Below are 144,179 nucleotides of genomic sequence, written 5' to 3'. Positions count from 1 at the left end.
CAGATCAAAAAACACTAGTGGCAGAGTGACTTGGTACAACTCACTTGTTATACAAGCGAGACAACTGAGGCACAGGGCAGTGGAGCAATTTGATGGAAATCCTGGGCTAATTAGGACGGAGTTGAAACTGATGACGGGAAGCCCATTGCAGCTCAGTTATTTGAGTTCAGTGTCCATCCTCAAGATTTCCTTGGAGTTATTTTGCACTGGAGATGGAAAGAAAGTGTTGCACATAAATGTCCCTTTTTCCTAGGGGCTGGCGCACCATTACAGAAAATAACTGACTTTTCCTAAACACTCACCATGAAGATGACAGTCTTATTTCTTTAAGTGCTGCTGAAGGATAAAGCACATCACATATGAATCCAAAGACCTACCTTGGAGACTGCCTTTTTCAGAGATGTCTGGACAAATGTCCGTCCATGCCAAGCACCAGAGAACCTTCTCAACACTGCCCACCCCCTACTCCAAGCCCAGCAGAGAGAAGGAACTCGAGTGTTTGGTTGAATAAAAGAGCCTACAACAATTTCTCTGGGTTTTGTTAGGAAGCAGCATTTCTCAAGAAAGCACTTTTATCTGACTCTAATTTTCCTAGCTTTGCTTGGCCAAAGTTCACGTCAAGTTGTCCTTAATTCATTTACCTTCTTGGATATGCTTCAAGCTCAGCTACCTTAGCTCTTCCTTCCTGGTGGGCTCCCGTGTTCATTGCTAATCCCTTTTCTGGATCTGGCAGGGAATTGCCTATAATTACCCTTAATGTACTCCTGGAGCAAAGATATGCACGTTAAGAGCCAAAATAGAAGGTTAACTACAAACTGTGCAGTAATGCAATTACCTCCCAATTATCCCTTTTAACACTAAGGGAATGAATGGGAGACATTAAGCCCAATTCTGCAGTTGAGCCGCTGGTTATTGGAGGTGGGGTGGATGCAGGGAGGGGCAGAAGAGGGAGAGAAATAAGTAAGGCTGCTGAGGTAACAAATGCCAGGGAATTCTGGTGACACCGAACTGGAATTTTTCCTATTGGTATTGGTTTCCTTTCAAATGTTTCTGTTTAGTGTAACCTACAGAGGTAGATTGGGCTAGCAGTCTATCCCATATCTATTTGATTAAGACTCAGCAATGGCCTAGTGCAAAAGTCTCTGCACAGAGGGATGCATTCCCTCAGAATTACATATCTGGGGGTTGGCTAGGACTTCTGAGACAAGCAGTTCATCAGACATTAGCCGGTCATTAAGTTTTGGCTGCGATGAATAGGGGACATATCCATCCAGGTTGGGCTAAACCATAAAACAAGGGTCCTGCAAAACAGAGGAGACCTGAAAGGCGTGTTCAGCCAAAGCAACCTAATTTTAAAGCCAAGAGGAAGGACCCCAGTACAGAGAGAGATGAGGGCAAACAGTTCAGAACTCAGTCCATCCAGAGAATGCTGGCATTCCTCTTTGGCTAGAACACAGTACAGAGGCTCAGAGATGACTTAAACGAACAATACAGGTTGAGGAATTACAGCCATTTGTGTGCCAGCTACGTCAGCATTCTCATCCCTCTGATGTCGCATGTGAAGTCAACTACTCTCTTTATTAACAAGGCCTTTACTGTTGGGCAGCTGCAGGGAGTGAACCAGTATTCACGACATATCTTTTACTTCTTAAATTTCCTCTTGTTGTTTGTTTGTTTTTTTTATCCAGTCCACAAAGATTATTTTCATTCTAATTACATCTTCTGTGATCATTTTGGCTGCTGTGGTTACCCACTGCTTTGTAATAAGCCATCCCAAAACTTAGTGGTTTCAAACAGCAACTTACCATTGTATCTCGTGGTTCTGCAGGTAAACTAGGATCAGCTGGGTGTGTCTCTCTCAGAGCGCCCCATGTGGATGGCAGCTGAAGCTAAGCTAGATGCAATGTCTAAGGGGTCCATCCCACACCAGTTGATGCTGCCGGGTAGGAGCCTAGCTGGGGCTGTTGACCAGGGTACAGAGGGAAGCCAGGAAATAGAACCTTTATTCTGGGCCACCATTTTTCCCATTAAAAATTCAGGGGTTTTGCCCTGGCTGGTTGGCTCAGCGGTAGAGCGTTGGCCTGGCGTGCAGGGGACCCGGGTTCAATTCCCGGCCAGGGCACATAGGAGAAGCGCCCATTTGCTTCTCCACCCCCCCCCCTCCTTCCTCTCTGTCTCTCTCTTCCCCTCCCACAGCCAAGGCTCCATTGGAGCAAAGATGGCCCGGGAGCTGGGGATGGCTCCTTGGCCTCTGCCCCAGGCGCTGGAGTGGCTCTGGTCGCGGCAGAGCGACGCCCCGGAGGGGCAGAGCATCGCCCCCTGGTGGGCAGAGCGTCGCCCCTGGTGGGCGTGCTGGGTGGATCCCGGTCGGGCGCATGCGGGAGTCTGTCTGACTGTCTCTCCCCGTTTCCAGCTTCGGAAAAATGCAAAAAAATAAAAAAATAAAAATTCAGAGGTTTAAATTCTAAAGGAAATATGATTGGCTCTAAGGGGGTCTACTCTAGCCCCCTACTTACCCTCTGGGTTAATCTATCCCCTCTTGAGAAATGGAATTCCCATGCTTGATCTTCCTTCCAAGATGCCGATACAGCCCCTGGAGGGAACTGCCCCCTCTCCCGTGAGAATCTCTGCTCCGCCTGTGTCCTTATCTAAGACATTTCGGTGGAACATTACTGTCTTCAGTTTGTATTAAGAAATTAATAGGCATTTTGTGTTTTCAATCACAAAAAATTATAATGTTTAATGTGATCGTTCAAATATTCCTCCTCTCTCAGATACTCTCATTAGTCTGGCTGCTGTTCCCCATACACACAGTTTTCTGATTGAGAATCATTCCGTAAGGCCAAATAGAGCAGTCAACTTCATGCTGCATGCCAACTTGAACTGGAAGTGTTTCCCTGGAGAACTGTTGGGCTCAATGGGATGCCTCCGGTTCATGTGATGTGTACTGTCCAGTTTCTCCCACTGGGAGGGTCTCCATATTGAACCCCCATTAAGTAAATATAACATTTACTTCCCACTGTCAACTTCTCCCCTATCACGTTATCAACCTATGCTTACCAACTCCCATTGGCATTGTGCGTCAGATTTCTGACCACTCTTTTAGGGCATCAGCCCCACAACCTAGTCACTGTCCCAGTTTCTACCCTGCCTGATCCCGAAGCTTCCTCCTCTTCTTTCCTCCTAAGAAGCTGAGGTCCTAGCACGCCTTGCATCTCAGACCCAGGAGTGATGGCCTCCAAGGGCTAGAGTCGATGGAAATAATGAGAATTAAAACAGAAATCTTGAAAGGGGCGTATGCTGCGGTTAAGACTTCTCAAGTCCCATGGGAGAGCAGGCTGACATTGGATGGGAACGGGAAGATTACTCAAGATCTGCGGCTGACAAACAGGAAGTGAATGCAAACTGGAGCCCAACAAGAATCCTGGAAAATACACCAGTTGTCAGGGCCCCGAGCTAGGAGACTAAGCCTGTAGGTGAGGAGCCAGGTGAGTGCCAGACCGAGTGGGAGGTGAGGAATGAAGGTGGGAACAAAAAAAAGAGTCCAGGACACCTAAAGTAAGCAGGGCTAGGTGTCCAAAATGTCACCTTAACAGGGCACAGGACACGAGACAAGGGGGATGACCAGGCTCAGTCTGAGGTCAGAACAGCACTGCAATCAGAAAAGAAACTGCTCAGTCAGGGCCCAAAGGCGAAGGAGAGGAGGAGGGCTTACTCCAGGCAGGCTTTGCCTAACTTTGAAGAGCCCACACAGCCGGCAGCCACTTTCCCTGGAAAGCTGCCCGGGCTCCATCGAGCGCTTTCCAAGAGCAGCCCTGGGAAGCGACAGCTGCAGCTGTAACAAAGCCAGCCGTGCCCCACATAAGCCTTTTGTACGGCCAGTTGCTCCATTTTGTTTCACATAATTTATTGCTTGGTACATATCGATAATATGATTGTCAGCCCAGCAGACATTTTCCATTTTAATAGTTCGCATGAGATACCACATTATTGATCCTACACCACTAAATAAAAAACTCGTTTGTCAGGAGAGCACAGAATGGCTTTTAATGGACACAGCCAAACACCTGCTACTAGTTAGGGAAGAAAAATAACTATCCTGCTGCAAGGACATCTGAACGTGGCATCAAAGTGCTCCATTTTAGGGATTAGAGGGGCTCTCAGAACATAGTGGGTGCCTTCTCCAAATGCCCAGAGGCTGACGTTCTCATTGATCGTAGGAAAAGCTGCCATTGACCAGGTATCTACTATGTGCCAAGCATTCTGATTACCTGCACCGTATGTAGTCTGCACAGCAATCCTGCAAATGCATGAGTCGCTGCACCAACAGGAGACCCTGGGTAGCGAGGCACAGAATCCATCGGCCAATGGAGCGAGACATCACGGTGTCTGTACTCACTTAGTGGAAGTCTGATGGGAGGCGCTCTCAGGGTTGGCACCTCTGCTCATTGATTTTAGATCTTGACCATCCTCTCGGCTTTTCCCACGGGGCCACAAGACAGCTGCCAGACAAGCCACCGATGCTGTCTGTCACATTCAGATGAAGGAATCAGAGGGACCATGAGTGACTTAGGTGACTCAGTCCATATTCTGTGACTATTAGAACAAGGAAGCCAGAATCTTTACCTGCACGGTTTCAAGCTGAGTTTTCTGGCCATGCACAACACCATTGTTTTATCAAATATACTGTGTTATGGGCTGAATTGTGTCCCCACCACCAACAACAACAGCATTCACATGTTGCGGTCCTCACCCACAGCACCTCAGATGAGACTGTATTTGGAGATAAGGCAAAGAGGTAATTAAGTTAAAATGAGATCATTAGGGTGAACCTTTAGCCAATCCAATTGATGTTTGTATAAAGAAAGACAATCCGAAAAAAGATTAGTCCACAGACACACACCAAGGGAAGACCATGTGCAGACATGGAGAGAAGACAGCTATCTACCAGCCAAGGAGAGAGGCCTTAGAAAGAATCACCCCACAAACTCCTTGACCTCTGGCTTCTAGCCCCCAGATTGTGACAAAATAAATTTCTGTTTATCTGCTAAATCTCTCCTCTCTTCAGGAATCTCCCCCTCCCAATGAGCACGTGAGTTTTTTCCTCAGTCACTAATTAACATTTAACAGTGTTAATTGAGGTCTAATTTGCATATAATGAGGTGCACCTATTTAAATTGTAGAATCTGATCAGTTTTGACATACAGATACACTTGTGAAACCATCACCACATTCAATAAAGTGAACATTTGTGTCCTTTTGTAACCCTTCTTCCTGTCCGCATTCTCACCCTAGACAACCACTGACTGGCTTTCTGTCTTCTAGAGGCCTATTAACAGAATCATACAGTAAATGTTCTTTTTTTTGCCTGACTTCTTCCACTAAACAGAATTATTTTGAGAGTCATCCATGTTGTTGCGTTTACCAACAGTTCATTCCGTTTTGTCGCTGGCTAGTATTTCATTGTATGGATATAACGCAGTTTGTTTACCATTCACCTGCTGATGAACGAAGGCATAGGTTGTTTCTGGGTTTTGCCTGTTATAAATGAAACCACATGAGCATTCATATACGAGTCATTCACGGAAAATGCTCTCTTTTCTCCTCAGTAAATGTCTAGAAAGGAATTATCTGGATTACAGTGTAGGTATATGTCTAGCTTGAAGAAAATGCCAAACTATTTTTCAAAGTAGTTGTATCATTTTTCACTCCCACCCATCGGGGAAGACACTCAGTTCCTCTGATTCTTCATCAATGCTTGGTCAGTCTTTAATGCTGTTAGCCACTCTAATAGGTTTTATTTAGCATTTCCTGAATGATGAATGACACTGAGCATTTTTTGTGTGCTTGTTTCCCATTCACACATCTTCTTTGGTGAAGTGTCTGTTCTGGACATGAGTCCATTTTCTCTAGTCCGTGGCTCATCATTTCATTCTCTTAACTGTGTTTTCCAAAGACCAGAAGTTTTTAATATTGATAAACTTCAATGTAGTGATTTATTTTCTTTTAAAAAATGTACTTACAATTTTGCATCTAAAAACTCTTGGCATATAATCCAAAGTCAACGATGACACAAGTGAGCCCTCCCTTCAATGCCCTTCACCACCTGACTGGCCTGTGAGCATCTTCCCAGCATCCAGCCTTTTGAGCTCAGATGGGAACACGAAGTCAGTATCCCACTCCTTCGCCTTGAGTGATGCTTTTTCTCACCCAAGGACACAGGCAGCATCAGGAGTAGATGACCGATAAGGTTGAGTCGAGAAAGGCTTTTTGAGAAGATATCTGTTTTTCTCCTCGAAGACTGTCTAGGGCTCAGCCGAGAGGGCTCCGTCTCACCCTGCACACATCCTTGAGAAGCACTCACTCTAAACTCTAAAGTCTGAGTAGTGTTGCTTCTCTTCCTATGGGCTCTTATCTGGGGAAAAGCAGCATGAGTTTATGAAAACTAGAGTTACAGGCAGGATCTGCATGCCTCAACCATCTGGCATGTGTATATATTAATATTAATAATCAGAACAATAAGAGTAATAAGATAGATAATACACTTGCAATAAGATTATCGAAGGAGTGCCACAGAGTGGCAAAAAATTCTCTCCTGAATTTTTTCCTAATACTTTTATGCGTTTATATTCTACTATTAAATTTACTATTAAATCTTTGATCCAGTTGGAATTTAGCCTGTTGGAGATATAAAGTAGAGATCCAACTTTTGTCTTTTCTCCAGATGGCCCGAGCCAGTTTATGGATTGATCGATGTTCTTCCCACTGATTTGAAATCCTTCCTTTATCATTTACTAAATCCTTTCATGTATTTGGATCTACTTCAGAAATGTTTATCCTGTTTCATTGATCTGCCTAAGATGGAGGCATCTTACTGTTTTCATTACCCAGGCTTTACAAAGTCTGCATCTCTGCCTCCCCTCCCCAACACACTCCTCATTTTCAAAAGTTTTCGGTCTAATCATTATTAATTAAATTTCCATTTGAACTTTAATATCGTCTTGCCTAGCTCCAAAATGGGAATTATTTCATAATACTGTAGATTTCCATACTCCACCCCAGACCTACCCAATAGGAGTCTGTGTTTTTTAACAAATGCCCCAGGCACCAGCCAGACGACCAGCATATGGGAACCAAAGCTTAGAGGAAGTTGACGCTCAAATCAGCCAAATGGCATTGCAACTAACCAGATGACAGCCTGACAGGTACATGTGGAGTCTGATCACTACAGGAACCCTGGGTCTCTGGCAAATGATAACTCAATGCATTTACACTTGGTAAATTAATAGACAAAAGAATGAACACAGAGAACTGACAATTGAAAAAGGGCCCTCGGAAGGATTTTCTGGGAAGCACCTGTCAATTCAGACACCGCTGCGGAGAGCCCTGGTGAGCACAGAGGAGTAGGAAAAGGGGTGCCTCATTGAAGGGAATGGCCCTCAAGAGAAAGAAAAAACACCAAGAGGTGGACAGTGACACACAATGACACACAAGCCTAGAGGTAATGCTCATACCAATGGCCTTACTTGTGCCCAGGTGCCTGAAGCAGATGCCACAGCTTCAGACTTGGATGGAAGCAAAGGAAGATTGAAAGGAGCCAGTGAAGTGAACAGCCCCTGCTAGGGCTGATTAATGACAGCCAGGACCAGCCTCCAGAGAAAGTCCAGGGGCAAGGCAGTCAGTCAGTCCTTCAGGAAGGAGGCGTCCGCTCCCGCAGTGCAGAGTAGGGCTATTCACATAGCAGGTTTAGAGATGGCTACTCAGCATAAGTCGGGATCTCCCTCGCTCTCTCTCTTTCTCCCACCCCTATGTTTCTGCCTCTGCCCATTAAGATAATAAATTCCTGTCTACCTTCTTATCTGCGCTAAAGAATGCACCATTTGAGGAAGCGCCCCTGCTCCTGTCCCTTTATTAGCTCATCCCCATTGAATGATCTGATCACCTAGAAGCAGATTTTCTGGAGGAAGGTGTCAATGTGGACATCTAGGCAGGAGAGGCCCAGAGCCAGAAGACACTTCCGGCAGCAGAGTGGACCAACCGAGGCATGGCATGTTTGAGAATGTGCTTGCATCGCTTTGTATCCATTTTCGCACCAGCTGAGCAGGCAGGCACTTGGCCAGAGTCACCAAAAAGCATGTACGTAGAAGGTGTGCCAAAACAGTACAGAGAGCTCTCTGAGCCTCTCTGGCAAAGGCAAGCTTCCTGTGCCTCATAAAATCTTCACGCCACGCAGATGGCATCGGCAGCTGCACGTCTTCGTGGGGGCTGCGGGGAGAGGAAGCTCGAGCCGCCATCTGGGAGCTCCTGCTTTAGGTAACTATCTAAGTTCATGTAGTCTTTGCCGGTTAAAGAAATAGCACACCCTCTAACTGTGTCTGTTGGCACCTTTCCATCAATCACGTCACTAGCGCATTGTGACAATGATATAGTGACCGAGAGCAATGATGTCTCGGCGTGTTCCCTCTCACATGCAGCTCATTAACAGACGTAGATGGCAGGTCATGGATTCCTCCCAGCTATAGGCGTGATTAATTTGTACTAGCAAGGCCTTGGTTCACCGGGGCTGATAAGCTTGCAAAAGTAGGAACTATCTAATGGCCTGAAGGCTACTGCGATCTTCATCAGTGGGTTTCAAAGTATGGTCCCCAAAGCAGCAGCATTGTCTCACCTGAGAACCCTAAAAATGCAGATTTTCAAGTCCTACCCAAAACAACTAAATCAGAAACACTGGGGATCAGGGTTGTCAATCAGCATTTTAACAAGCTCTCCAGGTGATTCTGATACACCTTCCGATCTGAGAACCTCTGGTCTGAATATCACGGTGGAAGCCCATCCTAACCCGCCCCTTAAGGCTTCAAAAAAATCCTATTGCCAGGAGCTGTGTGTAATACACAGGACAGTTCCAGGGGTCCCCAAACTTTTTACACAGGGGGCCAGTTTACTGTCCCTCAGACCATTGGAGGGCCGCCACATACAGTGCTCCTCTCACTGACCACCAATGAAAGAGGTGCCCCTTCCGGAAGTGCGGCGGGGGCCAGATAAATGGCCTCAGGGGACCACATGCGGCCTGCAGGCCATAGTTTGGGGACGCCTGGATCAACTAGATCTGCCCACTGTCAGCTAGGCAGATCTCTACTGGTGAAATCCACACTACCTTGTGCACAGCCTTCCTCACCATAGCCCAATGTGTGGCTCAGAGCTCCTCAACCCTGCCCACCATTAAAGAATCATGATTATTCAAACTGAATAGTGAAAAACAAAATTCTGGGACACCCACCGGTCTGTTAACCTCCCTCAGTCCTTCCTGGAATTGACCTGCGGACACAGATCATTCTATTTCAGCACTAAGGTCAGATAAACAAAATTAGAAGTCACAATGGGCCACCAACAGTCATCCCTTGCTGGAGTCTGGACTTCCCAACTTCCTGACCAGCCAGCACATCAGGAGAGCTGAGCGTTCTCCAGGGGACAGGAGACTTTGGTCATCACCCAACAGACTTTGGTCTGTGCTTCTGCAGCTAGAGAAATTAAATGAAAAGGAGCAGAGGCTTCTTAGAAAGAGGACGGACATACCGCGTTTTCATAATTGATTCAGGCACTGCAATAGTTAGCCCTTACTAGGTGCAAACACTGAGCCTCCCACTTTCTCTCCTGTGTCCCCACAACAACTTAACAACCCTGTGGGCAACACTATCATTATCCCCATTGTACAGATAAAGTAACTGAGACATTGCAAGGTTAAACAATTTGTCCAGCCTGACCAGGTGGTGGCGCAGTGGATGAAGTGTCAGACTGGGATGCCGAGGACCCAGGTCGAGACCCCGAGGTCGCCAGCTTGAGTGTGGGCTCATCTGGCTTGAGAAAAAAGCTCACTAGCTTGGACCCCAGGTCGCTGGCTTGAGCAAAGGGTTACTCGGTCAGCTGAAGGCCCACAGTCAAGGCATATGTGAGAGGGCGGTCAATGAACAACTAAGGTGTCGCAACAAAAAAAACTGATGATTGATGCTTCTCATCTCTCTCCATTCCTGACTGTCTGTCCCTATCTATCCCTCTGACTTTCTCTCTGTCCCTGTAAAAAACAACACCAAAAAAAATAATAATAATTTGTCCAAAGGCACACAATTAGAAAATGCTGAAACCAAGGTTTGAATTGAAGCATGTCCAACAGCAAAGCCTGCAACCCACGTAGCCCCATTAAAATTAAAAATAAAAGTTAGATATGTATGTTTGAATGAATGTATGTATATGTGGAAAGAAGGTTATAGATCACAGTCCTTCACAAATAACCTTTATAGTCGCCTCTTAATAATCTGGAGTAAACACTCCCTAGGGAATACAAAGAAGCAATAAGCGAGACATTGCTTCACTGATCAGGGGGGCAAGTGGGGCCTGTTCAGAACAAGGAGACCAGATGACTAGCCCGGGGTGAGGGACAAGCAGGGTCTGAGCCTGTATACAGACCGCATGCAGCACAAGGATGAGTCCTGGCAAAGGAGGACACCCACCTCCCTTATTAAGTCAGTAAAAGTGTAATTACATTCAGCATGTAACTAGACGAAAGTGCTGCCCCTCCATGTGATTATGGGCTCTTGACAGTGATAAAATGTTCAACTTGTGGGCAATTATTTAAATATTCAGCACTTTGCATGCATGACTGACTCAGCACTATAATCAGAACCACGGGAACATGAAACTTTGGAACAGAATGAACCTTAGAGGCCATATCATTCAATACCTTGATTTTTACAGATGAAGAAATAAAGGTCTAGAGAGGTCCTTCTATTTTTCTAAGGTCTCTGGGCAAGGAGCCCAATACCCCTGATTCCTGGTCGTGTGTCATTTTCGAGAACGGGGCTGGGCGAGCAAGAACCTGCTGCTGGATCATTGTTTGACCCGTGCAATCATCATATAATTGAACGCAAACACTGATTGCCAAGTAGATGTCCTAATCACAAGCTACATGGCTATCATTCTATTCTCAGGGTTTATAAAATACCCTCAGGGTAGCATCATATAACCATGGAACCATGTAATGCTTAATTTTTACAAAACATGTATTAATGGAACTAATAATGCTTAATTTATACAAAATCTTAGATCCCTGGAATATGTAACAAAATATAGACAGTATACATGCCTTTTTATTTAACAAAAAAAAACGATGATCTTCATATGTTAATAAATTGCTCCTTCTCATTTCTGTATATTTTTATTCTTGCAACTTCCAGCTCAGACGTATTAGATAGACTGCTAGTTGACATTCAGTGGATATAACCATGACAAAAAAGAAGAGGAAAAAAGCTTGTCGTTTCTCAATATTTCTTAACTCATATGTGCACCAAATTTTCAGTGGAGGGTTGTGTGTGAGTTGAAAAATAGAAATGTCAACTTAAGCTAATCAAGACAGAAATGTTGACTTATTTCAACAGATGTGCAACAACTCTGCCTTAAAAAGCGCCACAAGGATTTTTTTAAATAAGAATAGGCTGTGTTATTCAGAATGCAGTCGAATGGACATGCTCATACGTTGCTAACGGAAGTACAAGTTGGCATAGCCACAACCACGCACTATTAGTGAAGCGGCACTCAGAAGACCTGTTGGAAGAAGCAAGCTTTAAGCCAGGTCTCAACAAAGGTTATGGATTTGGAGGAGAGTAGGAGAGGAAAAGGTCACAATGGAGGGAGACAGAGGCCAAAGAGAGGTTGCTTGGCTCACAGCAACCTTTTCTCCATCTTCAAAGTCAGCAGGTACAGCTGCTTCAAATCTCTCTCTGACTCTGACCTCCTGCCTCTCTCTTCCGTCTTTTAAGGAGCCTAGTGATTCCACTGGACCTCCGATAGAATTCAAAATACGTAATCCCCCCGTTTAAAAAGCCTTTGTTTAATCACATCTGCAAAGTCCCTTTTGCCATATAAGGCAACATTTACAGGATTGGAACATTAGGAAGTGAACATCTTTGGGGGCCATTAACCTGTCATGGCTCTATTTGCTCATCTGCATAATGGGTTTAGATGGTACCTACTTCACAGGGTTGTTGTGAGGATTAAAGGACTTGATACTTCTCAAGTGCTTAGAACAGTGCCAAGCACGTGGTAAGGACTCAGAATTGTGGCATCCATCTGCCCATCTGAACAAATTGGTAGGATTCCCTTTTTATCCCCAGATTTCTTAGGATAGTTGTTCTCAAATTTTGTTGGCCATTACCCCCCCCCAAAAAAAAAAACCACACACACTTTACATCACAACCAGCATACTCAAAGGTTTATACATGGCAAAAATAAATGTTTCACAAACAAAACTTAAGCCCACCCTGTGTAATGAATTCTGATATATTCCTGTTTGATCCATTTCATTTCTCACACAATAAAATAAGCTGGTGGAGGCCCTGGCTTCCAAATGCAATACCTTTTGTTTTCTCCACCTGGTGCAACCAACCAGTAGAAGCTGTGCAAGGCTGCCGGGACCCTGCTGCTCAAACAAGCAGTCCTACTTTACTGAGGTTAGTTGGGTAAACTGAAAGGAGAGAACCAGAAATTAGGGGCCATTACCTGCCATTGCAGACTTCTGTTCTCCTATGTCAGCATTCAAAAGCTTATGATCATCGAGTGCCTTTAAGGAAGCTGACAAGCTTTAATTTGTCAACCTGCTTGTATTAACGCTGGGGAGCACCTAATTGCCCTGTCCTCCTATTCATGACACATGACTGTGGTGAGTTGCTGCCGGCTCATCACGCCAACAAGGTTTCTGTGACAGCTCCTCTTGTCCACGCAGAATCAAATCTGGAGACGCTGTCATTTGATTTGACAAACTGACAAGACAGCACTGTCAATCTCCCAGACAGGTGAGGAACCACAGTGACTGACAGACTCTATGGGTCACTTACGAATCCGATAGTTCCCGTGTTCAGCGGCTGACAGCTAATGAAGCATTCCTCCGGTCCTTCACAGCCTACACATTTTTCACCTCAACTAGCCTGAGAAATATGTAAAAGTGACTGACACATGTATGTATTTCATGTGGGATATGACAAGCCCTGACTAGGCTTTTGAAGAATCTTCCTGCTGCCACCCACGACGTGGCCAGCATGGTCACCCCTCAACCTCGCCTCTGGCTCCCAGGTCACTTAACAAGATTGTGAGCTTCCCTGATTCACAAATCTGAGGGGTCTTACACAACCAAACAAATGCCACAATGGGGAGGCAATACCCAAGGACACTCATGGGTAGAGACTTGAGGGTGAACAGGTATACTAATTAGTAATCATGGTCATCAGTCTCATGACTGCATCATGTCACTATACTTACAACATATAATTGCAGTCAGTCATTCTCAGCCCTGGCTGCACATAGAATCCTCTAGGAGCTTTTAAGTAGTATCCATGCCTAGATCCAACCCCCAGAGGTCCTGATTCTACTGGTCTGGAACAGAGTTTGGATTTAATAATTTTTAATAGTTTCCAGATTGAGTCACGCAGTCAAGGTTTAGAAGCCCCTGGAGCCCGACTGCCTAGGTTCAAATCCAGTGTGGACCCCAAAAAGAAAGATTCATTTAATGTGAACCCCGAGAAAAAATTTATCTGCTGAAGTGAGTCCCCCACAGTCAACCAAGGGCCCAAATATTATGAATAATAAAAGTCTAGGGGCCATCTGCTGACACGTGACATCTCACATCCTCTGCAGACTGGGAAGAACCTCAGACTGAACTCAGTTTCCCACTGTGTGCCCTGCTTGTTTACACCCTCTGATCAACCACTACAGGGACTTTCTACCAACAGACTGAGACCTGCCCCATCCAATCAAAACTACACAAAGTGCATCCTCATTTGCATATATTCCAACCAATCAGAATTGCACAGCTTGATACCTCATTTAAATAAATGACCTACTTAAGAACCAGGGTAGAAACTTTCACTATAAAAACGGGGCCTCCACTTCCTCTAGGTGGCATGCAGTTTAGGTGACTATCTGAATATGCGTCTCTGGGAATGCAGCCTTTTTGTTTTAAAAAAAAAAAAAGGCTTTTTATTATTTATTACAGTCTAAAATTAATTTTGGTTTACATCAGAAACTCTCATTTACTAGCTATTAGACAAGTTACTTAATTTTTTCTGGGCTTCAGTTTCCTCATCTGTAAAAGTGAGAGTGATGATAATAATATTTACCTCATAGGATTATTTCAAGGCTTAAATGAGTTACTAAATATAAGACCATTAGTGCCTTGCCTGGTAGAGAGTACATGATTGATAGATGTTAGATATTCCTATTATTTGAGGTATTAAAGAACAAAATTTAATTGAGTAAATGTGAAGAAGAATTGGCTTTATTAAGCAATTCGTGAATCTGCAGTACCCCACCTAACCACTAGAAGAGCACTCTGAGTAGTCATACAAAATGGAAGGACTTTATAGAAAGAAGGGTGGGACAAGGTGCTATTAGTGAAAGAAAAGAATGGGTTATTTGGGGGCCAGGACATCTTTTCTTTGAGGGAAGAGTAGGTGAACAGTTTTTATTATATAGATTGCCTCTTCTTTCCATGGGGAATGAAAAGTGTCCATGTGACAGATTATTTTACTGGTACTTGACCAGAAAATCCCATCTGGTTGATTAAGATTTTGTTTTTGGGAGAGGTTGAAACTGAAATTAGATCAGGTATTAAATCTAGGTTTGGTATATTGGGCTCTTAATATGAGTGATGCTATTTTGGGTGCACGCACGTGTGTATGTCTGTGTGTTTTAACAAAAGTCTTTCTATTTTTTAAAAAAAGGCTCAAAGAGGACATTTGACTAAATTATGCAACACTGAGCTTCTCTTCAGGATGTTTTTACTAACGTGGAATGTGAGAGAGAAAAGTAAACGTTAACTCTTACGGTTTTGGCCTAAGTAACTGAAAGAATGTTTTGGTCTGCTTTATTTTGTCGTGTTCAATCCTTGCAACACCCCTATTATACAGATGAATAACACGGAGGCTCAAAAAGGTTAAATAATTCATATAAAGTCAGATGTTGGGGAGCAGCCAATCCAACAGTCTCACTCCAATATGTCGGGCTCCAAAGTCCATGCTTTCTTCCTACTCTCTCATGCTGAGCTCCCACATGGATCTGAGTCTGGTCTTAAAGAGGTGATGAATATGGATGAAAAGTGATGAAAGGAAGGACACTCCAGCTAGATGGGAGTCACAGATATGATACTAGTCTAGGTCCTTTGTGTGCCTTAACAGTCCATGAGTCTGTGAAAGAGATGGTGTTATTCAAGGGTGACAAGCAGGCTAGCCTCGCTAGAGCACAGGATCCTCAAGCAGAGAGGAGTGTGTGCCCAGCTGAAGAGTCCATTGATGAAGGGGCCCAATGCCCCAGGCCTAGCAGCCTGGATGGTGCATGGTAGGGAAATGAACGTGTATCCCTGTTGAAGATTCTTGTTAGATTCTGTTAAAATGTGTTATGCTAAATCGTGCAAACTGCAAAACACTGTATGAGAACTTATATAGTATAAATGATACATTTTTCTTTAACAAATATATTCCAAGAAAAACAAAATGAATGAGGGAGAAAACTGCAGGTTGAAATGCAAATGTATTGGGTGGGCTTCGATTGGACCCCAATTCAAACAAACTGAAGGGTGTGCAACCAAAGACAGACACATTTTAAAAAATAATCTTGTCGATGAGGATGCTGACTGGATATTTGAGGAACTAATGAATCCTTCCTCCAAGTATATTATACACTAGTATGCAGATATAAGGAGGTAAGTCATATGTCAGAATTATTATAAGACACAGGAGTAATAAGAGTTCCAGAGAGAAGCCAGAAAATACTGTGGAGGTTCTGAGGAAGGAGTTTAGTGTCAGAAGGAAAATGGAAACTCCCTTTGATAGAGCATCTTCCCAGCACGCTCTGAGTCAGGCGCTGCCCTGAGGCGTCTTATAATTAGCAGTGGCTTTCCAACTATGCTTGACTGAATCCAAGGGCTTTTTTGGAGCCCTGCCCAGGGCCACGTTGGTGGCAGAGATGCAAGCTGAATGGTGGGACTTCTTTAACCAGAATAACTCAGCGCTTTTAGGTCTCTTGGGGAGATTTGAGCCAAGGAAAGTATTTAACTGAAAAAAACTTTGACAATCCTTCGTCTGTGGGTTTCCTGGTTATCTCCCCTCAGCAAGCTGCCCTCGGCTATTTCAGAGGATCAGGTTTGCCATTAAGCACTTTGCTGAAAGTGAAAGAAAGCCTGCTTTTCCCTGAACTGAACGTAGACACCAGCCAACTACAATTCAGCTGAAATCCCTGACTTAAATCACACAAAGCACATTTGAGTCGCACTATTTGGTCTTATTAAAAAGGACACTGGAGCAAATCAATTTTATTGCAATAAATCTCATCATTAACAAATGGCAGTCATAATATAGCTGCATGATAAATCTGATGATTATAAATTGTTTCAACTATTGGTCGAGCCAAGGAGAAAGACATAATTTATAGCTAAGAGCTGTGCCCAGACTTGTGGATCCTTATATAGGAAAAAAGGTCCTGAAATCATCTCTCCAAATGGAAAGAAGAGACCTGCTAAGGAGATTGGAATTTGGGGAACATGAATAGGTCCTTCCAGGTTTGACCTCTATAGCAATGACATGACAAAGCAAGTGGGAGGTGGCAGAAGGTTCTTCTACCACCACCACCACCACCACCACCATGAACCTCTACTTCAGAGACCCAGAGTCTAAGCTACCAGCCAGAAGCCAAGGCAGCGAGCCTCTCTCTAGTGTAAGATCTGTTGCTCCCTTAGCTAGCCAGAGCTCTTCCCCTTTCACATACCCAACCTCAGTCCCTTCTCCACCTGTCCTTCCATGTCCTTTAGGACATCAGCTCCACAAGGTGTTGCTCACACCCTTATCTCCAAGATGATCCCCCAAAATAAATACCTGTAGTCAACTATATCTGGAAAAAAAGCTGCAGATAATGTGCCCCCTTTTGGAAATCTATGTCCCATACTCTGTATAATGAATACTATTTTGTCCCCCTAGTCTCCTCGGCTCTGATGGAAAGTGCCCTTTCCCCATTCTCCCCTTCCTATACCTACACAGGGAGCAGCCATATTGTTTAATGTGACCAGCTGCAACTTTGGTTGCAGTTGATTGGCTCAACAGCAAGCACCTGACTTAAGTTTGGCCAATCACTGTCCCTTTCCCAGACTCCACCTACTAGCCCACATTTGACTGGTCCTGGGTGGGTAATTGATTCAAGATAGGCCAGTTTTATTTCCTGGGAATCTGGGAAGAAGACTGAGAAGTCAGGGTTTTCCTTGTGCTTAAAGCTGTAAGAAATAAAGTTTGGAAGCCTGTAATCACCGTATTTTCCACCATGATGACTAGAGATGGAAAGGAGGCTAGGATGTGAGGGTAGGAGGGGGGGAAATGAAACATATGCCCATTAAGGAGCAGAAGAGGGGACAGAGGCTAGGAGCTTTTGAATCTGGTCTAAGCATTTTGAGAAGCCCATTGTTCTGTCCGCCTGAGTACCATGAAATACTCTGTGTCCTGTCCCTTCCATGACATTGATTTCTCTACCAGCCCCAGAAGGGCTCAGAACAACTTACTGCAGTCAAGAAGCCACTTAGCTTCGATGAACCCAACATTTTCAAACATATTTGACCACCGAATTCTTTTTATATTAACTAGTTAATTGAATTAGCTCTTTACCATTTCCCTTAAAATTTCTATCCCCTTCCATGAAATACACTTTAGGAAATGCTCTCTTATAGAGAAAACTCCCCAAAATGCAGCATGGCCAAAAATGAGGTCTATCTAAGAAAGTTCATTTCATGGATGTGAACTGGAAACAACAAACTCTATGGACTCTAGACTTTCATATGTTACTTGTAGCAGAACTATTGACTATCACAATCTTCAGGAAATAAAATCACTTTCTCCCACTGAAGGGACCAGATGAAGGGAATAGCAAAAAAAAAAAAAAAAAAAAAAATCTGTTCATTGTAAAGAGCCTCCCTAGAGAAATGCTTGCTACTCACCAGAAGTGTGGCTGAGAGCCGTGTGCACCAATTTACCTTCAGCCTGAGATCCAGACAGGGAATCCGGGCAGAATGCAGCATCCTGAGAAGGAAATGAAAGAGAATATCAGCTAGCAAGCACTGACCTGGGAAAAAATATCTTTGCTCAAGGATATATATTTAAATTTAATATATGTATATATATGAAATTTAAAATTGAGCGGTATAAAAAGCCTGGATAATAAGCACATGAACACTTTTTGCCCTAGGTGTACAGAGAAAATGTTTACCTGGGAAGTCAACTGGTTACAGGAAACAGAAGAAATGTTTAGAATGCATCTGTTTTGTGTTCTTAATTTTTAAAAAATTAAGAAAAGGAATTGCATAAAGCAAGTTTGGAATGACAAGATGAAAAATCGGAAATGGAGGTTCAGATTAAAAAAGGAAACTGGCAGAGATAAAAAGAGTGCAAGGAAACTAAAAACAGTAGCAGAATTAAAACCCAGTCTGACGAGGCGGTGGCGCAGTAGATACAGCATCGACCTGGGATGTTGAGGAGCCAGATTTGAACCCCTAGGTTGCCAACTTGAGCACAGGATCATTTAGCTTGAGTGCGGGCTTACCAGCTTGAGCATGGGATCATAGACGTGACCCCATGGTCACTGGCTTGAGCCCAAGATCGCTGCCTTGAAGCCCAAGGTCTCTGGCTTGAGCAAGGGGTCAGTGGCTCAGCTGAAGCCCACCAGTCAAGGCACATATGAGGAAGCAATCAATGAACAACTAAGGTGCCGCAATGAAGAATTGATACTTCTCACCGCTCTTCTTTCCTGTCTCTTTATCTCTCTCTTAAAAAAAAAAAAAAGAATTAAATCCACCTTGGAGGTACTACCAAGCAATAAAAAAGAAAGAAACATAGATTGGCAGTAGCAATGATTAACTAGGTAAATTCATTAAGATTGAGGGGGGTGAGAGGAAGTACAGAGAGATAAATATAATAAGAAAGAAGATAATGCACATGTAGGCTGGAAATCTAATATCTAATCTCTAGATTAGCAGTATTCTTAGAAAAGAAGCCAGAATATGGGATGGGGGGAAACAAAAATCAATGATTTTGTGGGAGACAATTTTCCTGCATGCAAGAAAAAAAAAATCTGAATATGCAAATCAGTATAACTTATTGTTTTAAGTGAAATTATGAAAAGAGACAAATTAAACATATTTTAGTGACATTTTTCAATATTGAGGTTAGAGGGAAAATGCCACAAAACTAAGCAAAAAATAAAATGTCGTGACAGATCACCTAGCAAAAGAACTAAAATTCAGCTTACCACCTTTCCCCCAGATTCTTTGAATGTAAACACAGGAAAAAATAATGTCTATAGAGCATCAAGAGTGAAATCTGTGACCCAAGAATTCTTTGGCTAGCCCGATGCTATTCATGTCCCAACACAGAGAAAGATAATCTGAGACAGATAATGCCACAGGAAATTCTGTTCCTGATGCATTCCTGCTGAAAACCTTAACTAAAATGTTCTAATCCCTAAACCTAGAAGATGAATCAAATGTAAGACTCAAGTTTTAAAAATTTAGAAAATGAAGCATTTCCACCATTAACCGGAGACTGTCTAAATAACTGACATAAGATGGTAATTCAATGAATGTGCAAGTCTACAGGGATTTCTGAAACACAGGTTGTATGTTGTAAAAAATGTCAATAAGCATAAAGACACCATCCTCAGTTGACCCCAGATGATACTGGCAGAGCCTAGGAAGCTGAGCAGGAAGAGTTCAAACATGTCACTAATTACTTATTTCAAAAAGAAGAGTCAAGGGTTCTTGTATCATCGTTGCATTTATTTATTATAAGAAAAGTATAAGCAAAGATTTTTTTTGAAAAGTGCAAAGTTAACCACTTATTAAAAGTGAATATCAGCCACATACTATCAACTATCACAAGAAAAAAATGAAAGCAAAGAAAGCATGGTCCATAACACAAAGTAATGAAATGTGAATGAGAAAAGGTGTGAAGTCATATAAAAAAGTGAAACCAAACATATCAGTTACGATACTAAGCAAAAATGGGTTCAATTTTTCAATGAAAAAAGTACAAAACCAGTTTAATTAGCATCATGCTGAAGGTCCCCAAGTGCTTAAGAAAATGTGTGTCAACAACCTTCCAATATACCATGGCTTCTTTCCAGATTATATCATTGCCCAGAATATATACTTCTCAATTGTATCAATGTAATTAATTTTTTTTATTTTTACTTATCAAAGATATAGATATGTGCATAAAATATTTTCTATAGATATCTTTTAAAGAGAATGACCATTCAAACCCCTAGGTAATCACTACCAGATGAAAAACATATACATTGTCCATATTTATTAATGAAAATTTTGTAAAAATTCAGACATCAAAAATTAAACAAGGGCAGCTTGTATGCAATGTACGTAAATAAAATTTATTTTAAGTATCCTGTAATGTACTAGTCAATTTCTTTAGGGCTTCTGAGCTTACTCTCCAACATTCCAGCTCCTTCTCCAAATGGTACTTCCACATTCTAGAATTTTCAACATTATGTCACTCCAAGTTACCAGGATCCATAGGGCCCTTCTTCCCAAAAGTCTGGAAATGGGAAGGAATATTCTAATTTACTGATTTTATTTATTCATGCCTTAGGGTAAAATCATCAGGCAATGTAGAGAGACACAGCGTGATCTCTTTTTCTGCAAATGGATCTTGAGCTAATAGAACCCAACCAAATTGTCCTTTGTCGTTCTGTCAGCTGCCAATCTGCCAGTGTGCAAACTTAGCACACAGTTCCTATAACTATTACCTTGTTTAAGTTGAACTTCCTAAGAAAAATTTGTAAACATTTCAGTTTGGAAGTTGAAAAAAAAATAAAAGAAACAGAAAGAAATAGGAGTATAAATGGTAGCTGTCCTGGGAATGCTCTATCGTCAGTGGGACTCCTGGCATCAAAAAAGTGAGAAAATGCAGACAAAACACCAGGTGGTGTGCAAACACGCTTGTCAAATTCACAGAGCCAGAAAAAGCTATTCCTGCAGCGTATCTGTCCCAAATGAATTAGACGCTAGCAGAGACATGGAGAGTGTGTTGAGTTTACAGTTCTCATTGTTAAATTTGAAAAGAGGAGAAACATGAGGAAAATAAAATGAAGAAAGGAAACTGGAATGTCCGAGCTGGAAAGCTGCTGAGAGATTTAGTCCAACTCCTCCTTTCACAGATGGGGAAGTTGAAGCCCAAATAAGTAACTTGACTCACCCCAAGTCCTTGAAAAAAAATACTCACATGGAGATGATTAATAACAGACCGAGGGGAAGGGAAATAGAGAAACTGATCAAAGCCCAATCTCATGGATTGTCTGTCTCCAACTACAGTGAGGACCACAGTGGTCAGGGGTGAAATAAACACGGGGCCGAGGTTTATTCCAGAACACATCTCTCCCATAACCTGCCAACGACATAGTCTCTCACCTGTTTAGATTTTCGTTCCAGTCACTGTGGCTGCATGACAACCACCCCAAAATGCAGAGGCTTAAAACAACAGCAATCATCTAGTTTGCTGGCGGACCCACAATTTGGGCAGGATGCAATGGGACAATTCATCTTTGGTCCGTGATGTCTTGGGTACAGCTGGTAAACGTCAGCCACTGGGCGCTCTGGAAATAATACATGCACTGACTTGTCGGTGGTCAACGCTGGCTGTCGGCTGGGACCTCAGCTGGAGAGGTTGGCGGGAGCATCTACACGTGGTCTCTCTTTGTGGGCTGGGCTTCTTTGCTGCATGGTAGCTGGGTTCCAAGAGTGAAAGTCCCCATAGGACCCGGAGGAAACTGGACTGCTTTTTGTGACCTAGCATCAGAAGTCACATATGCCACTTCTTCCATAGCAAAGGGTGACCCAGATTCCATTTGAGGGGGTATAGACTTCAAAGTTGTTATATTGTTACATTGTTTAAAAAAAAAAAAAAAAAAAAAAAAACATGTGCAATGGGAGATTTTATTGACACCATCTTGGAAAATATATATATTCTGCCACAGCTTGAGACTGAGTGTTCCACTGAGGGTTGAGCGGGGAGGGAAATCTGTACATGTTTAAGCTACTTCGGGGTGGTGGGGGCTGAGGCAAGGGTTCGGGGGAGGGTTGAAAGAGCATAATCAAATGTTATCATTCATATTTGGAAAACGCAAAAATGTTTTCAAAACACAGACTTCAGCAAATACAGCTTAACAAAGTCTTACCGACTGATAGGAATACACAGATAGCACTATGGCTCCCCGGGGGCCATATCAGAATAGGAGATCTAAGACGCATATGTTCAAACAAGAGAGAAAGCATGAGTTAAAAAAGTTTGAAATGTACTGGCTGAAGACTTTGTCTTGCAATAAAAGTGGAATCGCCCAGAAAAGCTAGCATCTTTTGCCTGACCAGCTATATATACTTTCCCGTTAAAATGGGTTTGCCATATCTTTTCATAAAGTGATCTTTAAGTGAGGGTGACAAAACTTTCCAAGACCCTGAATTTGTGCTGAAGAGAGAAATTGGAATAATAGCAGAAAATATACTTCTCTCATCATTTTTATCCAGGACCAGCTCTGCCTGTAAAGGTCACTGATCATGCTGGGCCTGTGCTGCTACTTCTTGTGTTATTACCTACTCCTTCTAGAACGTTCTGAGAATGTCCACAGAGACAGAGAAAAGCTTGAGGGACAGGCCTTTATGGATAGCACGCAAGTCACTCTGCCCCCTTCCGGACCACAGCAGACATTATGAACTGATTGTTGCACTCTGCTTGCTGATTGCAGACAACCTCAGGATCCTTCTCAACAATCCTCCTGGCAGCCAGCACGTAGGACATCTGATCTAATGCAGCAGTTCTCAAACTTTGGCTTCAGGACTCTTCTGCATAATTAATAATAATATTGGGGAAATAGTTTCATCCTCACGGATGTCCTAAAAGCATCTCGGGCACCCTCAGGGTTCCGTGGACCACATTTTCAGAAACTCTCATCTAGCACACCAGTTACGTTTGGAAGGTGATGCGACCGTGGCCCAGAGAGGGAATGGCTGACTCCCGGCTCTGGCATTTCCTTGCTGCATGCCACAGGTTGGGTTTCCCAGGAAGCAAATTCTGAGATGGAGCATAGTATGCAGGCTGTTTTTAAGGAGGGCTCCCTTCCACCCCTGTGAAGGGCAAGGAAGGAAGGAACAGTGTCTGGGGAGAAGTTTAGCTGCAGTCAGGCCCACTGACAGCCCCAGCTGTCCATCTGAAGCTGGGATGACCTTTCAGAATTGCTCTGACTAGGACTGAAACCGTTTGGCCCTTAGATGCCCGTTTTGATCGGTCACAGGGTGGGGGTCTCTGGGAAGGTGTGACTTTGGCCTCAGAGGCTCCTCACAGCAGGGCAGTCCCTGAACAGGCTGACAGCCCCTTAAGCAGCTCGGCAACAAGGTCTTCACTGAAGGGGATCACCACGGTGCGACCGAGCAAGTCAATTCCCCTCTTTCAGCCTTGATTTCCTCATCAATATAAGTTCTTTCCCAGGGAAGTTTAAGCTGTCACAGGAAAATCTTACATGAGGTTCATCTTCCATGGCTTCTGGCTTCCCCACACTGCTCACAGTCACCCAGTGGGACTGTGGCCCAGCAGGTCTTCAGAACCAGGTCCCCTCTCCGCCAGTCACCTTCCCTCTCTATTTTGCCTTTGCCCGGTGCACCAGGCCCTCGCTAACCAGACTGAGAAAAGGCTCTGGCGCTCCAGATAGGCTCACTTAGTCAAGGCTCCTCGCTGCAAGTTCTTTGCTCTGAAAATACTCTGCCCTGGAAATCGACAGGCCACGGCTTGTGAGCAGATGCGTAGACACAGAGGCTTAAGGATTTCATTTGACTCCACTTCAAAGCCATCGCCTGCTTCCAAGGTGTCCCCGCTTCCCTGGGACCTGGATAAATATTCTGTCTGCTTACACAAAAAGCCTCTGAGAATGACTTATTACTCGACACAATAGGTGACTTAATATGTAGGTCATGGTTAAGTGACTGCGCCACTTGGCAACGCAAGGCAGACTGCATAATCTCCCAGGAGGCTTGAGTCAGACAAGAGGCTGCGGCTGCTGTGCCCAGAGCCAGGTCTGCTCTCGGCCTCCTGGTGTCAAGCAGATGCAGCCATTTCCAGCCCTCACTCCCCAGCTCACGCCCTCAGTTCATCCTGTGCAGCCACCAGGTCAACCTTCTAAGATGCTCCCAGAACGCCGTTCCACCTCTGAAACTTTCTGCCTCTCTTAGTCCACTGCAGTGAGTTCAAGCCCCTGCCCCTTTCTCCAGGCCCTCCGTTGTCCTCTAACCTCTAACATATACACTCTGCTCCGAAGAAGCTGACTCTGGAATCTTCCTGCTTAAATTATATGCACCACATAACTTGAGACTTAATTATACACCATCTTAGATGTTCACCTTTGCCTCGTGTTATGACTGACTCAGAGCAATTCACTGAAGTGTTACAGTGTTCCAAGGTCTGATCTGAGCAGGTACCCCAAAGATGAACCGAGCAAGCCCTCAGTCCTAAAGGGGCTGACCTTCAAGCCCCACACACGGCTGCTCCAGAACCGGCTGTCACTCTTCCTGGCTCAAGGACGCAGCGCCGGGCAGTGAATGACCCCAGCCTTGGAGACCAGCCAATCCAGGTTACATCTACACACTACCCCCACCAGCCTCAAACTACGCACTGCTCAGCTGGGCTCAAACAGGTCTGAATTCCTTCTAGTTTCAGCACAAAAAGCAGGTACCTCTTCTACCTGTGAAGACTCATAGCTGAACACAAAGGTAAATAATATATCATGTGACAAGCTCTCTGCTGAGTGCACTCAGTGTATTGAATGGATTAACACATTTAAAATCTTCTTAACTCTCTGAAGTAGGTACACCTATTATCCCCATTTTATAGATGAGGAAAATGAGGCTTAGGGAAGTAATGACTGGCCCAAGATCACACAACCAGTAAATAGAGCCAAGAGTTGAACTCAGATGGGTCTTGTTCCAGGACCCAGCTCTCAATATTATTATATTTAAAATAGCAGCTAATGATTGTAAGTATGACATATATAGGCACTGTGTCAAGTGTATTACCTGGATTGTCTCATTAATCCCCAAAACTCTATGAAATAGGGTTGTAATACCCATTTTATGACGAGAAATTGTGTCTTAGAGATAAACTTGTACAGGATCTCAAGGCTAAGTGGATTAAACCCCAGGCACTATAGGCCAGAGACAAATACTTAATTCATATGCTATAACACTCTCACCTCAGCTTTCCAAAAAGCAGATGCTTACATAGCTGCCTCCTTCAGGAGAACCACCTGTGACTCAAGGTAAGCTCATGATCAGTGGCAAGATCTAAATTGGCGCCTTCTGTGTTCACAGGAAATGACTGCCTTGCTCTGGCGAGGGTCTGTTTCTGTAGCTGGTGGGCCATCTGGCCACAAAGTTCCAGACAAGGCTGAGGGAGTGTCCACAAAGACCTGTGCTATAGACTGAATGTGTGTGTCTCCCAAAAAGGAATATGCTGAAATCCTAATGCCCAATGTGAAGGTATCAGGGGGTGGGGGCCTTTGAGAAGTGCTAAGCTTATGAGGATGAAGCCTTCTTGAATGGAGTCTGAGCTCTTATGAAAGAGACCCCACTGGCCCTGGCCTGCTGGCTCAGTGGTAGAGCATCAGCCTGGCATGTGGAAGTCCCGGGTTCGATTCCCGGTTAGCAACCCTCTGCTTCTCCGCCCCTCCCACTTCTCTCTCTTTCACTCTCTCTCTTCTCCTCCTGCAGCCGTGGCTCATTCGAGCGAGTTGACCCCAGGTGCTGAGGATGGCACCATGACCTTGCCTCAGGTGCTAAAATAGCTCAGTTTCTGAGCAATGGAGCAACGGCCCCAGATGGGCAGAGCATCGCCCCATAGGGGGCTTGCCGGATAGATCCTGGTCAGGGCACATGCACTATTCTGTCTCTCTGCTTACCTCCCTCTCACTTAATAATATTAAAAATAATAATAATAATAAAGAGACCCCCACAGAGCTCCTTTGTCCCTTCTGCCCTGTGAGAATGCAATGAGAGAAGACTGAGCCCGGAAGCCAGCCCTCACCAGACCATACCAGCTCCCTGATCTTGGGCTTCAGCTCCCTCCAGAACTGTGTGAAATAGATTTCTGTTGTTTCTTGGCCACCCAGCCTGTGGTACTTTGCTCTAGCAGCCCAGACTAAGACACCCTGGCTGGGAATTGCAGGCTGCCCTGCACCACCCAGGCCCTCGGCTCAGCAAGGCCTCGGGGCAAGAAGCTGGGGCATCAGACTGCTGTGACGGCAGAGTAGGCTTGAAGTCCCCCCAAAGGAAAGCTCAAGAGGCTGGGAGACCTTGGGCAAACCCCTTCCCTCTTTGGCCCCCTTTTTCTCCCCAAAATGAGGATCAAATAAGAATGTCCACAAAAGGCTTGTCCTTTCTGGAAGTTTGGCAAATGGTAGTTACAAGTATTCATGATCATTGTCATCAGCCATGTGCCAGCCTGCCTGGATGACTCCTTCAGCTTCCTCTGGGATCCAGGGACCGACCTCAGGGAGGACTACATGGGGCCAGTCCCTTCCATCAAGACTCAGCTCCTCCCCGCTGCCCTCCTCTTCATCGCCTGTCCCTCCAACTGAATTTCCACTTAGGAAGGGCACCCTTGGCCTCAGCCTTCTCTCCTCCCCTGCATCCCTGGGGCAGGCTGGGAGGCTCTCATCTGGACATGATGGATGTGTTAAGTGCAGGCAGGGATAAATGTTCTGTTACAATTTTCCTACGCACCTCATTCATCCTAATGGAGAGCTAATACGATATTTTAAAAGTTAATATTATAATATGTATCTCAATTAGCTTGCCACAGCCTCTCCCGAGTGGAGGCTGCAGGCTGGGTGGAAGCAGGCTGAGGGCTCCGTGCCTGGAGCCAGAGCACAAGCTATTCGGGAAGACAGGCCAGGGCAGAGATATTCGGGCGGGCAGGCAGGGGCAAGGAGGAAGAGGGGCTGGCACGAAGTGCTGAGGAGAGCAGCTCCGGAACTCCACGTGGGGGACCCCCGGGCTCTGATACATTGAAACAGCGCCTCAAGGCCTTTCCATCCTTAGAAGACATGGGTTTCTCAGCAAATTATTCTACAGCCAGCATTTTTCAAAATTGCATTTTAATACCAGATACCTTCCAACCGGGGCAAAGAATGTCACAGAGGACACTGGAGGTACATAGTGGCTTTGGGGTTTCTGGTGCTGCTTCAGGGAGGTAAAAAGGGGGCAGGTTGCTTTCAAAGGAAGGGGCATGAGGGTATTTCTCTCCCCTTGAAATGCACACACCTATTATTGCCTTGTTTTTCCTCATCATCACTTACTCCAAGCAAAGCCTTATTACTTAAAAAAAAAAAAAAAAAAGGTTGGAGCATCTGAACAATAGTCCATAATTACTTCGCAAATGGTTCTGTGGAGTAATTATGTCATTAGTCCAAGTGCCTTCTACTTCAAAGATTTCCCTCTCTCTCTCTCTCTCTCTCTCTCTCTCTCAGTGCCACTCATCTGGGTCAGGAAATGAGAGGGAGCTCCCGGGACCTGAGTGATAGGGACCCAGGCTGTACACGCAGGATTTAGAGACAGCTTCTTAGTATGTCTATTGTCAAACCAACCATTCCTGCAAATGATACCTCCCCACGGGAAGACAGGACACTGAAGCAGAATTTCCAAGAAAAAGAGATTAACAATCAGCATTGGGAGGGGGGACATATTCAGGCAGCTGCCTCTAAGATTTCTGGCTGCACTCGATAGAGACTGGGGCCCCTGAGCCTTCTTTAGCTTAACTCTTCAGTTCTGAATGACAGGCCGCAGCCATGTGAAGGTCACCCCATCCACAGTTAATATATCCAAGTGGGAAAACGTGTGGTTCCCTTAAATCCTGATGAGATGCCAAAAACAGTACAGGCCTTTGGTTGAGTGCCTACTCCGTGCCGGCTCCCGTCCTCAGCACTTCATCCATATTCTTTAGTAATCCATGCTGTGTCTTACCAACGAGAAACTGAGGCTCAAAACAATAAAGACATCATCCAGCATCACATATAGTATCTGGTAAATGGTGGTGCCAAGACAGACACAGAGATCTGCCAAGCCCCCAAACTGGGTGTTCTTCCCTTTCCAACTCTGTGTGTCACCCTGGCCCCGAGAGCATGGTGAGTCCTAAGTCTGATGCGTTGTTGACTGTCAGCTGGAGGTGGCTGAGTGGTAACTTCACTTCCCTGGGCTTCACTTTTCTCATCCAATGATACTGTGGGAAGAGAGGAACACATCAGGAGGAGGATAAGGAAGAGTGGGGTGCACGAAAATGGGAAAGTGAAGGAAACCTTGATTGTTACCATGAACACTGTGTGCCTGGAGCTGAAGCCCAGGCTCTAAGCCGGGAAAAGCAACACTAAGGCTTTGGCTGGCTCCAAGTGGACCGTGTCAACTTTGCCATAACCACTATCATAACAACAGTCATGATAGGTACCATTTGATAAAGCTTACAAGGGGGTAGACACTGGATAAAGTGTTTGCGTCCATTTAAAGTTTGTTTCTGGCTGACATGTTAGTAATAGAGACCTGGAGTAACCGGGCTTTGACAACAGAATTGAGATTTCCTTTTTTCTCTTATAATATGATTCTGAAGGAAAGCAGCCCGTGACCATTATAGAAACTCCATAGAGTCATCAGTGCTCAGCCTTCTCCAATGTTTTCGTCCAGCATTCTCAGTGAGTGGTTTGTACCTCAAGGTCGCCCCATAGTCAGAAATAGCTGCAGGAGCTCCAACTATCACGTCCATGTTTCGGGCAGAAAGAAAGTAGATATGGGGTGGAAAGGGGTGACAAAGGGGCCCTATTAAGAGCTTTTCCAAATTCCTACCCAGTGACTTTTGCTTCAATCTCATCGGCCATCCCATCGCAAAGGACACTAAGAAATAGTTCTCAGCCATGCAAGAACTGCCTTTAAAAAATATAGGGTTTTGTTACCAAGGAAGCAGAGATTGGACAATGAGTGGACAAGCTACAATCACTATCTCATGCTTAACATACGTTATTTCACTTAAACACTCAGAGTAACTCTGCAAATTTAGAACTATTATACCCATTTTATAGATGAGACTCAGAAAGTAAGTCCCTTGCCTGGCACAGAACAGGGATTAAGTTGGCCTGACCCAAAACATAGGGGTTCAACCACAGTGCCCACTGCCCACCACTGTAGCTCTCTGGCAGAGGCCCGACAGCCAAGGAGAGGGCAGGGAGTAAGACAGAGGGGGACCGTGCAGGGATGGGGTGTGGATGTGCACTGGCGCAGAGGCCTCTGACCACGTGCATTGTTGTGGATTCTTGTGGGGGGAGAGGGAAGGCAGAGAGCCAGTGAGACATATGGAGGAGAATGGGCACAACAAGCTGCACACCTGTGGGAAGTAAGCTACCTGGGCTGGGCAGTCTGCAGTCCCAGAGCCCGGGGAGCTGCCCCAAGCAGGGAAGGACCACAGGCCTGTCTACTTCATTGCTCTATCCCTCGGGCCCTGCATAGAGCTTATTAGTATCATTAGATCCATGATTGAATGAATGAACCAATGATTGAATTAATAAGATGCTTTGCAGCCTGTTGCCTTCTTCAAATTTAGATAAGTTCAGAAAAAAAGCTATTCTGAAACAGATAATTCAGGCCCTGGCTAGTTAGCTCAGCAACAGAGCGTTGGCCCAGCATGTGGAAGTCCTGTCAGGGCACACAAGAGAAGCAACCAACTGCTTCTCCACCCCTTCTCCCCCCCCCCCCCCCCATCTATCTATCTCTTCTTCACCAGCAGCCATGGCTTGAATGGTTTGAGCAAGTTGGCCCTGGCACTAAGGATGGCTCCATGGCCTCACCTCAGGTACTAAAATAGCTCAGTTGCCAAGCAACAGAGCAGCAGGCTCCAGATAGGCAGAGTATTGCCCTGTAGGGAGTTTGCTAGGTAGATCCTGGTCGGGGTGCATGCCAGTTTCTGTCTCTCTGCCTCCCCGCCTCTCACCCTCTCACTTAATTAAAAACAAAAAAAGAAACAGATATTTCAGACTCAAATTCTGGTTGCCCTAGACCACAGATCACAAGCGGTATGATAAGAAATAGAAGCACAAGGCATATCTACACCCTCTGAATGGTTAATGATGTGTTTTATAATTTTGACGACTACCGTTGCCTCCACTGGGGATACATTCCAAGTCTCCAGTAGATGCCTGAAACTGGATAGAACTGAACCCTACGTGTACTGTTTTTTTCTATATATACAGACCTACGATAAAGAGATTAACTGTAACAACTAATAATGAAATAGAATAATTGTGGCGATTGCTGTAATAAAAATTATGTGAATGTGGTCTCTCTCAGAACATCTGACTGCACTGTGTGCACAGCAGAGATATGCTGGACAAAGGGATGGTTCATGCCCCAGGTGGGATGGAGTGTGTGGTGCAAGATTTCATCACACTACTCAGAACGGCACGCAATTTAAAACTTGTGAGAGGTTTATAGCTGAAATTTTCCGTGTAATATTTTCTGACCACAGTTGACCGTGGGTAACTAAAACCATGGAAAGCAAAACCACAGACATTTAAAATGGCATGTTACAGTATATAATCTTTCATTGATCTGTAACTATAAATGTATCCTACCAATAACAAAATAGATGATAAGTATATATGCTGGCTACTAAGGCAGGTGCTTCATTCTGATTGATCCATTCATTCAGGTTGCTTGCCCACCCAGATTGAGTAGGTGGGTAGGAGGTACTCAACCAACAGTAGAAAAGACCCCTGGTGTCTCCCAATATCCTTTGACCGTGGTTCCAGGTATTCTTACTTCATTAACCCTACCATTTTTTTTTAAAGTCACCAATTAAAGATTCATGTTGCATAAACAGTCCAGGAAGGCTAATCCTTCAGCATTCTGGCATCCCACCAAAAAGGAAGAATTGCTCTGCCCCCCAGGGCTCCCCCATCTGGTGACAAGCCACTGCTTTGAGGGCCGGGGGGATCTGAGCAGGCTGGAAAGGGTGACCTTGAGCCTGCATCTCTCAAAAGGGAGCCAGCAGAAATGGTGAGTCACACCTGGGACTGAGGGCTCCTACGGGCACTGGGCAGGTGGGCAGCAAAGCTTCCAGAGGGAAAGGGGAGGGACCACCAACAAGCTTGCTGCCCTCTGCAGCTGCTGAGAGGCCTGAAGGCCGTGGCATCCCTGACACCACCAGAGCACAGGTTTCCTCTTCAACTGCACCTTTACCGTAGGCCTCAAGCTCCAGGGTTAACTGGCTTCCTAATCAGGAGTTCATTCACCATCGGGTTTCAGTTACTCCCCTCCCCAGGGATGCTCACCCAGTGGGTCTGAAGGGCCCTGGAATGTGCACTTTTAACAAGAAGCTGGTGACTTCACTGCAAATGAGAAAAATCGCCTTACCACTCTAGCAACTCATTATGACTTGTTGATTTTTCTTCTCTGCCTTTTCATGACTGCTGGGAGCAATCGCAGTCGAGGCCATTCATCCATAGGAAGAGCACTGAGATTGCCTCAGTGTGGATCCGCGGGCAGATGGGGGAACAAGCCAGCACTCCTTGACTCCAAAATCCTAGCCCCGGGTTGGAGGCCATCCTAGAGCCTGAACCCAGGCCTGGAGCACTTCTGCTGCAGAAGGAGGAGGTGTAATGCCATGGCAAGAGGCTGGGGTGGCTTCACAGAGCTGGATTTTGAGCTGTGCCTAGAAGAATGTAGACAGCTTTGAAATCAAGGGCAGGCCTGATGGGTTCTGGGTGAACCCACACCAGCTGCTCGGCTTCTGGCTGCTCTTGGGTTGAGCTGAAACCTTTTCCAGAGGTCCCAGCTCTGTCCAGTTCTCCTGTTGCAGCGACAGCTAGGCACCCCCATCCCAGAGCCAACCAGGCTGCTTCTCTGCCGCACGGAGGCGAGGAGGAGCACAGGTGAAGAACCCTCCGGGCCCCACAGCCTGGGGCCCCTCGATCAGCTTACATTGGCAGCTGCTCCCAACCTCTGTCCTGTCCAGAATGCCCCTAAATCCATCAGGGTGCAGCCCCAGCCACAGCACCAGACAGAAAGTGCACAGGCCAGCAGGGAACACCGTGGATTCACCTTCCGCCTTCTCTTCGCACCCACTCCCCACAGAGCTCGCCCCTAGTCCCAGAGCTGGATTCTCACTTCCGGTGTGGGAGGGCCGGTATAATGATGGATGCCGCAAACCCAAAGGACTTGGAGGACTCCACTCTGGGAGGGGCCTCCATGTGCCACCCTTAGGCCCCACCCACTCTACCTGCCTCCCTCTTCGCTGATCCTATTCACCATTTGCAAGGAAAACACAGTACGTTACAGAGGGAAACTCCATCTCTTCCACGCTGGCCTCTCCTCCTCCAGCATTCCCTCATCCGCACGACATGTCCCTAAAATCTGTCTAAACCAGTACCACTCCTTACAACAGGCTCCCGGGAGAGATGAGCCGCCTCCTTGTCAAGGCTCATCCCATCTCCAGGCTCCTTGCGCTGGGCTTCTCCTCCTCATATCCACCCTCTGAGCACAATGCTGCTTCGCAGACTGAATCAAAAAAGGCACTTGTGTAAATGCAGATACCCAGGCCAACTACTAGATCTACTGAACTACAATCTCCGCAGGTAGGGCCCAGGAATCGGAATTTTGACAAGCATACCAGTAATTTGACCACACACACACTTTGTGCCCTCCTCTGAACAGAGTGGTAAAGACCAACAATCTCAACATGATCACCACTTCGTACCCTGCCCCACCCCCAGGACAGCCCGTAGAACCCGCTGAGCCCTGAGAGACCTGTGGTGGTCACACTGCCTGCCATACCCCTGTGCCTTTGCATCGCCTCTCCTCTCTGAGAGAGTATCTTCCCACTCCATACCCCAACATTCACCTTGACACACTCATGCATCCTGCCCTAAGCAGGCTGTGTGTGCATAACTTAAACACAAGGTTGTCTGTTTGTATGCCTGGCTTACCAGGATACTTCAACCATTCCTGGTACCTCTGATTCCAACACCTGACCCCCAGCAGCACACAGAATCGCTCCCTCCTTCTCAGATCTCTGCACTTGACCACAGCCAGGCTCCCTCCCGCCTCGCTCTGCCCTCTCTGCCTGCTAAGTGCTCCAGCTCAGCCAGCTGTCCTGTCTTGTGTCTATCATCTTCACTCCCCAGATAGATGCATGAGTCCAGTGGCTTTAATCACCACCTGCAATCTGAAAATTCTGAAATACAGATCACCCAGGCAGACCTCTCACCTGAAGGCCAGACTCACTCGCCGGTAGCCCACCCACTGTCTCCACGTGTCTAATGGCCATCTACAACTTACTGCATCCAGACCCGAACTCCCAAATTGCCTTTCCGAACCTGCTAAGACCCTAATTTCCCGCTTCAGTAAATGCTGCCGTCATCCACCTGGTTGCTCATACCTCAAACCTAGAATTCCTATTCAGATCCTCCCCTGCCCTCCAGCCCAGGAGGACAGATCTAAGCCACCCGGAAGCTATTTGGTCCTACCTTCACCATGCATTCCAAATCCATCCATCCTGGGCCACGCCCACCATCACTTACCAGGACTGCAATGGACACATTCTTCCTTGTGACCTTCACTTGACTCATTCATTCCAGTCTCTGGTCAAATATTATCTCAGAGAGGCCTTCCTCAACCTCTTTTTCTAAAAGAACTACTTAAAATGAAACGGCTTCTATTTTCTGCACAGGAAGTAGCACTTCCCGAAGCTGTAGCAGGTGCTCCTGTTGACTTATCCATCATCCAGCTCCTTCCTACAAAGTAAACTCCACAAGAGCAGGGACCCTCTTCAGGCAAGTCACCTCTGTCACCCCAACCTTCCCCAAGTGCCCGACCATAAGCATTCAGTACATATTCATTGAAAGTGCCATAAACTCTTTAAAGGCTTTACAAAAATTAACTTAATCCTCCCAGGGTCCCCTCCACCCCCATTACTGTTCCATTTATTATATATGAAGAAATCAAAGTTAGGTACCTTGCAGACAGCACAGCAAGTGAATGGCAAGGCTAGAATTCAGGCCCAAGACTGCCAGAGGTCCAATGGAATCAGCTATTTAGTGTCACATAACAAATAGTCCCAAGTTTATTAGCTTAAAACAATATTTGCCATCTCAGCTTCTGTGGATCAATAAACCAGGCTCATTCCTCTGGCTCAGGGTCTCTCAGAAGATTGTAGCCAAGCTGTTGGCTGGGGGAGAGTTTGCTTCCAGCTCACTTCATGGTTGTTGGCAGGATTCAGTTCCTCAAAACTATTGGATGGAAGACCTTGTTTTCTCCCTGGATGTTAGCTCAGAGGCCACCTGCAGTTCCTTGCCACATGGGCCTCACCATGGCACAGCTTGTAAGTTGGCATCTGGCTTCATCAGAGCAAGCGAGAAGAACCACAGAGTGTGGGAGAGGCATAAATCAGTCTTTTTGGGACAACACTCATCTGTTAAGGCTGCCATAGTAAGTACCACAGACTGGGGGGCTTACACAACAGAAATAAATGGATTGTCTCACAGCCCTGGAGGCTGGAAGGTCAAGATCAAGTTGTCAGCCAGGTTGGTTCCTTCCAAGAACTGTGAAGGACAGTTCCCTGCCTTTCCCCTAGCTTCTGATGGTGTGCAACAATCTTTGGCTTCCCTTAACTGATGCATCACCCCTATCTCCGCCTGCCCCTTGGCATTCTCCCTGCATCTGTCTCTGTGTTTATATTCCACATCTTTATAAGGACACTATTCATACTGGATTAGAAACCACTCTAATGACCTCATCTTAACTTGGCTACATGTGCAGAGACCCTATTTCCAAACACAGTCCCATTCTGTAGTACCAAGGTTTAAGACTTTAAGGTATCTTTTGAAGGGAGGACACAATTCAATACATAACATTAACCGGATCTTAAAAGTGACATTCCATCATTTTTCCATAATCTATTTGTTAGAAGTGAGTCAATAGGTCCAGGCTGAACCTAAGAGGTGAGGATTGCACATGGGTAGGGATGTCAGGAAGTAACAAGCATCCAAGCCATTGTAGAAGCTCTGTCCTCCACACATCTTCCTTCGTAAACATTACTTGAATGAGTAGCCCACCCTCTACCCTACTTCTACTATAATTGTTGGTACATTTCTTTCTCTCCCCACCCCAGGCTGTGGGCTTGTCGGTAACAGGAACTATGTCAGATTCATCAGTAGAACCTAACACTGGACCTGCCACATGACATGATAGGTGCTCAGTCAATATTTATTGAATAAATGAATGAATGAGAGAATGACTGAGAAGCAGATACTGTTTCTTTCTGTCAAAAGGAGCAATTACTTCTAAACTCTGTATCAGGCAAGCATCACAATAGGCCATTGCCATTATGTCTGGTATTAAATAGATTCTCCTTCAGCAAGCCCAATCTTAATTATTGATCAGAAAACTAAACACTTTTTTATTTAAGGAGGAAAAGGCAGCATCTTCTGCATACAAAGAATTCATGGGGCAAGTCAGATGTCTGATGAGTAATTTTCCCTGCCGCTTAATAAGACCCACAAGTTACATCTGTTTCAATCACTTTGATCGGAACTTAAAAACAACCTCAAACATGCTGTCTAATGCAGCATCTACCTGACAGGTGCCCAGGGAGCGATTATATTATCTTGTTCCACCCTCAGGAGCAATTAATGAGAGACAACATGACTGGCAGCCTTAACTGCGGCTTTGAAAGGGGATGAAGAAAGGGGCAGATCAGAGCACGCAGACTCCACAGAGAATCTGTGGGATGGCGGGCACAGGGCCCACGTGGAGCTCTTGGCTAGGAGGAAAACTGAGGGCCAAGGCTTTGGGACTTCGCTCAGTTCTGAGGCCAGGTTCTCAGAACTGAAATCAGACACTTAGGTCTTCTCTTAATGCTCATGGGAAGACCAGCTGATTGATGCTAGAGAGCCAATTTGTGAAAATAAAATAGTTGTCAGCAGAGCATGTGTAGGAACAAGTGTCTGCATTGTTCTGGAAAGGTGTGGGCTGGATCTCAGGAAGTGTGTGTTTTACATCCCGTCTCTGTCCCTTGCTAGCTCTGTAATCTAGAGAAATCTGCCTGAGCCTCAGTCTTTCCATCTGTAAAATGGGAGTAACCATCCTCAGAGCAAACTGTCATGGACATTTGTATATAATAATGTCTGTGAAAGAGCCCGGGACAGCACCCCATTCATCAGTGGCTCTCAGAACACATTCAGTCAATTGGCTTCCTGTTGCATTCATTAAGCTTAACTTCAAGTAATTTGACAATGGTTTCTAAAAAATAACTTTTTTGGCTGAATGACTAGGGAGAAATCAATGTGTTCTGTACAGCTGTGTCACTAAAGCTTGCTTTATGACTTCTTGAGCTCTGTCCTTTTGCCACATGTGTATATGCCTGTGTGTGAGCCCCTGAGAGTGTGTGTGTATATGTGCACGGGTGTGCATGCCTCTGCTGGTTTTCTCATGAGTATTAAGACCCAAGCACCTTATTTCAATTCTGAGAACCTGGCCTCAAAACTGAACAAGGTCCCAAAGTCTGACCATGGCCCTCATTTTCCATCCTAGTCAAGAGCACCATGTGTGCCCTGTGTGCACCTGCACATACACACGTGTGTGCTCAGTTCCTCAGCCTCCAGCTATTCCTTATGCTGTCAAAGACTTTGATAAAGTACTAATCAGGGGCAACTGTTAGCGGTTTCTAGGAATTTCAGTCCACTCCATGGAAATAGTAGACTCTGAGCTCCATTTGGTCCAGTTTCAACCACTACTCATGGGAGAATATAGTGCCATCTTTAAGGGCGCAGACTCCATTTCCAAAGTGCCTCAGTTCAAGTCTCTGCTCTGCCACTCCCCTTGTGTGACCTATCATCTGTGCCTTAGTTTCTATATCTGCAAACCAGAGATGGTAAAAGCCCACCTCGCAGGGTTGTTGCGAAGATTAACTGACTTAGGTGTTGGTGTAGAGTCACAGCTCGCAGGGCCATCTCCCGGTCCTAATGTGGCCAGGAGTTCTATTTTGCTTGGACGACCCTGGAGACCGAGCACCGCTATTCTCACAATGTGCATTCAGGGAGAGCAACTTCATCTAGCACCCAAAGCACAGGTAATGCAGCTTCGGCAGATGGAAACGAATTAATGAGTAAATGCAAAGAATTGCACCTGCTGTAATGGAGTCCACTGAGAAAGAAAAATAACAGTCTATATGTTAAATCTTTTACTAGACAGATGTTGTCCAAGTATGGGTAAGGAGAAAATTGTTGGCAATTGATCCCCTCTAACTTTTGGCTGAGTGTTTGAATGTTCTCATGCTGCGCAGATTGGATAGATTAAGAGAGAAGAAAAGGGCTGTCCTGGGCAGCCCACTGGAAGCCTGACCACACACTGGCTTCCTCACCATGGCCAAGACATGTCGACACACAATGGGGCACCACATGACCGAAAGCCCGGGGCAGCCATTCCCTTCCGCCAGCCCCATTGCAAACCTCTCTGAAAATGTTTCCTGCCTCATCTTGTCAAAATCCACCTCCTGCGTGACTGGAAGCTGTCAGTGTGATCTATAACCCCCAGGCAGGCCTGGAATATGAGCTAAATTGCCTGAGTCACTAGCGATGATAGACTCATTCTGCAGGAAATTGGAAATCAATTCTTGTCATCACTGTACAGAACTCCTTTATCAAGAGTTTCAGCTCACCATGTAATGCAACTGAGAAGGACTTAAAGGCCAATATGGCAACAGCAACAATAAGAGACAAGATATGTGTGTGTGTGTGTGTGTGTGTTTGTGTATGTGTGTGTTTGTGTATGTGTGTGTGTCCAAGAACATATCAACATCCAAAGACAGTGCCAAGAGCCTTCAGTCTGGCAGAAGACCTTGCTTCCAGCGGATGGAGAGTTGGCATCCTAGGAAGGCTGAGGAAGAAGCTACGTGTCCAATACACAGTCAACTTGAAGAAGAGATGCTTTTCCTGGAGCCTGTTGCACCCTCTCCTCTGTGTGTGCTGGGTTAGTACAAAACAGAGAAGGGTAAGTTACATGCCACTTAATGACGGGGATATGTTCTGAGAAACGCATGTTATGTAATTTTGTTGTGTGAATACGACAATGTGCACTTGCACAAACCTGGATGATACAGCCTACTACACACTTGGGCTGTGTGAGATAGCCTATTGCTCCTAGGCTACAAGACTCTACAGCAGGGGTCCCCAAACTACGGCCCGCGGGCCACATGCGGCCCCCCTGAGGCCATTTATCTGGCCCCCACCGCACTTCTGGAAGGGGCACCTCTTTCATTGGTGGTCAGTGAGAGGAGCATAGTTCCCATTGAAATACTGGTCAGTTTGTTGATTTAAATTTACTTGTTCTTTATTTTAAATATTGTATTTGTTCCCATTTTGTTTTTTTACTTTAAAATAAGATATGTGCAGTGTGCGTAGGGATTTGTTCATAGTTTGTTTTTTTTTATAGTCTGGCCCTCCAATGGTCTGAGGGACAGTGAACTGGCCCCCTGTGTAAAAAGTTTGGGGACCCCTGCTCTACAGCATGTTATGTACTGAATGCTGCAGCAGTTATAACATAGTGGTAAGTATTGATATTTGTGTATCTAAACACATTTAGTAATTTTACTAAACATATTTAGTAAAAAAAAGGTACAGTAAAAATACAGTATCAAAGACAAAAATGGTACACCTGTATTGGGCACTTGCCAAAATGGAGCTTGCAGGATCGGAAGCTGCTCAGGGTGAGTAAGTGGTGAGCGGATGTGAAGGCCTAGGACAATACTGCACACTCCTGCAGACTTTATAAACAACGTACACTTAGGCTATGCCAAATTTATAAAACAACATGGGATTAAATCGAGCTCAAAAGAAAATGATGCAACCAGGCGATACGGTTAACACGAGATATGAGGCTGCTGCCAGTGTAACACGGCTACTGGTTTACAGCAAACATTTTTTTGTAAGTAGAAAGAGTGCATGCTAAAATAATGACAGAAAGTGTAGTATAGTAAATACATAGGAACAGAGCCATTTATTATCATTATCAGGTACACGGCTCACAAAAATTACGGGATTAGGGAACGTGCAGATACTCCAGTACTTTCAGCCTTTTGTATAGTGCATTTTCACCAATGAAATAAAAGTTGGTTTTGCATCTCATTTGCATAATCAAACAACTTTCCTTGATTTGTCGTTTGCTTTTCTGATGTTCTTGTTCAATAAAAATAATCGAATGCTTCTTTTTTTATCACTTCATATTCATTTTGAAATATCCCTTAATTTTTGTGAGCAGTATATTATGTCCTCTAGATAACTGTATGTGCTATACTATTATACGACTGGCAAGCAGTAGGTTTGTCTACACCAGCATCACCACAACACGTGAGTAACGCATGACATTGCAACGTTACAATGGCACTGACGTCACCAAGCGTTAAGAATTTTTCACCTCCACTATTTCATGGGTCCACAGTCCTACAGGAGGTCCCACATTGACTGAAACATCATTATGGGGTACATGACTAATAACAATCTCCCCCTCATGGAAGACAAAACAGCCTCTAGGAATTCTCAGGTGTGTTATCCCAACAGGTAGCACAAAGGGTTTGGGTTTTCTTTTAATCTTTGATGGGTTTGGCTTGCATTGTTTGTGTTGTATTTTGAGAGACCACAAGGCCACAAAAGTTACCAAAAAGATCTGAGTTCAGTTTCAAAATCTTTTATTTATACACACTCATATAAGTGCTGAATTTCTCTGACTCTCATTTTTCTTTATTTTCCATAAAATATAGAAACTAGCATACACAGCATTGTGAGGAGCGGAGTAAATGTTTGTATATAGAGAAATGCCCTGTTAAGAATGATGTATAATGATTGGTTACTGATATTGGTGTAGCCACTTCCTCATTAAGCCAACAAGTAAGCTGAGCCCCAAAGAAGTGAAATGACTTGCCTGAAACTAGTTCATGTGAAAGTAAGAGGAATACCAACATTTATTTTAGGTTATAAAACACTTAATCATGATGGATTTTGGAACAAGGATCTAAAAACTCATTCTCCTCCTTTTAAGGAAGAGGGTAGAGCATTAAAGAAGATCTCAGAAATGCAGAGTTGAGGATCTTGGTTCTCTTCTCCACTGGCACCCACTTCTGTTTTGCAGATACCTCTAGGTACCCCAAACCTCAACCTTCCAAGTAGTTCTAATAAGCTCCCTCATGAGAATCGTTCTAGAGAATTCTTATGGGCTCACACTATCAAATCCCTCTCAATGCTCACTGACAGGAGCACACATGTTGAAGAAGGGCATTGGATACTCCCATGTCATGCTTATCAATATCTTACCCTCCCACAGTTTGGTTGGAGTGCCAGTTTCCTCCAGGAAGCCTCCCTTACTGCACCAACCCTCAGTGACCTCTCAAAAGTCATTGCCTTGCCTATAACATTTCTGTATTGACTATTTCCTGCATTCCCCCCCCCCTATTTTTATTTTAATATGGAAGCCTTGCCTCCCAATCTGACTGCAAGTCTCTTGAGGGTGGCAGCCACATCTATAACCTCGAGTGTCCAGGTACTGCGCTATGGATTTTAGGGCCACCAAGATGCTCAGGATATCTTTGCTGAGAATGAGAAGGATGGTAATGAAGTGTCTTCATTCCTCACTGGATGCAAATAATTGTAGGTTTAGTGGAGAAGCCAGAGCTAAAAAGTCACAGATTTGGCAGACTTCACCGCATGACGTCATTACATCACATAGGTATTCACCCACAAAGCGGTGGCCATGTGGCATGATGCTGGGGTCTCAGTAACAAAAAAGAAGGAGAATCAAACCAATCAGCTCCATGCTGACCAGCCTGGGAGGGTGACCCAGGGTCTGGTAGATGTGATCCAGGGTGCAGTGAGCTAAACTGTGGTGCAGGAATGCACAGAGATCCAAGGAACCATCCAGAGGATAGGACTCTGCTGCGGGAGATCAAGTAGCAAGTGGCGCTTAACATCAGGGGGTAACACCTTCTCTGTCCCCAGCACCAGGCTACAGCCCATGACCCGGGTACATGAGGGATGCCCAAGGAAGAGAGGGGAGGGCGTTGGTGTAATGAAGAGTCCGGCTCTATTTTTGGTGTTTAAGTGCTGACAGTTTCCAATTCCCACCACTCCTCCTTCCCCTCTGCCCACAAAGCCCAGGTGCTCTCCAAAGATCAAACTACATGGTAGTTCTCACTTTCCCCCTGCCCACCTGCTGACCACCTGCTGTGGACTAAATTGTCCCTCACCCCAAATTCATTTGTTAAAACCCTAACCCCCAATATGATAGGGTAGAACTCTTGGAAGGTGATTAGGTCTTGAGGGCTGAATTCTCATGAAGGGTTTAGTGCCCTTATATAAGAGGCTCCAGAGCGATCCCTTGCCCCTCCTGGCATATGTGTTTATGTCAAGAAGACAACTCTCTATGAACCAAGAAAGCAGGCCCCAACAGACACTGAATCTCCCAGCGCCTCAGTCTTGGACTTCCCAGCCTCCAGAACTGTGAGAACACATTTCTGTTGTTTAAGCCACCTAGTCTGTGGTATTCTGTTTTGGCTGCTTGAGCTGATTAAGACACCACCGTAAAACCCCAGGCCAATCTCCTCTCCCTGTTCTTCCTTCCATTCTCAGAGCAGCTTGGAATTCCCCCCTGCTCTCCCCAGAAAGCCTCCTTTTGTGTAATAAACCTTTTTATGCTTTTAGTGCACCTGCAGTCTCAAATTTCCAAGCCAAATTTGGGGAAAGGGGTTCACACTACCTTTGTGGGGTGACCAGAATAGCTAGCAAGCCTCAGGGAAGATACTCTACTCCCCACAGCCGAACAAGCTGTGGTTTGAGGCAGGGGAACTGGAACTCAAGTCAATAGCTCTGGCTGGGCCGACATGAAGCAGAGCTCAGGAGAGACAAAACTGGAGAAACTACGTGAAACCCTAGGTTCCCAGAAGACCAGCCTCTGGTCCTTGGGGGCTGACTCCGGCAACTGCAGGGCTGAGCCTACAAAGGAGGGGCACAGCCGCTGCCAGCCAGGAGGAACCATGGGAAGCAGGCACTGGTTCGGTTCAACATGCTTCTGTAAGGAAATCCTCCCCCTCGGGAAAACCTTGGCTCTGCCCCAGCCGTGCCTTCCAGTAGCCTTCAGAGCAAAGCATTCAGGATGTAAGCTGAGCAGAAACTGTAGGTTGGCTCCCGCTAACTATCGCACCAGCCTTGTATTTTAGACTGCCCTAATTTTTAGAGAGAAAGCTTCAATATTCCATCTTTATTCACCTTTCCTGCTAGGGGGTGACATTGTGACATCATTTTGGACACGGAGATACAAACAGAAGTCTTCTAGGGAAATGAGATCCTGCAAGTTGAAAAAAATAAAGCCAAGGAAGGAGAAATCCCTTGGTCTCTTCCTCCTTCTTTCTGCCTGGAATATAGGTGCAAAGCCGTGATGAGCGGCAGCCACATTGTGACCATGAGACTGGAAGAGACACGCGAAGGATGGTAGATCAGAATAATAGAAGGACCTGAACCAGCCCTCGTTTTCTCTCCTCTGCACTTCTGCTTGTGTGGGGGAAATAAGCTCTTGCTTGGTTAAGCCACTAGAGTTGATTTTCTCTAACTCGCAGGCAAACTGTAAGAAAAAAAAAAAACAACAAACAAAACCACTGGCACAACCCCAAAGCTAAAAGAGAAACTCATTCATTGATGGCCAATGGAGAGCATCGTCTTTAGCCTCCGACAGACCTGAATCTGTATCCCTTCTCTGGCTTCTTTCAAGCGAGATGGACTTGGGCAAGTTGCTTATCTTCTAGCCCTTGGTTTCTTCATCTGAAAAATTTATATAATAATAGCACACACTTCAAAGAGAGGAAGCCAGATTTAAATGCAAAGCACTCAGCCCCGGGCCTGGCACAGAGTAAGTCCTCAGTAAATGGGGGTTATTTTTGTTATACTGGTTGTTTCCACAAGGTTGGTGCTCCATTTCCCTTGAAGTAACAATTACAGTCATCCTCCCTAATCCGTGGTTTCGCTTTTCGCAGTTTCAATTACTCACGGCCAACTACAGTCCAAAAATATTAAGTGGAAAATTCCAGAAATAAACAGTTCGTAAGTTCTAAGTTGCGTGCCACTCTGGGGAGTGCGACAAAATCTGGCGCCATCCTTCTCCGTCCAGAGTCTCCACGCAGTGGACACTTTCACCCATGAGTCAGTAGCCTCTCCATTATCAGCTCCACTGTCTCGGTATCCAGCGCTTGCGCTCCGGTAAACCTTATTTTCCTTAATAACGGCCCCAAAGTGCAAGAGTAGTGTGCCAGCCATTCGGATATGCCAAAGAGAAGCTGTCAAGTGCTGCCTTTAAGTGAGAAGGTAAAAGTTCTTGACTTAATAAGGCGGGGGGGGGGGGAGAAACTTTTGCTGAGGCTGCTGAGATCTATGGTAAGAACAAATCTTTCATCCGTGAAATTGTGAAGAAGGAAAAAGAAATTCGTGCTAGATTTGCCGGTGCACCTCAAACTGTGAAAGTTACGGCCACAGTGCGTGATAAGTGCTTAGTTAAGATGGAAAAGGCGTTCAGTCTGCGGGCGGAAGACATGAACAGAAACTGTTCCGGTTGATGGCAGCACGTTAGGCCAGAAAGCACCGAGCCTACATGAAGACTTCAGCAAGGGATCCTCTGAAAGGAGTGACAGCAAGCCATTTACTGCAAGTAAGGGATGGTTGCACAGGTTCAGGAACAGGTTTGGACTGAGAAATGTAAAAACTACTTCAGAGGCTGTGCCTGCTGTTGAAGAAGCTGCTGCCACATTTGCAGCGGAGTTGAAGTTGGTTAAGGAGGATGTTGTGTCTTTATAGGAAAACTCTACACAGAGTTGGTTACTGACTGCAGTTTCAGGCATCCACTGGGGGTTCTGGGAATGTATCCTCTGCAGATAAGAGAGAACTACTGTGAGGATCAACTAATAATACCTTTATCTTTTTTTTTTTTTTTAATTTTCAACCATTTAGGGGCTTTTGTGCTGCCATGATGTTCATATTCAAAGGCCAGTGGGTCACCTAAATGAGCCCGAAAGAGACTGGAATTGCCAGCTGTTACTTCTTCCTTAAAATTAAGAGCAGAGACAGGTCTTTAACAGGTGAACTCGACTCAAAGGAACCGCTGAACTAAAGCCAGCCCGCAGAGACAGGGCTTTAAATGTGTCCCACAAGGAGTGTCAGGATCAAGCCCCCATGTTCTTAGGGCAGTGGGCTGGACAAGTCTTCACTGAGGAAGCAGAAAGAGAAATCTAGGGGGCAAAACATCAGAGACACTGAAGAAGCCTTCCCTCAACCTTTCTCAATGAAATCTTCCTGACGGATGATTGAGCTTTACACCCATAATAAGTGGTAAGTGTCAAATGCAAATCCAGTGGGGACAGAGGATACATGAACCTCAATTCTCTTTAAAGCGGGGGTAGTCAACCTTTTTATACCTACCGCCCACTTTTGTATCTCTGTTAGTAGTAAAATTTTCTAACCACCCACCGGTTCCACAGTGATGGTGATTTATAAAGTAGGGAAGTAACTTTACTTTAAAAAAATTATAAAGCAAGGTTACAGCAAGTAATAAAGCATATAATAATAATTACTTACCAAGTACTTTATGTCGGATTTTCGCTAAGTTTGGCAGAATAATCTTTATAAAACAACTTACTATAGTTAAATCTATCTTTTTATTTATACTTTGGTTGCTCCGCTACCACCCACCATGAAAGCTGGAACGCCCACTAGGGGGCGGTAGGGACCAGGTTGACTACCACTGCTTTAAAGAGTAGATAGCTGACATCGGAGTCTTTCTGGAAAGCAGTAGAAGGAGAGAGAAAATGTATGTGCAAAGAGAGGAGGCCAACTGCTCAAAGACACACTGTAATGTTCCCTATTTGCCAGGAGCTGGTATTCAATGCTTGTTCAGTCATAATCCCTGAGTAGCACATTCTGTCCCTGTAGGACTTTGCAGGTCTTAGACTCATCCTTTCCTCCCCACCCAGTGGTCACTAGCCAACTGGGAGTCCAAAGAGCCAGAACTCCTGCCCGGCAAGTGCCCAGGCACCTCAAAACTAGGACACAGTGGAGCCTCCCACCTCCCATCTGGGGACCAGGGCCGATACGGTAAGGAGTGCCATGGATGTGCTGTGGGCTGCAGACCCCACATCAAAGGCCGCCCGCAGCTGGCTGCAGGATGGGGTCCACTGGGCCTCTGCCTCCATCAGGCTGGAGCAATCAGCACTTGCCAAGCACTCCTGGGCTCACTGGTAAACCTCAGCCCATGGCTTCCAAGTACTGACCCATCAGACAAATCTCTCCTCTCTCGTGGGAAGAAGTGAAAACACGGGCAAAGCAGATCCTCTCTCTCTGAAACAGGAATGTGGGTGTGCACACACACACACACATACACACACACACACACAATTTAAATGTGACCTCATTTGATCTACTCAACAGCCCTGCAAAACCGTCTGGGCAAATATTATTATCCCAATGCATGGGTAATCAAACTGAGGCTCAGCCAATTTAAATACCTTGACCAAACTCGACCCGACCCAGCTAGGACATGCAGGCCCAGGCTCTCTGCACGTCCATTCTCTGGCCTCTCTGGGTAATTGCCCTAAATAATTCCCATATGTTCCACGCAGAGGCCACCTTGCCCCCGAAGGGCAGCAAGGAGGTTTAAAATTTTTATTTTTTAAAGTGCGGAGATGTTTTCAATCGTTCCTGCCTCTGTAAGCGTCCTGTGGATGAAAAAGAATCCGGCTGGCGAGCCTGCCCTGCAGATGGCCGCCGCTAAATGCCTAACAGCTTGGGTCCTGCATTTGATTGCCAGGCCTGGAGAGAAACAAAGACATCCTTGTGCTGTGAAGAGGCCTGCCTGGCTTCAGCACATTCTTTTGTGCCGAAATTCAAGATGTGCGCGAGGCTGACTTTCAATAATTTTTAGTGCGTTATTCGCTCGGATCTTTGAAGTTTCTCTTATGGAGAAAACATTTTCTTAAGTTATTGGCTTTTTAAAGAAGCAAAATATGGGAGCCTTATGATCTTAACTCTCACAGCTCATAAATACTTGTGCAGCAGCAGTAGCCAGGCCCCGGAGGGCTATTCCCCGTTCTCCAGGAGGAATAACAGCCCCTCCCAGGCGTGACCCGGCTCCCACCACCCCTTCGTCGGGCAGGAAGGAAATACCGCCCTGGAGCCGGGCCTCCGGGCTGCACACAGGAAAGAGGCTGAGGACGCAGCCGCTGTCCCTGGGCAGAAAGGTCTGGATTCCTCTGAGGATCGAGGCCGCACGCAGAATTTCCCTTTTAGCTTGTCTCCCCAACCAACCCCTCCTTTCGTTGAAATACCACCTTGCACCCAACTGCACAAATAATCTTTTCAAATACCAAGATCCAGTGCTCCCTTTGTAAGAACCTCCCCGGACCCATTGTATCAACTCGAAGCTCCCTGACCTCAAGCCTGCATGCCCTGCTTCTCGCTCACCCGCTGTGGCAGCTTTGTGAGGGTCCCACCTCACCTGGTCTCTGCCCCCTTTGTCTGTCATGCCCTCCTGTCCCTGGCCTTTCAAGGGCTCTGCCACCATTGTGTTTATGAAAGGGGTGACTTGGCTTGGCAGTCAGGCAGACCTGAGGTCAGACCCTGCCTCTGCTCCTTAAGAATGGCCCACACCTTGCAGACAAGTGGGTGGGAGAACTAAAACCAAAAGGATGGTACGTGCAGCTTCATGCCCGGCACAGAAGAGGCATCCACCGCCTTGGGTCTACCTCCCCCCACCTGTGCAGGGAGAGGCAAAGTGTTAAGCTGTGTGTGAGTTTCCTTGGCTCTTTCTTTTGGTAAAGATGCATCTTACATGCATCTGCTACACATATTTTTAAGATTCAGAAGCAACCCTTTCCCCAAGCAATATGTCCTGACTCACCCGACATCCCCCCAACACCCTGTGTTTTTCCATCCAGGTGAGAGAGCTAAACCGGGGGCTGGCTGTGCCTGCTAGACAGTCCTTCCCTGGGCAAGTCTTCTCATTTTTGTTTTGCATCCCCCGTGGGTGCTAATAATTTCTACCCTAAGCCAGACCGGTTTGGCAGCAGGGTGCCCAGGACTGAAGCTGTCCTGATCAGAGGAGAGAAAGAGGGATGGGAGGGTGTGAGAGGGTGTTAGAGCAGGCCCCGGGGTCAGGAACTCCGTCCTCGAGGCTGGTCCCAGTGGTGAAGCAGACCGGGAGCTAGGACCCAGAAGATCACTACAAAGTCTGGTAGGCTGGTGGGGTCCCTGGATGGGTGAGCCCTGCTTTGGAAAAATAAATTCAATAATGAATGAACAAAGAAACAGATTGCTAAAGATCCTCCTGATCAGAGCAGCTGCTTCTGGCATCTGAACAACATGGAGATAGAGTCAACCAACCCCCTAGTACCAAGCTACATTGAAATTTAAGGCCAAGTTGCTTCGGTGCCTTCTCCTGATAATGCATGTTGGAGGTCGTCTCACACAGGATGGTGGGGTCTTGGGAGGGCTTAAGTGGGAGAGGGAGGGCCGCCAATGGCACTTTAAGGTGAAGCTAGGAAGCCAGGAAGTTAATACATATAGATGCCCCTTTCCCGCCAGAAGCGGTCCATGTGACCAACTCTCTGGGGTGGGGTGCACACAGACCCCATGGAGTGAGGCAGGTGTCAGCATCCAGAGAATGTGTAATACAGTTAGGAGGTTAAACCGGGTACTGATGTTCAAAAAAACCGTCCAGAATTGGCATTGTGCATAGAAGAAACTAACTTCAGGCCACCCCATTAGCAGACAAAGGGCTTCAATTTACTATGTAGATTTGTTTAGCAGATGGTTGTAGCAGTAGGGTTTTGGGGGGGTTTGTTTTTTATTTTTAACACTTCTTCTGGCAACAGACTATATCCTACTTTCAAAGAAACATCCAGATGGGACAGATCCCATCCCTATCTTCAGGAGCAGTTATGAGACTAGGCTCTGTATCATTAGTCTACTCCATTCCCCATGTAGTGATTGGTTGGTGAAGGGTGATGTGACCTGAGCTAAGCCAATGGGAATCATCCCTAGGACTTTAGCACTCTGGATTGCTTTCTTTTTGTTGGGATTTCCAACTTTAAGGGCTATATAGATCTACAGGTGTTGGAGGCCATCCTTACCAGCACATCGGGAGAGCCTGTCTGGGAATGCAACTCCGCAGAGAAAAAGAACCAGAAAATGAAAAGAATAGAGACCCTCGATGACTCATTGGTAAAAGCCTGGATCCAGCCATACCTGAAGACCATATTTGTGTCCCTTGAACTTCCTTGGGACATGAGCCAATAAACGTCTTTTTTCTTTTAATTTGGGTTTCTGTTACTTAAAACTAAAATCATTCTGACTTACACACCTGGCTCATTGGCTCAGGGCCAGGCTGAGATTCATTCTCCTGGTATATTGTCTTCATTCCTAGAAGATAAACAAGATTGGGGTGAGCAGGGTAGGCATATGGAGGACAATACTACATGGAAGCACCAGCCCCACAGAAGTGAAGCTGGGGAACTCATGGCACCAGCCAGGTAACACCCCCTTGTCACAATAAAGACGACCCAGAATTTGGCATCAGGCAGACTCTATTCAAGCCTCCATTCATCCATTTGCCAGGTGTGTGACCTGGGTCAGTTATTTAATCACTCTAGGCCTTCGTTTTCTCATCTAAAAAATGGTAACAATAACATCTACCTTGTAGGCTTTTTGTGAAGTTTTAATGAGATCAGGAATATAAAGGACTTGATCTTGTGTCTGGCTCACAGCGAGAGTTTGATAAATGGCAGCAATTTTATGTCACTGTGGTATATCCATCCTTGCACATTCAGCCCTGGGAAGAGGAACAACATCGATTACTGAAATATGTTCATAAGGTCCGCAGAATAGCATTGCCACCAAAGGTTTCGATTTCCCATGTCTCTTTTCAACAAGAGCTGCTAAAAACCAACTTGCCTACAGGAATAGCAAAAAAAAAAAAAAGGAAAGAAAGAAAAAGAAATGCTATAGCCTCTGGGTGATGATAACTAGGTCCAGAGATGGCATCCAGAGCTACATCCCCTTTAGGGATGGTGAAGTGAGCGTGAAAGGACCTGCCTCTTCTCTGAAGAGAGTCCTTGCTCTCTATAAGTGCCACCCGTAAAGTCTGTGTCTCAGTCCCTTTTCCTCCTGACTAGACTCAGAGAAAGTGTGGAATAGAGGCACCCAAGTTCTAGTTCTGGATGTCATGTGGCCCCATTCACAGTCAACTGTGCTTGGCTGGCCCTGAGTTCCCCCCCCCCCCCACTCCACTCTGTAAACTGGGAGTGCAAACCAGATGGTCCCTAAGGTCCCGGCCAGCTGGGAGCCTTTGAGTTTATGGAGACCGGCCTTAATTAGGGATTCTTTTATTTGTTTCAAAATAATGTTCCTACCTAAACTTTCCCGCAAGATCTCCCTCAGTGACCTCCAGCTCCCATTCCATTCATTAGGGATGAGTTTGAATCAAGTCATAACATTGGTGTAGCATATAGCTTTCTGTCCTGCTGCAGCCGCCATTCGAGGGTATTTTAGAACGGGCGAGATTACCAGGTAGCATGGCTCTCAGAGTGCTGTCCCTGGACCCTCAGCGTCAGCATGAGCAGGGAGCCCATTAAAGATGCCTCAAACCCCATTCCAGACCCAGTGCAATCTAGAGCTGTCTGTCCACTATGATAACCACTAACTATTGATACGTATGGATGTTTCAACTGGTAAAAATTAAATTTGAAAGTGACACTATCAAAGGGAGTGAAAGGGAGCCCCTCAGCTTATTATCCAGACGCACTGAGAGGCTGTGGTCCTTGTTCCAGGAAAGGCCAGTCACCCCCAAATATGGCTCTGACAGAAACATGCACAGGCAAGACCATCTTGAGGTGGCCATGCCACAAGACTATTTTTTTAATTACTTTTATTTATTCATTTTAGAGAAGAGAGAGAGAGAGAGAGAAGGGGGGAGGAGCAGGAAGCATCAACTCCCATATGTGCCTTGACCGGGCAAGCCCAGGGTTTTGAACCGGCAATCTCAGTGTTCCAGGTGGAGGCTTTATCCACTGCGCCACCACAAGTTAGGCCGCCACAAGACTATTAATTGTTCTAAGGGAGTTTCTGAAAAGAGTATCCATGGCCTCAGTCACACTAGTCAAAGGTCAAGTGCTCAATAGTCATATATGGATAGAGACTACCATATTGGACAGTACAGAAAAAGAATGTCTTCATCATTGCAAAAGGGTCCACTGGATAGTGCTGGTCTAGACAAGCCTTGCTTGTCAGAGTGTGATCTGTAGACCAGCAGCACTGGCCCGACTGGGAGCTTATGAGACACGGCTCTCCTGCCCTAGCCCAGGTCTGCTGGATCAGCACCTGCAGTTTCACAAAATCCCTAGGTATTTGGAATGCCCCTTGAAGTCTGCGAAGCACTGGGATGAACTATCGAGAACAGATCTGAGGTGACTGTCCTAACACTGCCACACAGAGCAAAAAGCACAGAGACCACCAGCATTAGGACACAGCAACGCTACAGCCTCCATGAACCCAACATTGCCACAACTGCCCGTTCCAACAACACAGTGGCTTCCAAACAGCTCAAAATTACAATCAGTGTGAATCACAAGCATCACAGCCTCCATAGCAACGCGTTGCCATTACTATACAAACAAGCCATGGTTACATACAGGACACCATCACAGTTGCCAGAAGCTACTTTATCGCTCTCCATATTATAATATCTTCTTGTCATGTCCCCGCAAGTGGGGTCCAAATTGGTCTTGGGAAAGGGGGCTTCTCCAGGAACCTATATGCTCTAAGGGGCAGAGACCCAACAGAACTTACTGCCATAAAGTTCACAAGGGCTGTGGCTTGACCAAGTCCAGCTGTGGTGTCTGATTCCCAACGAGGCTGAAACTCACATTGAGCCCCAGCCTCCTGCGTTGCCATGGGAGGTCTCCTTGTCAACAACCCCCGAACCCAGACTGAGACTCCGCTGCTCATCTCAGACGAGGGGAGCCCCTCAGCTTATTATCCAGACTCACTGAGAGGCTGTGGACCTTGCTCCAGGAAAGGCCAGTCACCCCCAAACATGACTCTGATAGAAACATGCACAGGCAAGACCATCTTGAGGTGGCCATGCCACAAGACTGGTAATTGGTCTAAGGGAGTTTTCTGAAAAGAGTATTCATGGCCAGGACAAATGGGTAGTAATGATGTCTTCATAGCAACGTTGTGGTTTGTTGGGTTGTCCCTGCTCCTGTGGTTTCTGGGCTACCAACGGCGATGATAATAACATCAACTAATCCTTGCATTAGAATTGTGACTCTGTGGGAGCCAGCTGCTGGCAGGTTTACAGGGCTAGGTGGGCAGCTTTCAGGGGGTCCCAGCCCTGGCTGATGCTTCTGAGGCCCCTGGTCTCAGATCAGTAAATAGAAGTGGCCCTCGATCAGAAACCCCAAGCTGCAAGCTCTACTCTCATTCGCTAGACCCCAGATAGATCTCAAAGCCTGCATTTCTGCTTTGCTGAAATAGGAACAAAACCAAAGGCTTGCCCCAGCCTCGAGTGGCCCTGACCAAAACCACGTCTTTTCTTCAGTGCCAGCCGGACCAGGAACACCAGCCGGACCAGGAACGCCAGCATCAGGAAAGGCTGATGGAAGGCGCCCTGGGCTGAGTTGGGAGATAGGAAGCCAAGCGTCCACTCACCTGCTTGTCAGGCCTCAGTTTCCTCACCTCAAAAAGGAAGGGGATAATAGTGTTTTATGACTATGACTGCATAATGAATCACCCTAAAATGTAGTGGCATGAACACCTTGTTATGTTCACAGATTCTGTGGGTCAGGAATTAGGACAGAGCATATAGCAAGACGTTTATCTCTGTCCCATCATGCCTCAACCTCCACTGGAAGATTCCAGGAGCTGGGACTCCTCCAGCAGCTCTCTGTCTCTCTGTCTCTCTGTGGTCTTGCCTGTGGCCTCTCCTGCATGGAAGCTCCAGGGTATCCAGGTGTCTTACATGTTGGCTGCGGGTTCTGAAGACACAGAGAGAGAGAGAAACCACCTCAGGGGAGCAGGAGAAGTTGTCTGCCTTGGATGGCCAGGCCTCAGAAGTCACACTGTGTCATTTTTGCCATTCTGTTGACAGGGCAATTACAAAGCCTGTCCAGCTTCAAGGCAGGAAACATAGGTCCTACCCCTCGACGGAAGACTGTCAATGTCACATCACAAGAAAGACTTGAAAACGGGATATGCCTTGGTGTATTCGCCTCTGGACAAAAACAATCTGAGCCATAATGTCTTCCTTAAAGAGACGATGCCAGGATGAGCTGCCACGGCGGCTATCAAATCGCGCAGGGAGAGCGCCTCCCGTGGCTCATGCCTTCATGCAAACACTGACCGAGCACCTGCTTAGTCTACACAGGATGCCTCTCAAACACCCCGTCCGGCTGGGGATGGCTCTCGCTCAGGGGGGATGTGAGACAGAGGAGTGCTCGCTAGCAGGAGTGCCACTGATGAGCTAGAGGAAGTAGGAGGGAGCAAGGGATGGACTGCTGGACAGACAGACGGACAGACAGGGATGACACAAATGAAAGCCGTTTACGAACCGTCAAGGTCTAATATTCTGCTGGTAGCAGTGATGGGCAGAAGTCCTGGAGAGATGAGAAGACACTTGAAAATGCTTTTTTTTTTTCCTTTTTACTCTGGAAGAGCCTTACTGTATTCTTTCTCCAAATTCAAGATTCACTCATTCAATCAGTCAATCATTTTATCTGACAACCATTTATGGAGTGTCTGTCACGTGCCAGGTATTATGGAGAACTGAAAGATGAACAAGGCTTGGTCCCAGCTCTCCAGGGAGGCTGAAATGCACTAAGTAACCAATGCCTATTGGGCACAGAAGGAGGAAAGCCCCCTTCCACCAGCGCTCCTGGTTGCCCTCTGCCAGTTTCCACAGTGGAGTCTGGCTCTGAAAAACCGACACCCACTGCCTGGGGCTGCTGAGAAAGCCCTAGAAACCCGTGAAAGCCCCGGAAAGCCCTGGATAAGCAGAGCCCTCAGCCTCCCCAGGAAGGATGCCAGCGCCCCACAGCTTGGCAGCCTTTTCGGCCCTTCTGGCCCCGGCTTTGCTCCAGGCCTGGCCTCTGTCCCGAAGGTTCCTCGTCTGCCTCTAGTTCCTGTTTCCCCACCATTCGAGGGTTAACATTTTCTAATGCTCCCTGCAGAGTTTGAAGTGCAGCTGTTGCCATTGGGAAATCGCTTTTTCAAATCACTGGGCAGGCTCTTGGAAACGACCACAGTGCCATCCTCTGGTGAAAGTCTGGATTCTGCTTGTTCCAGTTTCCCTCTGCAGCTGGAGGATGGAATGACTCCTGGGGTTCCTTCTGAAGAACCCCTCACTCTGTGTGGGACCTCAGGACCTTCACATAGCAAAAAGTCCTGGAAGGAAAATTCTGGAAATCAAGTCACCAGGAAGTCTAGCTTTTCAAAGTTTAAAAAGAAAAAGAGTACTTGGATCAGGGAATTAAACTCTGTGGTCCTTTTTTTGGTCAACAGGAAACTTAACTCCGTGGTATAAGAGTGGTGTGGGCTGCACACCACTGCTCTCTCCTGAGACAGGGGTTCACTAGCAGGGAGCAATAATTGGAGGGGCAAAAGGTGGCATGTCCAGGTGTCCGCACGGGAACCTTACAATTTGCACTGAAACTCTCTGCCCAGGGGGGGGAAAAAAAGCAATCGATATATGTTTACATGTATATATAATACATATTTATGTCTGGTACTTTCTCAATATTGGACTCTATTATTGTGTTAAAATATGGCAGAACTGAGTTTCTCAATTCATTTGTTCATTTTCTAGATTCATTCATTTGGACATTCAGCACATATTTTACGATGCCAGGCACTGATCTAGGCGCTAAGAATACAAAATACACAAAATTTCTGACTTCATGGAACTTGCTTACTAGTAGAGGAGACAGACAATATATAAAATATATAAATCAAACCATAGTATATTGGAAGCTGCTAAAGAAAAACAACTATAGCAACAGAAGGTGATAAGGAGGCTGGGGAAGTCATTACAAATGGGAGTTTGGGGAACTGAAAGCCTGAAAGTGAAACTTAAGTAAAGACCTGGAGATGGTGAGGGAGGAAACCACTGGCTTCTAGAGGAAAGGAATTCCAGGCAGAGGGAACAGCAAATGCTAAGGCCTCAAGATGACAGTGTGCCCGCCACGTTTAAGGGCACTGAGTATCCAATATGGCAGGAAGTAAGCAAGTGAAGAGAAGAATAGATGGAGAAGCAGAAAGAGGAGAAATGAAAGGCCAAGTGCAGATGTGAGCGTTTCCTCTGGTGAAAAGAGGGCTTTTACAGGATTTGAGGACAAGGTCTGACTTGTATGTGACCCTCTGATCACACTCTGGCCGCGTTGTTGAGGACAGAAGGAAGGAGGACAATGGCAGAAACAGGCGGAATAGTCAGGAGAGGACTGCAATAACCTGAGCAGAAGAAGAATGCGGGTTAGAGCAAGGTGGTGGCGGGCAGGGTGGGGGCATGAGAAGTAGCTGGATTGGGATCTATCGTGACAGTTGAGCTAAGTATTAAAATTGCTGAGAGATTGGACATGAAAAGAGAAAGAGGGTAACCAAAGAGGACTCAGGTTTATAGACAGCAGCTGCAAGGCTCAAGCCAGGGGCTGATCAAGTTCTCCCTCCCAAGAATGTGAAATAAGAAATGGAGACTTTTGACAGTCAGTGGCAGGTGCTGGACTGGAAAGGTGGTCAGATGGAGAGAAAACATGATGGGCAGCCATGCTCGGCCACATGCGAGAGAAGTAAACAGAAGATGAATGAGAAGGAGGAATGGGGCAGACACACAAAAATGAGTTGAAATGAGAGGGATCACCTCAAACCCGACAGAGGGAAAAAGAAGCCTCAGTCCCTGGCTCTTCAGATATGCTCTAGTGCAGGGCCACCACGTCACACAACTTCAAGGATCACCATGCACATCATAGTCCATGCGAATAGTGCCTCTGGAGTTGGGCAGCGCACAGCCTGTGCAACTGAACATGGCAGTCCTGTCCCTAGCTATATTTCATTCCTTTGACCAGGTGTCGTAGAATTGCTTATTGCATCTTCATTGAGCTAGCACGGTGGGATTTTGTCCCTTTCCAGCATAAATAGGCTCAGGAGGCAAAGGCCATTATGCAGGGCCCCCCTCCCTTGACTGACTGGCTCCCAAGACCATCAGTATCTCTGTGCTGCACATCTCCAGCAGGCATCATTCAGGGACATAGGCTCTAGCCGTTTGAGGACCTGAAAAGCAAGTGCACGTTATGGGTACCACTGCAGGGACTGGTCATTCTCTTCTTTAACAGAAACCATCATTCTGTCTCTTCCGTTTTCTTGCAGTATTTTGGCTCTATTGACCGGTGAGGAAGAGACTGTGAGAAAGACATGGTCCTGAGGCTCTCCTCAGACAGCGGGGAAACTGGTTTGGTAAGGGGCTGAGTTTCCTCCCTCCCCCGCCCCAGGTCAGGGAATTTTTAGGTCAATGCTGAGTGACTGGTGGGTCCCATACTTGGGATTACCTAAATCCTGTGTGAAATGCCCATCTCTCTTAAGCAAACTCATCTGTCTACATCTCCCCATCTTTCCTCTGGTCGCTGTGACCCCAGACTTCGCCTGGGAAAGAAGCAGAGTGAGATGGAGGAAAAGCTATGGCCAGACTGTAATTAGCACCTAAGCAGAGAGAGGCCACTGGTCAAGGATGTTTGAAAATCATTTCCCTCTTCTCATCTTCCTTCCTCTCCAGCTGCCTGGAGTCTAAATCCCCCACGTTTAAATCTTCAATTTATGTTGTAGCTCATGAAAAGGAATTTTTTAACAGCACCTTAATATTTATTCACATTTCACATACCATCTACATTTTGGATAAAATACATTTCCCCAAAGATTCGAAGCACATCGGAAAGCCCACGCTGTTTGCATGCTCATTGGCTTTTCTGAATATCAGTGTTCTCCTCCCCTCCCTCCGTCACTGATACATCTAATAATTTAATGCTGTTTTTAATAAATGGAAAGATCAGAGCGCAATTCAAATGCTGTGGCATTTGGCATTTGTTTGATGGAGGTAACATTTTCCACAACAAGATACGTTTCTGTTTCCTGGGGTTATTATTAAAAACAGAAATGGAGCTGTGTGTTGATGCAATCAAACTGCCGCACATACATTGTGTGGGTTCTAAAAACAAAAGAAATGATAGCTGCTCTCAGAGACAGCACGGGTGTTGCCTGGCACTCTGGGACATGACGTCTCAAGCAGGGTTTCTGGGTGGTCCCAGACTAGCCACGGAAGCATCACCCAGAAACTGGTGGGAAACAAACATTCTCAAGCCCACTCCACACCTACTGACTCAGAAACCCTGGGATCTGTGTTTTCACCAGCCCTCTGAGAGATTCTGACGCTCAAGATTGAGAACCCAAGAGCCCTAGATATTAGAAGGCTTTAAAAAAAGAGGTGGTAAATTATTGTTAATGGAAGGTATATCAAATTAAGATTTTAAAAATATATATAGTCACAGTCTCTAAAGAGAAGTGGCTCCTCCCAAACCACGGTTACCTGACAGCAGGAAAATCCTAACCACATTGTGCTCTGGGAGGATTGTGCATTTAAAACAGCAGTGAAAATTCTAGTGTCCCAGCAGTGGGGGTTTGGGGCAAATAAGTAATGCTCCCTGCCTACACAGGCACCCAATTTTGTGGGAGAGAGACAGAGAACAGTCAGGATAATTAGATGTGATCGTGTTAACTCAGAGAGAAGCCTCACTCTGGCTGGGGTGATAAAAAGAAGTATCCACAGGGGGGAAACCCTTGAACTCAGCCTTGAAAGAATAGGAGGAGCTGTAGAAGAAGCGGTGGGAATTTCCTGTCGGACAAGGAGAACTGCATGTGTAAGAAGGAGGCCCAGGGAGTACTGAGAAGTACGGGGTAGGTTTGGTTGCTTTAAAATTGTGCTCTAGGCCCAAAAAAGGGTGCCATTTTTTTTTGTGGAGAGATGTGCCAGAGGGTTCAGAATCATGTCCCAGCTATAACCCTTGCTGCTTTTTGCCCAGAAAAAAAAAATTTAAAGAGTCACCTCCTCATCAGATGCTTGCATTTTCTTTTATAGTATTCCTGCCGGTCATAGGCCAACTCCAGGGTAGTCCCTAGCACTTCTTCACTCAGAAGGCCAGACACGTGCTGAACAGGGCCCCTCACGAGGAGATAGGAGCACGAGCATGAGGGAAAGAATGGCAATCAAGGACCACAGGGTCAACATCCTAGACCAGTCAGAAAGTCTTCCTAGCACACCCATCAGATGGCCAGCCAGCTCCATCATCTACTGGCTGATCAGCTCTGGATCAGTTATACAACTTTCTCTGCCTCAGTTTCTTCATCTATAAAATAGGTATAGTAATAATCTCTAATTTATAGCATCATTATAAGGATTAAATTATTTAATATATATACATATATATAGTACCTAGAACAGTGCCTGCAAATAGTAAACATTATACATGCATTAGCGATTATCATATTCATCATCATCATCATCAATATCACCCCCATCATTACCATCATCTTTATTATCATCATCACCACTACCAACCTCGCCATCATTATCACCACCACACCATCACCATTATCATCATCACCTTCACTGTCGTCACCATCATCATCACCTCGACTTAATCGCAGAGCCTGATGACTGAAGTGGGGAACACCAGGCCAACAGTATAACAATTGCTGATCACAGTGAACTGACAAATATAATTAAATATATTTCCTTTACCTCAGTACAATTCAATTTCTTATGAGAAGCCTGGCTGCCCTCTACAACATCTCTACAAAGCAGTCGGCGGTCCATGTTTCAAGCCCTCCCATGGTAGGAAGCTGACTACATTCCCAAGAAGTTCATCTTTACCATCATCCAGATCCAGCAATTTGATTCTAGGGCTTTCATATTTTTGCAAATCTAAGAACAGCAATGCTATCCTACTGTGGAATTACTTCTGTTGGTTAGAATAAAATTAGAAAGCAGGCCATTATATGTGCCACCGCCATTTCTTTTTACACCCAGGGCAAAGGTTTTGCTATTCCTCTAGCTGAGAGGTGGAGCCTTATTCCCCTCGTCTTGGATCTGGGCTGGTCTTAGTGATTTACTTGACCTGCAAAATAAATCACAAATGGCTTCCAGTCAGTTCTCTCAAAACACTCTTGGAACCCAGCAGTCGCCTTGTAAGAAAGCCCAGGAAGCTGCATGGAGATCCCCAGGCGGAGGGAAACTGAGGACAGCAGCAGAGCTCTAGATGGCACCCAGCACCAGCTTGCCAGCCATGTGAGTGAACCATCTTGGAAGTGAACCCTCCAGCTGGTCCACCCAGTCCCTCCACCCGGCTGATGCCACACGAGGCAGACTCAGCCTTCCCCATCGAGTCCTGTTCAAATTTCATATCCGTGAGCAAAACTAATAATTATCATTGTTTTAAGCTTCTAAATTTGGAGATGATCGGTTAAATTGCAACAAATAACTGAAATATTCTGAAATAACTGAAACATCTTATCTCTTACCTGAGAAGTACCCTTAAACTCCTTGGAAACAAAGCATGTAAGGGAGCCACTCACAGCTGATCTGAGTTGGTGCTGGAAATTAAACATAATCCTAGTGCTGGTTAGAAGACTCTTCTTTACAATGAGGCACAACTTGGCTCTCCCTAACTTCATTCATCCATTCAACAAACACTTACAAGCACCCACCACCTATCAGGCGCGATGCTGAAGGCTAGGGAAGGCAAAGATGAGCCAGCCACTCACTGTTTCGGTGAGTTTACGCTCTAATGGAGGAGCTCGGAACTCTCATAATGTCACATAAAAGGAGCATTACACAGTTGTAAGGAAACTCAGGGAAGGGGAAATGTGTTCTGCCTGGTGGGGAGAACAGTGAGCTGACTACAGAGGGATGAAAAGGACTTCCCAGATGGAGAAGAGGACCTCCCAGAGGGGTAGGAGGACGGAGAGTCCATGAAAGAAGCTGGCATTTGCAGAGCTCGGTTAGGAGGCTGAAGTGGTGGGGAACAAAGGGTGTGACGGAACAGAACGACGAGGCTGGGACACTAGGCTGGGGTCAGCTCGCAAAGAGCTTCGTATTTGGATCTCCCCTCGAACACAGGAGAGAGCTACAGAGGGGTTTCAAGCAAGGGCGTGGCAGAAGCAGATGTGCATTTCTGAAAGAACGGTCCGGCTGTTGCAATAGGATCAAACTGGAAGAGGGCAAGCTAGGAATCTTTCCAATGGCCGATCCAGAGATGAGGGGGTACTGACATAGGGCAGTGGAGAGGTAGGCGGCACTTCTTGGAAGAGTTTACAAGACCCAGGTGGAGATCAACTAGGTGGAGCAGAGAAATTAGTCAGGGATGATCCCAGATTTCTGTCTGGGGAGGTATCATTCCACCAACTACCAATGACAGCAGGAGCAGGCGTGAGCGTGGGGTAGAAAAAAGTCCCCTTTGGTTTTGGGGACATCTCAAGCCCTTATTCCAGTTCCCATGTTCAAAGACAGTCATAACATCCCGAGCTGGTTGCCTGGGTATTAGCTTGAGCCTCTTTGTTCCCATGATCCTCTTGCTTCCTCATTTCCGATAGGAATAGAGAGCATATCTGACTATGGGGAGAGTCTGTCCTCCTAAACCCCATGCCAAGAAAAATCAGACCCTGTGAAGGTTTTTAACATCTTTTGAGTTGCCTTTTTCAAGGATTATAAAATCAGCATATGATGTTGAAAATATATAAAAGCATAAAAAAATTATACAAAAATCACTCATAACCTTGTTTCTCAAAGAGATTATTAATATTGAGGGACATTCCTTTTCAAGGTTTCTTCTGTCTATACAGATTGGCTTCGTCTGATTCATATTGTCGTGTGAGCATTTTTCTAGGTCTCTTACACTAACCTCATGGTACATACGCTTTTAAAATGGCTGAATAGAGTCCAACGTGAAGGTGCCTGAATTAAGTTACGGTAACTTCTAGAATTGGATGTTTCAGCTGTTTTCATACATGTGTATGTGTCTGTCTGTTTTATTTTTGTTTTTTCTATTATGGAAACCTTATGCCAAGTATGTTTGTGACTAAATCTTAGGTGTTCTTTTCTAATTATTTCTCTAAGACAAAGACTTGGGATGCTCCAAGAATGAAAAGAGTTGAACAAGTTGAAGTTCCTTTGGTGTGTATTTATGACAGAGTCTCTCTCATGATATAAAGGGATGGTTTTGTTGGGTTCTTTTGCTTCTTACCCTTCCCCAGTCGACTGTGGAGGAAAACACGTGGCCACGCTTTTTGGAGTCTGAAGTTTCTGGAAGACATTTACCGACTCTTTCTCGGTGGAAATTTAAACCGCTTCCCTCCTCCCAGGACGGCCCTACCCCGAGATTTACAACCGGCCCGGGCCCGCTCCGTTGCCGCAAACGCTGTCATCGAGGCTGTCAGTCGACCAAATGGAATAAAACCTCCAGAGTTATCCGGCCGCTGAGCAAACACAGGGGAACAGTGGCTGGTCTCTTCTGCTTCCAAAGGAACATACTGCTTTAATAAGGCCCGAGGACGTCTTTCTGGAGTCCTGCTCCCCAGAATTTTCCTGTCAGGCCTGGGGCCTCTTTCCTGAAATGTAACAGCCAGCCAGCCGAGCCCATGGCCGCCTCCACTGCCAGGCCGCCAAGCCCAGTGCAAGGACCGCGGGCATGCTAATTAACTGGTGTTCCAGGAGCATGAGCAGCAAGCATGCCTGGGACCAGACTGTGGAACACCCTGCCCCCTGTCTGAGGGCTAGACAGACGTCAGCTGGCTGTGTGCAAACCTGGCCCCTCAGGTCCTTCCTTCGATGTGCATGGAATGTCCTTCTCAAATCCTGACTCACTGCTTAATGCGGACCAGGGAGGGAAGATATAGGATGATTTTAATCCCAGGCAACTGCAAATCACTGCAGAGAGGTTGAGTCTGGGCCCAGACAGGATGGCTCTGCTCCAGACATCCTCAGACTCTGCGCCATGTTCTCAGCCCGCAGGGGAAGGAGCTGGATGAGGACGGGTCACATGTTCTCTGGACAGGGCCACCCACCTCTTTTTAGGGGTGGCTGGTTGACAATGACACAGCTAAGTGAAAGCAGGCAGTGAGTTAGTAGGGACCACATGGCTGTGTTCAGGATGAGAAGCCAAAGATAAGGGGAAGTGCCTTCATCTCAAACTACAGTCTAAGCCAGACAAACACAGTGTTTCATTTTAGAAAGAGCCCTCTGTGCATTGAGAAGACTAGCAGGAAGCAAGTCCTTGAGTCTGTAGGACGTTAGGAAGATGTGACGATTGGCAAGGATAGAGATGTTGAAGGCCCAAGTGGAGATGGGCAAGGAGATATCAAGGGGGCAGAACTGCTGATATTTGATGACTGTGGAACAGGCAGGTGGGGACAGTTAAACAGATTCCAATTTACTCAATCAACAATAACAGCGATAGTACCTGCTGCAAAGAGACTTTGTGGATCAAATTAAATGACACATGCAAGATGCTTAGAACAGTCTCTGGCTCAGTCAAGCCCGTTAAAGATTAAGTCCTAAAATAATTAGGACATAACAAACCATTATTTTATAAATCCACAGGTCATGGTCAACACACACAGAAACCAGCATGTAGGTGGCAGGACAAGCCATAGGAACGAATAGGGCTGCCCAAGGCAAACCTGCACAGTGAGGGGAGAGAGAACCTGCACAGTGAGGAGAGAGAGAACCTGCACAGTAAGGAGAGAGAACCTGCACAGTAAGGAGAGAGAGAACCTGCACAGTAAGGGGAGAGAACCTGCACAGTAAGGGGAGAGAACCTGCACAGTAAGGGGAGAGAGAACCTGCACAGTAAGGGGAGAGAACCTGCACAGTAAGGGGAGAGAACCTGCACAGTAAGGAGAGAGAGAACCTGCACAGTAAGGGGAGAGAACCTGCACAGTAAGGGGAGAGAGAACCTGCACAGTAAGGGGAGAGAACCTGCACGGTAAGGGGAGAGAGAACCTGCACAGTAAGGGGAGAGAACCTGCACAGTAAGGGGAGAGAACCTGCACAGTAAGGAGAGAGAGAACCTGCACAGTAAGGGGAGAGAACCTGCACAGTAAGGGGAGAGAGAACCTGCACAGTAAGGGGAGAGAACCTGCACAGTAAGGGGAGAGAGAACCTGCACAGTAAGGGGAGAGAACCTGCACAGTAAGGGGAGAGAACCTGCACAGTAAGGAGAGAGAGAACCTGCACAGTAAGGGGAGAGAACCTGCACAGTAAGGGGAGAGAACCTGCACAGTAAGGGGAGAGAACCTGCACAGTAAGGAGAGAGAGAACCTGCACAGTAAGGAGAGAGAACCTGCACAGTAAGGGGAGAGAACCTGCACAGTAAGGGGAGAGAGAACCTGCACAGTAAGGGGAGAGAGAACCTGCACAGTAAGGGGAGAGAACCTGCACAGTAAGGGGAGAGAACCTGCACAGTAAGGGGAGAGAGAACCTGCACAGTAAGGGGAGAGAGAACCTGCACAGTAAGGAGAGAGAGAACCTGCACAGTAAGGGGAGAGAGAACCTGCACAGTAAGGAGAGAGAGAACCTGCACAGTAAGGGGAGAGAGAACCTGCACAGTAAGGGGAGAGAGAACCTGCACAGTAAGGGGAGAGAACCTGCACAGTAAGGGGAGAGAACCTGCACAGTAAGGGGAGAGAACCTGCACAGTAAGGGGAGAGAACCTGCACAGTAAGGGGAGAGAACCTGCACAGTAAGGGGAGAGAACCTGCACAGTAAGGGGAGAGAACCTGCACAGTAAGGAGAGAGAACCTGCACAGTAAGGGGAGAGAACCTGCACAGTAAGGGGAGAGAGAACCTGCACAGTAAGGGGAGAGAGAACCTGCACAGTAAGGGGAGAGAGAACCTGCACAGTAAGGGGAGAGAACCTGCACAGTAAGGGGAGAGAGAACCTGCACAGTAAGGAGAGAACCTGCACAGTAAGGGGAGAGAACCTGCACAGTAAGGGGAGAGAGAACCTGCACAGTAAGGGGAGAGAACCTGCACAGTAAGGAGAGAGAACCTGCACAGTAAGGGGAGAGAACCTGCACAGTAAGGGGAGAGAACCTGCACAGTAAGGGGAGAGAGAACCTGCACAGTAAGGGGAGAGAGAACCTGCACAGTAAGGAGAGAGAACCTGCACAGTAAGGGGAGAGAGAACCTGCACAGTAAGGGGAGAGAACCTGCACAGTAAGGGGAGAGAGAACCTGCACAGTAAGGGGAGAGAGAACCTGCACAGTAAGGGGAGAGAACCTGCACAGTAAGGGGAGAGAGAACCTGCACAGTAAGGGGAGAGAACCTGCACAGTAAGGGGAGAGAGAACCTGCACAGTAAGGGGAGAGAGAACCTGCACAGTAAGGAGAGAACCTGCACAGTAAGGGGAGAGAGAACCTGCACAGTAAGGGGAGAGAGAACCTGCACAGTAAGGGGAGAGAACCTGCACAGTAAGGGGAGAGAGAACCTGCACAGTAAGGAGAGAGAGAACCTGCACAGTAAGGGGAGAGAGAACCTGCACAGTAAGGGGAGAGAGAACCTGCACAGTAAGGGGAGAGAGAACCTGCACAGTAAGGAGAGAACCTGCACAGTAAGGAGAGAGAACCTGCACAGTAAGGGGAGAGAACCTGCACAGTAAGGAGAGAGAGAACCTGCACAGTAAGGGGAGAGAACCTGCACAGTAAGGGGAGAGAACCTGCACAGTAAGGGGAGAGAACCTGCACAGTAAGGAGAGAGAGAACCTGCACAGTAAGGGGAGAGAGAACCTGCACAGTAAGGGGAGAGAGAACCTGCACAGTAAGGAGAGAGAGAACCTGCACAGTAAGGGGAGAGAGAACCTGCAGAGTAAGGAGAGAGAACCTGCACAGTAAGGGGAGAGAGAACCTGCACAGTAAGGGGAGAGAGAACCTGCACAGTAAGGAGAGAGAGAACCTGCACAGTAAGGGGAGAGAACCTGCACAGTAAGGGGAGAGAGAACCTGCACAGTAAGGGGAGAGAGAACCTGCACAGTAAGGGGAGAGAACCTGCACAGTAAGGGGAGAGAGAACCTGCACAGTAAGGGGAGAGAGAACCTGCACAGTAAGGGGAGAGAACCTGCACAGTAAGGGGAGAGAGAACCTGCACAGTAAGGGGAGAGAGAACCTGCACAGTAAGGGGAGAGAACCTGCACAGTAAGGGGAGAGAGAACCTGCACAGTAAGGGGAGAGAGAACCTGCACAGTAAGGAGAGAGAACCTGCACAGTAAGGGGAGAGAGAACCTGCACAGTAAGGGGAGAGAGAACCTGCACAGTAAGGGGAGAGAGAACCTGCACAGTAAGGGGAGAGAGAACCTGCACAGTAAGGGGAGAGAGAACCTGCACAGTAAGGGGAGAGAGAACCTGCACAGTAAGGAGAGAGAACCTGCACAGTAAGGGGAGAGAGAACCTGCACAGTAAGGAGAGAACCTGCACAGTAAGGGGAGAGAACCTGCACAGTAAGGGGAGAGAGAACCTGCACAGTAAGGGGAGAGAACCTGCACAGTAAGGGGAGAGAGAACCTGCACAGTAAGGGGAGAGAACCTGCACAGTAAGGGGAGAGAGAACCTGCACAGTAAGGAGAGAGAGAACCTGCACAGTAAGGAGAGAACCTGCACAGTAAGGAGAGAACCTGCACAGTAAGGGGAGAGAACCTGCACAGTAAGGGGAGAGAACCTGCACAGTAAGGGGAGAGAACCTGCACAGTAAGGGGAGAGAGAACCTGCACAGTAAGGGGAGAGAACCTGCACAGTAAGGGGAGAGAGAACCTGCACAGTAAGGGGAGAGAACCTGCACAGTAAGGGGAGAGAACCTGCACAGTAAGGGGAGAGAGAACCTGCACAGTAAGGGGAGAGAGAACCTGCACAGTAAGGGGAGAGAGAACCTGCACAGTAAGGAGAGAGAGAACCTGCACAGTAAGGGGAGAGAACCTGCACAGTAAGGGGAGAGAGAACCTGCACAGTAAGGGGAGAGAGAACCTGCACAGTAAGGGGAGAGAGAACCTGCACAGTAAGGGGAGAGAACCTGCACAGTAAGGGGAGAGAACCTGCACAGTAAGGGGAGAGAGAACCTGCACAGTAAGGGGAGAGAACCTGCACAGTAAGGGGAGAGAGAACCTGCACAGTAAGGGGAGAGAACCTGCACAGTAAGGGGAGAGAACCTGCACAGTAAGGGGAGAGAACCTGCACAGTAAGGGGAGAGAGAACCTGCACAGTAAGGGGAGAGAGAACCTGCACAGTAAGGGGAGAGAGAACCTGCACAGTAAGGGGAGAGAACCTGCACAGTAAGGGGAGAGAACCTGCACAGTAAGGGGAGAGAGAACCTGCACAGTAAGGGGAGAGAGAACCTGCACAGTAAGGGGAGAGAGAACCTGCACAGTAAGGAGAGAGAGAACCTGCACAGTAAGGGGAGAGAACCTGCACAGTAAGGGGAGAGAGAACCTGCACAGTAAGGGGAGAGAGAACCTGCACAGTAAGGGGAGAGAACCTGCACAGTAAGGGGAGAGAGAACCTGCACAGTAAGGGGAGAGAGAACCTGCACAGTAAGGGGAGAGAGAACCTGCACAGTAAGGAGAGAGAACCTGCACAGTAAGGGGAGAGAACCTGCACAGTAAGGGGAGAGAGAACCTGCACAGTAAGGGGAGAGAGAACCTGCACAGTAAGGGGAGAGAACCTGCACAGTAAGGGGAGAGAGAACCTGCACAGTAAGGGGAGAGAACCTGCACAGTAAGGGGAGAGAGAACCTGCACAGTAAGGGGAGAGAGAACCTGCACAGTAAGGGGAGAGAACCTGCACAGTAAGGGGAGAGAACCTGCACAGTAAGGGGAGAGAGAACCTGCACAGTAAGGGGAGAGAGAACCTGCACAGTAAGGGGAGAGAACCTGCACAGTAAGGGGAGAGAACCTGCACAGTAAGGGGAGAGAGAACCTGCACAGTAAGGGGAGAGAGAACCTGCACAGTAAGGAGAGAGAACCTGCACAGTAAGGGGAGAGAGAACCTGCACAGTAAGGGGAGAGAGAACCTGCACAGTAAGGGGAGAGAACCTGCACAGTAAGGGGAGAGAGAACCTGCACAGTAAGGGGAGAGAACCTGCACAGTAAGGGGAGAGAGAACCTGCACAGTAAGGGGAGAGAGAACCTGCACAGTAAGGGGAGAGAGAACCTGCACAGTAAGGAGAGAACCTGCACAGTAAGGGGAGAGAACCTGCACAGTAAGGGGAGAGAACCTGCACAGTAAGGGGAGAGAACCTGCACAGTAAGGGGAGAGAGAACCTGCACAGTAAGGAGAGAACCTGCACAGTAAGGGGAGAGAGAACCTGCACAGTAAGGGGAGAGAGAACCTGCACAGTAAGGAGAGAGAACCTGCACAGTAAGGAGAGAACCTGCACAGTAAGGGGAGAGAGAACCTGCACAGTAAGGAGAGAGAACCTGCACAGTAAGGAGAGAGAACCTGCACAGTAAGGGGAGAGAGAACCTGCACAGTAAGGGGAGAGAGAACCTGCACAGTAAGGGGAGAGAGAACCTGCACAGTAAGGGGAGAGAGAACCTGCACAGTAAGGAGAGAGAGAACCTGCACAGTAAGGGGAGAGAACCTGCACAGTAAGGGGAGAGAGAACCTGCACAGTAAGGGGAGAGAGAACCTGCACAGTAAGGAGAGAACCTGCACAGTAAGGGGAGAGAGAACCTGCACAGTAAGGAGAGAACCTGCACAGTAAGGAGAGAGAGAACCTGCACAGTAAGGGGAGAGAACCTGCACAGTAAGGGGAGAGAGAACCTGCACAGTAAGGGGAGAGAACCTGCACAGTAAGGGGAGAGAGAACCTGCACAGTAAGGGGAGAGAACCTGCACAGTAAGGAGGGAGAGAACCTGCACAGTAAGGGGAGAGAGAACCTGCACAGTAAGGGGAGAGAGAACCTGCACAGTAAGGGGAGAGAGAACCTGCACAGTAAGGAGAGAGAGAACCTGCACAGTAAGGGGAGAGAGAACCTGCACAGTAAGGGGAGAGAGAACCTGCACAGTAAGGGGAGAGAGAACCTGCACAGTAAGGGGAGAGAGAACCTGCACAGTAAGGGGAGAGAGAACCTGCACAGTAAGGGGAGAGAGAACCTGCACAGTAAGGGGAGAGAACCTGCACAGTAAGGGGAGAGAGAACCTGCACAGTAAGGGGGGAGAGAACCTGCACAGTAAGGGGAGAGAGAACCTGCACAGTAAGGGGAGAGAACCTGCACAGTAAGGGGAGAGAACCTGCACAGTAAGGGGAGAGAACCTGCACAGTAAGGGGAGAGAGAACCTGCACAGTAAGGGGAGAGAGAACCTGCACAGTAAGGAGAGAGAACCTGCACAGTAAGGGGAGAGAGAACCTGCACAGTAAGGGGAGAGAGAACCTGCACAGTAAGGGGAGAGAGAACCTGCACAGTAAGGGGAGAGAACCTGCACAGTAAGGGGAGAGAACCTGCACAGTAAGGGGAGAGAGAACCTGCACAGTAAGGGGAGAGAACCTGCACAGTAAGGGGAGAGAGAACCTGCACAGTAAGGAGAGAGAGAACCTGCACAGTAAGGGGAGAGAACCTGCACAGTAAGGAGAGAGAGAACCTGCACAGTAAGGGGAGAGAGAACCTGCACAGTAAGGAGAGAGAGAACCTGCACAGTAAGGGGAGAGAGAACCTGCACAGTAAGGGGAGAGAACCTGCACAGTAAGGAGAGAGAGAACCTGCACAGTAAGGGGAGAGAGAACCTGCACAGTAAGGAGAGAGAGAACCTGCACAGTAAGGGGAGAGAACCTGCACAGTAAGGAGGGAGAGGCACAGGAGGCAAACGTGGGGAGAACTGCTGCAAAGGACCTGCTTGGAGGGATCTGTGGGAAAGAAGAGTGAGGAAGGGCCGCTGGAGCTGAGAAGGAAAAGCGTTTTGAGAAGTAGATGGTGCCCAGTGTGCCTCAAGTAAGACCAAGACGGATCAGGATTCATTGGATTGGGCCACAAAAAAGACACCAGGCAACTTGTATTCAGTGGTTGTAGGTGAGATTGCAGCAAACGGAAAGAATAAGACTGTGCATGAAGGATGTCATTACCACGTTGTATGTTGTGGAGAAAAGGGGCACAATCTAAGTTCCCAACAATGGGGGCTTGGAGGGTTAGGTTTGTCATTCTCTGCTTTTCTTCATGACACTATGTAACAGTCTGTATAAAACAGTTGTTTCGTAGCAGAGTTAGAAAATAGAGGTGGATTAACAGTGAACAAAGGAAACCAAAAGACACAGGTGTCGAAGTAACACAGAATATGTTTTTTTTAAAGACCTACAACGATATAAAGAAAAACCAGGCAAGTAGAAAATGACTACTTTCTGTCCTTTCTTAAGAGATGTGTTAACACTAGAGAGTTCAAAAAGAACAACAAAGTTGATTCAATGTGTGGCAAATGTAATGAAAAACAAGTCAAAGAAGAGGATGGTCCAAAGCATTAAATGGTGTAGAATGCAACTTCATGACTGTATGAAGGGCAATGGAAAAACCTAGGACATGCAAATCCTCATGAGGACTCCCTGCCAGGGGTCCCCAAACTTTTTACACAAAGGGCCAGTTCACTGTCCCTCAGACCATTGGAGGGCCACCACATACAGTGCTCCTCTCACTGACCACCAATGAAAGAGGTGCCCTTTCTGGAAGTGTGGTAGGGGGCCAGATAAATGGCCTCAGAGGGCTGCATGTGGCCCGCAGGCCGTAGTTTGGGGATGCCTGCAAGTGGATGCAATTCCCATTAGCCAGGAAGCTCCGTGAGGACAGGGACCTCACTGTCTTGTTTCCTGTGGGACTCCCAGTGCCTAAGACACTGCCTGGTAGACTTAAAGAAGAGAGTGAGAAAACGTAGAAGATTATTACAACACAATATTACATGAAAAAAATTCAAGATACATAAATATAGTGTCTAAATGAGAACTGGAACCATTTTAAAATGTGCACAGAGGGGAAAAGGATATAAAAAGTCTGAGGATATTAGGGTCTGGGATTGTAAATGTAGACTTTCTCTTTTTTTTCTCCTACTTTTATAACATAAAATGAGAGAAAGAGGGAGGGAGAGGAGGAAGAGGAAGAAGAAGGAAGAGGGAGGGTGGAATGGGGGGCATAGAAGGAGTGAAGAAAAGGGGAGAGGAGAAGGGGCCAGGGGACAGAGGATAGAGCTAGCAAGGGGACCCTGGAGCCGGATGACTCGGCTTAGACCCCACCATGCCACCCACTAGCTGCGTAGCCTTGAGTGAGCTCCTTAACCAATCTGGGCCTCGGTTTTGTCTATAAAATGCAGCTAAAATGGATCCAGGGTGTTTTCCAAGAAAGAAACCCAGCAAAATTGTGTTTGTCATCTTTCCTAACTGTGGCTTCCCGGGCCCCAGTCTGTGCAGTTCACATGTCCACATTATGGGCGTTGAGTGGTGCTGAACTCATCCTCAAGCTCTGAAGGGGTTGGAGCCCTTCTCTTTGTGGAAATGTCCAGTTTGGGGGGTTTTCTCCAAAGCTTGAGGAGACCTTGCTAGGCTTCTTCAGCTGTGACCCAAAGTACCTGCCTTATTTACATAGGCCTGCCCTGTGGCATAAAAGCTGAGAGCGCTTGGGTCCCTAAGAGCCATTATTTATCAGCAGAATCTGGAAGCATGTAAACCACCCCACCCCCTGCCCCTGCGCTCATGGCTCGCTTCACCCTCAGACACTGTGCATATTGACCCAGCATTCCTCAACACTGCTTCTACCGCTAGAAAGCCTAAAATCTCCTGACACAGTGGCCTGTGTTTTTTCTGGCCATCACATGGAGAAAAGCAGAAAGAGGTCATTTGTCAAGGTCTAAAATAGCCCAGCAGGAAATCTCACAGGCTGATTCCCATCAGAAGTCACCTCTACCCCCTTACAAAGTAGTGGACTGCATGCCCCACAATCCACCTGTTCTTAAGGTCCTTAAAGAAGAGTGGACGCAGGAAGGTTCTCCGTCCCCGGACTCAATCTGAATGCCCCTCCTCGACTCTCACACTTGACCCCACCATCTCCAACTACATCCCCTTCTCCTTCTCCTTGCCTTCCTGCTATGACACATGGCTCACTTCCCAAGACCCTTGGCTCCTCTCAGTGAGGTCTCTGCTCGTGGGAGCCTGGGAACAGGCAGAGCTGATCCCACAAAGACTCTGTCATTATAAGGCATGGAAATGCCCTGCTTGGGCATGACAGGCTCTGCCCCCTGCCACCAGCCTTCCTTTGGAGGGGTCTCCACTGACCTCTGTCTGAGCACCCACCTGACATTTTCTCTCGCTCTTCCTTGGGACTCCACTCCTATAACACAGTGATCCAGCATCATGGCCACTAACCTTGTCTCTGACACTGAGCTTACAGGGGACTGCCTGTCACAACCTCCCGCCGCAGCATCAGGGAGCACTCCGGTGTCCGAGGTACGAGGCTTTGTCTGAGGGCTCTCTGGAATGCCTCAGACTAAGCCTCAGCTGAGAATTAGCAGTTGGTAATCTCCCTTATCTGCCATTTGGCTTTATTCTTTAAACTAGCTTCTCTCATCCAACCTTGTTCCCCTTGAAGGTGTTTACAAAAATAATCCAGAAAATGGGGTGCAAAGAACTTCATATGCGATGCCATGCCATGTCCTCTGGTCTTGAGGTGAATGTTTTTTAAAACATTTTGGCATCTACGTGGTCACTAAACCTTCAAAATCTCCCTGTGGGGGTGGGCATCATCCCTGTTTGGGGGTGGGAAAGCTGAGAGCCGCAGAGGTGAAATGCATTGCCCAAAGGCACATAGCCCAAACATGGCAAAGTTGGCATCCAGGGCCAAGTTTTCAGACTCAAAGCCCAGTGTTTCTCTCCTACAGCAGTCCTCTGCAGGGGCAGGAACTGAGCCCCAGGCCGTCCCTAAGACTGAGGTCCCAACTCAGTGTTATTGGCCTTGAAGCACAGATCTCCCGACAGTGACAGTTCAGTGAGTGCAGAGCCTGAGAGGGCACCAAGTCAGCAAACACTGTCGCAGTGAGGGGGGTGAGAGGGGCTCAGGGGAGAAGGGGAGCAGGTGGTCAGCTCCAGAAAGAGCTGAGTCCCCTACGGTGAGTCCATCTCCCACACTGTCCCTGTTGTCCCCTCTGTACGTTCACAGGTGGCCTCGCTCTGCACTGGCCACCCCTCTTTATTGTCTCCATGGGGCGCCGACTGCCTCCCCTCCTGAACACTCTTCCCCATCCTGGCCTCTTGCCTAGATGAAGTAACGCACATTGAGGCCCTACTGCATGAAAATGGTTCCAAGACCCTCTTCCTCCTCCTCTTGTTTGCATTGTTTATACTAGCAGGGGTCCCCAAACTTTTTACACAGAGGGCCAGTTCACTGTCCCTCAGACCGTTGGAGGGCCGCCACATACAGTGCTCCTCTCACTGACCACCAATGAAAGAGGTGGCCCTTCCGGAAGTGCGGTGGGGGGCCGGATAAATGGCCTCAGGGGGCTGCATGCGGCCCGCGGGCCGTAGTTTGGGGACGCCTGGTTTATAGGGACCCTGAAAGATGACATCTTAGCCTCGATAGCCCCAAAACCAAAGCCTGAGGCAAGGAGTTGGGTCCAGAGAATTTACTTGGGACATGATCCAGGGAGCAGAAAAAGACAGTAGGAAAAGCCAGCTCAGTAGGCAGGGAAACCTGATAAAATTAAAGTAGCAAGACCACCACTGTATGCAGTGTAGCAGTCACCATGTGATCTTCTGCTCTTAGAGGACTCAAAGAAGCACAGCCAGCACCAAACAGTGTGCACTTATAGACAGACTCTATCCTACTCGACCTCTGAGAAACATTCGGAACCCCCTCAGATTTATCTTCCAGAAGGACAAGGGGCTGGAGCATTTATCCACAAGACTCCATCCGTATTGGCCATATAACATAACTTAATCAAGAGAATGACATCCGATTCTCTTTGCCCCATGCTGTTAGTTAGAAGCAAGTTGCAGGTTTCACCTGCACTCAAGAGAAGGGATTATACAAGGGCATGACTCACTGGGGGTTCCTGTATCTGCCATACTAGGTCAATGGTTCTCAACCAGGCTGCAGATGAGAATCATTTGGGAAAGTTTCCAAAACTAATGTCTGGGCCATGCTCCAGAAATCATGATTTAATTGTCCAAGGAAGGGCCTGGTCATCAGCATTGTTAGAGTGTGCAGCTGGAGTTGATAACTACTGGTCTGGAAGGTGGGAGTGGTAATTGCAGTTACCAGTAAACAGCTGTCTCAGCACGATCTATATGAGTCTCAGCCATGACCTTCTCAGGTCAAAAGCAATCTCTATTTTTCATCCCCAGCAAAACTAGCCACCCCAACTTCTCCCTGCCTGGTCTCTGCCTTTGCCTGGGGAGCCGGCTTGGCTTCTGATCCTCACCTTTGTCCCTCCTAGTCTTTTTTTCCTCTTGCCCACACCTTTTCATTGTTGCACACCACTCCGACTCCATACTGTTTTCTTCTACCGTTATACTCACCTCTGTCATTTTCTCCCCCCTTCACCTCCTATATCCATCAGGGTTCTGTAGCAGAATCAAAACTCCCAGAAGATGTGTACAATAAGGAAGTTATTATCGGGACTTAACCTTGTGCACCTGCGGGAGCTGGTCACAGGGCTATGTGAGGCTGTTGTTTCCGTGTCTGGTGCAAGGGTCCTGAGGTTTACGAGGCAGATCATCAGGAAGAGAAGATGGATAAGCAGTATGGAAGAACAAGGACAACTTGCAACCTGTGAAGATATACTGGAACCCACACTGGTCTCTCATTGCCCCTGCACCTCCACCTTCAATGATGAGGCTGATCAACAGGAGAGGCTGGTGTCCTTCTTGCCAAACAAACATGGAACCCAAGAATCAGAAAAGTCATGGTCAATTAGGCAAGTCAGAGACCAGCGCACAAATGAATAAAGAATGTGGCCGGTGCTCCATGTACACCTTACAAATAAAGTGTATGATGTCCCTTGTGGTCCAGGCTAACCCAGAACTATGCAGGGAAGGGAATTTGGGAAATATATATAATCCCAGCTTAGCTAAGCTGACATGGTGCAGACCCAACATACATCCCTTCTACCTATTATCTTCTTTTCCTACAGGTATCAAAAGGCATTTTCAGTCATGATAATTTACTCCGATGTAAATCTAAATATTTAATTAGAGCCTATGGGCTTTCAACTTTGTGCTGGTGCCATTGAGGGTGGGGAGCTAGCTGGTAAAGGTAGCTAGGGAAAACCTACAGCAGAAGTCAAATCTTCACCCTGGTCACCAGGCCAAAGGTACAGGGGCCCACATTGACCTATCCCTGCTGGCTGCCTCCCTGGGCCTTCTAGTGAGTGGACACTCTGTACCACTCACTATATCCAGGCCCATGCAGAAGAGAGTTTTCCTTGTGCCCTACAAAACAGGCATTGTCTCTGGCCTGGAGCTTAGAGTCTCTGCCACTGCTGAACGAATATCTTTATGCCGATACCTTTTGCTGAAGAAGTCCCTCTGGCCCCTACTACTCTCATCAACACTGTCTCCAAAAAAGAACTATAGATGATATATACAATGAGCATCAGACCTTGAAAAGATACAAGGCCCTTAAATGACAAATGAGAACACCGAGGTCCTGGAAAGCCAAGTCACTGGTCCACAATCACTCAGCCAGGAAGCAATAGATTCCCGTTTCCAGTTCAAGTGCGCTCATTCCCGGCCAGGCATCCTCCTCTTCTGACAAGCTATTCTTTGAAATAAAGACTCAGAAAATAATGGAGTTTGTTCCCCAAGGGGCGGGCCAAGCCCGGCAGCCTCCTTCAGATCTGGGGCAGGCGTTTCTTTGAAGTGAGGGTAACACCTCTGGGAACAAAAGTCCGTCTGCTCAGGAGTCATGTGGAATTTGGGGCCCTCTCCGTAGAATAGGCCGGTCTCTCAGCTCAAGCAGTTAACACGTGTTCTGCTCTCTCTTAGAGGTCTCAGAGATGAAACGCTGCCGCCACACTTCCCGGTGCAGCTGAAAACAGTCTGCAGGGGCCTATCTGGAGCAAATCAGTCTCACTGGAGTGAAAAATAGCAGATGTCAGAGTTCGCCAGCAGCCCCAGGGAAACACGAGTCTGCTGCCCTCCGCTCTGCCCTCACAAATCACCCTTTGAGCAAATCGCTCACTCACACAAGGCAGCTTCTTGGCTCCTGGCTTCCCTTCTGCCCTGGAGGCCCAGCTGCGGCTGCCAAACAGGTTCACCAGCTGGAAAGGAACCCTCGAATGTCCTGGAGGGCCATCACCCAGGAGGTTTCCTGGCTCCAAGTCAAAGGCTGTAGACTAGTAGGACATTCAAGCTCCAATGGGCCACAGGGGACCTCTGGTTCGGCTCCACCATCTTCCAGAGAGGATACTGAGGCCCTGATCCAGCAGGTCAATTCTGAGGCTTTGACAGTGACCCTCACCGAAGCCAGCCTTAGAAAAATATGGTGAGGTTGGCATCTACCCTAAATATCTTCTCTAATAGCAAGCAATGACTGAATAAAAGGGAGGGAGGGAGGGAGGGAGGGAAGGAAGAAAGGAAGGAAGGAAGGAAGGAAGGAAGGAAGGAAGGAAGGAAGGAAGGAAGGAGGGAGGGAGGGAGGGAGGGAGGGAGGGAGGGAGGGAGGGAGGGAGGGAGGGAGGGAGGAAAGAAAAGATAAACACAAAGGAAAAGATGAGGGTAAGAGTAAGACACAGGTAAACAGAGGTAAATAGAAGGAAGGGAAAGAGGGGCAGAGATAGGAAATATGGAGAAACAAACCAGGGCACTCACCCTTTTGTCTTTGACCCACCAGGAGTTGAAGCAATTCCTAGGAGCCCTCCACTGTAGGTCTTTTTACCTTGTCACCTAGGCCAAGCATGTTACATGGGCCTACCTTGACTGATCCCCATCGGTTACCACCTGAGCCACCAGTGTCGGGACCCAGGACCCCTCACTACTGCTCACTACACCTCGGGATCACTTTGGCAAAGGACAATGCCCAAAAGAGTTTTCTTTGTGTGTTCACCTTGTCTTTCGAACTTGCCAGAGTTTGACTTCCAAATATACCTGCTCTTCCTCACTTATTCCGTAGACAAATGATGCCAATTGACCGTGTCCACTGAGGCCAGGCCCCTCTGAGGCTCTCCCCTCCCAGTCACCGCCACCATCCCAGAGCATGACTGGTCAGAAGGTGCCCATCCCCAGAGCAGGCCAGAGTGGCAGCCCAGCACTGGGGACAGATCCGGGGGATCCCACCCTGATGCTCTTAGTCACCAGCAGGCTGACTTGAGGGGAATCGTGTGATCCCCTCACCTATAAATGAAGGTCATTATGCCCTGTGGTGTTCAGAGGATGAAATGAGAGTGTTTAGCATAGAGCTGGGCACAAACAAAATGGCATGATAAACAGAAGACACTTTCCGGAGAGCTCCCAGCACGAGGGCGCCCAACAGAGCAGATTCATGGCAGCCGTGAGTATTATGGGCTGTACTGCCGAAGCGTGTGGCCTCTGTGACCACAACCACACCTGGGACGTAGCAAACCGTTCCTGAGTGGCTGTTGGCAGATTCACTATTTTCTCCAGCACACCCCAGCAAAGGAAAGGAAGAACTTGTTTTAATTTCTTTGCAGCAAAATGTGCAAAGCCCCTTGGGCTGTAGAATTCACCAAGAGAACACAGTTGTTGTTTTTTTTTGTTGTTTTTTTTTTTGGGGGGGGGGGGTTTGTTTTGTTTTTTTTCTGTATTTTTCTGAAGCCAGAAACGGGGAGAGACAGTCAGACAGACTCCCGCATGCGCCCGACCGGGATCCACCCGGCACGCCCACCAGAGGGCGACGCTCTGCCCACCAGGGGGCGATGCTCTGCCCCTCCGGGGCGTCACTCTGTTGCGACCAGAGCCACTCTAGCGCCTGGGGCAGAGGCCGAGGAGCCATCCCCAGCGCCTGGACCATCTTTGCTCCAGTGGAGCCTCGGCTGTGGGAGGGGAAGAGAGAGACAGAGAGGAAGGAGAGGGGGAGGGATGGAGAAGCAGATGGGCGCTTCTCCTGTGTGCCCTGGCAGGGAATCGAACCCGGGACTTGTGCACGCCAGGCCGACGCTCTACCACTGAGCCAACCGGCCAGGGCTGAGAACACAGTTTTGGTCTCATGTCCAGATCCCTGCAGATCATGATGTGCTCACCGGCCTCCACTTCCTATGACCATTTAGCACAGTTCCAAAAGCAGAATGTGGAGCAGGAGCAGCTGTGCGCGTGACACGGACGGTGGTGCCGGCTGTGCTGGTGTCTGCACGGTGGGGCAAGGCCACGCCATCAAAACTGTGTACAGGAATGGGGGGGGGGTAGTTTGTGTCCACCAGGACTTAGGTATTCCATCTTTAATCTGGAACTTTAAGGAAGGGGGTTAATGACTTAATTGAAAAGAACTAAGAGAATATCAAGAGTGAATGACTGATAATTCCTTTCAACAGACGTCTGTTGAGCACCCACTGTGTGCCAAGCCCCCATGACGCCCTAAAGGAATCCGTGGTCTGGTGGTACAGTCACACACAGACCATTTCTCGCTCTGGTCAGTTCTGAGAAAGGGAGCTAGGGAATGAAAAGAAGGGAGGGACACTCAGCACAGTCCAGGATTTAGGTCCCTGGAGCTATTACTTCGGGCCCTGGCCAGTTAGCTCAGTCAGTTAAAGTGTCATCCCGTAACAGCAAGGCTGCAGGTTCAATCCCGGACCAGGGCACTCATGGGAAGCAGCCAATGGGTGCAGAACTGAGTGGAACAACAAATGAATGCTTTCCTTCCCCCTCCCCCCTCTATCCCTTCCTCTCTCTGTCTCTCTGAAAATAAAAATGAAATTAAGCCCTGGCCAAATAGCTTAGTCAGTTGGAGCATTGTCCTGGAGCATAGAGGTTGCTGGTTCGATTCCCCAGTCAGAGCATACACAGGAGCAGCTCCATGTTCCTGTCTCTCTCTCTCTCCTTCTCTAAAAAACAAACAAAGAAAAAACAGGCCCTGGGCTGATATGAAACCACCAAGTGATGCACAAGACACACAGATGCAAGAAGTACCAAGCACTTCTGCATCAGGAGCAGCCACGTCTTCCAGCCGAAGTCTCTGCCCGGATTCTGGTCCCCACAACTTTGCAGCATCTTTCCCTTGGGCTGTCTGGACCACCAGGAGCAGCCATGTCTTCCAGCCAAAGTCTCTGTCCGGATTCTGGTCCCCACAACTTTGCAGCATCTTTCCCTTGGGCTGTCTGGACCACCAGGACCAGCACTTTCTTCAGGCAATAATACCTCCAAAAGCTGGTGTGCTCCCCAGAATCCCACATTCCCTTGGGCCCACTGTCCAATGTGTAAGGGTTTCTATGGGACCTGCTGTGGCCACCCCTTAGGGACACATCCGCTTCTGCCTCTGCATTTTCACATCTGTGCTCTGCTTCACGCTGCTCGGTAGGAAGTTATCCCTCATTGCAAGGCCCTGCATTCCTTTTCCACTTTTGCACTTGGTTTGGGGACCCCACGTTATCTGTGCTGAGCTCCAATTCCCTGGGTTCCAGGAACTTGGCAACCTTAGATCCTACTTCCCACAGCTACACTCTTTCTCTGGCCACCTGCCTTAAAACATAATCTCAGAAAGACACGACCCGGACCTCAATAGGGACCTACTTAATGGCATCTGCATGCAGACCCCTCTTTACACTCGCCAGCTGCTACCTGGGCTGCTCTGGCCCTTGGTCAGCCTGGGCTCACCCTGGCAGTCACACCTCTCTGATTCCCTCACCTCTGAGGTCTTCAGCAGGTTGAGCCTCAAGAAATATCACCACACTAGCCTTTCCTTGTTCACTTCCCGTAGAAACACTGGAACCAGTCCCTCTGATGCCTCAGGCATATGAAGACTCTCTCTTCTCTTTCCCGCTTGTCTTGCAACAAGAGCTGAACTGTGATACGCCCCGAGGGATAGAACCATAGACAGAAGCACCCCGGATGATCTGCACCCTTTTCTAACTTGCTACCTACCTGCCAGTGGCTACAACTGGCCGGTTTCAGGCAGGTCACGCCTGCAGGTGAGATGCAAGGGGCCGTAAGGGGGGCAATGGTACCATTATAAGGAGCGGAAGGAGGCAGCAAATCAACTTATTCAGCAGCCATTTATTGCGAGCTTTCTCTGCACCAGGGGCCAGTCTGGATGCTGAGATTTCCAATAAACAGCTCAAACAGACTTTCTGCCTTTGGAAATGTTTCATTTAAATGGAGGCTAGCAAACATAAATATGAAAAATATCATTTCAAATCACGGCAAGGGCTATGAAGAATAAACAGATTAGCAGACTAGAAAGTGATGGGGGCGGGGGAGACGTGCTACAACGAGTAATTGCTGTAAACTGAAGCCTGAGTGGTGAGTGGTGAGAAGGAGAAAAGTAGGCAAAGATCTGAGGGCAGAGATTCCTGGGGCGGGGGGGGGGGGGGCAGCATGTGCAAAGGCCCTGGGTTGGGTGGGGGAGGGAGAGACAAAGTTGGTGTGTAGCAGAAACAAAAATAAAGACAGAGAACAGTAGCTAGAGAAAGGTGACATAGAAAAAGTGGAGGAGGGGCTGGCAGGAAGGTGAGGGGGCTCGGGGTAGGGGGGTCTCCTAAGGAAGGACTGAATTGCATTGCCAATGTTTCCACTTTGGGGCTGCTTAAACTTCGGAGTCTGATTCCTCACAGGGCGTAGTCCCTGGAGGGGGAAAAGCTGCTTGCTTCTTCAGTCTGTCCTGCTGCTGGAGACCTGCTCGGCCACCTAGGGGCTGGCCCGGCCAGGTGGGAGTGTTGACTCCTGAAGTGGCCACTCCTCACACTGGCCCAGAACAAAAAGAAAAAAAACAGCTAGCCAGGACCTAGGCATCTGGTCACCGGCCCTGGGGATAGAGTCTGTTCCACACACCCTGGCAAGATGGAAGGAGAGAGACTCACGGAGACTCCTCCAAACAGCTGCATCTTACCCCCGGCCGGGGAATCAACACATCTTACCCCAGGGGACAGTTCCCTCTTCCCATCCTCAGAAGAATTCTCATCTTATTTGCCTTATTGTTTTTGTTTCTGACTGCACATCTAATATACATCCACTGGAGAACATTTGGAAAATTCAGAAAGTGTAACAAATAAGACAACTATTAGGCACAAACCTAATAACAAAAGGAGCCACTAGCCTTTAGCACAGTGGTCTCAGAGTGTGGTCCCCGGACCAGCAGCCTCAGCGTGGCCTGGCGGCTTGTTAGAAATGCAGGTTTTTGGGCCCCACCTCTGTCCTAGCAAAGCAGGGACCCTGGGGTGATGCTCAATCTTCCAGGTGACTCTGAGGCACACTCAAGCTGAGAACCACTGCCTGAGAATAGTCCCTGTCTTTCACCCGCGCTTTCACAAAGTCAAGTTCACTCTCTGAATACAACTGCACGTTTTGACTATTTTCCCCAACATTACATCAAAAGATTCTTCCAGGTCATTATAAACTATTCAGAAACCTTTCGTGAGCGGCCTTCCTATTGTCTGCACAACGTGCCCGTGGTTCTGCCATCACTGACTCAGCCAGAACTCTCTGCTCACCACCTCCGAGAGTTGTAGAGGTGCTATCTGACCACTTGGGTCCTCAGAGCCGGGCGATACAGAGCAAAGGTGGAAAGGCAGGACTGCGCTGCCGCCCCTGCTGAGACTCAGCTGGAAATTGTTAAAGAGGAACCCTGACTGCTACCAACATGCTCCAAGTGGTTCAGGAGATGGTGCTGACCAGGAGCTAGTAGACAGCAAGCCCCGTGCCCTCCCTGGGCACTGGTCTGGCCACTGAAAGGTTGACCTCCACATCACGGAGGTCTCCTGAAGGTCTCCTTCTGTGGGTTCTGGGCACTTCTCGTTGGCTGTCCCTCAAGGCGGCCCTATGGCTCTCAGCTTCCCAAGAAGCTCAGCTATGGCCAGCGACAAGGCCATCTGGTTCTTCTCTCACCCAGTCTACCCCTGTCTTCCTGCCCACCAACTACTTGCCCTGGTCACCTCTGTCAACAGAAGAAGGGTCTGCAGCCTGACTCTCAGGTACCTAATGACTACCTCAAGATCTGCCCAAACTCCACCCACTGTTGGTTGAAGAAGGACCATGACCACTGGCCAAGGCTATGTCCTCAGGGTCGGCCAGCATTGAGGAGTTTTCCTTCCCCAAAAACACAAATAGCAATAAGGCAGTTGGTTTTGTCTCAGAGCATTTAAAATCCAAGATTCCATCTAGATTGCAAACTGTCATCCGGCCTGGCCAGTTATTGTCCACTAAACTGGGGGACAAAGCTACAGAGGCCCACTATAGGTATAGTGACTATACTCTCCAAAAGTGATGGTTTAGAAGCCCCTCTCTGATCCCCTCATCCGATCCATAACCACCACCCTCCAGCCAAGATCCCTTCCCCTGCTGTCAGCCTGTCCATCCGTGCTCCAACCCCTCCCTGACCTTTCCCCACAGCAAGGCTCCCCAACAGCCACTGACCTTTATCAAGAAACTTCTTCATTTCTATAAATATTTCCTGGAATTCTTCCCCTACCTGCTCAACCTCACTGAAACCCCAACATTCCGCTTGTCCCAAAAGCCTCCCAAGCAGAGGCTAACAAACCTCCTGTCCTCCAACTACATATATTTGGGGACCAGAAAGGAGAAGTCAGCCTGTCACTGGCTCATCACTTCTTTAGTGGGGCCAACGTCCCTGTGCCTTACCTTGAGGACTCGTACCAACCGGTGACACCACACACTTCAACGGCTCACAGACTTCCTGGCCACACTGTCCTGCTCTCCTGCACAAAGTTCACATCAACCAGAGATCTTCTCCAATTCAGTCACTGTCTTCTTCCTCCACTTCTACACACATTTAGGGCCTTGCACTAGGCCACCTCTGAAACACTGAGCTCTAAAAACTGCCCTCCTAGTCTGTCTCCTGTCCCTCACCTCTATCTGAACCTTCTCCTGGAACCCAGTGCACTCATACCTCTCCTGACTCTTGGGTCTTTGCCAGCATGGCCTCCCCACATCTTCATTTCAGCTCCTCTTGAACTGGCTCCCACAGTGTCCCCATTCCTGGCCTCCCTGAGACAGAACCTAATAACCCACTATTGTCTATTCCCCACACACTCCAGGGCCCCAGCTCCCCACAGGGAAGAAATGCCAAACGCCGGCCCATCAGCGTCACCATGAACCTTCAACCGCAGCTGGAACGTCAGCCCCACCCCTCCACAGGGCACTCCGCCAGCCTCAACGATTCCCCTACCCAATACTGCATCCAAAATTTCTCACCCAGGGGCCTAGCTCTGAAGGCCACCCCTTCCCTTCCCTCCCTTTTAACTCCAGACATATCTAACTCCTCATCTGTTATCACCTCCTCTTCTGTCCCCCTGGGGCAGACAACCTTCCTATCTGATGGTAACAATCTGATGCACCCAAACAGATTGTATTTTCCAAAAATGGCCACAGCAAGGTTTCTACTCCCCTATGCTCTTCCAGACTCTTGCCGAGGCCCTTGGTGGGGGATCTGCACCGCCCCCGTGGAACCCCGGCCGGCCCGCGTAACTGGTGACCACCTGCCCTGAGCGAACACAGAGGGAGAGCCCCTATGTGACCTTCAAGGTTAGGCCGTGAGAAGAGGCACAGCTCTTGCCCTGCTCCCTGGGGGAGGGGGTGTGTGCTTTGGAGCCTTCAATCTACAAGACTACAGGGGGACAGAGAGGGGTGCCCAGGGAGTATGCCCAGCCCAGGGAGCAGGTATGTGACCCAGAAAGCCTTCCCGATGGCCTCGGCTCAGTCACTGACTGGGCTGAGTGGCAAACCCTGAGTGAGGGCCCCCGAGCTAAACTGGCTCAACCCCCAGAATCATAAGAGGATACAATAAAACAACTGCTGTGTTTCAAGAAACTTCATTCTGGGACACAGCATGGCCGGGCAGACACTCACCTCCCTCCTCTCCACAGGCCCCACTCCACCATCTGCACCGACCTTTGCAGCGGCCATCTTTCTTTCCATGGGCTCAGACAGATAGACCTCTGTCCAGCTTTCAAATGCCCTGCCCTCTGACCCCTTCCTGCCATTCACCTGTGACCTCACCTTGCCTTTCACCTGCTTTGCCAACCACCTCCATTTTTTCCTTTTTTTCTTTTTTTTTTTTTTTTTTTTTTTTGTGAGAGGAGGGGAGGCAGAGAGACAGACTCCCACATGCACCCCAACCACCAGGATCCACCCAGCAAGCTCACTAGGGGGTGATGCTCTGCCCATCTGGAGCGTGGCTCCATTGCAACCCAAGCCATTTTTTTAGCACCTGAGATAAAGGCCATGGAGCCATTCTCAGTGCCTGGGGCCAACTCACTGGAGCCAATCAAGCCATGGCTGCAGGAAGGTGGAGAGAGGGAGAGAGAGAGAGAGAGAGAGAGAAGGGAAGGGGGGGTGGTGGAGAAGCAGATGGTCGGTTCTCCTATGTGTCCTGACCAGGAATCGAACCCAGGACCTGCACACATGGGGCCAACACTCTACTACTGAGCCAACCAGCCAGGGCCACCAACCACCTCCGAATGCATGTCACAGCTTCTACTTCGTTACTGCTTATCACTCCCAGCTCCCAGCAGCCTGCCCTTGTGATGCTGTAGGTTGGGCAGCATCTGGGGAGTAGTGGGGCAGATGGTGCATTAAGGAGCATTAAGAAGCTGCTGCAGGAGTCCAGGTGAGAAAGGAGGTACGGCACTGTCTATCAGACACCGCTAAAGGTTACACGTGCATGCTGAAGGAGATGGGGTTTATGAGAGAGAGGAGCCCAGCGTGATCGCCAGGTTTGTTTTCTCCAATATTAGTGCCATTTTTCAAGAGAATTCAGGATTATCAGGTTCTGGGGATGCAGAAAGAACATAAATTTGACCTTGCTGCAAGCATCTGCCTTTTCTCTGACCCCTTCCTTGGGCCAGCTCCCTGTGTCCCCGCTGCCAATTCCCGCTGGCCAACCGCACTCCCAGCCCCGAGTCCAGGGGTGGCCTCGCTGACAGCTGCTCTCTAGGAGGCTCTGCAGTGCCCTGTGTTCCTGCTCCATTTCCAAAGCTTCACAGAGGCCAGCGAGGCCCCAAGCTCCCCAGTTTTCAGGGGTGGGGGCCACTGGAGGGAGGGGAAGGGGACATGACTGCGGAGCAGAGGAGTCTGACCCGGGCAGCTCAGCTGCAGCAGGCACCCCCGGTTCCTTCCACGTGAATCTCATCACACAGGAGGCGGGTGCTGGGGCCTCTGGGACACACAGAGGAAGGTGTAAGGAGGTGGTTTTTCCACTGTAAGGAAATCATCAGGCCCTGGCCGGTTGGCTCAGTGGTAGAGCGTCGGCCTGGCGTGCGGGGGACCCGGGTTTGATTCCCGGCCAGGGCACATAGGAGAAGCGCCCATTTGCTTCTCCACCCCCCCCCCATCCTTCTTCTCTGTCTCTCTCTTCCCCTCCCGCAGCCAAGGCTCCATTGGAGCAAAGATGGCCCGGGCGCTGGGGATGGCGCCTTGGCCTCTGCCCCAGGCACTAGAGTGGCTCTGGTCGTGGCAGAGCGACACCCCGGAGGGGCAGAGCATCGCCCCCTGGTGGGCAGAGCGTCGCCCCCTGGTGGGCGTGCCGGGTGGATCCCGGTCGGGCGCATGCGGGAGTCTGTCTGACTGTCTGTCTGACTGTCTCTTCCCGTTTCCAGCTTCAGAAAAATACAAAAAAAAAAAAAAAAGAAAAAAGAAAAAAGGAAATCATCAGAGTCACCTGGAGCACTGTGTCACACAGATCGCCGGGCAACCCCCACCCAGGAGCTCCTGACTCAGTCGAGCACTCCAGAATGACGGAGCGAAAGGATGGATGCCTATGGTGGGAGCTCCCCCAGCAATTTCAGGGAGAATGAATTCCACCTTGTTCATGGCTCTCTCCCCGGGGCCAGACACCTAGCGAGTCTTCAATGAAGATATCTTACATGGACAGCCCTAAATCAGAGAGCCCAACACAAAGCTGGCTTTTGCGTGGGAGAAGGCAGAGGGCCGGTTCCTCCATTCGTTTTCACTCCTCAGCTCCAGGCACTGGTTCAGCTCAAACAATGTAAGCATCAGCACCCCACCCCTCCCCCCTGCCTCTCCCCAGAGCTGCGCGCTGCCTCATTGACATGCAGCCCACACAGCTGCGGGGCTCACTTCTGGATCACTGAGAAATGGGTCCGATTTGAAAATGTCAAGATCTCGTTAGCAATTCCAATGGCCACAGCGGTAATTACGCCTTTTCATGTTCTAGCGTGTTACACCGCATCAAAACTGACACAAACGCCTGGTTTTATAATATCACAGCCGGGAAATAAATGTCCGAAATGATATGAAAATGTACTAGGAAGAGATTAATAACTGTTCTTCCAGGAAGAAAGATAGCCCTTTTCAACCAGTATATTATATATTTTTCCTCTTAAAAAAAGCCTCCCTGATAGCATCTCTCCTTGAGGGGAACCGAATTATATTATCACTCACAGGCAGTAATCAGTTCTGTCAGCTGCAGGGCTGAGCTGCTGAAGGCAGGAGTGGGGTTGCAAGCATTGGGGGACGAAGTTCCAAGGGGCGGGCCCTGGCAGGGACACTCTCCCACCCCAACCCACCGCCAGCCCAGGGTTTTTCTTCCCAGAGTAGATAGAACCTGGACCTGCTGATTTATGACCATCTTGTCACAAAGCAAGAAGGTTGGAGAAAGTCAAGGTGGTACCTGTTAGATAGCAATGAAACGGCACCAGTGTTACCAGTGGTCGGACCTCAGATCAACAACCTTGGTGCTTGAGTTCTGGCTAAGAAAGAATTCAGAGCCAAGACTCCAACTGTAAGAGAGGGTTTATTTAGAAAGTCACAGAGGTAGAAACAGTGAGCAGTAGAAGAAAGGGGCTCAGGAAACAAGTGACAGTGGCGGAAGAAGAGCCAATGGAGCTTAGGAGAGAGAGAGAGAGAAAGAGAGAGAGAGAGAGAGAAGGAAAATGTGCCCGGGGGAGGTTTGTGGGGAAAAGTGCGGGCACGCTCCGTAGAGAGAGCGGCACTGGGTTCTCCGTCTTGAGGAGTATTTCTCTGGAGGTCTCAGGGGAGGGTCCCATCAACTTTCCAGGTGTGTCCTTTCAGGGTTGTGGTCTACACTGATGGGGGGTCATTAGTCAATGCAGGGGTCCTAAGGTCAGACTCGGCTTCACTTGTCTGGTTTTGCTGCTTCCCTGGGCCTGGAGCTAAGACACAACTGAGGCCCAGATGTATTTGATGCGGGTCAGAACCTCATTGTCCTGGGGGCTTGATGCTGAAGGGTTATTCTCTGGCCCCCTTGTTTGTTCCCCTTTTAGGGGGTCTAACCCATATGACTAGCAATGTGCCAGGGGAAGGAAGGTCCGGGGAGGGTCTGAACCACATGACCAGCAATACAAAAGGTCAGGGTTTCTAAGTCACATGGCCAGTGATATGCTAGCAGAGGAAGGTCACCCTGAGGATGAGGTCCTTGTTTTCCCAGTTTCTCCCATTGCTAGGCATCTGGGGCCTTCCATTGTAGTGACCATCATCCTTGCTCTGCTCCTAGGTGTCCAACTGCCTCCCACAAGATTACCTAGACAAATGCTGACTAGCCACCTGGGAAAGCATCCCTCTCGAGCCCCAGCAAGGAGCTGGGAGATGCTGGCCCAAGTTTGGGCCTAAATAGTAAGCATTTCCTGAGCCACCTGCCTGGAAGGTCTCACAGTCCATCTGGGTAAGACAGAAAGGGAGGCCTGCCGGATGCCAAGGACGGGCTGGGTACTTCATAAGCATTACATCGTTTGATTATCTCAACATCCCTAGGAGGAGGGCGCAATTACCCACACCATAGTGATAAGAAAACTGAAGCACAGTGATAGAGTCGCCTTCTCAAGCCCACAGAGGTAAAAGAGCTGCAGCATCTGGAAATGCAGGTTCCTCTGACTTCGAAGGCTTCTCTCTTCCAGTTTTCTGTATCCCTTTAGAGGCAGCAAATGCTAAAGTCCACATAGGGACCCAGACAGGGAACAGATGTCTCAGCTGAGGCAGCAAACTTCAAGGAGGCATCAAAGCCAGTTACCCCTCTGGCCCCATTACCAAAGACTATATAAAGAGGAGGATAATTGGCCCTGGCCAGTTGGCTCAGTGGTAGAATGTTAGCCCGGCATGTGTATATCCCGGGTTCAATTCCCAGTCAGAGTACACAGAAGTGACCGTCTGCTTCTCCACCCCTCCCCTTCTCTCTCTCTTTCTCTGTCTCTCTCTCTCTTCTCCTCCCACAGCCATGGCTGGATTGGTTTGAGAGAGTTGGCCTCCGGTTCTGAAGATGGTTCCATGGCCTCCGTCTGCCTCAGGGGCTAAAAAAAAAAAAAAAAAAATTAGCTTGGTTGCTGAGCAACAGAGTAACAGCTCCAGATGAGTAGAGCACTGCCCCCTAGTGGGCTTGCTGGGTGGATCTCGGTCGGGGAACATGCGGGAGTCTGTCTTTCTGCCTCCCCTCCTCTCACTAAAAAAATAAAAATAAAAATAAAAAAGAGAAGGATAATTTTGACAAAGTTTGGTCAAATTCTTAGAGCCCAGGTGATAAGGAGGTACTAGACAGCTTGGAATCCCAGTTGCAAAACAGATAGTAGGGGGTAGGGGTGGAGGAGCAATGTGGAGAGGATGCCCAAGATTAAATATTTAAGTGATTATAATTGCAGGGAACTTGACTTTCTTCCAAGGCCTGGGGAGCCAAGATGAGCCAGGGTGACGGGTAATGCCCTATGCGTTGTCTTCATGCCCTGTCACCTCAGAGAAAACTCTCCCAGCCTCTCCCCCAGACAGGCATCTTCCCCTCCCCAGACCTCAGAGGGGCACCGGGGGTGTTGACGAGTTCCCAGGCACTTGGCCACATTTTCACTGCAGGCCTGGGACACGCAGAGGGGACATGGGAAACAGCACTGAACAGAGCATCGTATCCAAAGGAAACCAGCCATTTTCAAAAGATGGGAATTGGCAAAATTAATGAGGCCGATTACTGCCAGCTGTTTAAAGGAACTTGAAGGCTTTTGATGTCAGTACATTTATGATGACAGAGTAATTAGAGCCAATTAAGAAAAAAACGAAGCTGAGAACAGTTCAGAGGTTCATACTGGCTGAGTCTCAAGGGACCTCAGACCCTCTCTGGAGTCCCCAGAAATGCTCCCAGGAGAGCAGCCAGCAGCCATGGCCCCCTGTAGCCTCCAGAATACAGGATCAACTGAGCAAGGACAGAGCCGGCTCGAGATGGCTCTACCAACCGAACAAGCTTAACAGAACGCAGCGAGGAGAAGGAAGTCCAACTTAATCTAAAATCAAGACCGTCTTGTCTAAGGTGAGAACCAGTAAGTGTCCCAAAGATTTTCTCTTTCAACCAGGTGTGAGCGAGATTATACAAGCTTAGCTAAGAGAGAAAGCCCTCAGTTAGATTTCATCCCACAGTGATTGACAGAGAAGCTGCATCTATGTTGGACAGACACGTCCTAAGGCATAAACAGATACAGCATGTTGCTGTTGAATGTGGTCCCTTTTCCAACGGAGGGGGGAGGGGGGACGGGCAGGGGGACGGCCTGTCCAGACTATCAACATTCCTTCACTCCTGCTTCCATTTCCAACCAGAGGCACGGGTTTGCAGCAGGCCGGCTGGGACGGACAGTGTTGGTGGTCTGGAGCAGAAAGGAGGCGACTGTTCTTACCCCCAAATTCAAGATGAGGGAAAGCATTTGGATTTGTAGCTCAGGGTGGCTCACGACTCTCATTTCACTTGCCACCGCTTCCCTGATCTTCCCAGAGTTGTTCGAGAGAAGCACTCCCTCGGCCTGCTTCGTAGGCCGACACAGAGGATACTGACATCAGGTCAGGAGAGCCCCACGGAGTTCGCAGATGCCTCACCCGCCATCAGCTTTCTGATCCCAGAACCTTGATAACCAAGCACCAAACCTTTGACCCCACCCGCAGAAACCCAGCCTAAAATGCAAACTCCCCCCAAAATGGGGCATGAGAGCCAAAATTCTAACTCAAAGGTAAATGGCTGCTACCTGTCATTCAGCCAAGATGTACTTGAACCCAGCCCCAGGTCCTGCCATGGCCCTCATCTCCTCAACCCTGTTCCCCACAGCAGGCCCAGGTGGGCCAGGGGCAGGGAAGGGTTCTCCGGGGCTGAAAGTGGGGCAGATTTTCATCACAATCGAAATAAAAACAAAGAATAAACTTCGAAGCCCATTTTGGAAAGACCCAGTTCGCCAGATGGAAGTAATATGCGCCTCTCAACCATTTAGTCACGGTCCGCCTTGGTGCTCAGAGATCTTCAAGGCAAGAGCAGAGTGAAAAATAAACACAAGCTCATAGACGTAGAAGTCAGTTTCTCCTCCAACAGGCTGAGGAAACCAAAGCACATGTGCTAATCCCACCGCTTGCCCTGACCAACTGCTTCCACGGCGGGTCTCTCTGCCTCTCTGAGCCAATGAATGCATCTGTGAAGTAACAGCGGTACCCTATGATTCTCAGGGTCCATCCACCTCCATGAGTCTAACGTTCTGCACTCAGCTCTGATTCTTAAGTACTTTTGCTTAAGTGCAACCACAGGGGAGAAGAAAAGAAACCCTGCAAGAACCAAATGGATATGTTTCTTGGCTAAAAAGAACCATTTATTCTGGAAAATGAACTACATGCCTAATGTGAGCATTAAATCAAGCAGCATCCTGAAAGCACATGTTCGAGGCCGCCAGAGACATGTGAGTCCAATTAAAATATTTAAGCTGGTTTTCTTTCTTCAGAGAATCACAAAGTCTAAGTACATACATATGTCTGGCATTTTCTGGGGATCGTGATGAGGTTTTTGCATGAGTTGTTTGGCGTTTGAATTTTATTGGATCAATACCAGGTGTGGCTCATGTAACAAAAATATTTTTTTGGGAAAAAAAAATCTGATGCACTATTCTTTCCTTATGGTAGTTTCTATGCCCTCTTTTTACTTCTTTAGCCATTTTAAGCATGCGGGACTGGTTCTGTAGTTTCCTTCGGCCCACTGCTCTGTTATCTCAAGTGCCCTTGCTCTCACGATCAGAGTTAGAGAACTTTCTTGGGTATAGACTAGAGGCTGATGCTGTATCTCCATGATAAAGGCAGGCAACCAGGAATGCCACTGGGTGAAGAGCTGCTGGGCTCTCCAGGAGAAGTCGTGAAGAGGACCAGGTACAATGCTGAGACTTCCTTCCTGTTGATGATAGAGAGTATCCTATTTCTAAGGTATGTCCTGAGTAAGGAGACCAAACTAATGTATCAGAGAATTAAAGACTCCTGGATCTTATGCCAGGAAACTAGTTTTATTGGGAGCAGGAGTGTATCTGTTAAGGGATAGTCTGAGCTACTATAACAAAGAGACCCAAAACACAATGGCCTCACCCATTCAGAATCATATTTACTTCTCACTTAACACGGAGAAGTCATCTCAGGGCTAAAAGGGCAGCTCCGCCATCCTCAACAGGCAGTTTCCCTCTCTGAGCCCAAAGTGGCTACTTCAGCTCCGGCCATTACATCTGCATCTTAGTCAGTGGGGAGGAAGAAGGGGCAAGTCAAGTGCATGCCCATATCTTTTAAGATTATTTAATGAAGGCTGCTGACTATCCACCAAGATCTGTTGTCCCTTCTTTAGGGACACCATATATGCTGGCCTGCTTGTAATTGGTTATGGCCACAGGATGTAACTGTCTCAGATGGAATGTAAGCGGAAGTGGAAGATTAGGAAAGAGGCTCTTATGGGCCACATGCAGAAATGGCACACATAATTCTCCACCCATTTCATTGGCTGGAGCTCAGTCACATGGCCTCACCTACCTGCAAGGGAGGTTGGAAAATGTAGTGTATTTGTGTGCCCTGATTCAGGCTCCCTCTACCTCCAGGGCTCAAATGTCTCCCATGCAGGCCCTGGCTGGGTGGTTCAGTAAATGAAGCATCATCCTAGTGCACTGAGGTCACTGGTTCGATCCCCGATCAGGGTATTTATGAGAAGTAATTAATGAATACACAATTGAATGTGACAACTAAGTGAAATAACAAATTGATGTTTCTCTCTCCCCTCCCTCACCTCTCTCTCACATCCATGGGAAAAGAATTTTTAATGTTTCCCATGCAAAAGAAAGGGAACCAATGCCCATGGTGTACACACCAGGAATCATAGCAGTGTTAGGTTACGTGTAACTCAGTTCACAGCTTACTTAATTCTGTATGGTAAGAATGATTTTCCTTTTGTGAATCAGTTCAGAGAGCTTAAGAAATTTGCCCAAAGTCACACAGCAAAGCAGACCATGATACAGACACAGGTCCCTCTCCACCGTCCTTGTACTTCCCTCCACATTAGGACATCTCCAGATTCTTCCTAAGCAGGCACCTTCATCTGGCCCACAGAAGGGGCTAGTTCACCCCTTCACGTTGACTCGCACATTGTCACTGCCCAGCGGGGACCGGGGCCAATGTTGATAATATAAAGATACTTCCTTAGAAGATATTTGTTCTCCAGATGAAGGCAGGATAGTGATCCAGGAAGGAGTCCAGGGCTTTCTGAGTCACTGCCTGCAGGGGACACAGGTCCAGAGCCCTTCAGGAGACCATGAACGTGGGCTCATCATGACAAAAATCTGAAGGAAAGAGGTCAGAGGCAAGGTATGTTGACAACAGCACAGTGATGGGGATGAGTGTTGTACTACCTCTCTCATCCACGGATACCCAAAACAACCCCTTCTTTGTCTCAGCCCCAGTCCACACATACTAAGACATGCACCAAAAACTCCTGCCAGGCTCTGGGGCTCTGGTGGTACAATTCCAAGAAGATGGTATCGAGCTTCTGGCTGAATAGGTGGGCCTTCTCCCTGATTGTGAGAGGCATGTGCTTTGTTTTGGCATCGCTATTGGTTTGTGAGCCAAAACGGGCCTTCCTACAGCCCAGAATAAGAAAATCTAAAATGGCATCAGTCATTCAGTCATTTTGTTAGGAAGCAAAAAACACAGACTCCAGAGAGAGACTGAGTTTGAATTTCAGCTCCACAATTTACCAGATGTGTGACCATGGGCAAACCAGTTAACCTCATTGGGCCTTAGTTTTCTCATCTGCAAAATGGGATGATAGTCTCTACTGGTGCTAGGAGACACTTGGAAAATCCTGCCTCTCAGGCTTGGTGTTTTGGGGGAATGTGACTCTTCTGTCACCTTATGGGAAGGCAGGAACTTGAGAACATCTGCAACATTCCCCATCATGGTACCCAAACAAAGCCTGGACATTTTGCTTCAGAACATCATTTAGCCTTGTTACACTGAGGGAAGGAAATGAAAGCAAAAAAATGAATTGCATAATTCCTTTATCTTGCTTTTTAGCTTGAAAAATTATGCATGCTTCCTACGTTGCTATTAGAGAACAAATAAAATCTTCCTTCTAGGGTCCCAGATCTCAAGGCTCACCCCCAGGACGGCCAGGTCGTGCCCACAGAGCTTGCCCATGGACAAAAATCTTTTTCCTCAGCCCCTCTACTATTCAGGCTTTGGATATGAGGTGATTTCTCCAATAAAGGGCTGATAAACCAAGGAGAATATTATCTCCTTTAATAACATCTAGAGAAGAATATAAAAGGGACTTTGCTTTAAATCCCTTTGGTGGCATATATACACTTAGTTCAGAGTCTTTTACTCACTATATTATGAAAAGAACAAAGACACTAATTAGGGCCTGACAAAGCAATGGGGCTTCCCCTGATATATAAGCACAATGTCCCGAAAGCCACCCAGCTGCGGTTGTAAGGACTAGATGATGAGTGGACCACGTAAAATGCTTGGAAGGGGCCTGACCATCAGGGACTTGAAGAATAGCAAGTATGTCATTAATGTCCAAATGCCTCTAAGGGCACAGACTGCTCCCCGGGGCTGTGCCTCTGGTGAGAAGTGGGAACCAGTCAGGCAGAATGATGCCAGGAGAGAGGGACCCAGGCAGACTCAGAAGCAGCAGAGCACTTGGGGGAAGGCAACCGCTTCCAAAAGCCTGGAGCAGAGAGTGTCAGAGAAAGTGCAAAGTGGAAATGGTCTGAGATGAAATCCCCAAGCAACAAAGGAAAAAGAAGAGGAGATTTTCATGAAAATGAATGGATAGGAATATTGGTGAAAGAGGAGCCAGGATTAGAAAGAAAGAAGGAAGAAAAAAGAGTAGCAGAACTGGAGATGTTTTCTTCCAAGCAGCATTGGAAGAGGCCCCGGAGCTTCTGTCCAAGCTGAGGTGGAGTGAGGGCAAAGGGAGCATGACAGTAGGCCCTACTCTGTTCCACTGGGCTCAGAATGCAGCAGCAACAGCACTAAAGACGTCAGCGCTCACAAATAAAAGAAGCCCAGGAGTTAACATTGCTAGATTTGGTGTAGTGGCTCAATCATGTCGTCAAAAACAGACTTCTTCTGTCTCCCCGCTTTGTCATCCCCAGGATGTTACTGACTTTTTTTTGTCCCTGGGAAAACAACTCCACTTCTGCTAATCATGGTCACAAAAGGGCTGCGGAAGCACCACATAACCTCATTTCAGGCAGAAAGATGAGAAAGGGGAGGAAAGGAGCCTTGTTCCTGTAGCATCCTCTTTTATTAGAGAAAACTCTTCCCCAGAAGTCCCCAGCAACTCCGCTTATGCCTTCTTATCCAGATAAGTCTCATGGCCACCCTGGATCAATTCCTGACAAAGAGGAAGTGAATTACCATGACCTAGAGAACTCAAGGTTCGATCTCTGGGTCAGAGACAGGCTTACCTGCCAGCCCAAAAGTGGAACAAAACTGGGACGTGTTACCACAGAAGGAGGGGGCAGGAATGGTTATTGAGTGGGCCGTGTCCTGGCACAGATTGTGTTTGGCTGGAATGAATGCTCCACCATCCTGGGCAATGAGTGGACTAGGAGAACCATTCCTAGGGAACCAGGAAGTGGGCTCCCCCATGACACAGGGCCAGAGAGGGAATGAGACTTCCCAGGGTTATTCATCTAGAGCCTGGCAGAGAACGCCCAGCCAGCTCAACCTCCCAAGACTGTATTACAGTTTTAGGGTTTCTTTTTTAATTTTTAATTGTGGTAAAATATACATAACATAAAATTTACCCTCTGCGCCATTACCAAGCACAGAGTTCAGAAGTGTTTAGTACATTTACATAGTTGGGCAACCAATCTCCAGAACTCTTTTCATCTTGCAAAACTAAAACCTCACACCCATTAAATAATAACTTCCCATTCTCCCCTCCCCCGGCACCTGGCAACCACCATTCTACCTTCTGTCTCTATGAGTTTGAATGTGCTAGGTCCTTGATATAAATGGGCTCATACTGATAGTGCCTATCCTTTTGTGACTGGCTTATTTCACTTAGCATGATGTCCTCAAAATTCATCCATGTGGTAGCATATTGCAGAATTCCCTCCCTTTTTCAGGCCGAATCATAGTCCACCATGTTCACATGTCTAATAAAGAATGGCTATTCAGCCCTGGCCAGTTGGCTCAGTGGTAGAGCGTCGGCCTGGCGTGCGGAAGTCCCGAGTTCAATTCCTGGCCAGGGCACACAGGAGAAGCGCCCATCTGCTTCTCCACCCCTCCCCCTCTCCTTCCTCTCTGTCTCTCTCTTCCCCTCCCGCAGCCAAGGCTCCATTGGAGCAAAAGATGGCCCGGGCACTGGGGATGTCTCCTTGGCCTCTGCCCCAGGTGTTAGAGTGGCTCTGGTCGCGACAGAGCGACGCCCCGGAAGGGCAGAGCATCGCCCCTGGTGGGCGTGCCGGGTGGATCCTGGTCAGGCGCATGCAGGAGTCTGTCTGACTGCCTCCCCGTTTCCAGCTTCAGAAAAATACAAAAAAAAAAAAAGAAGAAGAAAAAGAAACTGAGATAAGCAATAAAAATTATAATTATTAAAAAAAAAAAAAGAATGGCTATTCTGTGTATGTGGAAACATGGTCTATATGGATAGACCATGTTTTGTTCATTTATCTATCAATGAACACTTGGGTTACTTCTTCCTTTGGGCTCCACCATGCTGTAGAGGCCAGAGCTCAGGTCAGGGACAGACATCAAACACCTGTGGTCCCTGGTCCTCATCTGGCCAGCTCTCAGCTGCCCTCAGCAGGACCAGGGAGAGAGACACATTCTGAAGACACTGTCATCTCTTGTTCTGGAGGTGGAACCGGTGCCTTGTTGCTGCCAGACCCCTCAAGTCATATTGTCATGTTGACCAGCTGACTGTAATGTCTGAGACACCACCATTCACGGTTTGTGCATGGTGGCCCTTTCCATGGAAGCCACCATTTATGCCCTAGTGTGTCCCTAAAGCAAAATCTCTTCTCTTCAAGAGAGGTATCCTGCAGTGGGCCCTTAACGTAATGTTTCTAGTTCTAGTTCTCACCCCGCTCTCCATGTAGTGCGCTCCCTTCTGCGTGAGCGCCCAGTGGGCACACAGGAGCGACCTGTGAATCGGTAAAGAAGAAAGGACCAGGCTGGAAAATAGCAGAACGCAAACAAAAGACCTCTGCCACCACCTCCCCCCACCAGAGAAGCCTTACAAGTCTTATAGCTTCAGAAAGAGAAATCTTTAACCCAATTATGTCAAACCCCACTGGATACATTTGATCGGGAGGAAAATACCATCTCTGGCAATCATAAAGAATATTAAGGTATTAGCAATCATCGTTTTAGAATTGCGTTGGAAGGGGAGCTGGAAATAATTGCACATCAGTTGCTCAAAAATCAGCAGTAAAAGAAATTTACATTAGTGTATAAATTACCCTCTCAGCAATATAAATTAGGATTTTATACCTCCTAATGACAACAGTACAGGCCCTGGCTGTGCTGAGCTGAGATTTGTTGGAGGGAGGAGCGGCTGTGCTTTGAATCCAGCAGGCACCTGGGCCTCCGCGCTGAGCTGGGGAGCAGAAGTGATTTCAATCTGACTGTCACCCGCCTGGAAGCCAGCGCTGCTGGAAGATCCTCCAGTGAGCAGAGCACCAGGGCGACATGCAAACCCGGGGCAGGCTCCGCAGAAAACAAAAGCAATTTCCCTCCCTTGCTCCCAATAGCACACACAGCCCCCCAACCCACCCACCCTTGGAAAGAATAGGCTCTGGACTTACCTGGAGAGCTGTTACGTTATCAGCACTTTCATTAAGAACATCTGATGTTGAGTCACACAGTTCTGCGGATCCTAAGCCTAAGTTTAGAATCGGGGGCCACCTTTGCTGGAAGGGCCAGCAGAAAACATGTAAAAACCCCTTAGAATTGGGAAGCTAAGGCCCCGGGCAGTAGGGGTAGGTGAATGTGGGGGTGGGGGGAGAATGTGGGGCTCTTCCTGTAGCAGGTCACAGAAGACAAAGGCAATATCGTTTCACAGGCTGGAACAGGAAAAGCTGCCTTGGGCTTCAAAGATAGAGCACCCATGAGCTCAAACTCTACCCCTTTACCTATCAACCCATCTATCTGCCCGTTTGTCTGTCTGTCTGTCTGTCCACCTGTCTTTCAGGTCTGCATGCCTCCTGTGCTGCCTTCTTTCTCTCTTACTGTGCAGACTGACCTTTTCCATTCAGCTGAGGAAGATGACTGGCAAACAAAAGCAAAACAAACAAACAAATGGCGCTGTTTTTTCTCAGTCTGAGGGGGGACTTCTGATTGGTTCTTCTCGGTCACACAGCCTACCCTGTGCAGCAGTCAGTGTTGAAAGGAGATGTGTAAGGCCAGGGGCTGCCACTGTCATGGCCACGCACACGCAGGTTCTATTGGATTCGGGCAGACAGTAAAGAAACAGTGGAGCTAAAAACTAGTGGGCCATTCCCTTATTAAAGTCTCACACCGGCCGACGAGTAAAAACACACAAAAGTCCGCTTCCCCCTCACTCAGGGCTCCCAAAGCCACTGACGCATTGTCCGGTTCCACAACCAGAAAAATCTTCTCCGGTTCCTCCTAGAATTAAAGGCCCCAGAAGTCTTAGCGGAGCTCCCAAAAGCCCTCAGCTCTGGTTCCCCATCTGCACATCTTCTCTTTCTCTGCCAACATGGCTTCTTCTTCAGCACTCTACATTCTCTCCGCTCCTTCTGCTCCTCTCTGCAAACATGGCTTCCTTCTCCTTCTCCTTCTTGTTTCTCTTTGCAAAACTTTCTGGCTTGAAAACTTCTCCTCCAGCAAATATCATATTAGCAAGACAATGGCCCTTCCCAAGCAGGAAGATAATTTGCAATTTCACAGACCACATATACCTGGCACTGCCCAGTGCCATTTTGTAACAATAAAAGTGAGCAAACTCAAAAAATACAAATTTTACCCAACTCATTTGCCCAACAAGATGGACTATTACAGTTAGCTAGGCTCGGGTCACATGTTCACCTATCATTTGAGTGGGTGGTAGTGGTGGCCATGGTGGATTTACAATCCTACCAAACCTGTGGAGAAAGGGAGAATAGCAGTTCCCCCAGAGGAAACAGAGGTCTTGGGCCCTCTAGCAAGTGGTTTGTCCAAAAGGCCCAAAAAAATGAGTGATGGAGCCAGAATCAGAACCTCCCTCCTCTCCCTGTGATCCTGAGCACTTTCTCCAGGCGGCTGGCCAGTGAGAGGCGTGGAGGTTTGGAGAAGGACTGAACTAGGAAGAGCCAGCCACAGCATGTGCTGCCTCTTGACCATGTAGAGACAACAGCCCATGTACTAGTCTGTGGGAGAGAGAATATGGAGCACAGTGAACCACGAAATAAAGCCAGGCTCTAGCACCTGTGCATCTATGATTTCAGACAGCTCCCCACACAATCTCAGTGAACAGCCCATGTCAAAGGCTCTGGACTCTCCAGAAAGCCCTATTCAAATTGCACACAGGGTCAGGGGCACATCACACCAGCAGGAGTTGTACTGCATGGTTTCCGGTAGGATTCACAGTACTAAAGGGTTAAAGTGAATATCTAGAATCACTGATGCTTCCAGCCTCCCCCCAGTAAAGGATGCTTGGTAAGGGAACCCATTTCAGAGGCAGGCTAAGGTCGTGCCAAGGTCGTGACTGAGATGGGACTAGAACTCACATCTCTAGACTCACTCCCCTGCCTTTCCAGCAAAGTGGCATGTTCTGTCCCACTGCTCCAACTTCATTCCCGTCCCATTTAAACTGAGGCTTCCCTGTCCCTTCCCTGTGGGACACCTGGGGAATCTGGGCCAACAAAAATACCTGGAACCATGACTGCTTGCTTCTGCTGCATTGGGGTCTTACATCTCCAGTTGGGTCAGAACCCCTCTGAGTAACCCAGGGTGAAGCTGAGATTGTGGGGAAACGTGCCCCTGGGAACAAGAAGAGGCAGGGTTGGCGCCTGCCTTGCTGTTTACAAGCTGTGTGAGAGCAGCCTAATTACTGAGGATGCCGGAGCCTCAGTCTCCTCCTCTGCAAAATGGGGGTCCTGGCACCTCCCTTCCAGGGCAGAGGTGAGAAGTGAGGAGATAGATGACCTGTGCAAGGGTCCAGGCCCTGAACCCAGGGGAGGTCTCTTGCTTCCTTCCTCTCTTGGAGGCCAAAGCTCATACACACACACACACACACACACACACACACACACACACACACACCCCCCGCATCACTAGCGGATGAGAGCTGGCCCTAATTGACTGGTTGATGAATTAATGTGGAGACCAGATCTCCACAAGGATGTTTCCTGGTGATAAAAAAAAAATCCCTGGAGAATGAAATGTTATGTGTCACTTGTCAACAAAGCCCAGCACTTTTCAGTGAAATAAACATCTGATTCTGGAAAAACTTAATTAAAACTGCTGTTGGCACTCAAGTGATTTACACGATCATTTCCCAGCCTGTGCCGGGTGACTCCCTGGGGAGACACCAATTATCTCCTGGGGATGTTGTGAAATTCTCAAAATACTCCTCTAAACAACATGAATCTTTAATTCATTTTAACTCTTAAAAAAAAAAAAATCAGGTCATGCAACAGTTTTTCCAGAAAAGGACTCCAAAATTTGGGGTCAAGTAAAACCTAAAACAAATGGAAGGTTCTTGCAAACAGGCCCAGGAGGCGCGGTCCAGACTCTAGTGCTTCCTGTTTCAGAAAACACTGGTCGAAGATTCTGTGCTAGTCCCTGAGAAAACCTCAGGCCCACTCTTTTCTCCATGAACTTGAGAGGACACGGGCTTTGTAAACAGAGGGAGCTGGACTCTCGGTTTCTCTGCCCCCAGCAGCAAAGCCTGGATATCAACTTCTGCATGAACTGGCAGACGCCCCCAGGGAACAAACAGCTGCAGACCCTGAGCTCAGCTCTCTGCCGTCTGCAGCCTCAGCCCCTCGGTCCTTGTAGCTTCTCTTGCCTTTAAACAGTTAGTTTCTGTAATTTTTTTCTTAACTTTTCTCATCGTTCTTAGCAATACTGTTGAACAATCACTTATTATCCCACCCTTCCCAGAAGTGCAGGTTCAAAATTATATATTTGTGGCCGTGAAATACAGCCCTGAGTTGATATGGAATAAATTCGTTCTTGCCTTCATTCAACAAACATTTATGTGACAGTTAATGTCTCCAGGCTCATCACATTGTGGGAAAGAGAACACCTTCCCATTAGAGAGTGAAACTGAGCCCTGGTTGTTACAAAAGCCTGAGCCCCCCTCCCAGCTGCTGTTGAACCAGTTGTCCTACCCTCTGGCCACTCTTTGGGTAGCATTTCATCCTTTATGACCCCATTTTTTTTCAAATCTGTCTTCAAGGTTCTTTGTAACCTGGCTTCATCTGGATAAACAAAGGGTTGTGTAAGAATGGTTAATACCTGGCAACTTTTGATCTCATCCATGTCTGTACCCGTGACAGGCATCACTAATCAATCATGGAGACTTTTCACTCTGAAATAAGATATGGCCTCAGAATCACATTCAGCACCCATGCTCCGGCAAGCCATTGCCAATTGATCACAGAAAGCAAGCAAGATGAAATATGCTTGCCAGGCCTGGGTGAAAGCATTCGTCCTTAGCCCTTTTCTACACCTGCTCAGACTCCACACCTGCCCCTGGCTCCTGGAGCCTAGTAGTTGAGCTTCAGTCCCTGGCTTAGACCTCATCAGCTCTGGCCTTCGAAGTGTTTTATTCCCCAGCTACAGACGACCCCTGGGTTCCAAATCTTCAACTCGTATAAATCACTTATTGCTAGTCTTCGTCCAGGTTTACCCTTCCCTGGTGACAGGCCCCTTCCTGTCCTCCTGGCCAGGCTCACCTTCTTCGCCTTTACCCAGAGCCCCACCACCCTCTTCCCAACCGTCTGGGTACCACTCAACTCCTGCATTACCCTGAAGGCTACATTATAGCCCAGGGGATCATACCCCGGCGCTTCAGACTGGCTGCATTTGAACCACGGATCAGGAGGCCTGACTTCTAGACCCAGCTCTGCCACTAGCTGTGGGACCTCACACGAGCACCCTCCCTTTCCAGGCCTGTTTATCTCCCTGTGAAAATTAGAGGCTTTGAACTACATTCGGGATGGCAAGTACCTGGTAGGCACGCTGCCCCTTCCTATTCTAGAGTTCCTGGCGACACCATTAATCAGTCCTGAGACTCTCTCGTACTAAGCTCAGACCTCCCAACCCAGGAAGCTGCTCTGAGTAACTAGAGTAGATCCATGGATAAACTTTGTCTGCCATCCTAATCGTTTGTCCCACAGCAGCTCTTTGAAACCAACCTTCTCTAGTCTCTTTAAACATTCAGCTCTAGCCGTTCCCATGTGTGTGTGTGGGGGGGGGGGGGATAATGGCCCCACAAAGATGTTCATGTCCTAATCCCCAGAGTCTGGGACTAAGTTGCCTTAAATGGCAAAAGGGACCTTGCAGGTGTGATTAAGTTAAGGATCTTGCAATGGGGAGGATGATCCTGGACATCCAAGTGGGTCCAGTGTAAGAGAGAGAGAGAGAAGAGGTAAGTAAGGACAGAAGAGGGATGAGGAAGGAGAGAAAATGTTTCACAGCTGTGAAGATGGAAGACAAAGCCATGAGACACGGAGTGCAGATGGCCTCTAGAAGCTAGAACAGGCAAAGAAATTTCAGGGACGCTACCCTGGAGCCTCCAGAAGGTATGCAGCCCTGCCAACACCTTGCTTTTCAACGTCCGACCTCCACAACTGCAAGAGAACAAATCCGCGTTGCCTTAAGCCACCAAATGTGCAGCACTTCATTCCAGCAGCCTCCGGAAACTAACCTGGCATCCCACCACCAGCTCCCACCTCTAGATCTCTGTGCTACGAGGCTCTGCCGTTCCTCCACCAGGCGTCCAGGGCATCCGCCTGGAGAGCATGTGTTCTCGCGCCTGTTCACAGGTATCAGGTTTATGCTTGGCGGGGACCAGCAGCAGACTGTAAACCCTGCAGGGAAAGAGCTGTGCCTTGTATCCTCACGTTTCCACGGTGCCCAGCAGCAAGAAGAAACCACAGTGATGGGTTTAGACATGTCTGGGTTTGAGTCCTGGCTCTGCCCCTTGCTAACTGGGTCACGTTGGAGATTCTGCTTCCTTGTCTGAAAAATAAATGGGCAAAGAAACAGTGCCCAGAAGTATGCTGCCAGGGTGCGAGGGAATGATGTTCAGCAGTGGTCCCAAAGGCCCATGCATGACACTGGAAATGTGTCATTACCCTGACACACTGATCTGGCCATGGATACAATGGGCCTCACAGCCTCATCGTTCCATCTGGTTGCTCTCTTTTGATTCGTAATGTTCATGGCAGCCCTGTAGACACTGGTAATCCCACTTGACAGGTGTGAAAACTGGGGAAATGATTTAGGGCCTTGAGAATAGTCTCAGGACTGTATAAGGAAGTTGTTCCAACCTCACGTGCTAAAGCCAGACAGTCTGAGTTCAAATCCCAGCTTCAGCACTTATTAATTATATAACCTTGGGCAGATTACTCAAACTGTCTGCGCCTCAGTTTCCCCTCTGTAAAACAAGGACGGTAATAATATCTACCACCTTGGGTTGTCATAAGAATGCAGCCACCAATGACAGATAGGAAGCTACCATTCTTCTTCTCTCCCACACAGGTTTGCAAGAACTGTTCTCAAAGTCAACGGACTCTTATAGATTCCTTCCAGCCCTCAATCCAGGCATCTGTGTGCATCCTGATTTGTTCATGCCCAGCCACATTCAAACCGGTCCACTGCTCATCAAAGTCCACTCTGGACCTCAGCCACCAGGAGGAAGAAGCCTGCCCCTCCTCTCGCTCCCCACCCACCTTGGGCCCCAGATGTCCTTCTCCTCTGCAAGGCCACATTCCCTGCACTGCTGAAAATGTCATCTTGGAGTCAGACTGCCAGCTCCAGAGAAAAAAAACAAATCCTCGGGGTGTGTAGCAACATGCCTTTGCCAAGGTTCATGAACCAGCCAAGGCCCATGAGCCAGTGCCATTGAGGACCTTGTGCCACAGCTCTCAGCACTGACCTCAGGGAGCTCCAGCCACCACTGTCCGTGCCTGGCTCCCCTGGGGCCTGAGGTCGCAGGATTCTCTCACAGTTGCGCCTATGACTCGGGGCATGCTAGGTAGGTATGAAGACCCAGAGACACATGGAGCAGTAGCACTTTCTGCAGGACCCAAAGGTCCCAAGTGTAACATTATGCAGCAGAAATCTGCACTGAAGCTGATAATATCTCACCTCCCCTCTATCCTCTGAGAGATCAAGAATCCTTCTGTTCCTCCTTCATGAAACCACAGACATAGGACCTGCAGGGCACAAGGAGCTCAATAAATGTTAAAGGGACGAACAGATGGATAGATGGATGGATGGATGGATGGATGGATGGATGGATGGATGGATGGATGGATAGGTGAATGGATGGATGGATGGATGGATGGATGATTTGGATGAATGAGTTAGTGAGTGAGTGAACAAACAAATGAGGAAATGGACGGAACATCTGCTTTCAGACCATTAAAATATTTTATCCCAGATAAAAGGAGTTTGAGGCTTCAAGGACTGGTATGTGAGATATTTGGGCTTGGAGAATAGAGTCGGGGCATGGCAAAACACAGCCTAAGATCTATGCTGTCCCTGAGGATAGTTAGAGTGCTGAGTCTGACCCTGCCCAGCTGTTAAGTTCACCAGGGACTTTGTGGATGCCACCCAGATTCTTAGAGAAACTGTCCTGAGTCCCCAGAAGCAGTCCCCATAACCTACTCAAACTTTCAGCTGGCCCAGACTAGGGCTTCAGCCAGTTCTGTGGGATTAAGGATATGAATCCAGGAAGACTCATGTTAGGTGGCCCTTGAAAGGACTTCAGTCACCCTTGAAAGAAAAGGTAGGGCCTGACTGGGCAGTGGCGCAGTGAATGGAGCGTTGGACTGGGATGCGGAAGACCCAGGTTCAAGACCCTGAGGTCGCCAGGTTGGGCACAGGCTCATCTGGTTTGAGCAAAAGCTCACCAGCTTGAGCCCAAGGTCGCTGGCTCCAGCAAGGGGTTACTCAGTCTGCTGAAGGCCCACGGTCAAGGCACATATGAGAGAGCAATCGATGAGCAATTAAGGTGTCGCAATGCGCAACGAAAGGCTAATGATTGATACTTCTCATCTCTCTGTTCCTGTCTGTCTGTCCCTGTCTATCCCTCTCCCTGACTCTCTCTCTCTCTCTCTCTCTCTCTGTAAAAAAAAAAAAGGAAAAGGTAGGAAGCAGGATATGCAGAGATGAAGAATTAAGGCTCTAGACTCAAACCATTCATTAGCTGTACGACCTTGGAAAAGTCACCTAAATTGTGTCTTACTTTCCCTGACTGCAGAATGAGTGTAATTCCCATGCCTGAGGCTATTTCAGGGATTAAATGGCACAGTGTCTGGAAAGCCCCACACAGAAGCACCTGTATATAGTGGGTCTTCAATAGTGGTTACAGTGATGGAGGTGGTATTGTGAAGATGGTGACAGTATAGATCCCGATGAGGACAAGAAAGCCTGAACCCAAATCACCATGACGAAAGAAGGAATGTGATATGTGACTGGCATTATAAAAAATATATATATCTGTTCTTGATTCCTGGCACCACAACTTTCAAAACTTCTTGGAATTTCTTGAGTGATAGTAATGTCTTTTATTATTTATAATAAGTCCTTTTAGACTCACAGCAGAGGGGCGCAGGGGTCCCCAAACTTTTTACACAGAGGGCCAGTTCACTGTCCCTCAGACCATTGGAAGGCCGCCACATACAGTGCTCCTCTCACTGACCACCAATGAAAGAGGTGCCCCTTCCGGAAGTGTGGCGGGGGCCGGATAAATGGCCTCAGGGGGCCTCATGCGGCCCGCAGGCCGTAGTTTGGGAATGCCTGCAACAGCTTTAGAATGGGGACTGGGCTCCAAAAAAACCAATTTGAATGAAGAGTTGGAACTTCCAGCCCCTACCCTAACCTCTGAGGGAGGGAGAGAGACTAGAGATTGAGTTTAACCCTCTAGCCAGTGTTTTTCAACCAGTGTGCCGCGGCACACTAGTGTGCCATGAGACATGGTCCTGTGTGAGTATAAATACATTTAGAAACTATATTATTAACTATATGTATAATATATACTGTATTAGAGTGTCATTTTGGTAGGTGGTGTGCCCAGGACTTTGTAAATGTAAAAAATGTGCCGCGGCTCAAAAAAGGTTGAAAATCACTACTCTAGACAAGGATTTCGTCAATCATGCCAATGTAAGGAAAACTCAGTTTAAAACCCTGAAACAATGAGGCTGGGGAAGCATCTAGGTTGATGAACATACCCATGTGCTGGGCAGGTGGCCCACTAGGAGAGGGCATGGACACGCTGTGCCCCTCCCATCCCTGCACTGTGGACCTCTTCCATCAGGCTGTTCCTAATAAAGCCTGATGGAAGCCTTATTGTATACTTCCTAATAAACCTATAATCATAAGTATAGCACCTTCCTGCATCCTGAGAGTTGTTCTAGCAAATTATCAAACCTAGGGGAGGTTATAGGAACCCACATTTACAGTCATCCAGGTAGAAGTGCGGGTGGCTCACAGCTGGCATCTGTGGGGTGCGGGGCAGTCTAGCAGGTTGAGCCTTTACCTTGTGGGATCTGCATCACCGCGTGTAGTTAGCATCAGAACTGAATTGAATCTTAGGACATCCAGATGGTTTCCATCCTGAGAGTTGGGTGTCAGAGCAGAGCGACACGAATGGGAAGCAGACAAGAAGCTTGAGGGTGAGTCCAGAGGAAGGGGGCGGAGAGGAGAACTTCTAGTTGAAATTGTTCAAAGCCTGCTTCTCCTCTCCAGCCTCCCCTGTCCCATCTTTGCTAAGTCCTAGGAAACAGGAAGACTAGATGAAGTTGAAGAGGAGACATGGCCAGGGCCAGGACTGATGGCAGAGAGAGAACGTCAGGCCCTGCTTGCCCATCTCAAATTGAGGACAAGTACCCCCGCCTCATTTTTCTCCACCGTCCACAGCCACTCTCTGTTCAATCTGTAGATTAGTGATCCTGGAGAAAGACGGGCGGGGCCCCCACAGAGATGAGGAGAGCCAGGCCCAGGAAGATAAATGCCCCAGGAGTGACAGCCATCCTCCCAGCAACGTGACAATGCTCGGGAAGATCTATTCCAAGGAAGATCTGTTCCATGACAAATTTCCCCCCAGAGTAACACTCCCTTTTAGTGTTAATAGCAGAATCCATAAGAAAAAAAGCTTCCTCTGAACAGAGCACAGTCCGCAGGGGCCACTTTGCTTCTTGCTGTGGAGTTATGACCCTCCTAGGAAGGCTGTCTTCCCATCAATTGCTTTATTTCCAGTGAGCAGAGCACCTGAGTTTGACGGAACAGGACAAACATCTTTCAGCCAGGCAGGCAACAGGGGACAGCAGCAGGGGATGTGGGAGGAGCCAGGAGCCAAAATGGTGCAGTGAAAAGTAAGTCTGGGAGACCCGGATTTAAAACCTTAATCTATGTTCTACCAGTTATGTGACTGTAAGCAAGTCAGCCCTGCTCTCTTCCAGTTTCCACCTGGGGGTAACACTATCCACGCATTGGGTTGTGGGAGGACAAACCAAAGTGACGCATTTTGATTCCTGGCCCAGAAGAGGTACTCAGTCACGTGTGTTGACCCCATGCAGCATCCAGCTCAGTGCTGTTCCAACCAACCCCCCACATCAGAAACACCCGGAAACAATCTGGAAACACAAACGCCTGGACCCCAGGGTGTCAGGAAAGCACTGAGCCAGCCCAAGGGTTTGTCCGCTGAATCACAGCACTGTTGAAAGATGACCTCCATACTGCTATTTATCTTTTGGTATTCTAGAACAATCGCATCTTTCTTTTACCTTTTCCTTGGCCAAGCTGCCTAATATATCTGTCTCCATTCACAAACTGCTTCCACAATATTTGCTGATTTGTGCAAATTTCTAGGCTGGTTCCCAAACCGGAACACACATCCGCATTACCTGGAGTTGGGGAGGGGAGCTTGTTAAAGCACAGACCCCTGGATCTCACCCCCAGAGTGTCCGATTGCAGCAGGGTTTACACTTCTAACAAGTGCCCAGTCAGTGCCCATGCTGCTGGTCCAGAGAAGGCACTGCTTCTCTTTAACAAGGATGGCAGCACTCTTCGTGTTAGCTGAGCCCTGCCCAGGAAGCCGTTCAGCCAGAATACCCCACCCTCCAGACATGTCTATGGCCTCTATTTTTCCTATTCAAAGTCTGTTTGAGTTGAAATCCACATATGAGGGAGGGGTGTGGAAACTCCAAATCCACTCCACTCTTTTCTGGCTGGCTCTTCTTCTGGGGGGTGCTGCCACCCTGGACAGTACCTTAGGCCCCTCCTGTATCAGCTAGCTTTGGGTGAACAGAAGGCAGGGGCTTAGATGCAAGTATTAGAGAGCTGTATAAATATGCCATTATTACCCCCAGGAGCAGAATAATAATTACAACATCTAGGCAGGGCTCACCATGTGCTGGGTCCTTCTCTATGCTCTCTACACATATTAACTCACTGAATTCTCTCCAGCAAACCCTGAGGTAGACACTTTTTCATTCCGTGTTACAGATGAGAAGACAGGAGCACTGAGAAGCTGAGCAGCTTGTCGCGTTCACACAGGTCGGAAGTGGCAAGACCAGGATTTGAAATCAGTCTGGCTCCAGAAACCCATCAGCTTTGAAAGCCACAGATGCAAGGCTGCTCCTTGCTTAGCTGAACTCATACCCACAAACACACACACAAGGTGTGTGTAGAGGTTACTTTTTCAACTCCACCACCTACAGGGGAGTAGCAGCAAAGCAGTGGCCTTCTGATCTTATCTCCATTGTCAGGTGACTGTGGGACCTTGAGGTCCGGGTCACCATATGCAGTGTGCAGCGTGTTTGCTGCGCAAAGTGACTCAACCCAGTGGAAGCAGGGGCTGAGATCCAGCTTGCCCTCTGCTCACCAACCCTTGCCCCCTGGCATAGGACTGTGTCAGCCGGGAGAGGGAGCCTTTTTCTAATCCTCACAGATGACTGAAACAATCCCACTGAAATCATTTCCTTTCTCTGGTCTCAGTCTTCTGCCCCTGCAACCTGACGGTGTTCAATTGAGATGACCTCCAGGGCCCCTTACAGCTCTGCAAGCCTCTGCTTCAACAATGAATCACTATGTGGGCTCACCAAGGGGCAGTTCCAAGCCATCTGGGCCATGGGCTGTGGTTAAAAGCACTCAAGCTGCCTTTCTTGGACTAAATCCCCAATACTCTGCTCCCTCTCCCCGCCCCCCCCCCCCCCCCCCCCGAGAGCTCTGACTGAAGCTGTGGACTTGGATCGCACAACTTCCTCCCAGCCATTTCTTCCTGGCTCTCATTATTTTGCTCATTGCCGCAGACATGCACCAAAGTTGAGCACACAAAAGCTCCCACTGGCATGGAAAACAGAAACATCTGCCGGCGTCCTTGGGCAGCTGGCTGTGGGTGTCCGGCGGCAGAGACGTTTGCACTGAATCAGCTCCCGCTCAGATCTGCACACAGCTCTGCAAACAATAAACCTTCCAGACGGGGCGGCTGCATTGCAGTAGGAGAGTGTTGGCTGGGCTTCAAAGGCCGTGGTGGAAAGTGCAGGAAGAAATGACTTGGAGTGGGAACGCCCCAGGAAGCATTATTGCCCTCCCTCCTCTGATTACTGCCAAGCATCTCCAGTTTCTAGCTAGCACAGCACAGCTTATTTTAGCCATTTCTTCTTTCCTTCTGTTCTTCCACAAACATTTACCCAGCACCTCCATCATGCCAGCCACAGTGTCAGTCTACACATACCGCTAGGAATCCAGGCCCGTCCTAGAGGGGCCCACACGGCAGTGGGAAACAGAGCTATATAATCAAATAACTGCCATACGATGGAAGGGTTGATGTCATTTGAGCAACCACCAAACCGTACCCTAGCTGAACACAGTCCCTGGGTGGCTGGATGATGGATCAGGAAGAACTGGTGAAGAAATCTTGCAAAACTGGTCTTAGACACCCAGTCCACCATGATCATTTCTCATTTCTAAAACGAAAACGCTAATAGGACCTCACACTTCCTAGGCCTTCCTGGCTCATTGCAATCCCCTGCTATTGCCATTGCCAGTTAAGAACTAGCAGCCTAACTGTCCTCACCTCATAACTACTTCTCACCAAGTTCATCCGCAGAATCCAGGGAGCGTTCACCAGCCACTGAAAAGATGGCCTGCTGCCTACCCTTGGGCTACAGGAACAAAGCGGCACCAGAGAGCCTTTCCCAAGCTTGTGGCTGGCTGACCCTGCCATTCCTCTTTGTCATCCTTGCCCCCTGCCCAAATGCAAACCATTCCCATTACCTCCTCTCACCCAGGGCCCCTCTCCTAATGACCTACCCTCCCACCATCTAGAGTCCTCCATGACAAGGAAAACTTGCTCTCCTTGACCCTCTGGGAAGTCACAGAATGCTCCTTTGACAACTTACCTTAACTCTATCTAATTCAAGGTAGAGGCCAGAGTTTAATAACAGAGTGGCCAGTGGTATCGAATGGCTCTAAGAGACCATATAAGATAAGAACAAAAAATTATACTTGGGATTTAAGAGCAAGGCCATTGGGGGGGGGGGGGGCTCAGTGGAACCAGTATTGGTGGAGCACAGTCAAAAAGACCAGATTGTGGTAGGCTGATTTGTGGGTGGAAGTGAGATAAAGTGAAGAAGTATAAACAGTGCTTTCCAGAAGGTTTAGGGGAAGAGGAGATAGGGTGACAGCTGGAGGGGCCCAAAGGGCCCAAAAGAGGATGCAGAGGGAAAGTCACTTTAGAGAGAAGTCTGTGCCTTGAGGAATGTTCTCTCCAATACATAACTTAGTCCATCAGTACCTAGACTGGCACGTGCTACACATCACAGCCAGAGAGACTTTATGACCTAGCCCAGCACACTCACTCTTCAGGTGAGGAAACTCAAGACCAGAGAGGCTAAGTATCCTGCCAAGGTCACCCAGCAAGCGAGTGGGAAAACCAGGATGAATTCCCCTGTCTTGTCCTCTGAACTTAGTTATGCTCCCTGTGCCATGCAAATCAATTCTCTGAAGTTAAATAAATTATGTGTGTTTAGGGGTGTCCATAAACATGGGAACGTATGCCAAGAGTCTGTTTGCACAATAACTTGGGGGAGAATTCATCCTGGGAGAGGAATGATCTCAGGGCAATGAGCCTGCATCCTCAGGGGGAAGGAGTAACTTGGAGTGTGCACAGCAGGAGTGTCACATGGAACCACTCACAGCTGGTCCCTCAAACTCACATCCAAGTACCCTTGAAGACACATTCTCAATAGAACCCAACTGAGTTGTTTCATAAAATTCTGCTCTGAGCTTAGAGCACAAGCCACGCCTTGGAGAGGATGCTCTAGCTGAGGGTCATGCAGAAACTAGAAGGCCTTCTCCACCGCTGAGCCCCACAGCATGTCACAATGGACATCCACCACTCTGAGCCATGAGGCCTGAGGCAGAGCAAGGGAAGGCTTGGAGGGGGCCGCCAATTGAAGGCAAAGCCACAGAGCCTGGAGGAGCTTTGGGGGCCAGCAGGACTATCAGGGACACATGTGAGCACAGGAGCAGAGCCCAGCTGGAGTCAGTGGCCAGGCCTAGCAGAGCCAAGCACAGTCCTGAGCCATGTGATACCCTGTGAGGGCTCCAGAAACACATGGGAGGCGCACTTTGCAGGGAACTAGAGGTCCTACGCCAGGAGGCCAGGCAGAGCAGGAGGGCCCCGAGGCCTCTCCAGACTCAGGTTACACAGTGAAAGGCTGATGGAAAATAATGCCCCAGGTATGGACATGTCCCTTCCCACTCTGTCCACACCTTTGCTCAGATGGCCCCCTGGAATACCTTTCTTTTCTCCTACTTATCTATACCCCTCTGATTGCCAAGTCGAGTCAGGCTCCTCCCAGGATCTCCTGTCCCTCTGCCCTCTCCCTCCTCTCAGGTCAGGTACTGACAGCATCACCATCAGCATCACTGGGGAATCTAGACTTGGTCTCTAGCTTGGCTGGTGTGTTCCTTCCCCCGCCAATTGACAGGTCCCAGGAAGTCTGGGACAGCCTCCTCCGCTTCCAGCACAGTGCCTGGCTTCAAGGACCCCTCCCCACCCCCAAGAGCCTGTGTGGACCCAAGCCTAGTCACACTGCCTGCTCCCCCAGGTCAAACAAATGGGGTCAGTTAAAATGAGATCAATTAAGAAGCCATGAGTCCACAGGCTACACATGACTGGGTGTCCCGTGGCCACTTTGGTCCCCACTCTGGGGACAAGTAGTGAAGCTTTCATTAAATTGTCAGGATCTCTGTAACCTCCTCCGGTGTGTTCTTTCCCAATCTTGTTGAATCGTGTCCTCTCCGCCCCCCCCCTTTAAAAAATGCATATGTTTGAGTTCTAACCCCCAGTACCTCAGAACGTGACTGTATTTGAAGATAAGATTTTTAAAGAGGTAATTAGGTTAAAGTGATGTCCTTAGAGGGGGCTCTAATTCAATAGGACTGGTGCCTTCCTAAGAAGAAGATAGCAGGACAGAGACACACACAGAGGGAAGACCATGTGAGGACACAGGGAGAAGACGGCCGTCGGCAAGCTGAGGACAGAGGCCTCAGAAGAAACCAACCCTGCCAACACCTCCACCTCAGTTTTCCAGCCTCCAGAACCACGAGACAATCAATTCCTGTGTTTGAAGTCCCCCCCGCCTGTGGTATTTTGTTATGGCAGCCCTAGCAAACTAATACGCTGGCCATGTTGCCTTCAGTTGGCTTTCCTCTTCTAAGTCCTAAATAAAAACAGCTGCTCACAACGAGCCGCTGTGCCCTCTCCTTCTCTAGGTCCCAAGATGGAAGCATTGATTTCCCTCCCGGCACTTTCATTCTGGGTGATACACACCATGCTCAGACGCAGCCTGGGCTGAGGAAAGGAATGCGGAGACTGAGGACATGAATGTGCAGGTCCCTCCAGAGGCCTTGGTCACTCCCAGCCCACCCTAACCCCCCACATCCATGCATTTAGCCCGCCAGCCCCGCCTGTCTGCTCCACTCACTACACATTCCACCTGGACTAGGTAAACTAAAAACTTTTCTTCCGCCCTTCTGCATCTCCTAGCCTCTCTCGGCCACATTCTGAGTTCTCTCAGGGAGTCTGAGTAGGAAGAATCAAGGGCAATTCAACAGGAAATCAGCAAGGGGTTCTCTAAATGTTGATGAAGCCGTGACTCATCCACTGTGTTGAACTTTGATTTATCATGATCTTAATATCTGAGCCAGTGAAGGGCACCCTCGTAAAGCGTGGCTGCAGCCTTTAAATGGAGAGCAATCACTTAGCTTGTACTGGGCCAATGAAACTCCACTCTCATGGTCTGCAGCCCAAGAAGAAAGCCTCAGCGGAGGTTAAGAGCATTAATACAAACGAAATAAGGCTCTTTCATATCCTACTGAGCAGTTCACATCACGGCCCTTAACATGCCTGTAGTTAGACAAACACGCCTTCCATTCAGGGAAGCGGCTTGGAGCAGGTGGGCGGAAGGGACTGTGAGCTTAACCATCCAGGTCCTTCCTCCAGGGAGCCCTTGCTGCCCAGCTGAGAGACTGTGGTCCGGGGCAGCCTCCGGCTATCCATGCCTTCAGTCAGGACAGAGCTGCCTTGCCCAAGGTCATGCCCTTCCCCCCTTCCCAGCCCAGACCTGGTGACTGACTGGGCTCACTGCCCAGGGAGTGAGTTCTAAAGGCCAGGCCATATTGGCCTAACAAGGGACGACTCTAAAGGGCAATGCTTTCTCCAGAATCCTTCCCCGGAGGCACTCCCGTTCAACTCTCTGTACCCAAAGGTGCTTTCTCCCCAACAGGTGTGATTCCTAAGAAACATCTGCACCCCAAATTTTATCTCAGCATCTGCTCCTACAGCATGGAACAGGTTGGGTGAGGATGCCACAAAGAAGCTGAGGGCCGTGGCTGGAGCCACAGCTGGCCCTGGGTACCGGGGTGTTTGCAGGGCGGCCAACCTGATCTGCCCTGGAGGGGTTACCAACCTGCCAAAACCGGTGTGGCACCAAGAAATGCACCGAACACATGGGCTGTACCAGGGGACTAGAGAGGAAGTCCGGACCTCAGGTGCTGTGGGCCATGCCCCCCACCCCCATCAGATACTGGAAATGAGAAGGAGGACAGGCACATTGGAATTGTGAGAAGAGGACTGGGTTGGGAGAGAAAGTGAACTCAGTTCTGACTAGATTGCTTCCAGTGGAATCTGGAGGGAGGGGAGAGGGACGAGTGAAGGTCTAAGAAGTGGCGATGAAGGGGTGTGGAACTCTGAGCAGAAGCCTGTCTGGAGATATAGACCTGGGAGGAGTTAGCATTTTAATGATGCAATTGGGAGCACCGGAGCACAGGAGCTGCCCAGGGAGTGTGCACGGTGAGAGACGGGATGGGCACCAAAAGTCAGGATTAATTGGTCCCACCCATGAGGCTATGGGAAAGAAATTCCTGTAAGTAGAGGTGGTCATTCAAGAGTTCCCCAAAGAGAGGGACCTTGAGGTGAGCCTGGAGGGATAGGTAGTTAGAGACCACATTTAAATCATAATGAAGAAGGTGTGGTCAAAAAGTGAGCACGGATAATGGAGAAGGTATGACCAAGAGGAGAGCGTAGGGTGTTCTGGAGAGGGATGGTGAAGATGGTAGCACATTATGAATGTAGTTAGTACCACGGAACTATATACACTTAAAATGGTTATGATGGCAAATCTTATGCTTGTCTATTTGTACTACAATTTAAAAATTGGGAAAAAGTAACTGCTAATACATGCATGGCATGATACAATAAGATAAGCAGTGGCTCAAATGAGCTTTGAGATCTTTGATAGAAATGCTGGGAGGCTAAGAAAAACATTAAATATCACAGAACTTTTTAAAAATTATGAATGGTCCAAATCTCCAAGCTGCAGTTACAACTTAGCTCTTCACAGTCTCAAAGATGAGCTAAGAAACATAGAGCCACTCATTTCAAAATACATTTCGAGAATTATTGGAGCAAACTGCCATTCTGAAGCTGATTCAACTTTTACCAACTCTAAGACATGAATGGGAATCTTAGAGTTTCAAGAAAATTATTGCAAAAACCCTTCATTTCTAGCCCATCATATACTCAACAGGAACAGTAGATTGGCCCCTGCTCCTTTTGTGAGCTGCCTTGGCCTTTCACAGGAGACCTGGAGAATAATGGCAAGAATCTATGACATTTGGCACTAGTTTAAAATCTTAAGAATTATATTTCCTATAAAGACAATGTTGCCAGAGATGTTTCCTTCCTTCCAAACAAAAGTGCTAGCCAATAGTTATTGTTTAAGTGATCTTTTTGAAAGTTCTCCAGTTAAATAGGCACTGGACCATATTAAACAATGTGTTTTTTTATTGATTTTGTTCTATTTTTTTTTCTTCCTTGTCCAAGTGAGAGGAGGGGAGATAGACAGACTCCTGCGTGCACCCCGACCGGGATCTACCGGACAACCCCCGTCTGCGGCCAGTGTTCTGCCTATCTGGGTCCACACTCTCAAGCAAGCTACTTTTAGCACTTGAGGTGAAGGCTCCATTTGTCATCCACCCCCTGCTCCCATTGTAGTAGGGAGAGTGCTTCATTTAAAAACACACATGCAAATGCATGCACACATTCACATGCACATACGTATCACAAGAATATATATATACATGCACACTCTTACACACATGCACTCACTGCATGTTTCCTCAACCCTGCTCTTGGTCCTCAGTCAACTCAGCTGTCTCCTGCCTGGGCTCATCCCCTCTTCTGCTTGCCCAAAGGCCACATGGCCCCACTGTGGTCAACCAGGGCCCTCAGGCCTGACCAGACAATTCCCATGTGTGGGCTCAAAGGGCAGCAACAATCATGACTGTGAGAAGGGCAGGACCACAGCCAGCCCACACTGGTACCTTTGTGCAAATTAGAAAAAAAGCCGCCCCTTTGGGGCAGAAATGCTCCCCCATGAAGTCACAAAGCATTCCAGCACCCACCCACCCTCACCCTTTGGCTGGACACCTGCCCTGGGGAAAGAGGGACCACAGAGGTGTCAGGTTCAAGGAGCTTCATCAGTCCCTCTGCCCACATCCCTGTGCTTCAGGGATTCCAGCCAGAAACCCCCAAACCCAATCTCAGGGAAGAAATAGTAAAGTCTCAGGGAGGGGTTCATTAAGCTTAAAAACTCTAAACCACCAGACAGTCAAGGCAGTCAAACTCAGAGGAAAAAATTAAACTTTAGAGCTAGAGAAATTGAACTTAGCACCAGAAAAAGAAATGCTTCTTTGAAGCCCCCATCTGCAAGAATACAGAGGGCGAGAGGGCGAGGGGGGGGGGCCCACAGCCACAGCGAGCACCGCAAGAACCCAGGCACGGCTGGCCTGGCCACTGCCACGCGAGAGACCCACGTGCGTCTGAAAATGAAAAAAATGCTTCCACGCTGGGGCATCGATTGCCGGGAACGTCACTATGACAGGAGTTCCCAACAGGCACACCCAGCAGCTTTCTCATCCGGGTTGGCAGCTCTAATAACTCTCCTCCACCTCCCTCTCTCCTCACTGGCACCCGTAGAACTACACTTGTGACTACTGAAAGGAGCTGGGTTGGCCCTGTATTGAAAGATGAGTGGAGACCCCTAAATCTCTTCCGCAGAAGAGCGAGCGGTCCCCAAGTTTCTAAGGTGCAGAGTGAATGGATCAGGACAGGGCAGGGGATGTGGCCATGACAACAGGCTCCAAGCCTCAGTGCCAGAGGACAACCACCATTCATTCTCTTTCCTGCTATGTCAGCTGGGCTGGGCTCTGTGTGCTACTCATTCCAGAAACCAGGCTGATGGGGCAGCCTACATGTCCATCCTGCTGGTCAATGTGGTAGGGAAAGAGAAACAGGCACCACAGGCACTGGCTCTTGAAGCTTCTGCCCAAAAGCAACACACACACACACACACACACACACACACACACACACACCCTGTTGCTCACACTCCACTGGCGGGAACAGGTCACGTAGCCAAACTTTACCTCACGTGGGAAGGGAGCAGCAGGCCTATTTGGCTCCCAGAGGAGAGAGCCAGAACGTTTGTAAATAGACCCAGTACTTCACGGGGAGGGGAGGAAAAAGAAGAAAGGAGGAAACGAGTATAGGGAGGTGAGAAGGGGAAAGAATCAGAAAGTAGCAAAGAGAAATGCCCACCCAAAGCTATGACCGCCTCTGAAGAAAACGTCCAGAGGATTGAGAAGAGGCGTGGTTACTCTGATTTGAGGGCAGTCTGCGCATTTCTAACCTTGCTCTGGCTCTGCTGGAAGGTGCTCCGGCCAGCCTCCAAACAGGCTCTCTGCCTTCCCCTGTTGGCGGAGGCAGGGTCCAGGGTCGGCCGCCACCACCGCGGGCTGCCTCCCAGAGCACTCTGTCTGAGTCACCTTGCCTGCCTTCTCCCTCACTCCCCAGAGGCCCTTCAGCTCGCGGAATGTCTTTCTGGGAAATCTCATTTTGCACCCTGGCAGCATGCTCCATCCCTCCTGTCAGATCCTGGAGGCGGCCCTATCAATAAGGCCCGGGAACTTGATTGCGGGAGTCAGCAGAAGGCTTGCACACAGGATGTCCTCATCACACCACAGTCATATTTCCATAACACCTGTACTCAGGGCTTTATATAAACAGGGGCTGGGGGTGCCGGTGGGGGGATAGAGCAACAGGCCTCTCTTTGCAGCCACGGCCCCTCTTTCTCTGGAAGGGTTCAGACTAACACAGAAGTCTGGAAATTAAAAAAGAGCACCAGGGACCTTGTCCACCTTCAGACAGAGGGTACGGTGGCTGATGGTCCGCAGGGACTTCTCCGACAGGGCTTGCCTTGTCTCCTGGTGAGCCAGGCCCCGCGGCAGTTCTGGTTTAAGCCGGGGCCACCTAGGGCTAGGCCACAGGCCCAGTCAAACTTTTTCTCAAACTCGTTCTGGCTTCTCACTGACTCCCAAGGAGGCAGGCAAAGTACCAGTGCGTTCTTCATATATTCAAAGTCAAGGTCTCAGGAAAACAAGGGCCCGGTTCTTCAGCGTCTGCTGTACTAGCGGAGCAGGAACTGGGCTGGGCAGAGGCAGGAGAGCAGGAAGACAGGTGACTGTGCAGGTGGCAGATGCCAGGGTGGGAGGGAGATGTGTGAGCTGGAGGTAAGGTATCCTCAGGAGGAGAGGTCGGCGCAGACATTGCTAGTGTTCGCCAGTTCATACAGTCCTTTCTTCCAGGAACATGGGAGACCGTATTTCTCAGTCCCCTTGAAGTTAAACAGGGCCATGTGCTAGGGACTGACTGGGGCAAGGAGTTCAGAAAGAAGTGATGGATGTTGCTTTCAGGCCAAAACATAGAAAAGCCAGCATGTGGCCCTACAGCTGTCTCTCTGTCCCAGCTCCCATCACGGTATCATAAAGGAGCCTCATGTTGAGATGGTACCATGACATCAAAGGAACCTGGATCACTGATCATCACATGGAGAAGAGTTGATTTGACAGGTTACACAAACCCTCAATGAACTTAGTGTGAGCAAGAAATAAATCTCTAGGGCTTAAGGCATGGTGATGTTGGGGTTGTTAGATTTGGTTGCCATGGAACATAAACTATTCTAACCCATTTTGACTGATACTGTCTTTGCACGTCTGACCTAACCTCTCCTGTGAAGTGGGCAGCTGAGAGTCAAGCCACCTATAGACGCAGCTCTGAATCACATCTTTAAATCAGAGACTAAGAGTAAACATGAAAAGCCATGGCCAAAAAGACCTCTCACTATGCTTTCTTGTGAATCTGAGTGTACCTCTTAACTGACAGTCTTTCTGGACATTGGATGGATCTTCTGTGTTAAATCATATTAGATTTCTGTTGTTCAGAAGTTACATTACAAAGTAGGGACAAATCGAAATTGTGGAATCTGGTCATTTTTTCTGCACACTTTTCCAGATGAATGGCCTCTCTCTAGACTCTCTCCAGAGGTAAGTTTCAAACCAGGTCATGATCTACTTGTGGGTCAAAAAATCAATTTAGTGATCACATCCAGCATTTTTTTGGAATGTAATAGAATGGATCAGATATTTCTGTTTAGTTTTAAATGTATTTATACATATGTGTATGTAAGCATCTAAATATAAATGCAACACTTTGGATCATGGTTCCAAGAAACAGCCCACATGTCCACTGTCAGATGAGTGAACAAACAAAATGTGGTATAGTCATTTAATGGAATCCTACCCCACAACAAAAGGAGTGGCCCACTGATACACTTAGTAATACCAGTGAATCTCAGAAACGGAACGCTGAGCAAGAGAATGAGACACGTACGAGCACATACTGTACGATCCCATTTATATGAAACTCTAGAGCATGAAAACTAATCGAGGGTGTCTGAAAGCAAATCAGTGATCGCAGGGGGGGGGGGGGTTGGTTATTGACTGTCATGAATTGAAGTGTGTCCCCCCAAAAGTCATATGTTGAAGTCTTAACTTTCAGTACCTGAGCATGAGACCTTACTTGGAGATGAAACATGTACAGAGGTGACCAAGCTAAAATCAGGTCATTAGATCCTTAACCAATATGAGTGATATCCTTATAAAAATAAAAAAAAATAAAAAAGAACATTTAAACAGAAAGACATGCATGGAGAGAATACAACGTGAAAAGATTTAGGGAGACGATGGCCATCTACAAACCAAGAAAGAGGCCCGGAACAGACCCGCCCTCACAGCCCTCAGGAGCCAAACCTGCCAAACCTGGATCATGGACTTCAAGCCTCTAAGACGTGAGACAATGGATTTGTCGTATAAGCCACTCGGGCTGTGGTATCATTACAGCAGCTCCAGTAAACTAGTGTAGATTACAAAAAGGTGTGAAGGAGCTCTGGGGAGGGGGGGCTATGTCTTGGTTGGGGTGGTGGCCACATGAGCGTACACATTTGTCAATTCTCATCAAGCTGTACGCGTAAAACAGGTGCATTTCATTATAATGCACACTATCCCTCAAAGGAGCTGACTTTTAAAGTTTTTTAATAAAGGACTCAGGGCCCCTGAACCAGGTCACATGAAGAAGCAGAGAGGAACCCCCACCCTCTTGAGCACGAGGTGTGAGCCTCACATGCATCGTCACCTATAACCCTCACAGAAGCCCTCTGACCGGGGACAGGGGGTTCGTGCTCATTGTAGAAAGGAAGAAACTGAGGCTCAGAAAGGTCACTCGCCCCAGATTACACCAGCTGGGAGTGGCAGAGCTGGCTTTTGAACGTGATCTGTGACACGCCAGTGTTAGCAGGTTCGCCTCAAATCTTAGCGAATACCACGGACAGTCTCTGGATCCTATAAAGAAGGAGAGCTCCTAGGCTTCCAGCTCTACAAAGAAACAGACTGTGATAGCCTCTCCTTCCCCAGGCCAAAGAGGTTTACGGTGCTAGGAATAAAATTCCTTGGAAGAAAGCCACCACCTGTGTGGTCCAAGGGGAAGGGTCCCCGCCCTCCCTTGAACTCCCCTGTGTATGGGAACAAGAGGTGGCACAGCGGGAAAATAAACGAGAGAGACCAGATACGGAGCACAGAGACGTCACACAAAAAGGTGAAGGAAAGGAAAACATTGCAAGAAAAGAGCCACAAAAAGTTGGTCATCTTAGGGAAGGATTATTAGGTGGAGTTTGGACCAGTTCAGCAATTTGCCCAAAGGACATGTTTCCCTGAGCAGATGGACCATTTCCTTCCATTCCAACCAGCCTCGTCTAATGAGTTCCAGCCCTGTCTGTCACAGGTGAGAAACCGTTTGCTAACTCAAGGTACAGAACACACATCTCAAAGTTTCCCCAGCTCCAGGCAATAGAGCGGGCCGTGTTTCCTTCTGACTCCCGCCACCATTGGTGAGGGCTGCTGGAGGGTGGGGGGAATTCTCCAGCACTTAGGAATTATTGGGCCCGATCAGAGAGTCTTCCAGCCAAAAGACAATGGGAAGTCCAGTAAGCTTGTGGAAAATATAAGTGCCCAGGAGATGTGAGTGGAGTACTATAATGGTCTGTTTGGGCTGCTGTAACCAAAAAACCACAGACAGGGTATCTTAAACTACAGAAACATATCGTCTCAGCCCCTGGAGACTGGAAGTCCGGGGTCAAGGGGTCGGCAGGGTTGGTTTCTCCTCAGACAACTGTCCTTGCCTTGTAGACAGTTGTCTTCTCCTGTGTCATCATACGGTCTTCACTCTGTGCTTGTCTGTGATCAAATCTCCTCTCCTTACAAGGACACCAGTCATATTGGTTTAGGACCCACACTAAGGTCCTCAATTTATTTATGTCTTTAAAGGCTGTAGCTCCAAATACGGTCACATTCTGAGGTCCTGAGGGTTAGGGCTTCAATATGTGAATCTTTAAGGGGACACACTTCAGCCTGTAACAGGTGCTTCCACTATGTACTCGAAAAGAGGTGTCAGGGTAGTAGTTTAGAAAATCAGAGTGAAGATGCGTATATGAAATCATTATTCTGTATACCTAAAACTAATACAATGTTATATGTCAAATATAGCTCAATTTTTAAAACAATTTTTATTTAAAAAAAATTAAGAAAGTCAAGGTGAGCCTCGTAACAGAGAACATGCCATTAAAGTCACAGTCCAGAGGGCAGCTGGGATACATGTCAATTAGGATCAAGAGCCGCAAAGGACTGGGTGGTATCAGAGGCTGCTCTGTGGGGTGTGAGCTGTGTGTGATCAAGGTGATCAGCATCTGTACTTCTCCTTGGGCTCCTCAGATTGTAAGTGGCAGGTCCCAGGCCCCGGTGCTGCCTTCCACGGGCTTGTCATCTAGTCACCAGATGTACTAATGATTCAATAATATAGAAGGGTCCACAGAGCACAGGCCCTAGCGGTAAAGCTCAGATTTCACCCCTGCCATTTGCTCGCCGTGGGACATCAGCCTCTGTCCCCAGATACATAAAATAAGAAGAATGAACCCTGCACCGATCAGAGAGCCCAAGCCTGGTCCCCAGCCCCTATACAACATCAGAAAGTGTGCATTCCATCTCACACACTGCTGAAGGGAGTAAAAACCAGCTCAACCACTTTGCAAAAACGGTTGGACAGTATCTATTACAACTAAAAACACACCTACTCTATGACCCAGCACATCTACTCGTAGGTATAGACCCAACAGAAGTGACCACATGTATCCACAAAAGAGCTATATGCCAACTGTGTTCACCATAAGCAAATATGGAAAACAACGACTGTCCATCCACAGGAGAACGAGTCCAGGAAGTGTGATATATTCATGCACCAGAATACTGCTACCCACAGCAGCATGGGTGAACAACACAGAATAGTTCATTGTGTGTGTACTGAGATCCCTCGAGAATGTGAGGTTTTCAAGTTCAGGGAGCAGGCATTATTCACCCCTACACCCCAGCAACCTATATAGAATAGGTGCCCACCGAATAGGTTTTTTGAAACAACAAATGCGTGTGTGTGTGTGTGTGTGTGTGTGTGTGTGTGTGTGTGTGTTTGCACACCTATGTCCAAAGCTGCCTGATAATTAAGCAAAATGACTGCCAGCTGCCACTGTGGCCCGGGTCCTGGGAAAGAGCCACAGCTAGTTATGCATCCAGTAAGCCAACATGAGGAATTTTTAATAAGCTCGCCCTATCCCAGCCAGCCTTCAGCAGTTAAAGAACCCTCATTAACCCCACACACCACGGTGACTAAGGGGCCCCAGGGGCGCCCTTCACCAGGGCAGGAAAGCTCCCTCGTTCCCTCACTGCTCCATTAGGGTCACGACTCGCTAAGCTCTAATTCACCCAGCAATCACTAGAGGTTGAACCAGCTTGTAACAGATTTGTTCACGGATCAGAGTCATCTGACAGAGCATCTGGAGGCTGACCCCGAGCGCAGCGTGCGGCTCCGAGTGTCGGCACGCAGCGGGCGCCGGGGCAGATGGATCAGCAGAGACGGAGTGCCCTTAAGAAAGCCTGATGACCCCGCTCGCCTCGGCACCGCCAAAGGCCCCTTCACACCGTGACCCAGATCACAAAGTGACGGGCGCACGCTTTATTAACAGGTGAGCTTCCCTCCGCCTTCCCCATCTCACTGCCTCTCCCCCATCCTGCCAAAAATATCTCTTTGTCAACTGGTTCTAGGATACCTGGGATGTCAGGCAAAAGAAGCTAGATCGCTCCACGTGATGCAAAGCCGTGAGAAGGAAGGTGGGGAGGCAGAGACACACACCCCAGGACCGGGGAAGAGGGAACTTGGGTCTGGCAGGTTCTGGGCCTGCTGGGGGAATGGGACCAAGGCGTGGGAGCAGGGAAGTGGTTCAGAAAGCACGTTGGGTCTGGCAGGTTCTGGGCCTGCTGGGGGAAATGGGAACAAGGTGTGGTAGCAGGGAAGTGGTTCAGAAAGCACATTGGGTCTGGCAGGTTCTGGGCCTGCTGGGGGAATGGGACCAAGGCGTGGTAGCAGGGAAGTGGTTCAGAAAGCACATTGGGTCTGGCAGGTTCTGGGCCTGCTGGGGGAAATGGGAACAAGGTGTGGTAGCAGGGAAGTGGTTCAGAAAGCACATTGGGTCTGGCAGGTTCTGGGCCTGCTGGGGGGAATGGGAACAAGGTGCGGGAGCAGGGAAGTGGTTCAGAAAGCACATTGGGTCTGGCAGGTTCTGGGCCTGCTGGGGGGAATGGGACCAAGGCGCGGGAGCAGGGAAGTGGTTCAGAAAGCACATTGGGTCTGGCAGGTTCTGGGCCTGCTGGGGGAAATGGGAACAAGGCGCGGGAGCAGGGAAGTGGTTCAGAAAGCACATTGGGCCTGGCAGGTTCTGGGCCTGCTGGGGGGAATGGGAACAAGGCGCGGGAGCAGGGAAGTGGTTCAGAAAGCACGTTGGGTCTGGCAGGTTCTGGGCCTGCTGGGGGGAATGGGAACAAGGTACGGGAGCAGGGAAGTGGTTCAGAAAGCACATTGGGTCTGGCAGGTTCTGGGCCTGCTGGGGGAAATGGGAACAAGGCGCGGGAGCAGGGAAGTGGTTCAGAAAGCACATTGGGCCTGGCAGGTTCTGGGCCTGCTGGGGGGAATGGGAACAAGGCGCGGGAGCAGGGAAGTGGTTCAGAAAGCACGTTGGGTCTGGCAGGTTCTGGGCCTGCTGGGGGGAATGGGAACAAGGTACGGGAGCAGGGAAGTGGTTCAGAAAGCACGTTGGGTCTGGCAGGTTCTGGGCCTGCTGGGGGAAATGGGAACAAGGCGCGGGAGCAGGGAAGTGGTTCAGAAAGCACAACTAGAGATTATACATTGGGACCTTGCTGGTGTCCTTCGAGACACCTTAATTGGCCATTCTTTTCATTACGACATCAGGGACTAGATTCAGCGTAGAGCCTCAATCTTGGGAACCCCTGGTTCCACTTTCGTTAGATGGTTACTGGTGCCACTGACTTGTTCTCACACTAGACCACAGGTCCCCACAGTTATGAACCACATCCCAGCTTCGTATCCCTGAGCATGGGCCAGGTCAGGATGGGGTGTGTCCAGGACAGAGTTCAGGGGCAGGGCTCAAGGCCTGCCTGACAACTAACACATGTCTACCCGCCACATTGGAGTCAGCAGGAGGACGGAAAGCTCCCCTTGCCCCCTGACAGGAGCCCACAACCTCCTTAGGATTGTCAAATAAAAACAAATCAGACTTAGTAGGGAGAGACTTCATTTCAAAGGGCTGGGGTAGGGGAGGACTATCCCAATAAGGAGGGAAGGGAACTGCTAACAAGAGGGAACTCTCTAACCATAAGGTCCGCCAGCATCTCCAGAACAGGGCAAAGTGAGTTCTTTCATAGGAAGGAGTGAGCAAGGCTAGAAGGAACGAGTATGGGGGTGGATGATAAGGTGGGTGATGGGGCAGCAGATCAGGGAATGCTTGACCCTGAAGCCTGCCCACTGTCAGGAGGGGCTGCCTGCTGCCAAGATCAGGGGCCTGGGCGAAGGAGAGAAGCTTAACCAAAGTTTGCTTAACAAGCATTGTATTCCCATTGATCAGTGGAGACAGCATTTCAGCTAATGATTTATGAGGCCAAGAATGGGAACTTGGAGGGTCTGCGTCTGGCCTTGTCATCGGTCAGGAAGCGTGGGCTGCTCGCCTGCAGGAATGGCTGTGCTCAGGACATGCCTCCGGTCCTGAGAAGGATGCCCCACAGGGGCTCAAGAGGACCGAGGAGCCCAGCCTTCACTTCCCGACACACATCTCAGGCCGCGCTCCAACCCTCCCTCCTGCTAGCTGGGTGACCCACTCTCTCGCCTCCTTTCCTACCTTCTGGGTTTCCTTCCTCTTCTATGACTCCTCACAGAAGCTGGATAATTTCCTCGACCCAGGGATGAGCCACTGGGCCACGTCTTTTACAAGTCTTTCGTGGAGAAAGACCTACTCTTCCCGTCAGAGCTTTGCCAAAGCTCAATCACAGTGTGGTGAATCCTTGTAACTTGCATGAGGCCAAGCCTGGCTAGGCTTGAAGTCTGATAGCAGTTGGCCTTTTTTGCAGAAATTAAATGGTTGAGTCACTAATTTTGATGTAAATGATTCATATTTTCATGTTCTTAAAGACCATGAGATATTGGTATTCTGCTAATAATTACCAGTATTTCATCTCACACCCATTAGGATGGCTACTATCCAAAAAAACTAGAAAAGGAAATTGGAAACTTTATGCCCTGCAGTGGAAATGTAAAATGTATAGCCACTATGGAAAATACTATGGTAGTTCCTCAAAAAATTAAAAATAGAATTACCATATGATCCATTCATGTCTGGGTATTTTATCCAAATGAATTGAAAGCAATATCTTAAAAAGATACTTTCACACCCATGTTCACAGCAGCACTATGCACAATAGCCAAGAGGTGGAAGCAGCCCAAGTGTCCAAAACCGATGAATGGATAAACAAAACACGTCCTGAGAGAAATACTGTCACATGCTTCATGGGTGAACGGTGAGGACATTACGCTAAGTGAAATAAGGCAGTCACAAAAGACAAATACTATATGATTCCACTTGTGTGAGACATCTACTTTAGGTAGTCAAATTTATAGAATCAGAAAGTAATATAGTAGTTACCAGGGGCTGGGGGAAGAGAGAAATAGGATGTTTTTGTTTAATGGGTATTGAGTTTTACTCAACCTAAAATATTTTTTAAGAAATTTTGATTACCAGTATTTTATCTCTGGAGAACAGCATGGTAGACCAGAAGGCCAAAGCCCTAAAAGCCGGCTGGATAGTCATTGTTTGAGATGGTGATGATGCTGCCTCAGCTAGCATAGGGGAGCAGGGTCATCGTCTGGGCCCTGGGGTATAGACCACCCCAGCATTCAAGTCCTTTGGCCCACATGCCAGGGCCCTGCCAACCGATACAACATCCTTGTGCAAATTAGGAAAAGACACACCTTCTCAGTAGACCTGGCGCTATCTACAACATGAGAAAAGGAAAGTTTGTGTGAAGGAATGGGCACCCCTTTCTCTGCGTAGAAGCAGGCCTATGGCATGGTGCATGACTTGGCCAGCAAAATGTATACAGGTATTCAGCCCAACCCACCCTGCTGCCAGCTACCTTTGTTCAGTTCACAAACCATGTAACCATATGCAGCAGGCCTGCCCAGGCCTTCCTCTAACCAACGCCTGCACAGGGCCTATCAACCCAACAACCAGCTTCCTGCTTGGCCTTTCTTGATCTCTGCTGCCCCTCAGGTGGGCCTTCCTTGATTTCTGTTAAATCATTTCCTCCTGTTAAATTTATTGGTTCAAATTGTCTGTTCCCCTAAGAAGCCCACCCCCTACCCTGATCCAACCACCATCACCATCACCATTTAAAATTCTGCCACAACTTATAGTGTATACAGAAAAAGAAACAAAGTATTTCCATTCGAGCCTAAGGCACAGAAGCTCAAGTACACTTGCTCTCCCACCCAGGCCTTCTTTGTCTTCGGGGCTTTTCCTCCTTGAGGGACACCTGGGAAGGGACAAGGTGGTGTCCCTCCTCCCGGCAGCCCTCCATCCCCATAGTCACCAGGTTGGTTGGAAAATGCCTCATTCCCCAGGCCTTACTTGGTGCTCCTTATGTTGTATAAAGTGTTCAAAGAAACGAACACCGAGATCTATTTCCCAGCACACAATGGAAGAGAGTAATTTTGGTTGGAATTATCAAACCAATATAGAGTGCCGACTCTGGCTGACCCCACAGGGGCCAGTCTGTTCTTTCAATTTCTTATCTCGGTGGAAACATCATTTTCAAGGAGGAAAAGAAACCCTTTCCCCCTTTTATTCTTTTAAAGAAATGGAATAGAAACAGAAGATAAATAAATAATTGCTAACATGTGGCCTGTACAATGACTGTGTGGCTCCCCACAAGTCGCTTCCAGCACCTTGCTTTTCCTCCCTGGGTCTGAAAGATTAAACTAAACTCAGTCTGGTGTGACATACTGCAGCCCTGTCATGGTTCATGACAGGGAAGCCACCTCCATGCTCCCGGGCTCCTGTCCCTGCTCTCACAGGAAAAGGATCAATGTCACTGCCAAGGCTGACATATCATCAGTGTTGGCAGGTACCGCCGTGAGCACAGCAGAGAGGCAGCTGTCCCACTGACAGCATCAGCTGTTGTTTTGTGTGTTCCCAGTGGGATGTCACGTACAACAGAAGGAGACGGCGGGGAAGAGCCCCAATAAGGAAAGAGTGTCACGTGGGGAATGATCGTGAGCAGTCCCTCTGCCTCTCCCCTCCTGTACACAACAGGGACTTCCACACCCCTCGCTCGCTGCCTCGGCACACAAAATGAACATCTGGATCTGCCTCTGCCTCACCTCATTCATTCACCCATTCATTTATTCATTCACCGTTTCTTGAGCCCTACTGTGATGGGATGAACGATGTCTCCTCAAAATTCCTATGTTGAGGTCCTAATCCCTAGCACCTCAGAATGTGACTGTATTCGGAGATGGGGTCTTTAAGGAGGTGATTTAGTTAAAATGAGGTCTTTAGGGAAGGCCCTAGTCCACGCTGACTGGTGTCCTTGTAAGAGGGAATTTGGACAGATAGAGGTAACCCCAGGGATGTGTTCACAGAGGGAAGACCATGTGAGGATACAGCAAGAAGGCGGCTGTCTGCACTCCCAGGAGAAAGGTCTCAGGAGAAATCAACCTGCCAACACCTTGATCTCAGACTTTCAGCCTCCAGAACTGTGATGAAATTAATCTCTGCTGGTTAAACCGCCTTGTCAGGGGTGTTTCATTATGGCAGCTCCAGCTACCTACTACGCCTACTGTGCGCCAGGTTCTGCGCTGAGTGCTGGGAAGGAGGGTGAGTCAGCTTCCTGCTTCAAAGAGCATCTTGGAAAGGACCCTAAGGGCCTTCATGAGCTGCCCCTGCCCCCGCCGGTTCCTGCCTCATGGGGTGCCTGCAGTAGCCCCACTCAGCAGGCCGGTTCACCCTTGTGGCTCATGTCCTCACTCTGCCTGTCACACACCCTCCCAACCCCCTCACCAAGCTGAGCCCTACCCGTATTTTAAGATTCAGCTCGTGGTCTTGGCTGGGTCACTGAGTGGAGAGAGTATCGTCCTGGTGTGCTGAGGTCATGGATTTGACCCCTGTTCAGAGCACATGCAAGAAGCAACCAATGAGTGCACAACTAAATGGAACAACTAAGTGGAACGAGTTGTTCTCTCTCTCTCTCTCTCTCTCTCTCTCTCTCTCTCTCTCAAATCAATGGGAAAAATTTTTTTTTAAGATTCAGCTCAGGTATCATTCATCCCTGACCACCTCCACACCCATGTTGAGTTAGGGCCTCTCCTCTCTGTTCCTATAGTCATTTCTCCAACATTGCATTCACAATATTGAATTATAATTACCTTTGGCGAGCATGTCTTTTCCACAGAACTGTAAGTTCCTTCAGAGTAAGCATTGTATTTCATTTATAATATAGTCCCAGAATCTAACAGTAAATAAAACTCATTGGGGATCAGTAGGTGGTTCAAGAAAGAAGGCAGAAAGGAAGGAAGGGGAGAAGGCAAGAAATAAGAGAATGGGGGAGGAAGGGAAGGAGGGAGAAGAGGAAGATAAGAGAGAAGACCCAAAGCCCCAGGAGAGGGTCCCAAGGCACCCTGTCCTCTCCAGCACCCTTCTCTAAGCAAGACCCCAAGTCAGGAGGACATCAGCTCATACACAGCAAAATATTCATTCCGGCCACCACTACAAAGATGCTGGTCAGAGAAAGAAAACGTGGGGTTTTTTTTAATTATTTCTAGAGCAGGTCCCAGTGACTCCTGGTGTCACTGCAGGACGTTTCTAGGGACAGGAAAGAAGCTCAGGCCCTGTCCCACTCTGCCTTCACTTAACCCTCACAAGAGCCCCCTGAGTGCAGCATACATGTCACCCCAATTCTACAGAAGAGGAAACCACGGCACAGGGGAGACAGGATTGGAACCAGATCAAGCTCAGCCCATGACACAGCACTGCTGCCCTCTAGGGGACAAGCCTCCAGAGAAGGGAGCTGTCGTTCCAAGCTGCCCTGAGGAAGGAGGCATGGCGCACAGGAAAGAGCTTGCCTTGGGCCTTCAGAGATGGCTCCCCAGTTCCCACACAAACTGCCTAACTTGCCAAAGCTCAGTCCCCTTTTCCGTAAAACTAGAACTCAACCTTACAGGGTTGGGCTCAGGGTTTTACAAAATAAGGTGTATGTGATGGTGCTCGGGAATCATCCGCCGGAAAGGGCACGTGAGCCGGGTGTGAAGGAGCTGAGATTTCGACATGGGGAGGAAGGTGACAAGCATTTTCATTAGGATGGAAACTCTCCTTCAATAGCATCCTGCCTCAAAAACAAGTGTGTTAGAATCAGAGGTCAGATTTCAACCAGAGCTGGGCACGCTGATGGGGTGAACCAAGGAGTCTGCAAGAAGCCACGTGCTCCCTCCCTATAAACCAGGATACGAGGGGCCACTTCCTGGGGTGCAGCAGTTCTCGGCGAAGACAGGCTTCTGTACAAAAGTGAATATAAAGATAACCAGGACTCTTGCTGGAAACAATACCCCCTTGTCCATCTTATAGGTGGGAAAAGTGATTTCCAGGCAAGGGAAGATTTGGCCAAGCTTATACAAGCCATTGAAGAGCCCCAACTTCCATCTGACCAGGCGGTGGCGCAGTGGATAGAGCGTCAGACTGGGATGCAGAGGTCCCAGGTTCGAGACCCCAAGGTCGCCAGCTTGAGCACGGGCTCATCTGGTTTGAGCAAAGCTCACCAGCTTGGAGCCAAGGTCGCTGGCTCGAGCAAGGGGTTACTCGGTCTGCTGAAGGCCCACGGTCAAGGAACATATGAGAAAGCAATCAATGAACAACTAAGGTGTCACAACGAAAAACTAATGATTGATGCTTCTCATCTCTCTCCGTCCCTGTCTATCCCTCTCTCTGACTCTGTAAAAAAAAAAAAAAAAAAAAAAAGAGTCCCGACTTCCGTGCACCAGGATATTGTCCCTCCCACATCCACTTCAGATGCTCTATCTGCATTGATTGCAGCTCATTCTCAGCAACACATAATGGTATATTTTTCAACACAAGAAGGAGCCTAGAATTCAAGACACAAATGAACTTTAATACCTGTCATTTGTTCACCAAAGGCTTGCTATGCGGCAGACACAGTGTCATAAACCTCTGAGAACATAATATAATGTCATCTCATAGTTGTAGAAACTGAGGCTCAAGAAGCTTAAAGGACTTGACCAAGTATTTAAGTTGGGGTGCTCTTCTCTATTTCTTTTTCTTTTTTAGTAAGAGAGAGAGAGAGACAGACAGACACACAGGAAGGGAGAGAGACAAGAAGCATCAATTTGTGTTTGCAATACTTAGTTATTCATTGATTGCTTTCTCATATGTGCCTTGACCATGGGGGCTCCAGCTGAGCCAGTGACCCCTTGCTTAACCCAGAAACCTTGAGCTTCAAGCCAGTGACCTTTGAGCTAAAGCCAGCGACCATGGGGCCATGCCTACGATCCTACACTCAAGCCAGCGACCTCAGGGTTTTGAACCTGGGTCCAGGCAGACACTCTATCCACTATGCCAGCACCTGGTCAGGCCAGGTTGGGATGCTTTACTGAAGGTAGCTTGAAAACTCAACTAATGTGGCTTTATACAAAAGGACATATTTTGTTTATGCAGCAAAAAATCTAGACTTAGGTGGCCCTGTGGCTGCTTGTGCAACTTTATGTCTTCAAGGACCCAGCATTTTCATTATTATTTTATAGTTTATCTTTTTTGTGTGTGTGTATTTTTCTGAAGTTGGAAACGGGGAGGCAGTCAGACAAACTCCCTCATGTGCACGACCGGGATCCACCCAGCATGCCCACCAGAGGGCGATGCCCTGCCCATCTGGGGCGTCGCTTTGCTACAATCAGAGCCATTCTAGCGCCTGAGGCAAACCCTGCTCCCATGGAGCCTTGGCTGCGGGAGGGGAAGAGAGAGACAGAGAGGAAGGAGAGGGGGAGGGGTGGAGAAGCAAATGGGTGCTTCTCCTGTGTGCCCTGGCCGGGAATCAAACCCGGGACTCCTGCACGCCAGGCCGACGCTCCACCACTGAGCCAACCAACCAGGGCCTAGTTTATCTTTTTTAATCCTTTTTATTTTTAAATTTTTTTAATTAATTTTAATTTATTGTGATAACATGGATTTAAATGTCACACTGAATATAATACCCTCACCCCTCACCCCATGTTCCTATTTACACCCCTTTTGCCTCCCTCCCCCTAACTCCCTCCCCCCTTCCTTCCAGGACTTGCTGTCCTGTTCTCTGAATCTTAGCATGTTAAACCTCATCTTTCCTATCGTCACCTCATGGCTGCAACATGGCTGCCATAGCTCGCATATCCCCATGCAGCATTCAAAGGAGGAAGAGAAAGAAAGGAGGCAAAAATCTTTCTCCTCGCTCTTATTATGGTAAAAAAAAAAAAAAAAAAAAAAAGAAGAAGAAGACTAAGAAGCCTTTCTAGAAGTTGCCAGAGACTTTCTCTTGCATCTTATTTGCCAGTCTTGGGTCACATGCCCTCTCCTAGATCAATTACTGCAGACCAATCACTGACAAAGGGGACAAAGGCTCCATGACTGATTCAGGCCAATGGTAGTTAATTCTCTACGGCTGGGCACTTTGTTGCCTAGATAGAGTCTGGGTTCAGTTAGGAAGAAGGCAATGGCTATTGGGTAGACATTTCACAAGGCCTACCACACCAAACTAGTAAGTGTTGGCACTGGGTTTTGAGCCTATGTACATCTGATTCTCAATCCAGACATCCCATTATGCTGCCCTGATGACATTACCTCCTCTGACCCTCTCCCCTCAGGTCTGTGACAACTGAGAAGCACCCTATGAAAACGATATTCTCATGGTGGGGGGGATGTTTTTCAGATACGTTGGTTTGCAGAACATTGATTCTATAGGTACCAATTTCTTATCAAACCTGATTTTTTAAAAAAAGTAGTTTCAAAGTGGGGGTCATTATGGCCCTGGCTGGTTGGATCAGTGGTAGAGTGTCAGCCTGATGTGTGGACATTCCAGGTTTTTTTGTTTGTTTGTTTGTTTTTTACAGAGACAGAGAGAAAGTCAGAGAGAGGGATAAACAGGGACAGACAAACAGGAACGAAGAGAGATGAGAAACATCAATCATTAGTTTTTCGTTGCGATACCTTAGTTGTTCATTGATTGCTTTGTCATATGTGCCTTGACCGTGGGCCTACAGCAGACCGAGTAACCCCTTGCTCGAGCCAGTGTCCTTGGGTCCAAGCTGGTGAGCTTTGCTTAAACCAGATGAGCCTGCACTCAAGCTAGCAACCTTGAGGTCTCGAACCTGGGTCCTCCACATCCCAGTCCGATGCTCTATCCACTGTGCCACCACCTGGTCAGGCTGGACATTCCAGGTTTGATTCCCAGTCAGGGCACACAGGAAAAGCAACCATCTGCTTCTCCACCCTTCCCCCTCTCCTTTTCTCTCTCTCTCTCTCTCCCGCCCCCCCCCCTCACAGCCATGGCTCAATTGGTTCAAGCACATTGGCCCTAGGTACTAAGGATGGCTCCATGGAGCCTCTGCCTCAGGCACTAAAAATAGCTCAGTTGTGAGCGTAGCTCCAGAAGGGCAGAGCATCAGTCCCAGATGGGGGTTGCCAAGTGAATCCTGGTTGGGGCACATGTGGGAGTCTGTATCCCTATATTCCCTCTTCTCATTTGGAAAAGAAGGGGGGGAAAGCAGGTATCATCACTCATGAGATGGCACCATATGCTATCAAGGCATTAAATGTCACTCCTCACCTGTAGACTTTGCAAATATTAACACTATAAAAAGTAAAATAAATCTGGAAGGTCTGCTGTTTTGTTCTCACAGTAGATGAAATTCTGTTGCTTGGAGAATGGATCAGTTCAGATGCCATTGTTTGCAAGGAATAGAAAGCTTGGTTCAAGTGGCCTTAATCAATAAGAATAATTGATTGACCCCATAGCTAAAATTTGCCAAAGATAGGATAGGCTTTAGAAATAGTTAGTCAGGGTTTCAGGTCTTTTCTTTATAATTCTCTCATTTCTGTTTTTCCCTGAATGTCAGCTTTGTCTTCAGGCTGGCTTCCCTTATGGTTGCAAAATGGCTGCAACAGTCCCAGACCTCACATCTGTGTACTACATCATGCAAAGCAACAAAGTGTCTTTGTCTCAGCATTCTCAGATAGACACCTAAGATTTATTCTAATTTGTTTAACTTAGGTCCTATGCCTGGACACCCAGAGTCAATGATAGTGGTCAGAAGGATGGATTGGCTTAGCTCAGGTCATGGGCTTCTCCCTTAAATTTAGGAGTGAAACCAGCTTCCTCAAAATTATGTGCGACCCTAAACAGAAATTGGGGCATGCTGGATGTCCACAACAGCCAGGACCCGTAGAGGGACAGCAGAGAGGAGGTCCTAGACTGAAGAAATACTGTCCATCCTGAAAGCACAGCAGGTTGAACATGATGGAGAAGGAGGAGAAGGAGGCATGAGAGGAGAGAAAGAGGAAGAGGGAGGAAGGAAAAGAAGGATAAAAGGAGAGGAGGAAGAAGGGGAGCAACTGCTGTGAAAAGCAGCACGGAGGTACCTGAAAAGATAAACAATGGAACTGTTAGGCGAGCCAGAAATCCCACTCTGGGTGTTTATCCACAAGGACTGCAACCAGAATCTTGAAGAGGTATCTGCACTCTCGTGTTCACTGCAGCATTATTCACAATAGTCAAGATGTAAAAACAAACTAAATGTCTATCGACAGAGGAATGAATTAAAAACAGAAACTTATTCAGCCTTAAAAAAAAGAAGGAAGGGCCCTGGCCGGTTGGCTCACTGGTAGAGCATCGGCCTGGCATGCAGGAGTCCCAGGTTTGATTCCCAGCCAGGGCACACAGGAGAAGCGCCCATCTGCTTCTCCACCCCTCCCCCTCTCCTTCCTCTCTGTCTCTATCTTCCCCTCCTGCAGCCGAGGCTCCATTGGAGCAAAGTTGGCCCAGGCACTGAGGATGGCTCTGTGGCCTCTGCCTCAGGCGCTAGAATGGCTCTGGTTGCAGCAGAGCAATGCCCCAGATGGGCAGAGCATCGCCCCCTGGTGGGCATGCCGAGTAAATCCCCGTTGGGCTCATGCAGGAATCTGACTGCCTCCCTGTTTCCAACTTCAGAAAAATACAAAAAAAAAAAAGAAGAAGAAGGAAGTCCTGCAGTATGCAACAACAGGGATGGGGCTGAATTCAGGGCATCACGCTAAGTGAAACAAGCCAGTGACAGAAGGACAAACACTGCATGCATGATTCGTCTTATACAAGGTGTCTAACTAAGGTCACCAAATTCATCAAAGCAAAGAATAGAATGCTGGTTGCCAGGGTCTGGGGGGAATTTCTAATTAAAAGGTATAAAATTCCAGTTATACAAGATGAATTAGTTCTAGAGATTAGCTATACAACATTGGACCGAAAGAGAACGATACTGAATTGGACACTCAAATACCTGAGATGACGGTAGATCATATGTTAAGTGTTCTTACCACAACAAAATACAATGTAAGAAAAGAAAGAAAACCACTAGTTCAGAGCTGGTCATCCTGGCAGGAGGACAGAAGCATAGAAACCAACAGAGCCAAGGTAAAATGGCCAGGATGAGCGACCGCGCTGGGGACGGAGGACAGTGTACTATGGTAAGACTGACCCCAGGGAGACAAGACAGAAATGGAGCCAGGAGTGTGGGCAGGGCCCTCTCTCCATGCTAAAGTTCAGAGTTCTTAATTCATTAATTTTTAGAGAGAGAGAGAAGGGAGACAGAGAGAGAAACATTGACCCGCTGCTCTATTTGCACACTTCTGACAAAAGACAGGGTGAGGAGGGAGTGAATGGTATGAATTCTAGAAAGCTGGCTCTCGGGAGTCTGCGAGGGCTGATGGGGTGGGAAAGGAGGCCCAGATCAATACCTGAAAGATGTGGAGGCCAATCGCCTGGTCCCATGTACACACAGAATGTGACTTGGCCAAAGGCATTCGCGCTTGAAGCTGGCTCAGGGACTCTGGTGTCTTTTAAATGTCCTGGGCTCCCAGAAATTCCTGCACGGTCTGAGCCAGCAGCCTCACCACCAACGGTCATTCCAGAATCCACCTGCCGCTCCAACAGGACCACCCTGAAGGCTTCCTCTAGGGTCTGGTCATGGAAGGCCCTGAGAGCCATCTGACCCCTCTCCAGCAGCCGTCCCAAGTTTGGACCCTGTATGCCATAAGGGTCCTTTTGGGAGGGTTCTTAGTGTACCCTTTCAAGGGTAGACAGATGCCCCGGGTGGCTTTAGCACAGGGTTCTCCTCATGGAAAGTGGCACTGGTGCCACCTTGGTGCCAGCATTCTGTTTAAACCTCACAATCTCCCCGTTTTACAGATGAGAAACCAGAGAAATGAAGGGGCATGCTCAAAGCCACACCGCAGAGAACCTGGACTTAAACTGGCCCTTGACCCCTGGCCCCACTGACCTGTCCATGCAGCCTCCACCCTCCCCCACCCACAGACTGGAAAGGATGATTTAGTGTCAGCATCATGGTTTCCTCTTTACTGGGAAAGTAGTCTTCAATCTGGGGGGAAAACTCCCTGAGAGTAGGTCTCAATTTTCTAAATGTGGGTGCCAAAGAACCCTCTTGAAAGACTGGTATGTGAAGGCAGAGGTAGTTCCAATCCATAGATTTTTCTATGTTGAAAAGATGTCCTGAGCTCCTCTGGTTTCCAATCCAGACTCCAACACTGGCTGGCTGTGTGTCCTTGCACAAGTTACTGAACCTCTCTGAGCCTCGGTGCCCTCAACTGCAGGGTGAGAAAGTGATGCACATCTCAAAAGGGTGCTAGGCGGATTAAATTAGTGACGACCTATAAAGCTCTCACCACATAAAACACTCCCAATAAGTAAGAGCTACCGTCATCTTCGTTGTTCTGGATTGCAAAATGCCCCCCTACATTGCTCTTCTGGTCCCTACCATTCTCTTCTCCAACACATGCACATCACAGAGACTAGACAAACCATGAAAAGAGAAAAACCTTCAGGCTTGTGGGTGCTTATTAAAGTAAATGCCTGTTAAAAACATTTTTGGGCAGGGAGTCCTCGCTCTGTTTGTGCTCTTATTCTTTGCAGCAAAGTTGACAAAGGGATGACTTGTCTCTCTGAGTGGGTGTGTCATTATCCCTCTGAGCAATCCCAACAACAAAGTGTTCTTTTTGAAACCTTGTGTTGTCATGCCCTCTAGGAGGAGGGCTTGGGGACTGTAGTCATGGGGGGCTCTTCAGGAATGCAGAACCAGGCTAGCTATTTCAGCCAGAGGATACTTACCGTCCAGAGCGAGTCTCCAACAAGTTGGAAAATCTGGAAGCAGAACGAGGAAGAGGAGGGAACTGGGAGGGTAGTGTCTGTAGGAAGTAGCCACCCCCACGAGGACTGGGGACAAAAGGGAGGGGTGGTGCTGACTGAGCTGCAGCACGCTCAGTGCTGTGCTATGGGAGCTGCCCAGTGGTCTGGACCACAGGGGACAGGGTGGGGGCACCCTGAGGCAGTGCTGGGGCCTTGGATGACAAGGGACCATCAGCCAGGCGGGGCTGAGGCCTCTGAGGCCAAAGCTGGCAGCTCTAATAGAACACAGCCACTTCCACAGATGCTTCCAGAAACAGACAGCAAAGAGCAACAGCTCCTCCCTTCTTCCCACTTTCTGATTTCCCATCCTTCCCCTGGGCCCAGAAACCGGTCTGCAGACTCCTCAGCCCGTGTGAGAGAACAGGGCATGGACCATGCAGGGCTAAGCGGGGCTGAGAGTCACCCATGAGAGGTGACTGATGGGTGGCCACATGTACCCAGAGCTGCTCTGCGAGGGACAGAGGATGAGAAGAGCCAGACCCTGCCTCCAGGAGCACTGGCCCAGCCGCTGCGAGGAGGCTTACCCACATGCAAGAGACAAGATAGGTCACATGCTCATGAGATATAACAGGATAAGAGGCCAGTGGGCCATGGCTGTTTGGGAAAACTTCCAAGGAAATGGAGGATTTGAGCCAGAACAAGGAAAAATGGAAAATGAGGGTTTTCTAAGAATGGAGGACAAAATGCAAAGATTCCCAAGTTCTGCCATGGGTGATTGGATTCTGTTCCCAAGCTCAGGCCCCGCCCCTGCAGGGGTCTATTTCCTGCCCCCTGACAGGGCGTGGCCATGGACTGGCCCTGACAGCGGAACATGCCAGTCCTGGTGCGGCTTGAACGGGTGCTGGCGTTCCCACTCACCCGAGGTCGTGGGCTGACACGTATCTCGCCATGATTCAGGGGTTAAAGTCTCAACTCCCAGTACCTCAGAATGTGGCTCTATTTGAAGATAGGGTTTTAAAGACATGAGTTAAAATAAGGTCATGAGGGTGGGCTCTAACCCAACATAAGCGATGTCCTTATGAGACGAGGAGATTTGATGACAGGCACACAGAAAGACGACCATGTGAAGACACAAGGAGAAAATGGCCATCTATAAACCAGAGACAAGTGTCAGAAAGAACCAACCCTGCCAACACCTTGGTCTTAGACTTCTAGTCTCCAGAATCCTGAGAAAGTAAACTTTCACTGTTGAAGCCACCCAGTCGGTGGTACTCTGTCATGGCAGCCCAAGCTGACTCACACATTCTGCTTCAGTATGGAGGCTTGGAATGAGAAAACGTGGAACCAAGTCCCGCGAGGGCAGCAGAGCCCCAGCGGACCCACAGCTCTCCCGTGACCTCAGAGATTGGGGAAGTTTGTTACTCCTGCCAAGTCTGACTGATACAATCTCCAAAGCCCTTTACACTCCAGCACCCACTCCTCTGCGCCCCTCTTCCTCACCCCACCCATCGCCGTGATACAGTTTTCCCAGGAGCTGCCGTGAGTTCCCATGATCCCACTCCTCTGGCTGCAGGTCTAGTACTGGGTGATGGCCTGGGAGTGTTTCTAACATGGGACCTAAGAGAGGGCCAGCCCTTCTCTGAGATAGAAGGTGTAAATGGAAAAACCCAGAAGCTCAGCCCGTGGGGGAAATAAGAAAGAATTTATTCTCTACGTAAGAGAGAATAGGGCTGCGATGCGGAGAGAGGCAGGGGTGGGGTAGGGGGAGAAAGAGAAGCTGCAGCAAGCCCAGCTTCCTGGGTCTGACCCAGCTGCCTCCCTGCCCTTCCAGAGTTTGCTCCAGAAAGGTCTAAGTCAAGTGTGCTGATCCCATCCCCTTGCCTGGTAATTAATTACAGTAGATGAAACCATGTGACCAGTGGTGGCCAGTGGGTCACCAGGAGAAAGGGTACCTGGGAAGGAGGTTGCTCCCTGATACACAGTGTCAGCCAGGAAGTTTGCTCCTCCTTCCCGCCTTGGTTGCAGTTGTATGAGGTTGCGATGCCATCGTAGAGCTATGAATCCAATAGCTTAGGGTTAAAGGCCAACATCCAAGGAGGGGACAGACAGAAAGGACTCAGGTCCTTACAGATGTTGTCGAGCTTCTGCAAGAACTCTGGAATTGGCAATCATCTAACTTCTTGGTATACAAGGTCAATAAACATCTTTGTTTCTTCAGCCATTGTTAGGAGGATTTTCTTATACAACTGTAAGCATCCTAACTTATTTGCACAGTAAGGAGACAAAGCAAGGAGTTTGGGGGTACAAGCAGAATGAGACAAGGTGGGGGGCTTAGCCAGGAGGGAGTTCAGACTTGGGGTTCACGTAACAATGCCTTTTTTTTAAATGAAGTCACATTGCGGACCAACAGGAGGCCAGAATAAGAAAAAATCATCCTTTTGGTTAGGTCATTAGGAATTCTGGGGGCATAAGCAAGTGACCCTTGTGGAAGCAGTTTTTCACAAAGTCCTTGTCAGCTGAGAGCTTGTGAGAAAATGGTTTACGAATGTGGTGACATGAAGGACATGCCCTGTGAAAGGAAGGGGGTGAGCCTAAGCTGGGGTGGCTGGCCTCCCCAGCTACCTTAAATGAGTATGGCATGGTCATAATAACCAAAGGATGGGGCCAACACAAACGTCCATCAACTATGGATAAACAAAATGTGCTATATCCACACAACGGAATATTACTCAGCCGTAAGAAGGAACGAAGCTCTGATGCATGCTACAACACGGACGAACTTTAAAAGTGAAAGCTAAATGCCACATAGGCATGATTCCATTTATATGAAATGTCCAGAATAGGCAAACCCACAGAACCAGAGAGTAGATTAGTGGTTTCCTAGGGCTGGAGAGATAGGGGGTCAAGGGGTAACAGCTACGGGGTATGGGGTTTCTTTGGGGAGTGACAGAAGTCTTCTAAAATGAACACTGGTGATGTATGCACAGTCCATGAATATACTAAATACCATTAAATTGTACACTTTAAATAGGTTAATTTAATTCCAAATGGTATGGAATTATGTCTTGTAATGTTTAAAAAAATAGCCATGGGCATATGAGCTTAGCCCTCTACTGGAGCTCCCATTAATACTCTTCAAGTGAATCCCCAAACTTTTCATTTCAGAGAGAGGCTTGTTTCCTGCTGGGAGTTTAGAGCATCTATGGGAGCACCCAAAATGTGGGGCTGATCACGGCTGTTCTACAGGCCCAGCCCCGCCCACAAGCAGAGCCAGCCATGGTGTACAAGGAGCTGCAGCAAGAACTTGGCTCCTCTGTCCATCACCCACCTATGCTACATGGGCATCGAGATGCCAGCCACCGTGCCACTGTGAGCTCTGACTCATTAACACACGGTGTCGATCCAGGAAGGACCTTGTGGGTCATCCAAGTCTCACTGGTTCCTGTTACAGGTCCAGAGAGGAGAAGTGACCTGGCCAGAGGCACACAGCTGGTGAGTGGAAAGCCAAAACACTACCCAGTGAGCACGAGCCACACAAATGTCTTTGATCAGATCAGAGTATTAAATTTATGCCTACAATGGGAAAAATCCACTTCTCTATCCAGCGAGAGCTTGCAAAGCCATGACCTGGGAAGTCAGCCAACATAATGTGCATGTAACATAAGGCAAGGACCAGGGAGAAGACACTGTCAGACAAGGTCTCTGCCTCGAGCCATCTGTGGCCTCTAATAGGAACAGACAAGCTGGTGTGCAGGGGAGGGTGCCGCTAAGCTGGTATCTGCCCATCTGTGTCTAGCAAGACGGTGCTGAGCGCGCTGCCCACACGGGAACACAGCATCTCACAATCACAGAGTGATTTAAAGGCACTTGTCAGCTCCTTCGCCTTAGCAGAGTGGAGACTCCCAACCTTTTATTATTTGGGGAGGGCAGAGGGAGATGGGTAATTTGGCAGGTGTTGGAGACATACCTACTTTGTGCAGAGTTCTGCCCTCATGGAGAGGGTTAGGATAAGGGTTCCCACAATTACACCCAGAATATAAGGCAGATGTATGATCGAGGGACACTGTCATTAGGGCAGGAGGGAGGCAGCAGCTGGGACATGGGGCACTGAAGCAGGGCAGAAGTTGAGGGGACAAGAGGGAGGACCACAGGCAGGGGAGAAACACGGCTGCCTGGCGCACAGCGGGCGCTCAAGAAAGGTCGGCTCCTCCCTCAGATGTCTGTTGTTCCATAGTGAGTGGAAGCCGTGACGCTGGGACTTATAATAAGAAACATATATGATCTTTGTCCCCATTTCTGGCACAGAGCTCCTGAAACCCTTGGAATTTCCTGTGATGAGAGAATGAGTGTCTTGTATATCAATAAGGTGACTTTGGAAAGTACCTAAGGACGAGGGCTGGTTGCCAGTAGAGCCAGCCATGTAATTGATTAGAGAGTTTGGACTGAAAATTAACCCCCAGGGAAAGGAGAGGGGCTGGAGGTTGAGTTCCATCACCAATGGGAAGTGATTTAATCAACCATGCCTGTGTAATGAAGCCTCTATAAAAATGCCAATACGATGGGGTCTGGGAGCTCCCTACTGGTGAACACATGGAGATTTGGGAGGAGCGGGGTGCCCAGAGAGAGCAGGGGCGCTTTGCCAGACCTTGCCCTATGCATCTCTGCCATCTGGCTGTTCCTGAGGTATAACCTTTTCTAATAAACTGGCAGTCTAGGGAATAAAACGGTTCTCTGAGTTCCGTGAGCCATTCTAGAAAATTAATCAAACCAAGGACGGGGGTTGTTGGAACTCCCAGTCTATAGTTGGTGACAGCCTGGATTTTCTACTGGCATCTGAAGGGAGGTGGGGACAGTCTTGTGGGACTGAGCCCTTATCCTGGGGGATCTGACACTATCTCCAGGTAAACAGTGTCCGCATTGAGTTGGATTGTAGGGCACCCAGCGGTGCCTGAGAATCGCTTGGTGTGTTTGGGGGGAAGGGGGGGAACTACACATTAGAAACAGGTGCAGAATCTTAGAAGTATAAACCCCCTTTACCCCATCCCTGCCCATAAGAAGGTGCTCGGTAACGTAAGAGATGATGAAGGCGATGTTGTTGATGATCAAAATTCAATGAAAACCGAAGGACCCAGGAGCATCACCAAATGACAGTGCCTTTCCTGCAGACATATAAGGAAGAGTTCATTAAATTCCCCCCCTGGGATTAGCCCAACTGAGGCCTGAAAGGACCCAAAGGTGTGTGGATTCAGGACTGAAAAGCAACATTTGGGAACAAACTATCCTGACAGGTAGAAGAGGAGGAAAACACACACTGTGTTTGTCTAAATCTCAGGGTGACAAGTCACCAAGCTGGAACTGTTTGGGGACACCTGGCTGCCTTTCTTTGTCCCCTCAGGCTGGGCATCCCCCGGCCACCACTGCTAGCCCAATGCCTTGCCTGAGAAGGCCCAGCTTGGCCTCTGCTATTGAAGGAAAGGAGCGGAGCTGCTGGGAGGTTACTCGGGTCAGTCACAGGGACTAGAGGAAAGATCTTGACCCCAAGAGTCTAGGGGCCAGACTCCCACCTGCTCCTGCTCCGTGTCCTCACACAGGCCCTGGCATCCTCGCAGCCACCAGCCATGCACTCCTACTTTGGCCACTAGGACATTCCGAGCCGGTTTGCAGGGCCCTGCCTGCTTTACCCCCAGGCCCCTTTCCCTGCCCCATAGTAAAACTCTCTGACTTTATAACTTGTATCCCTGCATATTATAATTTCCATTCTGGCCTCATCTTTCTCTTCCACTTTTATTTTCCCTTTATCTTGATTCATTCTACTCTTTATTTTCTTATTTTAATGGGTTGTTGCCATTTTCTAAGCTGCCTCAGATATTTTGGGAATGACATAGAGAATACATAAGTCAGTAAATAAACAACACCTGCATGACCAGGTTCTGGCACAGTGAAGGGAGTACTGGCCTGGGTCACTGAGGACCCAGGTTCAAAACCCCAAGGTCACCAGCTTGAGTGCGGGCTCATCCAGCTTGAGCATAGGCCCACCAGCTTAAGCGCAAGGTCACCGGCTTGAGCGAGGGATCACCAGCTTGAGCATGGGATCATAGACATGACCCCACGGTCGCTGACTTAAGCTCATGGTCACTGGCTTGAGCAAGGGGTCACTGGCTCAGCTCAAGCTCCTTCCCCCCCATCAAGGCACACATGAGAAGCAATCAACGAACAACTAAAGTGACGCAATTATGAATTCATGCTTCTCATCTCTCTGCCTTCCTGTTTGTCTGTCTCTCTCTCTTGTGTGCATGCAAAAAAGAAAAAAAACCACCTAAAAATAGGAAGTATTCACTGATACCCACTGAGGGATGACACTAAACCAAGCCCTTCTTGGGCAGTAACTCAACTAATCTTCACAAGGCCCATGCCACTAACGTAACAGAAGACCTATGACCTACACTGCTCCCAAAAATTAGGGGATATTGTATAGCTTCACATTCACTTTGAAATATCCCTTAATTTTTATGAGCAGTATATTCTTTAGCTCAAGAAACTAGAGAATAGTGAGGCAATAGAATATAACCAAGGCCAGTGTGTGATGTACCCTGGGCTTACCTATAGGCAGTCAGCTCGTGTCGGGCTCTCCACCGCCAGGCTGCCCTGTCAACCCCCGTAGACACTCTGAATTAACAGCAGCTCCCGACATCCTGCCTCCAGCCTCCACTGCTTATTGAGAGAGATTCTGAGAAACCATTTCCCAAGCTCTCAGAGCAGGTAGTTGGGAGAAGCAGTAACTAAGATGAAAAAGTTTGCTGTCAGCAAGCATTATATTAGCCATTGATGGAAGTATATCTGTGTGACTCAGACACCACAAAATAAATCACCGAGTGAGCATATTAACATGAAGTGTCATAAGCATACTGCAGCTCAGGCCTTCAGAAAACAAACTGACTGCACCCTCCTCTCCACATCACCACGTTTGCACCATGCAGGTTGTGCGGTACGGCCCTGCGGTGAGGCTCGGCTCCCTGGCCCGCTGATGTGGCATGTGTGCGGGCACCGTGCGGGCCAGGACTGCACCGCCAGCAGAGCGGCCACAGGACCAGGCCGGGGGAGGCTGGGGGACAGCAGGACCCAGGCCTGCTGCACTTCACACCTGGGAGCAAGGCGATCCCAGTCCTCTCCTCCCAGACACTCAGGGCCCCTAAGCCCTTAAGAAAATGCCAAGTGCCTTCCAAGTGTCTGGTCTCAAGGGCCAACCTCTATCTTTCCCTTACATCCCGTTTGAAGTCCCTAAAGACCTGGCACCAGTAAGAGAATATGCCCGGAGACGGTGCAGGGAGCTCCCCGTGCCCTTGAGGGAAGCCCTGCCCCCTCCATTTCCCATGCACCTGTGTCCATGCATGTACACACACATGCCCAGGGCAGACGTGCACACACATGTATGCACACACCAGGCACTGCACGCCGTGCACACACCACCCCCACGCACACTTTCCCCTTTGGCTCCCTGCCGGAGCTGAGCCATCAGTCAGCAAAGACTCTGCAAAGTACAAGATACCAAGTCGCCTGCCCAAGTTCACTCGAGGAGCTGAGGCCCCGGGCGTGGGAATCAGACTGAGCCCAGATGGGGAAAATACACCGAGGTCGTGTCTACATGGGACCAGACACCACTCTCTCTGGTGCTCGGAATCCTGAGCTGGAAACAGATGGGAAAGTGAACTGAATCCGCGGAGGAGCCGCGCTGCCGTGCTCAGCCCCTCCCGGCTGGTGTGCAGATGTGAGCGGCAGACAACCCAACAGACGCACGGGGTCCTGCGCTCCGGTGTGGACACAGGTTCCTGCGCTCCGGTGTGGACTGGGACGCCAGACAGGAGAGGCCGGGAAGCAGGGTCGAGCCAGGAGGGCCTCCGCTCTCTTCCAGGCCAGCTGGCTCCTTCTGTAGTTGAGGAAACTGAGTCTCAGAGGCCCGGCGTCCGTGGTCTGCCAGCTTGGCGGGCCAGTCTGGAGCCTCCCCAGCCCCCAGGATCTCAGACCTCTGAGGGCTTCTGGAAGCTTCTTTCAGTCTGAGGGACCGTTGGTTCCGTCTTCACCCTGCTCTTTCTTCCCAGCACATTCAAGCACAGAGCCTGACAGTTCACGGCAGCAGAGAAGCGCACCCTCTCAGGGAGAGGCACCCTGGCCCGGACAGCTCAGTTCACTCCCACCGCGGGGCCTCGGTGTTCCACCTGGAAAATGGGAGGATCGGATAAGCTGCCTTCGGTCCTGCTCTCCCTGGCCCACGGGTCTGCAGCACTGCGATGCTCGTGAGGGCAGCCTCTGCTGCTTCTCTGTCCCCCCTCTACAGGACTTGCTTCCCCGTCAGTTCTCAAGCTCTCCTAGTTTTTCGGGTCATGGAGAAAAGATCATTGGAAAAAACAGCTCACAAGAAAGGCTAAGACCCCAGAACCTGAAGAGGATCGTGCTGAATCCAAGGGGAGACAGGAGATGGCCAAGACCAACCTAAAACCCGGTCATCTGATCCCCGGTCCACGCCCCGCCCACGCCACCTCCACTGCTTCCGGGGCGGATCCCCTCTGAACCCAGGTCCACGCCCCGCCCACGCCACCTCCACTGCTTCCGGGGCGGATCCCCTCTGAACCCCGGTCCACGCCCCGCCCGCGCCACCTCCACTGCTTCCGGGCGGATCCCCTCTGAACCCCGGTCCACGCCCCACCCACGCCACCTCCACTGCTTCCAGGCGGATCCCCTCTGAACCCCGGTCCACACCCCGCCCACGCCACCTCCACTGCTTTCCGGCGGATCCCTTCTGAACCCCGGTCCACACCCTGCCCACGCCACCTCCACTGCTTCCGGGGCGGATCCCCTCTGAACCCCAGTCCACGCCCTGCCCACGCCACCTCCACTGCTTCGGGCGGATCCCCTCTGAACCCCGGTCCACACCCTGCCCACGCCACCTCCACTGCTTCCAGGAAGATCCCGGAACCCGGTCCACGCCCCGCCCACGCCACCTCCACTGCTTCCGGGCGATCCCCTCTGAACCCCGGTCCACACCCCGCCCACGCCACCTCCACTGCTTTCCGGCGGATCCCTTCTGAACCCCGGTCCACGCCCTGCCCACGCCACCTCCACTGCTTCCGGGCGGATCCCCTCTGAACCCCGGTCCACGCCCCGCCCACGCCACCTCCACTGCTTCCGGGCGGATCCCCTCTGAACCCCGGTCCACGCCCTGCCCACGCCACCTCCACTGCTTCCGGGGCGGATCCCCTCAGGCTGGGATGTGCCCACACTCCGCTCATGCTGCCCGCGTCTCCACCTGATTGATCTCGAAATGAAGAAAACACGCCCTTTTGTGTCAACCCTTTTGGTGTCATTACTGCCCTGACAGCGATACATCCTGCATGGCCATAGACCACCTTCAAGGGTCCATCCACTGTGCCCCAGGGATGGCACCACAGTCTCCGCAGCTCCTGCCTGGGCCACCCTGTTGCCATGTGGCATGAGACACTCCAGACCCAGACCCTCCCAGGC

Source organism: Saccopteryx leptura, chromosome 4, assembly GCF_036850995.1.
Source record: "Saccopteryx leptura isolate mSacLep1 chromosome 4, mSacLep1_pri_phased_curated, whole genome shotgun sequence".
Classification (NCBI taxonomy): Eukaryota; Metazoa; Chordata; class Mammalia; order Chiroptera; family Emballonuridae; genus Saccopteryx; species Saccopteryx leptura.
This window is presented reverse-complemented; position numbering follows the sequence as displayed.